The sequence below is a fragment of the Gopherus flavomarginatus genome, chromosome 14 (genome assembly GCF_025201925.1).
Source record: "Gopherus flavomarginatus isolate rGopFla2 chromosome 14, rGopFla2.mat.asm, whole genome shotgun sequence".
In the NCBI taxonomy this organism is placed as follows: Eukaryota; Metazoa; Chordata; order Testudines; family Testudinidae; genus Gopherus; species Gopherus flavomarginatus.
In genome coordinates, this window is record NC_066630.1 from 10,616,771 (window position 1) to 10,733,322 (window position 116,552).

Below are 116,552 nucleotides of genomic sequence, written 5' to 3' on the forward strand. Positions count from 1 at the left end.
ATTGGTGGTTTACACACATGGCAGAAATCCTTATCTTTAGTAGCTCTGGGAGGTTTGTTTGATTCCAAGGACTAAGATCCCAATCCAGAGAAGCATTTCCATTAAGTCAATGGAATAACTAATACTTCAATTAAGCGTGCGCTTGGGACCTAAGAATGTAGATTAGCATTAAACTAGTTGGAACTCCTCAAAACCAAACTAACAGTTTAGGTTGCACATAGGGCAAGTGTGCACTGAATCTGAAAGCAAGCTTCCCAGCCCAAGCCGCAGTTGCTCTGAGCTCCAGCCCAAGCTGCAGCATCTACACAGCTATTTGTAGAAAGCTAGTGTGAGCCCCATTGACATGAGTCTGTGGACCTGGGCTGGAAGGCTCAGGCCAGATTCTATGTAGACATGCCCATAAACACTGTTGTTACATAGAAGAAAATGTTGGCTCCTGATTGGTTAAAATAGTCATGTGATGAGAATCAGTAAATTTCTACTATTTCTGAGGAGGTAAACTATATTCATAGATTTAAAGGCCAGCAGAGGCCATTAAGATCATCTAGTTTGATATCTTGCATCACTCAGGCTACAGATTTCACCTGCATAACACGCAGCAACATGTAGCTGAACTAGAACCGATCTGTTAGAAAGACTTCCAGCCTTGATTGAAAGACCCCAAGTGACAAAATTTACCACATGAGCAGGTAACTGCATGTGCTAATGCAAAGGGCATTTTCCTGTGTAATTAAGGAAACTGCATGTGCAGAAATTTGTTTCCTAATTTAATGTTTGGTGAACATCAGGATTCCTGTCCTTCCAAGTAGATACAGCCTTCAGTTTTGTCTTGGTCAGACTTCACCTCTAGGGTGAACAACATCTAACATACATCAATATCAACAGTATCATAACAGCCTCAAAGCCATGAAAGAACAGACATGGAGTTTACCCCGGCAAAGTATCTACAGGTTTTTGGGTAAAAGTGTTCTAACATTAGGACAGAAAGAAACTAAGATAGAAAGAACTATTGCTCACTTTTGACCAGGCCTTGACTGCCTGCAAAATTGGTAATGCAACTCTTTTCCTTCCAGGTATAGTACAATATTTGGGAAGAATGATTCTTGCAAAGTAGCTCACTGTAAAATGAGTTGAATGTAAACATACATTTAAGGGCTTTTCTCACAACCAGTTTAACATAGCACATGTGCAGAGAATCTGTACAGGACACTTTGAAGTGTGGTGCAATGTGCTAATTCAGAAACATTTACACAGCAGTAGACAGCAGTATGATTCATCATACACATGGTGCTCTGTGGCAGCAATGCATAGAACAATGAGAGAAGCCTGGACAGTTATGCTATATGGACAATTTATGTCCAGAAACCACAGCTGATGTTTTTATTTAGTTTTTAATTTTTGGTAGAAAATTATTGGGATCTTTTGCAAGGAGAATCTCTCACCTCTAGGCTCTAGCAGTCAAAACACTATACCCAAAATACTTCCCTGAGAAATGTGAACACAGCATTACCAGCGTGTGACCATACATATGGCTCCGGGAGCTGCTCAAAGTGTCTTTTTTTTTTTTTTTTTAAATTTTATTTATTTATTTATTTATTTTTAAGAGAAGTGGATTTCCTGTAAGAAAGAACTTTGCAGGCATGCAGTTGTCTGGCATGCAAGGATTTCTGGAATTTTCTCTTTGCTGTCCTGCCTGTTAATTAGCTGCCTGGCATAGAACAAACTCCCCCATGGCAGCCCCTAGGCAATACAGTCTGTGGTGGTGATTTGGCAGGAAGCAGAATGGGGAAGAAATCTGAACCTACATGCAAAAAGTTCTTTTGTTTTTAGTCCCAGGTTGTGCATCCCAACTCCATTTGGGGACGAAATAGTTTTTCGACTTATCAAGAAGGAGAAAACTAAAGAGCTGCCTTTAACCTACTCTCCTCTCTCATCTTTTGGATTTGGTACCTAGTATTTCATTTCCAAAAAATGTACAAGAGAAGCCTGCATCTTCAGGGTATTTGTATGCAGAGGGAAATTCAAAGCCCAACCCTAGTATTTCCTGACTCTCTGCTATAGCACTTCATAGGAAGTTAAATGAGACAGGACTGTCTTTCTGGAATAACTAAAACCTCAAGTGTGCTCCTTGAAATATCATTTGTGAATGCATAGTAGAATCAATTAAATGAATCTTGAGACAGCAGATCAGCAGAAGTGGTGGCAAGGGGAGCAAGGAAAACTGAAAACCGCTGAGGCAGTTCACTGTGCAATGAATTCCAAACCCAAACAGGCTTTCAGTGGTGAGAGATCCTGCACTATTTATGTATCACTTTAAGCCTTGGGCAATTACTTAGAAGAAAAGAAATCTCTTCTGTACTTATTTGAAATGCACATTCAAACATATAGATTGCAAAACTCCACCCACATATAGATACTGTGACTAGTTCTTTCTTATTAATGAGTAATGTGCTGCTAACATGAATCAATGCATACAAACATTAAGATGTCTGGTATCTGATACATCATCCAAAGACTGTTGTGTTCTTGCAGAGAAACAAACTTGCTGATCTAATAGGTTTTTTTCCATCTATAACTTCTATGTTCCTACTAGTGACTGAAGCCATAAGGATAATGTATCTGTCTGTATTTCTGCACAGTTATGTTATGGATTAAATATATTTTGGGAAAACAGACAACATTAAAAAAACAAACAGTACTGTTTGACATTATCTTGTAAGGTCTGCAAGACTACAGATGGATAGTTTGCAAACAATTCATTTGTATGCAGATTAGCAGCTGGAAAGATATGAGAAACGATGTTACACCAAAGTAAATTATCCAACTGGAGTTTAAAATACCTTTCCTTCCCAGGAGGAAAGGATAGCTGCTACTTTATGTATTAAAAATATTTTCTTGCACTGCCTTGACAGGGTTGATTTACATGACACAAAATAATGTCATATTTCTCTTTTTTAAAGTTTTTCACAGAATCCAACAAATAACCCATCTACAATCTTGAAGTACATTTAGTTTTAGAAAATTAACTCATTCACTGGTATTAAAAAATGTAACAAGAAACATCTATCAGAAGAAAATACAGCATAACCATCCATTGCCCAGAATATTTATGTGTGGGATATACAATCTGTTGTATCTGATGTCACAATCAAATTGTAAAAGTGCTTTTACAGCATTTAATAAATTAAACCTATTATCCGTCAATCATAAGGAGTCAGATTATTAATGTTGTGTGCGTGTGTGCAATAGTTGTGAATGCCTAACTTGTGTCCTGTGCACACAAATACTGTAGATGATTTGTACTTGCACTTTGGGAACTTTTAAGGGTAAGTTAAGCCTGCACAAATACATGCAAGTTGTCTGCACACCCTGTAGCTGTGAAAAGCTGACCCTTAGTTTCCTTCTTACTCTTAAGATTTGTGATACTGGATGCAAATAATAACTTGAATATGCAGAAAATCTAGCCTGCATTGTGTGTATGCTTTGTACAGAAGATAAATTAAACAACAATGAAAATAGTTCCTCCTATAACAAGAAAATATTAGGAAACCCATCCTTCTTCTTCTTAGTAAATTCAGCCTGATGAGACCTTCATTGAGTATGACGATCAGAGTAAATTAATGTCTCGTCCTGAGTGGCTTTCTAAAAGGTGCACCAAAAGGAATAGCTTCTCTAGGAGTAGAATTTGCTGTTACTGACTTTCTTCTCCTTTAATCTTCAAGAAAAAGAAAATTAAAGTCAACAATTCTGCTAGGTATTCTGTGAAAAATACAAAGGTCTACTCACTTAGCACCGTACAGCAACTAGTGTAACAGCAACGCTGTGTACTTCCGTTTCTTTTCTTTAAATTAAAATCTGAACACAGTAACAATATATATATGCATGCAAAGATTGAAGTGCCATACTGTATTAAAAAAAGAGCCAAAAAATTCAAAGAACAATGTCATGGACATTCCCACAAAAATGCACACATGAATAACTTTCATCTCTCTCTATTTGCAGGCTGAAATGCTGGTCCTTGTAGGAACATCCATTTTCCCATCTTTAAATATTTGGTCCCCAAATATTCCGATTTCCACACAGTTTGCTACAAGATAAATGTCTCTTGGGGTGTGCTTATAATTATGACAACATATACTTACAGCACCTTCCATTCAAGAATCTCAAACACACACCACACCCCAAGGAAGTGAGTAAATATCGTCCCTACCGAACACAGAGACTCACCAGTACACAGAAGTTATGTGGACTTCTGAATAGAACTCATGAATCTCAACTCCCAATCCTTTGCTCCTATCACTGGCCCATAATATTAACTAACCTCAGCTCCCCACCATTAGCTCCACCACAGACTCACAGGGTGGTAGGATAGTTGCCAGCTGAGTTTTCTTTGGATGAATGCCAGTGGCACCTTGCTCCTACTGACCAATCATAACCTAGCTGTGCATTGAGCTGTGGCACTGGTCACTTCTCTGGTTCTAAAGAGACATGAAAGACTGGCCTCTGATTGGCTGGGAGGAAAGGATTTGACCCCTCTCCCCACTTTAGGCTGGGGGAGGAGCAAAGATCCATCCATCCTGTTCTCCCTGTACCCAGCCATGAGCTGGGGCAAGGCTTAGGGCAAGGGGTCTTTTTTCCTTAGGATAGAGTCTGGGTATTTAACTGACAGTTCCATGTTGTTGCTAAGACAAACCATTGCGTTTTCATTGGTATTTAGGTCATACCAGAACTATGTTCTGGTCCCACATGTTGCAGTATGTTTATGTCACAATGTAGTCTTTATGGTGGGTAATTTATTTGGCTGTTTAAGCTGGATGGTAGGGAAGGGTCTAAGCTCGAAAGATTGTGGCATTCAGTGAGTCACTGGGACCAAGAGACTCATCGTCATGGGCTGCTGGAGTCTGGTTCAGTGGCAGCTCAAACTCCCTTTACAAGAATGAAGCATGGCTTCTGATCCAAGCCAAGTGGGTTAGAAATTATCTTAATAAAGCTGAAGTCTTTGTGCCATACAGGACCTTTTAGATATGAGGAGCCTTTTGGGGAGGGCCCTGGGCAGAATAAAGGGGATCAACCTACCTCCTGCTGCATGTCTCTTGATACATTTGTAATTGGTTCTCATTCACACTGAATTCTCTCAGTAAGGCATCTCTGTTAGGGTTCCTTAAATTCTGGTGAGTGTCATACACGAACAGCTGGTTGTTCAGTTCTGCTTGGCGCTGCCGAAGCTGCCGACATGATGAATAAAGCTCCTCTTCGCTTTCCTTCAAGAGGAAAAGAACATAAGAAACTAATTCAATGTCTTACACAAGCTATTGTTCCTTGATTTTTCTAACAAGTAGTTTGTAAATTCATTTTTATAAGACACATCTGGAAACAAAATAAATAACTGAGAAAACTGAAGAAAAGAAGATGCTCATAAAAATTAACTTTTTTAAAAAAAGTAAGTCGTTCACACACCATGGTGATCAGTGAGAAATAAATGGATTACAGAGAAAGCATTCCATGAAGTATACAGGCATGCTGAGGAAAGAAGGGGAGGAAGCTGTGTGTTATGACTGCAGTTATCTTCTAATAGTCTTGAAACACTGGAAAGAAATTTTAATTTTTGAAGGTTACATCTGATAGAGCCCAGTATGCAAACACTACCAAGGATGGAGCTTATTACTAAGTCTGCTTCCAATGGAGTTTCTTATTAAACTGCAATGGAAAGGTCAGATTCTTCAAACACCAAACATTAAATGGGACCATTCATGGCCCTTAGTACTATGGCTAGGGGGGCAGATCCTTCACTGGTGTAAACTGTCATAGCTCTATTGACTTCACTGCAGCTATGACAGTTTACACCAGCGAAGCATCTGTCCCTTAGGATATGTCTACATTGCAGCCAGGAATGAGCCTCCCAATCCCAGCAGATACACTTGGCTAGTACACTAAAAATAATGTCAGAGGTTGCAGCTTTGGCAGAGACTTGGGCTAGCCACCCAAGTTCAGACCCAGGGGGTCAGGTGGGCTGGAGACTTCAAACTAGCATGCTAAAAATAGCAATGTGGACGTAGTGGCTCTAGTGGCAGCTTGAACTATGCTAGAGCAGGTCTGTCTACCAGGCTGAGGGGTCCCAGCTGCAGTGTAAACTTACCCTTAGTGTTTGCAGGATTAGGCCTTTAATTTGCATTTGTACTTGGATGTTGTCTTCTATACAAAGAGCTCTCAAAACTCTTCACAAAACTAGCAGTTAGGAAACCACAGAATACCCTTTGACCCTAGGAACTATCTATGGACTATTTTAAAACATTATGCACATGCGTAATCTCATCTGTGTAGTTACCCATCTGTGTAAATCTTGGCAGGACTGGGGTTTTAAATTCCACACTAATATCAAAACATCCCACACCAACGAAGAAACATGAAACCAGTAAGCAAGGCAATGTTACAGCAGACATACTAAGCTCCTTTCACCCCTCAGCCCACTGGCTCCCCAGATGCCTAAAACAATGGATGGGCTTCAGAACATGCTTACCAGGTTGGCAAACTGTAAAATCACAAGCCCCTCCCCTCCGCACCCCACCCCCACACACACCCCCAACCCCCTGCACTACAGCTGAAACCCTGCTGCAGCTCCCTCTCTGAGGATGTCAAGGAGCTGAAGCACAGCCTCTCTGCTCTACCCTACAAACCATGCATTTTATAAATATGGAATAAAGGGTCTCGTTTTTAAAGGGAACCAACCTTGCCTCCTTCAGTCATAAATGAAGACATGCAAATAGCCAATTGCTGATCACTTAGACATCTACATGCCCTCATTTATTCTCAAAAATAACTGTATCCACCAACGCTTGATTTCAAAAGTAAGATTAAAGTGGACACTTTGGGAATTTCTGTTAAAAACACAAATGCCAGCTAAACTGAATATAATCCAAAAATGCTTCAAAAACAGTCATACTTTCCACAGCAAGTAAATCAAATTTGCAAGCAAATAAGACATGCTTCTAAATTTAAAAACTTTCTTAATACACTTACATTTCCAGACTATTTGAAAAGACTCCAGTTAATTTCAGTAAGACCTGGATAAGGGCTAACATGATAATTTACACATTGTTACAACATTTTTGCATCTCTATGTCTCAACAAATTTCAAAACCATCTGCAAGCCGTTTCATAATTTTAGATTTTCTCTCCAAGTGTATGCAGATGGGATTTCTGTATAAACAGATCTGTTATTAAACTATAACATTTTATGGAGGATTTTTTTTTAAAGCAGCATAACAGATGGAAAAGACCTTGATCATTTTTATGATGCTTCTAGATTGGTTTGGCAAAGGTTCTAAAAGTTTAATGACCATGGCAAGTCTTTGTTCGCTATAGACTGTCAAAAAAATCATCTTTGAAATTTCTCCCACCACTGCATCAGCATCCTGAGGTTTCATCATTGTAAATATACATTTGCGTTGCATATAAATTTTGGTTTACCAAGCTGGAAGAAAGGGGACTGAGGCTGTGAGATGTGCTATAGTCAAAGGACTTGCTGCTGAGAAGGTTGGGAGGTGCACAGCTGCTCTGAACAATACTTTAAAAGACACTACTGCCCCAAGCAAATAATAAGTTGGATTTTTTGAAAAAAATCCCAGACACTAGAGATTCTCAGCATATTTACATATTGTGTATGGATATCACCTTGTAAGTCACTGAGTCACTATCGGCAGGGGGTTTGTAGGAGGTGGCAACACAAAGTTTTATCTAGCCTTCTATGCCAGGCTCATCCCAATGGGATTTGAAACCTTACATGTTTAAGAACTTTTTTTTAAAGGATATACATTATATTTATTTATATACACAAGTCTCATATTATGACCCTCTCCCCCCTTGCAATCCCTCACCTATGGCCCCTGTTCTCCCTCGGAATCCTTCCTTCCCCGTCATGATCCTGCATTCCTCTTATTTCCCCTCAGACCCCCTCATTGCAACTCCTCTTTTCTATCCCTTCTCCAGTGGGTAATGGAAAGCTACAATGGCTGCCAAGAAGCTGGGACAGGATTGCATACAGTCATTGCACAGGGGGTCTCGTGAGACTTTCTACACAACTTGGAAAAGGGTGTTTCCCAACTCTTCCCAATCTGATGCTTCTCCTGTGAAAATGAGCATGACTGTAAGTGCAATACCTTCCAGTTCAGCATCCACGTAGCTGCAGGACTAAATCCCTCCAGAGACCCAATACTGACGAGAAGCACATAGTGTGCTGCTGTAAGAAATGCAATGGCCAGATTCTGATGTCAGTTACAGCAGCATGTGTTTGGAGTCACTCTATCAACTCCAATGGGCTTACACCAACGTAAAGTAGGAACAGAGTATTTTTTCCTCTGAAATATGCAGTATGTGGGAGATCAATTGGAGTCCCTAGCATCTCACTTGTTTCATACAGTGTCTGTCAAGCCTGAAGAATTGTGACTTGAAAATCTGGAAGGTGGAAAGGGCGCTAACTAGACAGGATGGGTCTAGTTTAAAGTACTGTATACAATGACTTTAGGTACCAATAGTAATTAATTGCTTGTGGCTCACCCACTTGCTTGGCTGATTCCATGACTAGGGATTTGTAATTTTTTTTCCAAGAAGAAGATTATGTGCACACAAAATTTTAGTGTTTCAAACAAACAGATGTTCTGTGAAGGCTTAAATGAGGCAGGTTTATCTGCAGTGGGATCCAGTGCTGTGTCTCTGGTTTTTATAAAATACTGGCAATTATTGTTTTTACTTTTGCTTTTGGCAAAGCCTTCTGTTTTTTCCAGAGATTGATTCTGAAGACTAGAAAAGGACTATATTCTGTCCTGAATATCTACTGCCAAGTGAGGCTTCAATATTAGTGAGTCTTACCTCCAAGTGGGGCATACAAGCTTGAGAAGGGCTCTTTCCTACTGCCAGAGAATTAAATTCTAGCTGGTTTCATTCCAATCAAGGAGGCCAGCAGCAATGCTGCTGCGTGAGCAGAACATTCTTTAAAAGAGTGTCAAGTATCAAGGGGTAGCCATGTTAGTCTGGATCTGTAAAAAGCAACAAAGAGTCCTGTGGCACCTTACAGACTAACAGATGTATTGGCGCATAAGCTTTCGTGAGTGAATACCCATGCATGTGTCTGACAAAGTGGGTATTCACCCACGAAAGCTTATGCTCCAATACATCTGTTAGTCTATAAGGTACCACAGGACTCTTTGTTGCTTTAAAAAGAGTGAGAAATCTCTCCACCCAGACAGCGAGCAACTGAATTCAGGTTAATGAACATTCAGGAACCAGTATGAAAGACTTAAGGGTCACACAGTATCAGGCAGAAATATACGAGCTGAATTGTCACCTCTTGGTTACCACAAAGAATTCACTGACCCATGCTCTGGGCGTAGCGGAAGTGATGAGGAAAGTGGAACACACAGGAAGTGGCTTTGCACTTACCAGAACTTGCTGCATTTCACAGAAAACCAGAAGGGAAGCCAGCTCTATATCTTCACTGTAACCATTTTTGAGAGGTACCGACCTAAAACCTGGGGAGAGGGAACCCAGAGGTAATTAAAGTAAAGGAGGAAGGGTTGCTTGCAGTTGGGGGCAAGCATGCATGGCACTGGTTAGATCCTTCCACTCTGCTCCATTCCTTGGAGCAGGCAGATCTTTGAAGTTTACAAGGAAGCAGCAGGCAGAGATGGGGTGATGAAGTTTTCCCACAGCCCTGCAAATCAAACCAGGTCTGGAGAAATCAGAAGTTAACTCAAGGGATGCCCACCTTTGGATCAGCTAAAAAGGCAAAGGTAGAAGTCAGGATAGCAGAAAAATCTTAAGTGATCTCTCCAGAACTCATTCTGGGCACACAATCACATTAATGAAATGAAGACTGTGGCAAAATTAATTAAAATCACAGTAATCATTCCATAATCAAATCATTAGAAGGTAGGCACAAACACTGCACTGCTGACACTGTTACCTCTCCAAAATAAACCTATAACTGGGTGTTGGGCAGGGTGGAGATCATAGATCCTTTTTTTGGCATTTGCTCTCTCCTAATCCGGAGGGTCAGATCTAAATCCATCAGTCTCAAACTAGTGGGACCAAGAATGCAGGAGCTGACTTTACTTCCCACTGTGAAGCTGATCATACTGCAGTAATAGGTAGTTCCATACTCACTTTCTCGTTGCTGATACAACTCTTTCTTCTTGCAGAAAGAATGAAAAACAATTTGGTGGTGGGTGATTCATTTAAAAGATTATTTCCAACATGCCTGACATCCTAGTTCAGAGGGAGGGTGTGGTATTTTCAGTTCAAAGTAGCTATTTCCCAAGGTGTGTTGCAGCAGGATGGGCCCTTTACTACCTAAGTTTTGAGAGCAAATGTGCAGTACTAGCAGTTCTAAAGACCATGTTTCTTGCTTAACACTTTATGACACCCTATTGATCTTTACCTGATTTGATTCCTTTGATGGGGAAAGTGGCATGTGCTAAGAAGTTGGGGTCACTGAACATATCCTCCTCATAAACAACGAAGCGCAGAAACGCTAGGTTAGGATCATAAATTTCAAACTTCACTTGCTCTGGACAGGGTGCCCAAACTGGGTTAAGGCCATTGTCATCTGGAATGAAAAGAAAACTTTTGTGCTATGATGCAATCACTTCCCTTCATGCACATACAAGTGTATATCCAAGGGCACATGCTGGGATTATACATGAAGTCTGAAATTCCTTATTCCACCTGTTTTTATATGCCCACTCAAGAAGTTCTTGGGGGGAGAAAAAAATCTATTAAAAAAATCTAAATTTAAATACATTTCTTCATATTTAATATATTTATATAAACAAACTTCTCTGGACATCTATTTTTAAAAGGTGAATTGCTTGCCATGCATTAATGAAAAACAAGGCCCAGGTCTGAGTTTAAAAACAGACACTAGCATGAAACATACCAAGTAGACAGATGTGCAACTATCCAGTTTGCATACTCATTGGTGGAGTTTTGTGGGGTCATCTGCATGTGTGCTGGAGGCCGAAAATCTGGCTCTCAAGGTTGATCACCAGTACAAAATATAAAGGTCAAAATACTCTTCTCTGGGGAACACTGTGGTTCCCCTACTGGTGCAGCTCTCTACTGAACAGTCTGCACTCATTCCACTCCCAAAATTTTGCACAGCCTCCTCTGTCACAGAGAAACAACAGTGCATCTAGAAATGCCAAAATCAGGCAATAAAATAGACAGCCAATCAGATGGCTTAAAGTAAAAAAAAAAAAAACAAAAAAAAAAACCATGGAGTAGGACCCTCACATTTAAAATTCGTACTCCTGTTTGGCTTTTAGTGTAACTTTGTCCCACATTTAGTAAATGAACCTCATTTGCAAACACAGCTCCATGAGATCACTGGGGCTATTTCCTTGACTTTGTTGGGCTCTGTATCAAGTGGACAGTACTTTGCATGCTCCATTGCTGTATTACCACCCTTCTTGTCCAAGATCTCTCCAAAGAAATTATCTAATCTTTGAACTCAAACCTAAATATAATAGCTCAGGACTTTAGAATCTTTCTGCTTGGAGGGCACCTTCAGAAATTGACTAGCATCTTCAGAGAGACAAGTTGGGTGAGGTAATATATTTTATTGGACCAGCTTCTGTTGGTGAAAGAAACAAGCTTTCAAGCTACACAGAGCTCTCAACATTGCATACAGCATCTTCAGAGACACTTTCAAGTTACCAATCAATTTAAAAATATGGAAATTACACACACAGCCAGAAACTTAACAGAAATGCACCTTAATATGAACCGAACACAGTTTAACACTTGCATGTTTTTCTGCCTGAATTTGACACATAGTGAAGGTTCTAAAATTAATTGGTTCTGAGGCAAGCATTAGGGTATTATTACATAAATCATCGGTTAAGAGCAATAAAGTCACCTTCTTCTTCTGGTATACGATGTTTGTAATTTATAGATAATGAAAATATTATTTCATGGAAATCACGGATTCCACGACTTTCAGAGACCTCCATGACATTTTCTGCTTCAGCCTAGGGTTGTCAACCCCTCCCCCCCACCCATTATTTTTAGTAAAAGTCAGACAAGTCACAAGCTTCTGTGAATTTTTGTTTATAACCTGCAGCCTGTCCCTGACTTTTACTAAAAATAACCGTGACAAAATTTTAACCATAGTTATAGATAGCATGCATGATGAATGTCCTCTACCAATTTTATTTAGTGCACTGCAAGTATAACTCCACTCCCACCCAGAAGGTTGTGCAGATACTCACTCACAACAGTCGTCTTGATCTTGCTATTATCACATTCGGCCCCACAAATTTCCACCTCTACAAATGGACAGGCAATGCTTCTGCCAGGTTTAGGCAGATGGCGAGCACCTAAAACCTATAAAGGAACAACAGGTTATACCGACATTTGAAAAAAAAATTGGCATGCAATTTATGTACTGCTACTGGTCTACAGAACTATTAAACAGTGCCACTGAAAAACATAACTATTTTTCTTATCAAATAGTCCTCAAGAGAGCATGCATATATGCACTTTCTCTCCAGTACAGATAGGTAGGTAGACGTGTTTAGAAATGTATTTATTTACAAAGGCACACGTATCACTTTCCAATGTAAAATCCTGTTTTCAGTTGCTTACAACTTTGCCTAACGCCAAGCTTAAATCATTCAAGCTAAATTTTTCCATGCTGAATATTTGCCTCAGGCTGATAGGGAGGAATGGCTTGTTGTTTATTTTTAATTTTCAGCTAAAATGATTCAGCCATTTCCAAAATGAGACTAGGGAAAAATAGGATGTTTTGTCCATGTGAAAAAAAGCAACAAACCTCTTTTAACCATTTCATTAAGAAGCTCTAGCAACTCCACTCTGGAGCAGGGACTTGAAATTTGGCAAGGGGTTTTCCTGCTGTCAGGGAGGTACCCATTGACATCCTTGTGCCAATATGGCCAAGTTATAAGCCTCCGAAAAAAATAACACGTTCAGAACAGACTCGTTAGAATTAAGCAGCTAAATTCTCCAGTAATTCTGTCTGTACTGGGCATGCTCCATCCCCTCACAGCTCTTATGTGCCAACTAGACTGCATGTGCCTTCCTTACAGAGCGAGCGAAGGGTCGCGGGGAGGTTGAGCAGGACTTTGTTTACAATTGCTTTTCCCAGGTGCTAAGGGGCCATTGTGACACCAGACACAGAAACTGAAAGCAGGGAGGCTGTACCTCCTGTGCTCTCAATACTCCCCTGCAGGCATCATGGTGTAGAAGGTGGAAGGTGCCTGAGAAAGATGCACAGGAGTGAAAAATGGATAAGAGGAAAGGGAGTGCAGAGGGTGGACGATGTTCTGGGAATGAATCAGGGTTCTGTAGCAAAGGAGGTGGCTGTCAGTAGCTCTTCTGCCTCATTTATTACTGTCATTGGAAGAAATGAGGTGGGGGATTGCAGGAAGAGAAAGGATGCAGTCTCATGGTTAAGGAAATGGAGTGCCACCCTAGGTAATTGGATTCTATACCTGTCTGTGCCACTGAGTGATTCTAAGCAAGTGGCCAACTGTTGGTCACTAATCGGGTGTTCATTTTCTGCATTCTAAACACGAGATACTTGGGGTTTGATTTGCAAACGTGCCGAGTGCTCATGACTGCAACTGAATTTGACTGGAGCTGTGCTCTGGGAATATGAAATGCTAAAAATTATAAATATTCTGAAAAATCAGGCCCCAGTTGTCTCAAAATTGACATCCAATTCAGTGGGCCCTTTTGACAATTCTGGCCTTAATCTCTCTGTGCCTCAGTTCCTCTACCTAATTTCACTGGGGAGTTGAGATGATTCATTCATTCGTGTTTGTGGAGCACTCAGATACTATGGTGAGAGCACCTCAGAAACACCCAAAAAGACATTAATTCTGTATTCAGAATAAGGTTTGTACGGTATGTGGTAATAAGACCTGGGGCCACATACTGAATGAGGAGGGGAAAATGAATATTGAATAACTACCCATTCACTGAATGAGGTGAGAGTCTATAGAAAAAATAGTATGTGACTATATAATTAAAGACTGTACCACAATGTATACACAAGGGGCGTGAATCAGAGTTGCACAGGCAAACATAATTCTGGCATTTCCTGATTTGTGTGTGCTTGTTTTTGCAATCTGAACATCTTTCAAGGTAGATTTTTTTTTGGATGCAATATATAGATACACACACAACCCCTCTTTCTTTCTTATCTTTCTTTCTCTCTTGCTTATATGCGTTCAAGAGTCCGAATCAAATTTTCAGCCCAATTTTAAGTGGGACTCCATTTCTGCAAGCACAAATTGCAGGTGTAATCTGGCACGAGCAATTATTTGTCACCACAGTTCTGGTTACTTACACACGCTGGTAAATGCACTTGTAAATCAATGACAAACATCTAAGTGACCTAATTCATGAGGATAAATAATTATGGGTGCAAAAATGTGTCTGCAAAAGTGGAGGACTAGCTCTGAAAATCCAGCTCTGTACACCACACTTTCACAAAACATACAGAAGATGCCTCACTTCAACTGCCACATTTCCACTCTCAGGATGACGAGATAATAGTGAGGTTCTATACTCTTTTAGCACTTACATTTTAAAAAAGTATTTGTTCTTTTGCTTTACTTTTATAGCCCGTGTCATCATCCAAACTGCAGTGAGAAGTGGTTACAGTGTGTCTGTTCCTTACCATCATTTCTCATAAAACATATGCTATTTTGGAAGACATCTCTCTTACTGAATAGCAGCTGAGAACACAAACAAGTTCAATTTACAGATGGTGCCAGAACTCACTGTAGTGTAATCTTCAAACAATAAACTCTTTTTCTTAATGAAAAATGAGATTCTGAAAGGATGAATTGTACAAAAATAGCTGCATTTTCCCCTATCGTGTTAAAGCTAACTTTTTTTCTGGCGTAGTTTCTTTTTTTCCATTATAAAAACCTCTCTCTGTCAAATTGGAAACCTGCTGAACTAATAAATCTGTTGCGAACCAGTCTCTAATCAGATCTTTCTAATGAGAACTAAGGTGGAGTTCAATGTAAGTTGCTTTGATTTCATTTTTAATAGTTACCATATACATTCCATTTTTTTCTGTTCTATATTAATTGACGTGACAAAGAGAAACTTATTTCATTTCAGGGAAAGTGGCAGAATTAGTTTTATTCCTAAAACACTGACATTTAAATAAAGTATGTTTTGTCAATTTGTCACAGCCCTTGCTCTCTAAATAAAAGCTTTATTTGTAGTCAGTCATATAGACCTTTACTACTTGTAAGAATATATTTATAAAAGAAAAGATTTACCCTCACTGTCAAAAGCATCTGCAATTTCCTCTTTGATTCGCTTGGCATTGGATCATAGTCCTCATTTCGCATGCTTTCTGGCTGCAGAATATATCCAGTCCGTCCATTAAGTGAAAACAAGGCATGGTTTATTTGCATGTATTTATCTAGGGAGAGAATGAAACAGCCATGACAGTAGAGTTCCTCATTTTATTAAATCCAAAAGGATGACAGAATATCAGTTTGATGGCTCCTTAGTGCCACTCTCACTAGTTGCCACTTTCACAAAGACTAGGTGATGACTAATGTTTCACTTCAGTAATTAAAACTTATTGTCCTTGGTCCACTGATTAGAAATCTGAAAGAGAGGCTTGCATTCACACTGAACTTCGTATCGAAGCCAAGAGAAAATTCTGTTAAGCCAGAAATGTTGTGAATTTCCAATTCAAAACACATTTTGCCTTGCCAATGAACTGGTCAAAATATCAATTCAGTAACAAATACAAGCTGATACCTAGAGCTGCGCAGAGGGAAGAAGCTACTTTCAGAAAACATCTTGGAGGTTTTGAAAGGAACAAAAATGGAACATTTCAAAATTCCCCATGAAAGAAAATTCTGGAATTTTTTTCCAGGTCAATCAAAACATTTCGTTTTGACAAAATTGAAATGTTTTGTTTAGATTCTGACCTTTTAAAAGAATAGTTTTATGATCATACAAAATTAATAAACAAAATGAAAGTGATCTCAAAATGAAAAATCTATACAATTCATATCCAAAAATGTTGAAACAGGAAATGAAATTTTTGTGCACCTCACACAATTTTATGGAGTGTGTCAATTTTAATGGCACTGTATATTCTGACACCAAAGTTTCTCCAACCAGCTCTTCTAGTATCTCTTGATCATTAAATGGCAGGGCTGCCCAGAGGGGCAAGTGGGGCAATTTGTCTCAGGCATTGGGCCCCAAAGCGGCCCCCACAAGACTGTAGTATTCTATAGTATTGCAAGTTTTTTTTATGGAAGGGGCCCTGGAAATTGCTTTGCCCCAGGCCCCCTGAATCCTCTGGGCAGCCCTGTTAAATGGAGTTACTCAGTTAATACAACCCAGTACATTGTGAGGTAAGAGGGCCTGGTCCTCAGCTGCTGTTAATCAGTGTCACTATCAAAATCAGTGGAGCGATGCTGATTTACACCAGCTGATGTTGTGGCCTTACATGCTGGTCCAACACCCGTCAAAGTTAAGAGAAAGACTCAACTATTTCAAAGGAGTTGGATCATGTCCCACAAGTGAACTCTGCAGGGTGTATGGATATGAATTTTCTGGAATCTGCCCTAGTAGCCAATCCACAGAGTCACAAGCAAACAACTCATATAGTTTCAATCCTCTCAAGCACTCGCATTCCTTCTTCCATCTATTTTCCCTCTTTAGTAAGATACCAACCACAATGACCAGGGTGGTGGAGAGACTAGAGGGGGAACTTGTTAATGGTCAGTTGAAAGAATGAAAAACAATTAAAGCTCCTCTTTATGAGAATATTACCTGGGGTCTGGAAATTAAGAGACACCATCTGGGCACCACAAAACCAGAGACGAAATGGGTCATAATTAGATGAATCAACTCTCTGTCCTTTAGGGTAGACCCGCGTCAGTCCCTTTTGGTTGTATTTCAACAGCTCACCAGGCTTCTGCCTGACAACACTTTCAGCCTTGTTTTCCACAAAAGAACGGACTTCTCTGAAATTAGGATTTTCTACACAGAGGGTGGGGGAGAAGAAAAGGGCAAAAAAAAGGAGAAAGAAACCACCATTTATTCTCCATTTCCACTGGAGCCTTGTTTTACCTCATCCTTTAACACAATAATTGACTTCTTGTTCATGCAAACACCACAAATTGGCTGAACATCAAGTTTGAAAATTAAAATAACCTGTCTGCATGACAAGACCTCTAATTGCTCATTGTGGTGGGATTGGATGAAGGCTACAGTTCTCATCCCGTCACTGCTAATAATGCTCCTTTGAGCACTGCAGCACATATTTAAATAAGGCATCCTTTCCTGTGTGTAAGTGGAGGAATGGAGGGCAAGCTATGGTTAACAATGCTTCAAACAATGACTGCAATTATAATGTCTATCTACATTGATGGCTTACTGCAAGCATTCACAAAGAATCTTAAGCAGGAAGGGGATATTTGTTGGGTACTCCATGGATCTGGTTGCAATAGCAAAAAGCCAGCAAGTAATCAATTTCAGTGTCAATCCAGGAATTTTTACTGATATTGCACCACATTCTCATTTACATTAAGATATCTACATGTCACTCCAGTAGCTTCAAGGGGTCTTATTGTAAGTGACAATCAGACTGCTAGAGCAGAATATTACATTAATGTAGAGCAAATCTATTTTAGCGTTGTTTTTTTCATAAATCACGGAAGAATTCATCTCATCTCTTAAAACAAAAGAAGCCAAGTGCACATTGATTTCTGGTGAGCTTCATAGTGTTATATTGGAAGAATGGCTTGGACAGACCAGATGGAAATTTGTCGCAGCTCCAAAGCATATCTTCTCCTATATCTTCCATCATAAAGGACAATGTCACTTCCTCAACCCATCAACAGACAGCATAGCTTCCCACCCTTTGTCACTATCATTTTATTAACTTCAGAAATGCAGCACTATGGAAAAGGAAAACCTGAATGAATCATTTCCAAGTTGTCCTTGTCTCCTTAGATTTTTTCCTCTTTCTGTATGGTCTCTTCTCTCTCTCGTTTCAGTAATTTGTTCCTCATTTAGTCCCAGACTTGAGCCTCGACAGGTTGAGATGTACGCTCAGAACAATTCTGATAACTCACTAGATTTTACCTGACATTTTATCATTTGAACACTGTAATGCTCTCTCCAGTGTGCAGTTCCAATTTTCCACAGAAAATCCTGCCTGTATAAGCTCTCTCAGCTCTCCCAGTGCAGAAAGGAGGTATTTTATTTTCAATTCTAAAATTTCAAATAAATGTTTCTTTGAACAGGATCAGCATGCAAGCAGGCAAGGTGAAATTTATTAATAAAAATAAATCACCTAAATTGTCCTTGGATTTGCTTGTAGGTTTGCAGTAGATTACCAAATCGGATAATTCGATGGCAATTAATTGATTCTTTTCCCAGTACTTCCTCATATGCTCCTGTTTAAAATTTAAAAAATATTTTTAGATTGCACTTATGTAGAACATGATGGCACAATAAACTAGGACATATTCTAAAGAAAGGATGATTATGTTAAAACATTCCCAGCTCCCTGATATCATATTTAACACTTCACAAACATACTTGGATGTGACATATATTTAGGGCTTCTGTTTTTCAGAGGTTTATTAGTATAATTTTGGGGGTTCATTTTTAGCAATTTGTGTTTTATGTAGGTTTCCAATAACTGGGTTTTTTTGGGTCTCTTGCTTTTATACCGTAATGAGTAATGGATATAACATGATATAGTATATATTGTAAACAAGTAATCTCTTTGTAATGTTCCTTAGGGCGCTTTAACGTAGTGCTATTTCAAACAGAACTACATAAAAACACACTAGGGAGCCTTTAGTGCACAGCAGCAGGGTCTACATGGACCAATTAATGCACAACATGCTATTGTGCTTTAGGAATCACACCCCTGTAGTCCACATTACTGCTCTGCATGGACAGGCCCTTAGAGGAAATGAACCTAAACTATTTACAGTGTTTATCCAATATTTACTGAATAAAAATACCCATTTCAATAAAAATTTGGTTCCTAAGTATCTAAATTACTTTTCAAAATGAGACTTAGACATTGCAAAGTTGAGTGCAGCAACCGCTCAACACCTTTAAAAAACTGGGCCTAAGCACGTTCCTGAATTGGAAGAGTATAAAGAAGCCTGGCAGTTAAATTACTGTTTTTATGTACATCCACATAAATCTAGCTAAATTATTGACTCAACACCTCATATAAATGCACAGACAAAAAAAAATGCAAAGCATAATGAAGTTTCTCTTCACTTATTTATGATCTCAATCAAGATTAAGTATCTCTTGTGACTCCAAGACTGAATTCCAGCTGCCTCCAAATGCAAAGCGCGCTGCTCCAGCAGTTCACTTTTTGCAAAGCAAGCCAGCGTTTCCAGGTATGAAAAAATAATTTGCGATCAAACAGGCATCATTATTGAAAAGTCCATAATCTACTGGAACATGAGATGGTTTAAATCTTGGTCTTGTGGGAGCTGAATGAGGATACCTGCAACCCATTCAAATGGGAGTTGGGAAGCCAGGCTACTCCTCACTTTGGCAGGCAGCAGCTAATCATGGCCATTGCTGGTGGAGATTAGAAGCCACTGAAGTCAATGAGAGCCCTGCATCAAGTGAAGGTAGAATTTAGCAGGAGGTGGTCAAAATTACATAAAAGATACAAGAAGTGATTGCAGAATAGGAAGTATAAATGGAATCACATAGTGAACAGTTACTAGCTTCAGTACAAAAGGCTACAAAGCAGTAGGAAATAGGAAATCTCCAAAAGAAATTCTCACAACAGCAGGAGGAGGGAGGAAAACAGGAGCTGCAGAGAGACGTTTTTCCAGAAGCAGTCACCAGATCAGAGACTGTGTGCTGTGGTCTAAGAAAAGCAAAGAAGAATTTAGTATTATGAACTGACAAAGCCTTGGAGAAGCACAGATATAAGCTATTCACCACAGTGTAACATCCTAATAGACATACAACTTTCACTTGAAAGCAATGTTTTCATGAGCAACGGAGTGTTTCCAGGTGCTGTAAACTCATTCTTAAAAGTATGCTTTTAAAGATAGCTAACCAGGAACAAATACCAACAAAAACAGACCGTTCCTAAGACACGGTTAGTGCCGATATAAAACAGGGATGAGAAAGTGGATAAAGCTCTGAGTTGAGAAGCTGAAGTGGAGGGAAATCTTCAGAGATCTGGAAAACACCCAGGTGAAGATAAAGAGAGGAATTCCAAACTGCAGATTATTACTTGTCATATATAATAAAGTTATTGGCACAAGTAGGAAAGTGTTTTACAAATGCATTCACTGGACAGCAGAAGTAGGAAGCAAGATTAGGAAGAGATGTTTAGACAAAGGAGCTCAAATAGCACATACACCTCTACCCCGCTATAATACTGTCCTCGGAAGCCAAAAAATCTTACCGTGTTATAGGTGAAACCATGTTATATCGAACTTGCTTTGATCCACCAGAGTGCGCAGCCGTCCCTCACCCCGCCCCCCGCCCCCCGGAGCACTGCTTTACCGCATTATATCGGAATTCGTGTTATATCGGGTCGCATTATATCAGGGTAGAGGTGTACATTAGCAGACTTACTATAACACTTTTCAAGCTTGGTTCTCCACCGCCTTGCACGAGGCATACCATAATTTACACCTGTGCAAAGTGGATGTAAAACACTACCATCATCATTTTTTAGTACTTCCTATCTATTTGGCATAGATGCAGGCAACAACAGAAGGCATAAAGCACAGGAGACTCAGGTTATGAACTTGAGGGAGAACTCTGCTGAAAGTGTTAAAATTCTCTTTGATGGCTGATGTTCTGCTAACTCTCCTAAAGTGCCTGAAAATTTAGAAAACAAGACCCAGATTAGCAAGGTGTTTTACTTTAAGCATGTGAATAGTCCCACTGAGGCCAAGTCTGGTAAAATAAATATGCAAGAGGCTTCATGGGTTCAGGCTTTAGTGAAGCTTGGGGAGCTTAGGTGGTTCTCAAATGGCTGAAGTCTCATTATTTCCTAATTTTATAACTATTCACTGCAAAATAAAACAAATTTTTTTTTCTACTGGCACCTCTTCTGTAGATTTCAGTGTGATTTTCCTGATGTCTTGGTACCATTCAAACAGCTCTTCCACTGTATCGGTTGCAAATTCAACAGGAGGATCTTCTGGATTCTTGGGTTCCAGTACGAAGACAAAAGCCTTGTCATGCTTCCCTTGTGGCATTTTCACTATTGGACAGCACAGTAACAACAGAGACATACAAAAAGTTATCAGTTCTTTTAGTCTTAACTGCATGCTGTACGAGTGGTTGGTTCAATGCAGCAGACAACCATACAGATTTCCACTATGAGAAAATCTCTTGTCAGGCTGAATAGATAGCATCATCTTTCCTGCTCTAGGGGAAACAGCCCAAATAAAGGAGGAAAACCTAGGAATCCCACTACAAGCTCCAGAGGCTACGTACCAACATTGTATGTACTGAGGACCAATATGCCACGACACAGAGTTCCTAAGGGGTTGTCCTCAATAATCTGTGAAGAAACAATGGGTTTAATTTGATTCTCTTAATCTTTTCCCTTTTAATCAGTAATCACAGGATGCATAATAAAAATTAAACACAAAGTTAACCGCCTATAACTGCCCACAATGTCATAGAGAAACTGCCGAAGGCTCTTTTAAAAAGTTCATTTTTAGTGACACAATCTCTCATTATGGATGAAAGATGACTAGTGAGGCTAGGAATAACCCTGGTGAATCTGCGAGTCTTCAATTGGACTGGTTCACTGTTTTCCAACTTGCAAATGTTTGCCACTTGAATTCAGAAATCAAATGCAGTGTTTTGACGATTACATTACAAAGCTACTGTTCTGGCATAATTGCTAATTTTTTAAGCTTTCCTTTACAATACCAGAAAGACCAAAGCATTCATATAAATTTTCCCACACACACCCAAGGGATCACTGATCTGAGGGTTCATCGAACATTTTATTTTAAAAACCAAAAGGATTCATGCAATTTAATAACTGCCTACTCAGACTTTTGCTTTCATTTGTTAGATTAAATTGCTCTTTGTCTAAGACTCTGGAACACATTTTCCACATGCTTTTGGCAGGCACAGTTGGCTCAGTTATGTACTAGGTAACAGTGTATGAAAACAGCTAATTAGATTCATTTGTGCACCCTGTTTTCCCATTTGCAAATTAAGTGCTTATGTAGGGCACATAACTGTTCCACACATCTATCTGAAAATCTGACCATGTACAGTAACTCCTTACTTAACGTTGTCTCAGTTAACGTTGTTTCATCGCCGATCTATTAGAGAAGATACTTATTTAAAGCTGCGCAATGTTTACTTATAACGTTGTTTGGCCATGGGGGCTTGGAACCAAGGTTGGCTGGCAGCCCCCCTATCAACTTCCCTCCACACCCACCCTCAGCGCCTACCGCCCACCAGCGGCCCCAGAGGATCAGCAACTCTCTCCTCCCTCCCTGCCCACAGCAATCATCTGTTTTGTGGTGTTCAGGAAGCTTGGAGGATGGGGAAGGAGCAAGGACATGGCACGCTCGGAGACAGGGGATGGAGAAGGGATGAGAAGTGGTGGGGCATGGGTGGAGCCTTGGGGCAAGGGGCGGAGTGGGTCTGCAGCAGAGCCAGGGGTTGAGCACCCCCCAACACATTGGAAAGACTAGAAAGAGGAGCAGCTGGATGATCCATCCTCTTTCACACTTCAACTCCACCACCGCAGCCAAGCTTCACAATCATCATTGCTGAGTACAGTATTGTTTGTTTAAAACTTATACTGTATATGTCTATAATGTCTTTTGTCTGGTGAAAAAGTTTCCCTGGAATCTAACCCCCTCTATTTATATTAATTCTTATGGGGAAATTGGATTCACTTAACATCATTTTGCTTAAAGTCGCATTTTTCAAGAACAAAGCTACAACGTTAGGCGAGGAGTTACTGTATGCTAATCTTTAGCCTGCAGGGAATTGCTATGGCCTCCTTATAACGCATCCCATCAACAGCTCTCCCCAAATGCGGTTCCATACCGAATAACCTGCCAAGCACAACTAGTGGCATCAAGGACAGAAGAGAATTGTGACTGCACAGCCCCAAGGACAGCAAACACTATCTGTACTTTTCTACTCTGTGCTAAGGCTGCATCATGCACAACATATAGTTATAATCCCATGAACGAGAGAAACCATCTCAGTATGAACAGGGCAGCATTGTGCTAATGGAAGACATGAACCAAATCCTGAATTCCTCACCTGGCTTTCAAGGTCTGCAAAGTTATCAGTTGACATGTCTTCAACGTAATTAGATGGAAAATAGTGTTGGACTTTTTCTCCATAGTCTCCTTTCCACCTGAAATTAAAAAAAGAGACAACTGAAGACCTTCAAACACAGACCATTAATTAAGCAATAATCCTGAATAAATTGGTCATTAATCCCCAAGACCAGCTTGCTAGTTGGCCATTGCCAAAACAAAAGTGACGAAGTAGCTAAAGCGCTAACAAAGAGATCATTAATTGTGGTAGGTGATTTCAAAGGGATTGCAGCTGCAGTTAATGACTTAAGAACCTTCCCCTTCAGCACTAAATACGATTACGTGGTTGATTGCTTTGTGGAAACAACTAGAGGACATTAGATTCCTAAGCATTCCAATCAATGCATAAGTCAGGTAGGAAAGAAAACTTGTGGGAGGATACTCAGAGGATGGAGATAACCTAAACCCATTTTGGTTTTCAAGGGGTGTTGTGCAAAGCCCGGAGAGGGATGCTGCACTGACACAGGGTTAGCCTTTGGAGGGTCTCCTGCAAGAAGTGGGTTTTTGGGAGGGATGTGAATGAGGAAAGGGAGCAGGCCTGACATTCTGAGATAGGGAGGCTGTATAAAGCATAGAATGTTGGTACAGGGGAAGGTACAGATATGAGAGTGGGAGAAGGCAATGAAGGGAGCACTGATGCTGCAATAAAGGGTGAACATCAAAAGAATGTGGGTAGCAGGAAAAAAAAAATCAAGCCATGCCATACTTGGAACCACTACTGCCAGCTGTTCCAGAGAGCACCACTGGTTTTCTTCATAGCAAGTTTTGCTATTCCCAGTGGAAGATTTTTCCCCTGCCCATTTCTCTACAAGGATACCACTTTCCTTTGAGGGCTAGCAATGCCACTACCTAGAAGAGACAGATGGGACTCCTTTCAGATCCCATCAACCTCATTATTGGCTTGTCCACAATGCAGTTACCAAGTGATGCAAGTCATTCCCTCCTGGTAAAGATAGTGACCCCTGCCATCCCAGACAGCAAAGGATTGGACCTAGGACTCAAACCTGGATGTCACACAGCAGTACAGAGTGCTATCCACAGGGTCACTCCTCTCAAAAGGTCTTTGATGGTTACCAAACACTTTACAGTACTTCTTGTCAAAAAGCCACGCAGGAACAATGTGTGTCAAGGTGGGATGCTGAGAAAAGTAAAAGGGGATTTTCTTTCTTCATCGACTCCTGGGATGTATAAGGAACAGCGGCTGGGTCAGAAGCAGAGATTTTTAAGAATCCCTGCACAAAGCTGAATTCATTTCCACATCACATACACCCCATGCCGGCTCTTCTACAAGGAATCACTCTCCTTACCAGCCTTTTGTTTCCTTTGTGACGTTATGAATTAGGGCCCCTCTGCAGAAGCTCAGTTCATCACTTCTTTTAGCTTTATAGTCATATATGGCTTTCACTGTTCTCTGAGGCTTTAAAAGGAAATGAAATAAAGGGGTCAGAGAGAGGGACAGGTCACAAAATGATCAATAAATCCTTCTCAGAAGAAAAAAGAAATTAGATCTCTTTCTTTATTAGGCTTGGTAAGCTTAACTCTAAGGTTCCAGAGTGACATCTGCTGGCATAAGGGAGTGTCACTGTTTAACCAAGTATCAGAGAGGTAGTCGTGTTAGTCTAGATCTGTAAAAAGCGACAAAAAGAGTCCTGTGGCATTTTATAGACTAACAGACGTATTGGAGCATAAGCTTTTGTGGGTGAATACCCACTTTGCCACTGTTTAACCAGTATTCTTCAAACACCAGCCAAAAGAGAACTTCTTTTGTGGATGCATGGTTATATAACACAGAGAACCGTGAACTATCATCCCTGCTTACATACACCCAGATACAATCTGAGCCTCAAGGCTTGGGATGCAGTCTCTCTCTCTCTCTCTTCAGCGTATGCATCAGTCCTAACATCCCCTTCAAAACCTCATCAACAATACCACAGAATAATTTTTCACTAGGAAACCCAAGTTTCTATCAGGACAAGCAATTTCCTTATCTTGAATTTACTTCTACCTGAATTCTTTCACAGTAATTCACAAATCATTAGTCACAAAGAGAAAGAACTATAGCTGAATGTGCATTTACAGCCAAGATGGCTTTTGCAAGAATTACAACCAAATATGTATTTACCATGCCATCTGTTTTTAAATGTTAAACAAATGCATAATAAAAGTAATTTTAAAAGTTCAGTGCTTTACAAAAAGTGTGCAAGACTGTCCATCTTCATTTGCATGCAAAACCCTGATCTGCACGAGTAATCATTTTTACTGGTGCATAAATGTAGGTTCAAATTTCCAGGCATATCCACACAAGCATGCATGTGAAATCAGGATCACCTAGGCACACTGAGAAGCCAGGTGCCCAATTTCTCATCTGGATAAGTAAATACTAGGTTTGCATATAGAAAATGCGTAGGTAAAATTTTGGAGGATGGGCTGAAAAAATTATACCCCTCTTGAGTTTTACCTCCCACCACAAGCCAGATACAAATATTGAAAGTACCAGAAAAATACTTCTGACATCTTTTCAGACACCTACAGGAAGGTTAGTTTGAAAAATCATTTAACCATAAACGTACCACTGATGGGGTTATTTCGTTAGGCTCCACATACATCTTGACATCATAGAGCGAATTAATATCTTTCTCCTAAAAATGGAGAGGAAAAAACAGAGTTAAGGAAATATATTCTTAATCTACAAAAGGACTGTTCTACAGAGTAAGGGGCCCTCATGTGCTGTACACACGTATCTACAGTATCACTTCAGCAATTCAGAAACTGTGGGGCTGACCAAAGCTGGGAGCCCTGACTTCTGTTAGAGGCCCATTTCTATCACTAGCTCACCATGTAGCCTTGGGAAAGGCACAGGCAGGTTAAATGACTATCTTTGATCAAACAGTATTATGACCATACCACCTCACAGGAGTATTACTTAATTCATTAAATGCTTGTGAAGAACTTTGAGATGCTGAGTGAGATTATTATGTGGAACTGAAAAAACTAGCAGTTGGTGCTATGGCTTTGGTTCCATAATCACTGCAGGTCTCCTAGCTTACATAAAGGGCTCTCTTTAATAGACAAAAAACTAAGCTGCAAAAAACTGCTTTGACGTAGGTGCTTACTCCCCCTCACCACCCCCCCGCCCCGCGTTTGGAATTTTATCTCCTTCGTCTCCTACCATGGAGGAGGATGGTGTTTATCTTTCACTGAATCACTTCATTACAAAGGTAATCACTTGCCGTGCTGTAGCGCTCTAGCAGTTCCTCAGTCACAGGGTAACGCAGTTTCATCTTCCTATACAGCGTGTGCTTTTCATAGTAGGTCACCAGCTCGACTAAGCTTTCAAAATAGGCAGAGGTGCCCAGAACAAAGTGGCGGCCTTCTTGTCGAATTCTGAAGTGCTTCACTTTCCCCTCAGCTCTGTGGAATTAGTACAAGTGCTCTGATACTTTAAAAGTCAATGCGGCCTAATACAGTAAAACCTCACTTACCATGAACTGGATCATGAACTGACACGTTTTAAATGTATAACAAAGTTCTGCACTTTTCCAAAGCCTCATTTATCCAAATAAATTTCAGGTTCCCGCATTCAACTCACAAATAGAACAGATTCAGGAATTGTCTCACCCATCTCCAATATGTGAAGCATTGGAAATACCCTTATTTTTTTCCTGTTTTCATTTCCCCATTAACTCTCACACTTCAGACTCCTCTCAGCTTCACCAGTCATCTAGCCAAAAAGGATTTATCTGGACTAAGATTCTCTTCGGAAGCCTGTCACTGTCAATCACTTTTAAGTGACAAGAAGCAGTCTCCCCAGAAACAGTGGCTACTTTATCCCTACAGTGCTCCTGATAGCCACTGCAATCTACTTTTAAAGGAAAATTTCCTATTCACTTAAGCAAAAATTTTGAATTTTTGGTAATCACTGTAAAAACCACCACCCAACCACTTTTTGATATATGGAGGATACCTACAAAATGTTCAAACCTATGAACTTTTCTGGCTATGAAGTGTTTTCATAAGGACACCACTGTATAGAATCCATAATGGACTTTAATACCCTATCTTCCCAATAGGAGAAAGATGAAACTAGAGCTCACTGCAGACTTGAGAAGTCTGGAAATCTTCAATGCAAAGTACATAAATAAGACAGCATGTATCTGCACTCCAAGACAATATTTTATACTGCATTAACAGACATGATTAAAGAAACTTAATATGATTCAAAATTGCAATAGAATATACTACAGTTCTTATAAACATACAGTTTCTCTTATTGAAACAGTTGTTATAAAGCAGTTACCATTAGCAAGGATACTTAACAGCAGACATGTGGCAACTTTCATTTTTAGTGAGCTGCGTAATGTAACAGATGCTGAATGAATGAACCTCAAATTATTATGCAACTTAAGTAAGTTTCCTCTGGTCAGAGACCTGGGGTCTGTAGTGCTGATCTAGAACAGAAACTGCACTGGCATGCAATTTCACAGAAGCCAACAGAGGTCCACACGCACACTACAGTATGAGATATCCTGGGCCAAGTTTTTAGCCACACTCAAAATTGTCCACTCCATACGTGCACATATATTTTGCCCACGCATCCACTTACGTGTGCACATCAAGAAACTGTGCAGCTAACTACCCAAGCTGCAAGAGCAAACTCAGGTTTTTTTCATGCAAAGGCTACAAGAGGAAGATTTGCATGTTCAAAACCAGAGAGCGTGAATAGCCCTATAAGTTGCACAGTCACATGTGTCTTTTCTTACCTGAATGTCATGGCAAATGAATCGGGCTCATCTCTCTTTCTAATCAGAAACGCTCCATCTCGAGGAATTCGCATCAACATGTCTTCTGCTTCTCCTCGACTCAGGTTACTGTAGTACCAACTACAGTAGAGGGAAAGAAAATGGACAAGCGATTACAAAGCTTGTCAAAGTGTCACTCAGTAAGAATAACTGGCGGTATTACTAGAATTATAGCTTGAGACATTACAAGATAAATTATACATTAGATTTTCCTCATCATGGCACATATGACAGCATCTTAAAGCAAAATACTGTAACACATCAGCTTATTTGGGGTAAAACCATCAGGAAAACATCAGAACACCTTGTCTGCTTATAGTAATAAAACATAAATCAACTTGTCTCCATAGAACAGTGGCAGAGAATGCTGCTTTATCTGTTCATAACCAAATGCAGACTGGAGTCAGAGTTTTGACATGGAAGATTTTAAGGAAGAGTCCCGATATGGGCTAGGGAAAAACAGCAGACATTAGATACTTCCTTAGGACCAGATTCTGTCTCTCACAACTACTACTCAAGATGAGTAACAATGGTAGAATCTGGCTCTGATTTCAGTGGAGCTAGAACAATTTACCTTAGTCGAGGCTCTCCACACAATAATGTAAAAACAAAAAACAGCTGAATCCTACAAGGCATCCTCAACTCACACTAACTTCAAAAGGTATCTCAGGATGTAGAGGATGGTACAGAATCAGGCCCCAGAACATGAAAACTGTCTAAAGTCATGGACATATGTTTTGCGCACAAAGTAATCTTTTTTTGATCTGTAGAGCAAACAATGGACCAAAAGTGCACATGGTGCATGAACAGTAACTTCTGAATTCCCCAAATTAGTTGCCAGACCACAAGCAACAACTCAACACCAAACCCTACTTGCTGAGTTCTTTAAATTACCAAGCAAAGAAAGGGAGCTGGGAGAGGAAGGACTTGGTATCCTCTGGGTGAATTACAGCTTTCCCTGTTTCTCTGAATTGCATACAGTTACCAATGAGCATCTACTTTACCACTAGCCCCCCATGAAGCCCAGAGTATAACCTGAATCTTTCATGGTTCTTAGTGTCCCTGGATGCATGAAATCCATGGCCATATATGACAACAAAAAGTTTCACACTTTAACATAACAACCCGAGCAATTCACTTCATCTGTACATACTCTTTAGTTTCATGAGGTTTGGGGTTAGGCACAGCATCAGTCAGACGCAGCTCAAACTCAGCACATCGCAAGTGGGCTTCCTTGTAGTGTTGAACGAGATCGTAGATACTATCAAAGGTGAGGTTGTCGGTCAGGTAATATTTCATGGTATCTCCTTCACTATTAGAACGGATACGGCAATGCTGGACCCTACCTGATCTCCTTAAGAAACGAAGAGGGAGGAAAAAAAACAGTTAATAAAGACCGACGTTGAGGATGTTTTCTAACCTCTCCTGGTTGATTCTAGTTTGTGAATTTATAAAGTCACAGCAAATCATGTTGTTTCTTTAACAAATAATAAAATTGCTGGGAGTTGTTCTTTTCAACCTACAGAGTTTTAAACGTACCAATATGCATCGCTGTAGAATTAGCACAGAAGGCTCTCTCACCAGTAGCTCTATCTGATATATTGTTACTTACAACTCCAGACTGGGAAAAATTAAGCAAAATCTTCCATTTTTTCCCCTACAGGGACATCCTCTTTTATCAGCAAGATCAAACTCTGTCAATGGAAATGAACTTGGGAAACTACCTGCTCAGCTTGGAAACGGATGATATACACCAGTGCAAATGAGATCCAATTTTGGCCCACATACTGAAGAAATATTGTAACAAACTCTTCATGCTCCTATAGCTTTAGAGGAGTGGAAGATTAGACCAATTACCTATTCCAATCAATGAACATAACCCCAAATGGAGCCCAATCGTGCCTAGCAGCGTTAGACTAAATTGCACCGTAATCCAAAAAGTGTGATCTTTCCACAACTGCACTAAATCCCCCTTTCCTACTTCCTGCCATAGCAGCTGTAAAATCATATTTTCTAAAAAAATATATTCTTATGCAATATAGTAGAATAAACACCACCAGTACCAAAAAAACAACTATACCAGAATGACAGGGTGTAATCATTAGGGAAAGTTTCACTTTCCCTAACTAGGAACGTTCCATCCTTGCCACCCATTTCAGCACAGTACTCCTGGAGCAGCCTCTCAGCAGTTGTTCTCCCCTCTTTCATTTTCCCATGGAACCATTTCTCGTTGCAGTGCAACTCAGTGCGTTTCACGTCCTAGATCACATGAGAAGAGTTTCCATTTTAAACTTGTATTTTACCATGACAATAAATGGTCTGTCTCAGTTAAAAGGACTTCTACCATGGCAGGTCAATTTTCTAGCTTCCCTGAACTTTCAATACCCTCAAAAAAAAAAATGAATGTCTAAAATCTGAAGTATGGTTTGCTATCAAATGAAAAACAAACTTGGGCATGTGCTGTGAGAGGTTATGGCTGCTGTGCACCTTTTCTTAATATTCCTCAAAAAGTTCTGTATCATGATTTTCATATTCCCCCTTCCTCAGTATGGAGAGGTTTATTATGGTTGTAATGTGCATTCAGGTAAGTCAGATCACTTTTCAGGTTGCTTACAGTCAAAAGATTTTCACCTTCCTAGACTTGTGCAAGTAGTTATGATCTGTGGCCAGAATCTTAAAGAACATACTCTTCTAGATCAGAGAGTCTTCTATTTTAGGATTTTTTGACAAGAGGATTTTAGCTAATCACAGCACTGAATAATCATATGAGACCCTCTCATCATTAAAACCTGCATGAACAGGTGATCTGGCTTGCATGTGGCTGAACTGTGCATCCAGATGTTAGTGATGAAAGAGCCCACATGCAAACTTCCACGTTGACAGGTGGAAGCCAGGTTGAGGCATCGCTGAAATTCTAGCCCTTACTGAGTCCTGTGCCTCAGCTTTAACGTCTCTAAAATGGGGATAATAATTGCTCATCTCTGAAAGACCTTTGGATGACAAGTGCTATTACAGAGGTGTGTTGCTGCGCCTCAAAGATTGGGAGAGCAGTGGAATACGTACAGCAGTGAGGCCAGCTACCTAGTAAAGAAACTTGTCTAACTTATTTAGAGATAAAAGATAATTTTAAATGGCCCGCTCTCCCATGGTACCACTACTTTCAAGATAGATGATATGTTTCTCAACTTTCTAGTAAAGTTGTCTACATAGAAAGATAACTTTAGTAGAAGCAATGGCATCTGGTCAATTAGGAAACAAAAACGTTATAATTAATTTATATAAATCTTTGCAGCCCTGGAGCTGCCACGGCAGGGAGAGGCACCTCTCACCTGGCCTCCAGCCCAGGTGCTGCTGCGGGGAGAGAGGGTTGGGAGGAGTCCTCTCTCCCCGCTGCATGCCCGGGGCAGTCTGCACTCCAAACCCCTCATCCCCAGCCCCACCCCAGAGCCCATATCCCCAGCCAGAGCCCTCGCCTCCCTGCACTCCAACCCTCTGCCTAGGCCCTGAGCCCTCTCCAACACCCCTGCCACACATCACCTCCATATTGGTACACATAACAAAATTCATTCCGCACATACATTGAAAAATTAGAGGGAACATTGCCAGTCGCTAGAGAGTATGGGGATGCAATCCATAACCAGATATCACAAACCTGTTGGATATTTATTCCCAAATGATCCTTTGAAAATTTTCCTGGGGATTTCTAGTGGAAATGATCGCACAAAAGGAAATGAAGAATTAACCTCTCTTTTGTTAGTAGCTGTATGGCTATCGGTAATCGCTCATTGGAAAAGAAAGTCAATCTTACCATAAAAGAATGGTTAAAACAAATGAGAGGTTGTTGCTATGGGAAAATTAAAAGATCGATTGTGAACCCAGGAAAATAAACAAAATACTTAGATATTTGGTTCTCTCTTATTAAATACTCAGGCAAAGTAGATTCACCTGCGAACAAACCAGAGTAAGTGTCTAATTGTTTTGAATATTAACAGTTGGTAGTCATGCTTGATCTGTTAAATACACACAATCAGATATTTCACACAGTTTAATAAAATCACTAAAAACTACATGTCATAAGTGTTATAATGATGCTCATTCTGAAATACAGTAACACCCTGCTGGAGAGATCTGATGATTATATTCCTGTGTAATGCCTCTTAAAACAAAAGCTCACTGTTGTAATGATTAGTGTTTTGTTTCTGATATTTACATAGTAAGGATTTCTAAACCCATTAATGCTTCCTAAATAAACAGTAAAAAGAAAAAAAAAAGGTGTGCTATGTTATGTGTCATTATTTAATGAATCATCTTTTGTTTAGTCCTAGAATAGGAATAATATCCTGGCAGATGAATATACTGACAATAAAGCATTTGATATTTGTTAAACACACCTGTTTCAGCACTAAACTGCCCACAAGCCGTTTCATTGTCTTGCATGCTCATCTACACTGAAAGTTAACCATGCAGTAAAGATGCTTTGTTTTACAGAAAACTGGGTTATAAAAGTGCTTAATAAAGACCCACATTTTCATTAAGTGATATTTGCAGGTGCACCCAATTATCTGACACAGACTCTCCACTGAACAATTGTACAGGCAAATGTTTTGTGAGTGCAAAGAAATGCATCTGTAAACATGGCAGGGGCAGTTTAAGAGGATGAATTTGACCTTAAATGTTAAAAAGCTTGATGTAAAACTCATCTCCCTTTGGTTTTATATTAAAGGGAGAAAATAATCTTATTATTCTCTTGATGTGAGCATGTAATTCCCATTGGCCAAGAGATAAGGAAGAATGGCACTCCTTTAGACAGTGTAATTCTTCTTTATATACCAGGAGTGGCCAAACTTACTGACCCTCAGAGCTCCGTAAGACAATCTTCAAAAGTTCAAGAGCAGGGGCACACCTGCCAAGGCTTGGGGCTTCAGCTCCATGGGAGGTGCCTGCCAGGGCTCTGGGCTTCAGCCCCTCTCTGCACATGGCAGAAGCCCCTACACCCTCCTCTGCACTGCAAGGCAGAGGTCCGGAGCTTACCTCCTCCCTCCCCCCTGTGTGGTAGGTAATCACCTTTAATGAATCATCATCAGCGTTCTGTTCTATAGCATCACTGAATGAGAGCTTTTCATCTGCTATGGCACAATAGTGCCGAGTCCATGCCTAGAACACAAAGACTAAGTGTTAGAACTGTTAACAACAGAAGAAGATAACGCTATCCATAAAATTAAAAAGAAATAAAAATACAACTACTAACCACCAAGAAACTGTAACAATAAATAGTAATTTAACAACATAACATCTTACGCAGTGTCTTTTCCAGACTCACTTCGGGTCACCTAGGAGCAAATATTTTTCCCTATTGCTGTTGAGAATGCTCATTTAAATCTCAAACACCAAAGAAATTAAAAAACCTTGCAACAAACTGCAGCAAACATCTAGGAAATAATACCTGTTCTATCGTATCCCACATGTAGAGTTCTCCTTGTTGCTTTTTCTCCTCTTTCTTGTCTTCTGGGTTTGTATCTACGTCTCCCTTTGGTCCCAATTTTTTATGCTAAAAAATATAAATAAAAATCATATGTAAGGCTGGTCACATCACCTTGGCACATCTTGGTAATATTATCTGATGCCTCCCTCCTCTCAAGCTTTTCTCCTTTGAGAGTGGAGGCTATATGCGGTCTTAAACATTAGGGGCAGTTTTCCGCACTGACTGCAACTTTAACCTGAGGGTTTCTCTGCATGGTAAGTTAGCGTGCGCCAAGCCAGCATGTGAATCGACAGTGCACCAGCCTGTCACACACCGGACGTTGCTACAATGCAATAAGAACTACACACTAGGGCTTGCACTGCGCTGTAGCAATGTCCACACAGAGTCATTAGGGTTCAGCATGCTGATGTGCTGTAGATTTACACCCTGGCAGTAGCTTGCCATATAGACAAGCCGAGTGCTCCTCTAACTTCCTGACAGCAAGCTTCAGATGAGGGAGACAGAGGAGCAATTACTCTGATCAGAGTCCACAATTCATTAGAAGAGACAGAAAGTTAAATGACCTTCATGTGGTAAGGAAGGAATGAAGATAAAAGAGGAATAGTTGTCAGGCCTCAAGATGAAGAGAAAAAGAACATGAGTAAAAGGAGAGAAACTAAGGAGGAAATAGGAAAAGGATTATAAGAAGGAAACAGGTGATTATTTCTCAATGTGACCAAATCCTGCCTGCTTCACATAGGGATATAAAGCCTTAACCTCTTTAGCACCACTACGACTGTACTGTGCAAGGGGTAAAAGAAGCAACCACAGACATAGAACATCAGGGTTGGAAGGGACCTCAGAAGGTCATCTAGTCCAACCCCCTGCTCAGAGCAGGACCAGTCCCCTGACAGATTTTTGCCCCAGATCCCTAAATGGCCCCCTCAAGGATTGAACTGACAACCCTGGGTTTAGTAGACCAATGCTCAAACCACTGAGCTATCCCTCCCCCCCAAGTGCATGCCATAGCAAAGTGCTCCATGGAAGATCTCTCTACAGCAGTGGGGGGGGGAGTAACCAGGAGGATGAAGATGGGGACTCAGGCATGATAAGGGCACTTTAAGGGCACAGCCAGTGCACCTGTAATTACAAAATCCCACCTACTGGAAGCAAAGGGGCCACATCAGTGCTCAGAGATGGGGGAGGCAGAGGATTCTTGTTTCACAAATATAGACATGAAGCTTTTTATTTTTCAGTGGACCAAGTTTTGGCTGATGGAAAGTACATACAAAGCATATTCCAGTACCCTGGAGAAGAGGGTTTTCAGCTTGTGTGTAATTCCAACTATGATATATGGAACAAAGTCCTCAGCTATAATAAAAAAAGATGCAGCAAAGATTTAGAGCATCCCAGTGTGACATGGAGATGTATAGTAAAAGGACAAAACAAGACCGAACAAAGAGAAAACAAAGTGAAGATATAACCAATGTGACTGATACTCCAGAGAAGGTTAAACAGATGAAATGGCAACAGATGGGATATTTTATAACAGGAGGTTCCGAAAGAGGAACCAGACAGGGCATATGATGCATAGCCAAGTAGACAGGAAGGGTTCTTACTAGAGCTTGGCAAAACGAATTGACCATCATTTTCTCAGCAAAATAAATGTAGATTTGATAACACTGAAATGTTTCATGAATTTGTGTTGACTTTGCCAAATTGTTTCAGTTGGGGAAAAAAAAATCTGAGAAAAAAATCAAAATGTTTCATTTTGAGATTTGTTTAGAAACAAAATGTTTCAATTTTCTGGTTCAAATTTACTTAATTTCAGAATTTCCTTTAATTTTATTTTTAAAAAATCAAAATCATTCAAAATGGTTGAAATCAAAATGAAACATTTCAATTTTGTTGAAATGAAATGTTTCATTAGACACAAAAATATTTTTTTCAACTTTTCAATTTGCTGGGGAAAAAAATTGGTCTTCACAAAAAAATTGTTTTCAATTCAACCCATATTTTTGTCCCCCAGAACTGCCAGTGATCTGAAAAATCTGTTATTCACTGAGCTCTACTTCTACCCTCAGTTTCTCATTTCAGGACAGTGATGGTCATTTTTGTAATTACATTTTGCCATATATTTGTTCTTTAAAATAGATTAACGGTGTTTGCATTAAAACCACTTGCTTTCAAATATTCTAGTATCCAGATCCAGTCTGAAAGAACAGCAGCAACAAGTCTCCAAGCTTGTCTACAAAGTGCATTAGTCTGCACTGGTGAGGTGTAAAATCTAGTGTGCACTAGCACGTTGCATGTGAATCCAGCTGGCACGCACATTAACATAGTACTGTTTGAAATAGAACTATATTAACGTGCACTAGGGAATACTAAACACACACCAGCAGGGTCCACACAGGCCAGTTACTGCCTGACACACTAGAATTCACCCCTCTCTCGTATAGACTAATGCACCGTGCAGACTAGTCCTGAGTCATGGGCCACACCTCTCTTCTACACATCCAACAGCAATAGCTGAAATTGCAAATCATTACATTTCAAATACCTAAATAATAGATAAACCCAGGTTCAAATTCTCATACATCTGGTTAGTCCTTCTGAGATAAACTGAGTTCCGTGAGGTTCCCTGGGTCAGTCCTTCAGATAAACCCTTAAAAATGAACACTGAAGATCTCACTGGCATTTTTCTTCAGAGTGAGAGTTTACATGAATGTTCACGGACAAAACACACCAAAGGGAAATCTGAGTCATGGGCCAAAGCTCATTGCAAACTAGTGGCCCGTGTTTGGGGATTCTTTGAGGCACTCTCAAGATAGGAAGTTGTCTGATGAAACTTTTCTCTTGCGCAGGTTTTACTGTAGTTTGCAAACCACTTTGGAATCTGTAGGGACAATGGTGCTATAGATACAGATTATTATGGCTACATGCAAGCAATTTCTCTTCCATGCTTTATATGGTCACAAAGTGTAAGGATTCACAGATAAGATCTAAACTTATAGATCAGAATGCTCTACTTTGTGCTCCTTTGTGACTCACAATGGAATGCCCTGCTGCCATTTACATGCATTTCCACGTACTGTATTTGCACTGAATGTGTCTTTTGTCTACAATTTTAGAATCTATGTTATTGTTTTCTAATAGGAGCTGTAAGGCAGAAGCCTTGATCAACCACAGTCGTCATTATTATTTTATTTTATGTGAAAACATGGTGAGTTTGCCCCAGTGTTCTTGCCAAAGTCCAGCTTTCTAATTTTCTGAAAACTCCACTGCAGTTTTAACTGGAGAAGCTGTTCTTCTACTTACCTGAGTAAACACTGCTGTGCGGTACTGTTGGATCAAAATTTCTGCTGAGTTCCACTAGGTGGACTGAATGATTCTAAGAATAACTGATTCCTATTATTAAGGGAAACCTCCATTTTTCAAAGTTGCAACCTAAATTGCATATGTAAATCACATCCTTTACTCTTTTTGTGTGCCAGAGTGTTGATTTGCCTTTGCAATTTATGGAAGTGGCATCTTTTGAAAATTCAGTCTGTAAAGTGCTTTGTGATCCATTAGAATGAAATATTAATGTGATTTTCCATTCAAAAGAACACTTAACATTTTTAAGCACGTTATTGTGCAGAAGGTCTATGATGAGCCTCTGTAGTAGTGAGCCTCACTGAAATTTAATGGTGACATTTTAGAGGCTGAAAGGTTTGCTGGGAGACCTTTAGGAAAGACATTTCTTCGGGCACTTGAAACAGCAACATTAATAGCAAAGAAAGCCAACAGCAAGCAATTTAGTATGTATTTTAATAAAACTCAGTAAAATGTTGCCAAATGATAGTCATGTGCACTTGGCAGCATGTACCCTCTTCAAGCCCAAAGCAGCCCCAAATGCTTTACAATTAAACCAATACTATGCAATCAGAGGCATGAATCTGTTAAGAGACTTGTCCAAGGCCATACAGTGTCTAAGCAGCTAAGCCAGGCATCCTGGCTCCCACTCTCCAGTTCTAACTACTAAAACACACAGGGGACTCTTAGTAAAGGAAACATGCCTTGATGATGAATTTTTCTTTCAGCTGGATTGGCGACGGCAGCTGATCTGCACTGACTTCAATTGGTTTCATTAGGAGTTGGTTCCCAAACACCTCCTTGAATACTTTGGCCATGTGGCGCTGCTGTTCCACACTGCAGTGCTCTTCAATTGACAGGATCACTGGGAACCTTGGTACAAGAGAACAGAAAGGCAGAGGCAGCATTCAATTCCTGCTTCTGAAAAAGCCAGGGAAGGGGGGAAAAAAATATCCAAAGCAAACTGAGGACTGAGTGGCTCTGGGGAAAGGCTGCAGATGTGCAATCACTGGATCACACCACCACCACCACCAAACATGAGCAGTGTGAGGAAGTGTCAGTGCATTCCTCAATACATTCACTATGCTGATGGTTTGACATGTCTGAAGCACTGGGACTCCCGTGTGCACTGTACATGGTTATCTGAATGTCTGATCATGGTGAGGATACCCATGCAGCTCAGTTAGCCAACTGCAACAAAGAGGCTTGGAACACCTTGAATATTAAGATGCCTTTTCTTCATTATTGAGCTCCCAAAAATGAAGTGTTTCCAAGCAAAATAACAATGTGCCAGATTGTGGCAACTGAGTACAGGCTCAGACTCATGTAGACGGCAACAACCCCAGTGGGAGCTTTGAGAGGTGTGTCATCTCCTAGCCTGTCCCATCCCCAAGAGGTTCTCTCCATATGTTCTCTCCTCTACAGTCAGCCAGTTACCTTGCATGGCGAGGAGTAAAGGAGCCTGCAGCCCCAAATCCTTCCTGCCAACAGGCAATACTTTTCCTTTTAAAAGGCGTTTTAACGAAGGGCCTGACGAGGACAGCTGAGACACTGCTGCAGCCCATGTTATCACTGCAGGAAGCATGAGCAGGGATTCCCCATCTCCTCAGCTGCAATCTCATCTACAATGGTAAGTTTGGGCCTGTGAGCTTCCCTCTCTCTGATGCTCTGCTCTCCAATTCTAGTATTTTTAAAAATCACATTTATTAAAGTTTTACAGCCGCAAACTCATCTTTACAGACAAGCAGGGAGATGGGGAGACTGTTGGGGCATTTCCTACCTGCCCGAGCAGCATCCTGACATTTTGTGGGCCTTTTCTTGAAAATAGGATCTATTAAGATCTAAAACTCTTGGTGATTTACAAAAAAAAACAAAAAAACAAACACACAAACAATCACATTAGGGAAAAAGACAGGCATCTTGGCCTTTTCAATTAACCAAACATGAAAGGTTCCTTTTCTCCTGAGGAAAGCTCTAAAATCCTCTAAACCAAGTTTATACATTAACAAAAACCCACTCTGATGTGACAAATGCATGATCCTTGATTGCCTGCACCACGTCATCGAATTTGATTTTTGTTGTCCGTGTCCATCCATGATAAATGATCGGCTTCCCGTCAGGACCATCCCAGCAGTCCACTAGTGCAGACAATAGAAGAAATAAGAGGCCATCTAAATAACTCCAATATACAGAATACAACACACATACTTTTATGTTATATTAAAATGATTTGCTAAGTAGATTTATATCCCTCACAGAGGAGATTAAGTTTGCATAAAGTAATGGTAATAAAAAAAAAATAGAATATGGAGGTTCTAAAAGCACACACAGCTAGGAACAGAAAAGTACGAGTTTAGGCAGCTGAATTCTGGGTTTACTAGTGTCCACCAGAGTTTAAAGTGGCAATATGCTGCTCCAAGAGCAGCACCTATCCTAGATGTACTGGAGAAGGGCACGCTGGGGCTTAACCAATTAATTTGTTCATTCTGGTAGCTTCATCTCTGGTGTACACAGTGGAATAGGTTTTAAAAGAGCTGCTTGAATTTTAGTGTTTCAAAGGAATAAAAGAAGAGCAAGCGAGCAGGGAAATGATGGAATTCTGAAGGATGTTGGTTCTAATAGTTAGCACATCCTTTAAACAAAAAAGGATTAATTTTGTGTTACAAAAACTACAAGTTTTGGTTTTGCTGTGCTTAGCAACCACAGGAAGCTATGCAAAGGTGAAGAACAAAAGCATTCCTGTCACAAACCACTCCACAAGCTTGTTACTCACGCTCAATACATCGACATCCCATTCGAAGGCATCTGATATAAGCTTCTGTGGAAGATTCACTTCGAAGCTGGTCTCCTGTGAGGTATCTGAACAGTAAAGAGGGACCATCAGAAGGAAGGCAACAATTTTTAAAAGGGTCCCATATATTCTGTTACAGAATTTCTGAATGTTGAATCTTTTTCTACTGTGAAGGTTTTGAATATTGAATTTTTGACTCTCTATGAAGTGAGTGGACTTCTCTGAATCAGATGCTAAAGCACCTTGGCATGGGTCAGTTAGCAAGAATTTCCAAGAGTTCATTCATTGCCCTTTGCCAACTTTTTGTAGAGTAGAACATCTATACAATATATCCAAACTCCACCAAGTCGAGGCGAGGTCAAACAGTGTACCTGTCTAGTGAAAGGGAAAGGTCCCCATATACTCCATAAGCCATTTTTTCTTATTATACATGTTATTTAAATTCCTTGGGATATTTTCTTCACTTTTTCTTTTTTTAAAGCAATGTTAGATGATAAACTTCCCCATTCCTGTGAATTAACGTTCCATTTTGTTATGTTGCTGTTGCACCCAGTGCTGTTTAAGTACGAAAATTCACCATGACATAGATTTGTATCTGGCCTAACAGTTTGCATGCCACAGTTCACAGAGGACAAGTACTGACAGCCTTACTACAGTTCAGAGAATTTCTACGGTTTTGACCAAACTTTCTCTGCATTGTGCTGACTGGATGTTTGTGAAGGAGTGGTAGGAAGAGAGGGGGAGGGTTGGAGTAGTTTCTTCGCCTCAGTTTCACTCCACACCTGCTCCCCTTACCCTCTTCTCCCCTGACCTGCACCTCCTCACCCCAGTTTTCTTCTCTTTCCATCTAGCTGATCCCCAAGTAAATGCACTCAAAAAAATTAATTGTGGCACTAACATGACATTTGCTGCCATCAGACTGCTCACTCTGCTTGTGTTATACCCCTTCCCTTAGCCTGTGTGTGTCTTGTCTATTCAAATTGTAAACTGACTGGGACAAAGACCATCTAATACTCTCTACAGCATTTAACACCATGGGGCACCATTGTAACAAACATGATTCATAATAGTAAAATGTTTAACAGGAAACCCGCCCCCAAAATGGTAATTGCCAACAATGTATAAAACACAGAACACATTTTGGTTGTACAATAAATCCAGAACAATAAGGAAGATCAAAGTAAAGGTTGCTACTTTTAATTCCGCTCTCACATGCCTTTTTATAGCAGCACCTATGGTCCCTCTCTGCTAGAATCCTTGTCTCCCATACAAAGGCCATGTAGGGCTAGTTCCTAGCCAGTAGAAATGTGTTGTTTCAAGATCCACTAGCCACATGCTTCTTCTTCCCTGAACCACCTCCTTCTGCAGTGTGAACTGTCACAGAGCTTTGGTCTATCCCAGAGTCCCCACTCACACCAGTAGCCTGCTCTTCCCCCATCTTGCTCAGAACAACCATCGCAGTTCTGCTATATTTCAGGTCATATAAAGGAGGACGACAGTTTCCCCAAAATGATCCAACCATGTTAAAAAGTTATATTACATATTATCTTGATTTTAGAAGCGGCCTGGGAACAAGGACCCCAGGTGCTGTCACATGCTTCTTTTGTAAGTCTAGATAATATATAAGCTCAAAATACTATCATATAAAAAATTCTCTAGATGTTTACAATCTGGGGCCACGTCCAGACTACCCGCCGTATCGGCGGCTTAAAATCGATTGCTCAGGGATCGATATATTAGACGCGATATATCGATCCCTGAGCGCGCTTATATCGATTCCGGAACTCCATCAACCCCAACGGAGTTCCGGAATCGACAGGGAGAGCAGCGAACATCGATCCCGCACGGTGTGGACGGGTGAGTAATCCGATCTTAGATATTTGACTTCAGCTACGTTATTCACGTAGCTGAAGTTGCGTATCTAAGATCGATTTCCCCTCCGTAGTGTGGACCAGCCCAGAGATGCATGCCCAACAGATTAAAATGCTGTAATACAGGTAATGCTCAGAGTATCGGTATCTCTCGGTAAATACAACCCACCACAGTGAAAGGAAGTGGTAAATAACGTGTCCCATGGAGACCCTCTGACAGAGGACTTTGACCCAAATTCTGCAGCCCAGTCTCAGGCAAAAGTCCCACTACATCTGGCCAGCAGGATTTGACCCTTTAGGCATTGTAATGCCCAGGCACAATGATGCTAACTGAACAGAGCTGTAGGTGTCAGGAGGAGCAGAAATTCCATCATTAGCATGAATTTTTGCACCCAAAGTCATTCAATCCCCATCTTCTGGCATCAAGGAGTTACAGGAAACTCAGTGTGGCAGTCTGAGCTCAGCTTCTGGACTACATTCTTTTAACAAAGTTTCTTGTGCTCTTCTGTTGGAGGCGGGAAGGAAAAGTAGGGAAGGGGTTGTGTTTTCTGACACTATAACTCAGTGAAAAAGTGAGTGAGTCTTATCAGATGCAATTTCTCAGTTAGGCTTCACAAATCCAGTCTGAGCACCCCTGGTGTAAAAAACTTAAACTAACATTTGCTTCTCTTAACATACACCAGGTCTCTCTGATCAGAGACAGTCAAGATTTTGGAAACTTACGTGTTGTGAGAGGAAGAAATCCAGTAGTGGGACAAAGGGTTATTCATATCCTGAGCATCTACTGCATCATATTTATCATCCCAAATACTGTTTTCTTTTGAGAAAAGATAAGTGAGAAACTAAAACAAAAAAAGAGAATGGATTTAAATGCGTGCAATCAGAAAAAAGAATTTAAACACTAACAACAGAGCTTAGAGGAACTGCCCTCTTGATAACAGAGGAGGATTTGCCCAGCAAACTAAATTTCAAGGAACTAGAAGTGAAAGTTAAACGTATATAGAACTATAAGAAAATATTTTATCTCACCTCATCCACAAAGAGGAAGGGCTCAGTAGTTTCTCTCATAGTGTCATCTATAAACTTTGTCATTCGTTCTCGGACTTTACTGAGATCCTGTGCCCAAGACTCCTTTAAATTAAGAAAAGTTTATCATTTAAGTTGTTTTATTTTATTACCAAAAAAGATAATAAGACTTAGTGAATGAAATTATATATTATATAACATGAAAGAGACAGACAGACACCCATAGTAGTGATTTACTAAACTGCATTCTTCACTGCCTACAGTTAACAGAACTGCATCTTTTGATGAACCCATCCAGAAAGAAAGACACTCAGTGGTTCAGGCTACTGCTGCATTTAAAATCAGTGTCTAAGATCACATAACGATACTTGTAAGTGGGTGAAACCAGAATATCTGGAAGTTTTACAAACCTCTCTAGCTGTTTGAGTTCACTGAATTTTTCTACTGTAATTTAGGTTCATGTTTTTTTCCCCAAAGAATATTCAGGAATGGCTTTTTGTTAAATGTTTGTCCAGGGCCTAGTACAATAGTCTGGTCAGTGACTAGGGCTCATAGACATTACAGAAATAAAATAATAAATGATAGTTTAAAAATAAAAAATAATGTCTTTCCTAGCTAACAAAAGCCTATGTTATGTTTTAGGAATCTAAGATGCCCTCTGTCTAAATGCTAGGCTGTCACAGGTGGGGACTCTATATATGGGTGAAATCTTGGCCCTACTGAAGACAGAGAAAATCTTCATTTTGGTCTCTTCTAACTTTTGAGTGCTTGACTTTACAACCTTTATGCTCTTTCAACATTGTTTTGTAGGGGAAAAGATATTAGGTATTCCCATACAGGGAATGCATGGGAACAATGAACTTCAGTGTTTGATTTGAGTGTTCAAACAAATTTGCAAGCCTGGAGTTCAGTAGTGGCTGTGGAACGTCATAAAGCTTAAACATACAGAAGACCTCCAGACTTTCCAAAGATGTAGAATATGCACACTGTAATACAGCAGGCAGCTTCAAAAATGAACTGCTTTGTTCCTTTAGTGAATCTTTGGCCTGACAATTTTTTTAAATCAATTTATTCATTACTTTATCAGTCAAACTAAACCATGCTGTCTGTGAATCAGGATCAGAACTGTTACAGATGAAGACAAGCCCCTTCCCAGATCACTGAACCCAACTGCCTGCAAGTACAGGGCAACTTCTTCAAAGAGAGCACCCATCAGGAGTGAAATTCCGGCCCTTTTCAAGTCAATGGCAAAACTCTCTTTGATTCCAATGAGGCTGGCACATCACCCCAAATGTTTATATTGTGCCAGCCACAATGAGGCCAGAGCCAAGATTTCAGTCCACATGTTTACGTGGTGCCACCCACAATGGGGCCAGGGTATCACCCTTGACATTTACATGTCAGTCAAGAACCACCTCCGTTTATTTAGAAGCTTAGCAGAGGCCAGAAAAATCCATTTGCACACCTTTTTGTTCTTTGTGCAGTTGAAAAACAGTAGCTCAATGAAAGATTACACTTTAATAATTAAGACCAATGCTCAGATTTAGCCCACAAGGTTCAATGCCAATTATCATCAATCATCCTGTATGTCAGACTGTGACTCTTTGAAAAATACATAACGCTGTGAACCTTGGTGAGGAAGAATTCTGAGTTTCATAACCTTCTCACCTGCTGCTCATGTAGCAAAAATCTCTGGAAGTCATGCAAATGAACTGCTGAAGCATCTGGACGGTCAGTATTTCTAGACCAAAAGAAAGGGAAAAATTTTAGAAGAAATGTTTCATTAAAAAAAAAAAGGGGTAGATCAAATATCATATAAGTCAGGGCCTTAGCAGGACCATGGTAGAGAACCAAATAAATTATATCATGAATTTACAACTTCATCCGAAGGGGGTCCTTCCATTATCTTTAATGGGCTTTGGATCAGGCCCCAAAAGCAGCTGTCTAGCATCTGGATCACAAGCCTTTGAATCAGAGCTTCTGGGTTTCCTTCCCAGCTTTCATAATGATTCATTCTGTCACCCTGGGCAAGTTACTTAACTTCTCTCTGTTTACCTTTTTGTAAAGTGGAAACACCACTCACCTCACTAGGATGTTGTGCATCTTAATTATGGGACTATAACAATATTATTGTTGTAAATTATTTGCATAGCCATAATCCCACAAGCCATTTCTTCTGGATATTTATTGGATGAGCTGACATGGAGAACCAAAACCTGATGCCAGCAGTCCCAATGAGTTCAATAAATTCTACTCAGTAGACTAAAGAATTGGGCCCTATATTAAAGGTAACCATTTCTAAAGGAACTTCTCAAATGCTTTAAACAAAATTGTAGACGTAATGTTCAAAGTTATGATAAACTAGTTTCAGAAAAGTATAATAGCAGCAATGCTTGTCATTTTTATGCTGCAGCATCTCATTTCTTCAACATGCTGTACAAAGAGTTAATTTTCAACTCCCCTAAATAAATAATATACCCATTTTACAGAGAGGGAAACTGAGATTCAATGACATTCCATGATTTAGGATTAGAATTCTGCCCTGCTTCTGTCAATTCCATGCACCACATGCTTCTTCAGTTAAAAATTAAACTTCTCCATCAGAAGACACAGAGACAACTTCTGTCCTAGGCTAAGCATGAGAAGCTCTGACTGAAATCCATCTGTGGGCAAGATATTGGCACTTATCAACAGCTTCCTTATGCCACTCTTCCTCTGTCCTTACTCAGGAAATCTTCCACTGAAGTCAGAATTTTAGGACACGTGTCTTAAAATGTGAGATGTTAAAATTCATATAAAATGGTATATGAAAAATGTTCACTTATCTTAATGAGTACCATAGCAACAAGATATGCCACCTCTGGTCACTAATGAAAATACCATTATAGAGAACAGTGACATCACTTACAAACATGAATGGACTTTGAGATTCCATGAAATCTTTGGGTATGCAAAGTCCTGAAGCGTTATAATCAACACACACATGCACAAAATTATAGTAACAGGAAATCTCACCCAAGAATGAACACAGAAGAATCCTTTTTGAATTCATCAAGAATCTTAAGAGGAGGAGAGAAAAAGAGAGACACACAATAATCAGAAATATCTGTAACTATTATCAGGGACAGAAATGTCTACTTGCATTTTATACAAGCTATGTTAGCACGATAAATTTTGAGTTAAAATGAAAGGTAAGAAACAACAGACTGTCATCTGTCGTGATTACGCTTCAGGCCTTCTCCATGTAAAAGCATACAATTCACAGCCAAACTTGGTTTTGCTAATGCACATAATAAACACAAGCAGTAAAGTTTCCTCCTAGATAGCCCAGAAAAACTGGAAACATGTATCTTGTATCATATTTAGTCAGCTGGCTACAAAATCTAAACTAAATGGCCTCCAGGTTGGACCAGCAGAGTACAGAGCTTGGGAAACTTAGTTGTAAACAGTAATTACGCAATCTGAGGAGTCTCCTTGAAATGATGCACCAAGAGTGTGGACAATCAGATAACCTCACTATACTGTGCTACGCTCTCCTCTTTAAGTAACTTTTTTCTCCTTAAGGTGTTTAAGTGAAGTGTCATGAAAAAAGACATATCAACAAGGTTAGCTAAACAAAGAAGTCTTACTTCAAGCATATGGTTCTTTTTAATAGCATTTTACAGATCTACATTACAATGATTATGCTTAATCTGCAAAGCTGAAAAAGAGAACTACTAATAAACTATGCCCATGTACAACTGAGGATAGAAGGTTTCAGTTTTAACAATATCCTACATATTCACAGGCACAATTAACAGGGTGCAGAAACTAGCATTCAGATATTTATGCCAACATTTTCAAACTTGGGTGTTTAAAGTGAGGCACCTAAATAAGAGCCCTGATTTTCCGAGATGCTAAACACTTACAGCTCCCATTGACTTCATGAATCTGGATGAAATGAACATTTGGAAGTAGTGATCAAATAGCTAACCAAATAAATCGCTAGCATAATTCCATGGCATTTACACATCCCAGTGACTGTCACAAGCATGCCATGCAGTACACCAAACATCTCCAGACATAAGTGAGAATGGCAGTGGTCATTATTTGGTGATCATGACATGTCACCAGCATAATTTAAAGAGTATCCTTTGGCATATGGGATAAATTAAATTGGGAAGTCATGCAAAAACAAAACCATTATTTCACTTAACATTTATTAATTGCACCTGACTAAGGCCATCCTACAAACTGGGCAGAAAGACTCACATGACATACAAAATCCCATTACACGTGTGCACACTTTCACCTTTTAAACACCCAAGAAGCAACACAAACTTCTTATCTATTTATTTTATGAATCCAGTTATTGGCATTGGTTGTCACAGACACATCAAATACAATACTGTAAGTGAGGGCTTTTCTATGGTGGGGGATGTGAGGAGAAATCAGTATTCACCTTTTATTCAAATCAAGCAGGATAAGAGTATGTAGATTGACTATCAATCTATAAATGAGCTTACCGATTTCTGCTGTTCAAACATAATTTTCTTGTAGAACACGTGAAATTGTTCAAAGCTAAGTTCTTCTTTGGGAGCTCCTATTTCCTGTGAGGAGGAAGTATTAAACAGTGTATTTGGAATAGCCTAGGTTACACCTGTACAGCAAGAAACGTGACATACCCTTTCCAGGTGCCATAGTCTTCCAAGGCATATATGGCTGCCATACTTTTACTTTAATTGTTTTGAGGTGATGGCTAATTGATTTCTTAACAATGACATTAATATGCTAATTGAACAAACAGAATCTTGATTTGTAACACACTGTTCCTGCCCCTCATCTCTGTCCACTACCCCAGCTCAGAGTACCAGCAGGCAGTTAGCCAGTTGCTCACTTAAGAAGACAGCTGGCAGATTCTGAAGAATGACTCACTCAGTGCTCATTAATCAGAGTACCAATAACTATAATTCAAGGCTTGGAGAATAGAGAGGTATAAAGCAGGAAAAATAAGGGGATCTTTAAGGTTCCTGCAGGGATGTAAAGGGGCCTCAAAAGTTATTAACAGTAGTTTACATTGAATAGAAACCAAAAGTATTGCTTCACTCATAATGCAAATTCTAGCCTTAAAACAGGCACTGACCATATCTTCCTACACATTTTCACAGTGCCAAAAAGAGGGCCATGAGCCTGATTTTGACTTTGGATAACACTGCAATATTAATACCAGTAATAAAGATAATTAAAAAAACTCTTCTGCATTACATTCAAACCTAAACTCTGAAATTAACCAATATTAAACAGATTAAATCACACAATAAGAAGCAAAAGCCACAGGCAAGATGCTGCATAAAAGAGTCAAATATTTTCACCAAATATTGGACATCAGGTGCTTTGGATAATTACCGCAAATCTATCCTTCAAGAATTTCACACTGCCTACTTTGAAGTTTACTAAGGGGAGTATGGTCTTCAGTTCTCTAAGGCTGATACTGAAAAACAAGAGGGCAAAAACAGCATTCTGTTAGTATCTAGGTAACCTACAACTATCCAATGGCATATATTTTCATCAACACAAAAATTTAATTATTGATATAATTTTAAAACGTTCTCTGTCCATAGATCAATCCAAGAGCAACAGAAGTCTACTGACTTCTTCGAAAGTTGGACTAAATCAGGGGTAGGCAAACTATAGCCCGCAGGCCGAATCTGGCCTCCTAGCCATTTTAATCCAGCCCTCGAACTCCTACTGGGGTGGGGGGTCTAGATTAGGGGTTGCCCCGCTCCAGCCAGGGTCGGGGGCCACTCCACATGGCTCCTGAAAGCAGAGGCATGTGCCAAAAAAATAAAAACTGCACCAAAAAAAAAATTTTGCAAAATTCTGCATATTTTATTTGTCAATAAATAAATATGGAGGCTCCAGCATGGCAGTGGGGGCCACCATGTCCCAGGGTAGGAGATCACCCTGCAGCCCCACCCCAGGACATGGACCTGGCAGCGAGTCCGCATCCGATGCTGACACAGCACAAGGGCCAGGTCTGCCCCAGAAACACCCCAGGGCCCTGCCCCCTCCGTGCCAGGTGCACCAAGATAGCAAGAGAACAATCCATGTGTGGGGCAGACAGACTCAGCCTGGCAGGATCGAAGTGTGGAGAGGCTTAGTGTGAGGATCCAGCTGTGGGGTGAGAGGGTTCTGCGTGGGGCAATCTGGGTGCAGGTGGCTCAGTGGGGGGCTTGGGTGTGGGGGGGCCCTCTGGATGCACAGGGGCTCAGTGGGGGAGTGCAGAGGGGTCATGGGACCAGGGCCACCCAGAGGATTCAGGGGGCCTGGGGCAAAGCAGGGAAGCAGTGGCGGTACGGGTCTTCGGCGACATTTCAGCGGTGGGGGGCCCTTCAGTCGCTCCGCGTCTTCAGCAGCACCGACGAGCCCTCCGCCACCGAAATGCCGCAGAAGACCTGGAGCAACTGAAGGGCCCCCCGCTGCCAAAATGCCAGCTAAAGACCCAGACCGCTGTCAGGCCAGGGCTTGTGGGGCCCCTGCGGGGCCCGGGGCAAATTGTCCCACTTGCCGCTCCCCCTCCCCGGGCGGCCCTGCATGGGACTCTGCAGGGGTGTCCAAGTGATGGTGGTTGGGACTCAGGGGGGCTCTGGGTGTCAGGGGCTCCAGGTGCTGGAAATGGGGTGGGGGTCCAGCTGCAGGGGGCTTGTTGGGGTGGTCCAGGTGTGGGAGGTGGGGCTCCTCAGGGTGGGGGTTCTGATGCAGGGGGTTCAGGCGCAGAGGGCTCAGGAGTGGGGTCCCGATGCATGGGGGCTGAGCGAACTGTAGAGCAGCTCCTTCTGTACAGTGACCTCTTCCCCTGTGGCTGAATGGGGCTTCAGACCTCCCACCTCCCTCATCAACTTCAGCTTTGGTTTCAGTGTATCTTAGATATTTTTATGGCCACAATTACCACAGTATCAGAGTGCCTCACGATCTTTAATTTACATATTCCCAGAACAGTGCTATCATCCCCATTTTATAGATGGGGAAACTGAGGCACACAGCAACTAAGTAATCACATAGGGTGTCTCTGGCAGAGCAGGGATGGGAACCAAAGCCTCAAGTTCTAGGCCTTTGTTGTGACCCTTTAGATGCCTCTCAATAGCTCTTTCTGGACAGCAAAGGCCTAAACTCAGGGCTGACTTCATTACTGCATAAAGCAGCAAAGCTTCACTGCTGGGGCTAGACGGGAAGTGTCAACTTTATAATTAACTGACAAAAATTAAAAAAAAAAAAAGTTAATTGCAGCATTCATCTGTTTCCTGGAGTTTTCCAAAGGTGGGAATCCTCTCTGGGTAAAGTGAAAACACCACCACCACCTCACAATTCAGCACACATCCAAGGCAGATCAGTTATGTTACCTTCCAGTAATAAAACAACTATGGAAACTAACATAACCTTAACTAGATGTAGTATCTGCTGAAGCTTCTTTGCCCTATGGCTTTCCTTTGTTTCATGGTTCTCCCCTGTTGTGGTGCTTTCTTAACAAAATGCATCAGCAGCAGAGCAGATGCCAAGTGCAGTGACGTGATCTGGCATCCAGTAAAGAATGGTGCAGCTGGCACACTTTGTCCTTCCACTCCAGACTAAGCGAGTCAGTCTCTGATATCTAAAATCTCTCTGAGCCCTGTGACAGACCCAGACCAGTGGGGTAAAGGAGTCTGGTAGAGTACAAATATACTGGTCACTGGATGAGCAGTTTTCTGTTCCCTGAGTAACCAGAGCAGGGGCTGCACTAGAGTAATCAGGAACCTACTAGAACCAATTAAGGCAGCCAGGCTGATTAGAACACCTGCAGCCAATCAAGGCAGGCTAATCAGGGCACCTGGGTTTAAAAAGGAGCTCACTCCAGTCAGGTGAGGAGGAACCAGAGGAGAGGAAATGTGTGTGAGGAGCTGGGAGCAAGAGGCACAAGGAGCTGAATGTGAGAGGGTGTGCTGCGGGAGGACTAAGTAGTACAAGTGTTATCAGACACCAGGAGGAAGGTCCTGTGGTGAGGATAAAGAAGGAGTTTGGAGGATGCCATGGGGAAGTAGCCCAGGGAGGTGTAGCTGTCATGCAGCTGTTACAAGAGACACTATAGACAGCTGCAATCCACAGGGCCCTGGAATAGAGGGCGGGCCCGGGTTCCCCCCAAACCTCTGAACTCCTGATCAGACACAGGAGGAGTTGATCCAGACTGTGGGGAAGATCACTGAGGTGAGCAAATCTGCCAATAAGCGCAGGACCCACCGAGGTAGAGAAGGAAGTTTGTCACAGCCCCTATGCTTGAGAACCCAATTCCGTTCGTACCCTCCCATCTCTGTTTGTATTGCAATAATCTGCCCAGTACTACAGATTGCTTGCAGAATGGTGTTATTTCCTGCAACAACATGTTTTCATCCAGACAATGAGAAAACGTTTTATTTTACTCTTAGGAAAAGGCTAAATGAGAGGAAATGAATGTTATTTTCTGCAGTGAACAAAAAGTACAAACATTAATACTGCTGGGAAAACGGGGTAGCTAAGCTTCTTTGAAGCGCCACGCACCGAGCGGTTAATTTCCTTCTCAAGGCATCGTACAACTTACATCAATTCTAACGAGAAATTTGCAGCTGAATTTGCAAGAGAGCATCCTCTGCACTGCAACAGGCTATCCAGCACCTCGGCTAGCAGAGCAAGGATTCTCTCTCTCTCCCTCACCATAAAGGGAAATTTTGAAGTCTAAAATCTATGCCATTTTTTGCATGGGCCTGCAGTGAGCAGCTTCCATTTCCCACAGGAACCCAAATATGATACCTCCATAATTACAATATGCTGCAGCTTCCTCAGCCGAGAAGCACGAATCCTGAAGTAATTCTTAAGCCCTAGGTCTCCTCCCCTGACACATAACAAAGTAACAATCGTGAACCATCCGGCCAATTTCACCAAGTTATATCTACCAAAGCAAGTTCTTATCAGTGAGAACTCCACAAAACTCTCTGGAACACTGCCAAAGTCCTCAGTCTAATTCTGAAAGACCACTGCTGGCTTCCTCCCACCTCTATGTTTAAGGACTGTCTTGTGTTCCCTTGCCTAACCTACCCCATTTCCCAGGATCTCCAGAATGACCCCCCTCCAAGTCCCTCAGACTGTTCCCCCATGGATCTCCTTGTCCCTACCTCACCTTCCAAGGATTCCCCTGTTCTTTCACCCAGTCATGCTCCCCCTCAAGGCTCTGATTCAGTGTGGGGAGGAAGGACTGTTGTGACTGCTGCTGTTAGGCCAACTCCATCTGTGCCCCTCCTCACTCTCTTCACCCTCTCAGGCAGTGCTGGGGGCATAGCCAAGGCAGGAAAGCAGAGTCCCAGCCTCTAAGTTCCCACTTGATTAGCCTCTACAGAGGAAGCAGCTAGGTTCTGCTGGAAGTCAGGAGCTGAAAGCGGGAGAGGGAAAGCATCCCCTCTCCCTGCCTAAAACTATACTCATCCTAGTTCCAGCCATGAAGAAAGGGCTAAAAGCAAAATGATACATTTCCTTCTCTGTTACACTATGTATATGCGTCAGTGAATTTCACATGCTTGATGTCTCCATAACAAAACAGAACACAAATTACTAACGAAAGAGCAGGTGCAGTATCCTGGATTCTAACGTTACCTAAGTCACATCTTTCTTATGCAAAGTGATGTTTGTTACTTCAAAATTCTACTCCTATACTTCATGTAGAAAAACTGACCATGAAAACTAAGCAAAACCTGAAAAGGATGAGATTCATACCTGTTCCTTCTAGTCTGGTCAACAGAGTAGATCTGCTTTCTCAGCCAGCTAAAATAAATAAATAAATGAATAAAAACAGAAAAGTTATTTTAAGAATTAAGAACTAACAGAGCCTGTTCAATATCACAATTTCAGTGATGAAAGTAAGCAGAGATATTTAAACTGGAAATCTAGCACATTCTGAAAAATGAGTCACAAGCATTTTCAGGTGCTGCCTCTGCTGTATCTGCTCTGGTTAATGTTTGTGGCTTTACAATAATATTTTCCCATTTCTAAACAAAATGTTTTTGTCTTCACCTTGTTGCTGTGTGACATGCCCACATAAACAAGGGAAATGACTAACCAAACATATGGGGAACAGTGAAAATAACTGGGCACAAAAGGGCCAGATCTTCAGCTGATGTAAACTGGCATAGCTCCATTAAGTCAATGGAGCTACACTGATTGACACTAGTTGAGGATGTGGTCTCAAATATCGTCAAATGCATGAAGTAAAAATGAAAGAGAATCCGCTTAATCTCTTCTAGCTGTAGTAATCTTTTACCTATCTTAGGTTAAAAAACATAAATCAGACAGAAGTGTCAATTTTAGGGCCAGCATCCCTTTACTGATATTGGCAATACTGACAGGGAAGATCTGTTTATATAGACATGTTTCACCCCAAAGGATAATCATAGCATTTCACTAAAAACCTCATATAATTTGTCTACACGGGAATCACTTGGTTGTTGCTGAAATGCAGACATCTCTAGAGTCATGCACAGCAACAGTATAACAGCACAGAGCAACACCATACACAAGTTAAAGACAGGAAGTGAGGAATACTTTTTCTCAGTTGAAACTGGATTTAGATGGGCAGGGCATCAACACCTGAGCTACAATTTGGACAAACCACCAAAGAAGACAGACAGGGTGGTAGGCCATGACTCTCCCCCTCTGTTAACAAAAGGTGAATGGGGTGAGAAAAGATTAGGTCTGGGAGGGACCTCAGGGCCTGTTGACAAGACGGGGATTCTCTGCCCAGGGCTGGCTGGTGGGAAGTGGGGGGGGAAAGAGGTTCTAGTTGTGAGATCCTGAGAAACTCTGGTTTACTTGAAACAGATGCCAACACACACATAGACCAGACATTCCCATGAACTTCTTAAAGACTTTCTTTGGCATCCAAACCTGGAACCAGGTATGTTTATATAACAAATCAACCAACCAACCAACCATAGAGCCAAATCCATCACAGTGTAAGTAGCCATAACTTCATAAAAGACTATCAAGCGGCATATGCTTCTAGAAGATCTGAATTTGGACCACACTTTCTAGGTATAGCATGTGTCTGTAGAATATTGCTCTTAATGTAACTGACAGACCACATTGGTTTCATCCTTGAAAATGTCTTCAGTTTTTCACTGTCAAATTGCAAAGAAGTGTCAAGCTGTTGAAGAGTCTCTCATAAACAAAGGCAGGAAATTCCACGTACCTCTCTGTGATTGCAGGTGTGGAAGCATTCATAACTTCTTGATGCAAGATATTCAAGCCACACAGCCATTTATCAGCATCATCTTTGGAATCAGCTGCAAAGATTAATACACTGTGAGAAATATTAATACATAACAAAGACGTAATCTGTGATGTTTAGATAAGCCCTGGTGTATGAGATGGGTTGGCTACCCATTCTCTATGATAATCTCACTACAGAGCTTTACGCTGCCAATCCAACACATTCCAATGAAAGAATCTATGTTAGTTCTTAAGGATTAAAAAAAAACAACCGCTAGACCTATCAAAAACATCTCCTTTTAAAACTTTGTTCATCAGAACATAAGAAGTTTCAAAGCTGCAGCACGATTACTGCCAACCTACATCTAGGCTCTCACTGTGATACAGTAGAATTTTTGCTTTTTCCATCTTCAGTTCTCAAGGTGACCAAAGTGCATGCCATGGGCTGAATGTAGCCCACAGCCACCCTCTCCTTTAAAATGAAAATGTGGCCTGTGGATACTACAGATTCTAGATGCAACGCTCTAACCCTAACCCTTAACATTTCTGAGTGGCCTGCAAAACAATCCTTCATCCGGGCTGCCATAATCACACCACTATGCACAGTCTATGCCAGACTATGGTTTGGGGGGAAGTTAACTTCTGGTATAAGAGGTGTATTTGGGAGAAGAGTCTTTAAATTCCCTCAGACTCCTGCTGCAGAATTAGAGCTCAGATGTTTGTTCCTTTCATCCTTAACTTTACATTTTCAAGTCTATTTTCAGAAGGAAAATGGCTAGAAATTTTATTTTGTTCCAAAATGAGTTTGCATCTACACTTCTAGTACCCACAAACCAGAAGGGCCTGCTGGTGATGATCCAACCTGATCTGAATAACTACTAGTCAGATCGAGTTCATGCATGGCATTCTGGGAACTACAGTCCCTGTGGGACACAATTTTGTATTATTAAAGGTGCAGGCGGGCTGCAATTTTCCTTTCATGTTGCAGATTAGGCGCAGCCTTTGCAGCCCTCAGTTGGGCAGAATTTGGACAGCCCCGCGTTGCCGCATTCCAGTTCAAAAATTCATCAAAGCATCCCTCTACCAAAACAGTCCTCCCGAAGAATTATTTCCAGCCAATATCTCCAACTTAAGCAATTTCTGCAATATCCTTTAAAACAAAAACAGTCTCTCAAAAAATACAGATTATTTTTAAAAGTATACTTTCAAACAATGCTGTATTCTCCAAAACTGAAGCCAGAGCCCAGCTTCAGAGCCCTGTGGAAATCTTTTTCAATTAGTTACATTTTTGGGAAGGACAGACACCAGTCTAACTGTCTCAAAGCAATTCTGCCCATAAAGAAAGCTGCCATTCCCCCTTAAGTAACAGTTACTTTGTATTGTTCTCAGAAACCAAGACAAAGTGCTTTAACAAAGGAAAGGATTTTCCTGATATTGAAAATATCAGTCATGTTGTTCTGAGAACCAGTGTTATGGCAACAAACCTTCTGGTACTAATTGTTCTCAAAGTACTTGCAGAGACTAGATTCTGAGAAAAAAAACAAGGAGAAAATACAGCCCAACAGTGCTGAGTGCACAATTATATTTAAAGTGACGCTGCACATTCTGAAATTTCAGGGATATTACGGGCTTAATCTAAATTCAGATCTGGTACATGGAGCCAAATTTTCACAAACAGCCATTAACTGTCAACACACAAAATTGTGCATGCTCCTTCACACATAAACCCACTTTTGAGTACACCAATCCTCTGTGCAATACATTATTTCACAAGCATAAATATGGGGTTTGCTTACACACATGGGAAAGTACCTCAACTAGGGAGTGCATCACTTCCACATTTTAAAAACATCTCTATGGCTATTAGAATTATAATGCTTACAACACACTGATCACTTCTCTACTCTACTAGGAACTTCTTAAAAATTACTTCAGTTTTTATTACAACTTTGCAAGTGAATTTAATGTTCATGAAACTGACCATGTTGATCAAGCATAGGACCAAGGGAATTCCCATACGCAGTGAAACCAGCAGTCCATGTATTCCTGTACCAAGGAAGATTCAAGACCCCTTCAGTAGATAGTTATCCTCTTCTTCCTAATCTCCATTGATTAGATATTATTTTATGCCCTGAAGAATAAGGGTTTATATCACATCCTAGTTTTGGCTTTTTTTTTTAAACACCCTTTTTAATGTAATTTGATGATTTCATTTTCCATAAATATCCAATCCATTTTTGAAACTTTCTAAGCTTTTGTCTTCAGTGATACCTTGTGGCAAAGAGATTCATAGAATAATATTGTGTTGCACATAAAAAGTATTTCCTTGTGTTAGTTTTCAATTCCCTGCCTTTCAATTTGATTAACATCCCTTTTCCTCATATAGACCTGCACAGTCCATACAGTGCACTTGAGCATGCAATTCACCTCCTATTCCAGTGCTTGGCCTCTCATAGGGTCTGGTCAACACTACAGAGTTAGATCAATGCAAGCCAGCTTATGTTGACCTAACTATGGAGGTGCCTACACTTAAATTTCGCTCCCGATGATGTAAGCCCTAATAACTCCACCTCCACGTGGAGTGTAGAGTCACAGTTGTATAGCTAGGTCAACGCAATGTCAGTGTAGACAATACGTTGCTTACATCAACTGTTACTGGCTTTCAGAAGCCATCTCACAATGCCCCACACTGATGGTACAATTGATACAAGCGCTCCTGGTAAAGAAGCGCACTGTTGACACAAGGAGCAAAAAGTGTAGACATGCACAAGCAATGTAATTACTGCCACGACCATATGGCAACATAAGTTAGGTTGACTTAATTTTGCAGTACAGACATGGCCTAAGTAAACAGACCCTGCCAGTTGTGTGGTTGGTTTTTCTGATATGGTCACAAAAAACTAGGCTATGGATCCTAAATTCACCTTTACTTGTGACCCCAGGCAGGCTTCAGGCCCTGGGGTGAGATCCTGGCCACAGTGAAGCCAACGGCAAAATCTCCATTGACTTCAATAGGGCCAGGATTTCATCCAGGTCTCCAGTGCTAAAAAAAAATCTCACCTGAGATATTTAATCGGAGAGGATCTACACTGCTAAACATGAGCGAATGAATAAAAGATATGTACTTCATAAAAAAGACTCTCTATAATGTTCCTTCTAAAGAGACATCAGGCAGCTGCAGGGTATAAAAAAAATGGATCAACAGAAACATACACATAGGGTTTTACTATATATCTCCTGCTTATACCTCACACTTGTGCCTTACAGTGAGTGACAGGCATTTCATCTTCCTAAAACATACAGTGCTAGTGTCAAGGAGAGCACAAGACTGTTTGCAACAATTCAGACACCTAAAATGACCCCGTCATAAGCCATGAAAATGATCGCTTTAAACAACACAAGGAAAAAAATCTCACCTAATTTATTATTTTACACAAAAATTACAAATGCCACAATTCAAGGACATTAAAAGCAGTAAGGGGAAAAGGGTACTCTCTCACACCCTCTTCAATTTTAAATGTTTGGTATGTATTAGGAAGGTCAGAAAGAAAAACAGTGTAAGCTTTGCATTACTGCTCTGTCAATGCTATAAATCCCTACTCTGGAGGGTTTACTGTTTAAGGTTTAAAGAAGAAAGACACACACACACACAAAAAGTACCTGCTAAGCTTAAGGTGTTGAGAACAAACTGGGTACCATAAAAAATAGTGAAGCAATGCTCTTTATACTGTGTTGCCTTCCCACGCTCAAAATCCTTTGCATTTTTCCCAGGGCGAATTTCCTTTATTTCCATCAGATCCACTGAAAGAAAATAACATGTGTCAGTACAAACTGTGCTTACATAATTCCAGCAGAGACCAATGCAAAAAGACAAGCAAGTCAAAACATTTATTATTATTATTGTATTAATTTATATGATTCTGACATCTGGGACTTGCAACTGTGGTGACTGCCTAAATGTGTTTCTGCCCTCAAGGCTGGGCTAGGGGAGTGTGGGAGAGGAAGAAAAGGGTAGTTTTTTTGCAGAAATTTGTTAGTCTCTACGGTGCCACAAGTCCTCCTCATTCTTCTTATTCCTGGGACCATGACACTCTCTCCACTGACCAAGTTATGTATAAAATCAGTAAGCTCGACAGGAAGAGCTGTCCGCACACTTTTGCAGGTGTCATTTATTTTGGCACTGGAGTTCCCTTTTTGAGTGGCAAACTGTTTGGGGGGACTCTAAATGGACCACACACCACCAGCTGATGTTACTTTATTTGCACCATGAAACCAACTCAAACTTTTTCTCGTCTACAGAACTTGAGTAGTTTTTGTGGGAAATCTACACTTTACATTTAAGTTTCAGAAATCTTTTTTTGGCTAAGCCTCAATGTAACCATTACAATATCTATGAACCTTCCTCTGCTCAGATCCAAACACGTCTCTGCCTTCTAATACAACTTTTAGCACTGCTGAGTGACCTGTGCCTTCCCATAGAGCATAGCTACACTTCAAAAAATCATGAAAGGAGAACACTGTGATGATATGTGGCCTAAAGTCAGTCCTCTACTTATCATAGTCTGAGGTCTGGATCAGCATAATATTTGTGAGGCAGCACTGAAATAGAATATGTGCACTCTTACGATAAGATATTTATTAGAAAACTGAGGAAGTGGTTTCGTTCTGCCCGTAGACTGGACAGAAGCACGCATGGCTCTTCCTACTTTTGACAGGTCAAGAGTTACTGGTTACAGGATGAGGAGTGAACAAAAAAAAAAAAAAAAAGTTGCACAGCTGCTCTTGAAATGTGTTTATCAAACCATACAGCATCAGAGGAAATTGACTGGGGGTTTCTGTTTGTGTGTTTTACAATTCAGGGATACAGACGATGTATTTTAAAAGAGCACCCCGTTGCTACTAGATCACAACATATGAAATGTAGTGAAATAAAGAGGGAAAGGGCTGACCACCTGTTTCTAAAGCTCTGTGGGATGATTAATTTTTATGTGATGTGGCTTGGTGTGAGGTGGTGGAGAGGGTTGATCAGCAAAGCTTGGATGGTGGAATATTCACACACCTAGGAAGTTCTTATTGTGAGTGAGACTATCTCAGGCCAAACTTACTGCTCCATTTGGAGTTGTTTATCCCAGAGATGACATTGCTGCTAGGAAAGGGGAAGAAAATGGTTATTATTTTGTATTGAAGTAGCCCTTATAAGCTGCAGCCTTTGACCAAGTCCCCATTGGAACATGGAACAAACAGACAGTTCCTGCCCCAAGGAGCTTTATTTCCCCCAGATATTTATTGGCAAGATAAAGTCACCACTCCTTCTCCCAGACTCCACCCATCAAGTCCAAGTAAGAATAGTGGGGAAAAAATAGATGGGAAAAATCTCATCCAAATTTTTCAAATGTGGCTGCATAGAGTAGGCCCCTAAATCTACATTTAGGCATTGAAATATGTAGCCTGAATTTTAGAGATGTTGAGCAATGAAGAGCTCCCACTGAGTGTTCAGCCCCTCTGAAATTCTTAGTTAGATACCTCAAATGGATCTGAGCCTATCTTAAGGTGTCTGTGATGGGTTACCGTAGCGTCACAGTGTCCACATTTTAAAATGTTGGTGTTACTTCCCAAACATGTCAAAGGGAGTTTGACAAAGACACATCAGGGTACAGAGACAAGATTTCAATTCACAGTAAACCAACAGGAAACATTTATCAGATTCCCTGTAACTCTACTTGAGTGTCTTAACCACTCAGTCACCACTCCAGACCTCCAATCTTGAAGGTTATGGGTTTAGTCTTGATGGATCTCACAAAGAAAGGCCACCTTCAGTTCACCCAACTGCAAAATGGATACCTGATCCATGGAGTTAGGGCAATCAAAGGCAGTCTGACATGATACTGGCCACATCACTCCCTTGTGTACTGTGGGCTATGAAACTGACATGCTTTAACCATGTCAGCCCAATAAGCCATTGGCTGGGGGAAACTTTGACTTGACTGTAACTCTATTGAACACTATACACAAAACACAGAGATAAAAACAAGGATTTCCCAACCCTAATTGTTGTTTCCATTTTGAGTTACTATTACCCCATACTGACCTCTGACACAGAAAGAGACAAGCTTGCTTAATTTCTTCCCGGTTGCACACATACACACCTTCTTTTCCCTGCATTATAACCGTGATACCTCACTCTCATGTTCTCACTCTCTCTGGTGTGTGTGTGTTATTTTGGTTAGGGGTGTGGTTTTTTTTTTTTTTTTACCAATATAGTTATACTGATACAACCCCTAGCATGGATGCAGTTACACTGATATAAGGTACAGCTCATTCTCCTTTCCTTACAGGAATAAGTTATACTAGTTATAAGCACTTTTATACTATCAGGGGTTATACACTTTTAACTATATCAGCATAGTTAAAGTGGAGTGAGTTTTGTGTGTGGACAAGAAGAGCCACACTGCATTCCAGGCTCTGCTCAGATGTGCTTTAGAATTCATTTAATTGGATGACAAATCACATAGTAAACTTATTACCCAGTTAGAACAGGTTAGGGCCAGATTTTTAAAAAGTATTTAGGCATTGTTCTGCTCAGCGTTGCAATGCCTAACAGATTTAGAAGTCTATGTCATTTTCAAAAGGGATTTAGGCACTCGGTGAGCACAAAAAGACGTTAAAAATCTGGGCCTGAGTGACTAAGCTCCACCATGAGGGAAGATGGTTATGAGGGAGGGAGAACAGAAAGAATGAGAGTGATATAGGTCAACTTCCTTGTCAAGGGTTCAAATTCAGTATCTTTTATGTTCCTGGAATAATTATACTTTATTTCCCTTAGAAAAAAAGTTCTGTAGAACTTTATAGGGATGAAATCAATAGGTTGCTGTAGAAACTATCCTAAATTAACTCTAGAATATAAAAGGATAACCATTCTGTAAGCCTGTTTTTTAATCACCTTGTTGATTTTATATAAAGATACATAATTCTGTGTTGAATTTTGATGATGATGATTAAAACTAGGCCACCCTATAGAAGGGCTATCCTTTTGTATTAAGTACTATAGGGCTTTCCCGTATGGCCTATATTGTGAATTGTGAGTGGGGACAACACACTGGGAAAAAGTGCTCTCCCTAGGGCACTGTCATGGTGAAAATCATGGGCTAGACCCTCAGAGAGAGAGAGAGAGAGAGAAAGAGCCACAACAGACGTGACCCTGCTGTTGTGCAGAGCTCCTCTGACTTCACAGGCATAGAGCTCACTGTAGGATTAAACTCTACAACTCCACTATCCAGACTGGCTGCCCCTGACTGAATGAGAAAAGGATACAGCCAGGAAAACGTATACCCTGGAGAAAGATTTTATTAAAAATGTCTCAAATTCAGTCCGATAAGGTTGCTGTACTGACAAAAGCTTATAATCAAACATCTATAATGCACTGGCAGTTGAACAAAATAGTCTTTTATTGGGAAATACAAAAACGGAAAATAACTCCTGCCCCCGCAATACTTGTAGAATGCACCAGAAATTCTAACATTTGCCACCCTCTCGCTGTCTTGAAGCATTAGACCCATTCATCTTCCCAATCGTGTGTTCAAAATATAAAGCCAAGTTCCACCCCCAGATCTGCAGACAGGATTCTAGTTACAACAGTATGTATGTCCAAGGGTAAATTTTGACACCAATGGCCTGATCGTGCTCCCACCATAGTTAATAGAAATAACATAGGGCCCAAAAGGTAGTACTCAGAGTTTCAGGCTCCCTGTTGGTCCATAAAAGAGTACTCAGAACAAGACAACTAGCACACATTCCAAGGAAATATATAACCATAAAACAAATCAAACAAAGCAACAGACTCAAACCCAGCTATGTGAGAAAGAGGAAAACCTCACATTTATTCCAATAAATCTTATGCCTGTTTGGACAGCCAGAACCCGCTAAAACGGTTTCAAAATGTCAGACTTCTAGTTTTCATTTCATCCATTCCATCAGGTGGCTATTTCTGTGAGGTTTAAAAGGATTTCCTTGGGAGGCTAGTCAGTCATCTTCTCAATTCTGACAACTTATTCAAGTGGCTACTTGTCCGGACTGGATCCCGAAGCACATTCAGTTACCATAGTATTTCAGGCCCTGAGATGGACTTGTGGTGTAGTGGCCTGCGCATGAGGCTAAGATCCAGGAACTTTCCAATTCCAGTTCCAGCTCTGCCAGCGGGATGCACAATCTTAGGCAAGTCTTAATTTCTATGCATTGGGAAGTAGATAAACAGAGATATTGCATGGATTATATGCACAATGCCTCCAGGAGCTCCCATTGCACCAGGGCTCAAGTTTTTTGCCTGACAACTTTTGACCCAAGAAATCTACATTCTTCTCCATTCAAATAAGTTACCAAGAGAAATACTTATTTAAATAGTCACATTGTTCAAAATACGCATTACTATTATTTTGAATACAGTAGCGCCTAGTGGCAAGGACTAATCAGGACTGGGACCCTTATGCAGGATGCTGTACGAACTCAGAATAAAGGACAAAATTCCAACAGTTGGAAACAGAACGCTTCTCTAAGAAAATGCATATGCATAGGCCAGGTTCGCCCCAGCCAGATGATTCCAAGTCTGATATATATTTATACATTGTAACCAATAAATAAGATAAACTTCAGAAATCCCTACAAGCCATCTACCCAGCTGTTACCAACTGCAACTTCTCCTGTCTTGCTTACAACACTCCTGTTAATATATCCCAGAATGATGTTGGCTTTTTTTGTAACAGTGTTACACTGTTGACTCATATTTACCTTATGGTCGACTATGACCCCAAGATCTCTTTCCACAGTTTTCCTTCCTAGGTAGCCATTTCCCATTTAGCAGGTGTGCAACTGATTGTTCCTTCCTAAGTGGAGCACTTTGCTTTTGTCCTTATTGAATTTCATCCTATGTACTTCAGACCATTTCTCCAGTTTGTTCAGATCATTTTGAATTTTAATCCTATCCTCCAAAGCTCTTGCAACCTCTCCCAGCTTGGTATCATCCACAAACTGTATAAAAGTGTACTCTCTATGCCATTATTCAAACAACTGATGAAGATATTGAATAGAAGTGGACCCAGAACCGATCCCTGTGGGACCCCACTCGTTATGCACCTTCCGGCATGACTGTGAACAGGGCCGGCTTTAGGCAGATTCAGCCGATTCCCAGGAATCGGGCCCCGCGCCTAAGAGGGCCCTGTGCCGAGAGCCAGATCCCCAGCCGGTGCCAGAGCGTGGCAAGCCGCCCCGCAGCCCCGCTCTCCCGGCTGGAGCCCCGGCCGGTGCCGGAGTGCAGCAAGCCGCCCCGCAGCCCCGCTCTCCCGGCTGGAGCCCCGGCCGGTGCCGGAGCGCGGCAAGCCGCCCCGCTCTCCCGGCTGGAGCCCCAGCCGGTGCCGGAGCGCGGCAAGCCGCCCCGCTCTCCCGGCTGGAGCCCCAGCCGGTGCCGGAGCGCGGCAAGCCGCCCCGCTCTCCCGGCTGGAGCCGCAGCGGGAGCGCGGCAAGCCGCCCTGCAGCCCCGCTCTCCCAGCTGGAGCCCCGGTCGGAGCGCGGCAAGCAGCCCTGCTCTCCCTGCTGGAGCTCCGGGCCCTTTAAATAGCCCCCATAGCCCTATGATAGCCGGGGGCTATTTAAAGGGCCGGGGCTATTCTCCAGGGCTCTCGCCACTATTTAAAAGGTCCGGGGCAGGGTAGAAGCAGGGGAGCCCCGGGCCCTTTAAATAACCCCCAGAGCCCTGGGATAGTGGGAGGCTTGGGGGCTATTTAAAGGGCCAGGGCTCCAGCTGCCTCTGCTGCACCCCCTGCCCTGCCCCCAGCCAGCTCTGCCCCCAGCCAGCTCTGCACTCCATGCCCACAGCCAGCCCCTGCCAAACCCCCTGCCTTGTCTGCAGCCACCCCCTGCCACACACCTCTGTGGCCCTGCCCAAAGCCAGCCAGCCCCCACACACCCCTGCCAGCACCAGCCCTGCACACACTATTATAACCTTAGTTCCACATTTGGACCTTAGCGTCCAAAATATGGGGGTTAGCATGAAAACCTCCAAGCTTAGTTACCAGCTTGGACCTGGTACCTGCTGCCACCACCCAAAAAATTAGAGTGTTTTGGGGCACTCTGGTCCCCCTGAAAAACCTTCCCTGGGACCCCAAGACCCAAATCCCTTGAGTCTCACAACAAAGGGAAATAATCCTTTTTCCCTTCCCCCCTCCAGGTGCTCCTGGAGAGATACACAGACACAAGCTCTGTGAAACTACACAGAGTGACTCCCCCTCTCTGTTTCCAATCCTGGAAACAAAAAGTACTTTCCTATTCCCCCAGAGGGAATGCAAAATCAGGCTAGCAATCCAACACACAGATCTCCCCTGATTTCTTCCTCCCACCAATTCCCTGGTGAGTACAGACTTAATTTCCCTGAAGTAAAGAAAAACTCCAACAGGTCTTAAAAGAAAGCTTTATATAAAAAGAAAGAAAAATACATACAAATGTTCTCTCTGTATTAAGATGATACAACACAGGGTCAATTGCTTAAAAGAATATTGAATAAACAGCCTTATTCAAAAAGAATACAAATCAAAGCACTTCAGCACTTATATTCATGCAAATACCAAAGAAAAGAAACCATAGAACTTACTATCTGATCTCTTTGTCCTTACACTTAGAAACAGAAGACTAGAAAGTAGAAACTACTTCTCCAAAGCTCAGAGAAAGCAGGAAGACAGACAAAAGACTCAGACACAAACTCCCTCCACCCAGAGTTGAAAAAATCCGGTTTCCTGATTGGTCCTCTGGTCAGGTGCTTCAGGTGGAAGAGACATTAACCCTTAGCTATCTGTTTATGACACGCCCCCCAAATTGCAGACAGTGGGGAAGCTCACTGGCGGCGATTTCCTTCTAGAACTTTAAAATAAACAGATTAATACAACACATGCACCTTTACATATACCCCTAAGTATATAACTAACAGACTTTTACATTTTAAGAACACTTTTTAACTACTGAATTTTGGGAAACTCTCACGGGAGAGTGCATCAGCTACTTTGTTAGACGCTCCTGTGATGTGCTGAATTTCAAAATCAAAATCTTGGAGAGCTAAACTCCAACGAAGAAGTTTCTTGTTGTTCCCCTTGGCAGTATGAAGCCACTTTAGTGCAGCATGGTCAGTTTGTAGTTGGAACCGCCGTCCCCAAACATATGGGCGTAGCTTTTCCAGGGCGTACACAATGGCATAGCATTCCTTTTCACTGACTGACCAGTGACTTTCCCTCTCAGACAGTTTCTTGCTGAGAAACACGACAGGATGGAAGTTGTGAACTGTTGCTTCCTGCATGAGCACTGCTCCTATACCACGCTCAGATGCATCCGTGGTTACTAGGAATGGCTTGTCAAAGTCCGGGGCCCTGAGCACAGGGTCAGACATGAGCGTTGCCTTAAGTTGGGTAAAGGCCTTTTGACACTCATCAGTCCACTTAACTGCATTTGGCTGGGTCTTTTTGGTTAGGTCGGTCAGTGGGGCAGCGATTTGGCTGTAGTGTGGTACAAATCGCCTGTAGTATCCGGCCAAGCCTAAGAAGGATTGGACCTGCTTCTTGGACCGTGGGACAGGCCACTTTTGGATAGCATCCACCTTGGCCTGTAGTGGGTTTATGGTTCCTCGACCCACCTGGTGCCCCAGGTAAGTCACTCTGTTTTGGCCTATTTGACACTTTTTGGCCTTAATAGTTAGTCCTGCCTGCCTGATGCGCTCAAAGACCTTTTCCAGGTGTAGTAGGTGTTCGGGCCAGGAGTCTGAAAAAATGGCCACATCATCGAGGTAGGCAACTGCAAATTCTCCCAGTCCAGCTAGTAGACCATCTACCAACCTTTGGAAGGTGGCGGGTGCATTTCGAAGGCCGAAAGGAAGGACATTGAATTCATACACCCCCGCATGGGTGACGAATGCTGACCTCTCCTTGGCAGGTTCATCTAGCGGTACTTGCCAGTACCCCTTGGTTAAGTCTATTGTAGAGATGAACTGGGCACGTCCCAACTTTTTCAATAGCTCATCGGTACGTGGCATTGGATAGTTGTCCGGACGAGTTACAGCATTTAGCTTACGGTAGTCCACGCAAAAGCGTATTTCCCCATCTGGTTTGGGTACCAGAACCACTGGAGATGCCCATGCACTGGTAGATGAGCGGATTATACCCATCTGTAGCATGTTCTGGATCTCCCGTTCTATAGCAGCTTGGGCATGAGGAGACACTCGGTAGGGTGGGGTTCTGATTGGGTGAGCATTACCTGTATCAATGGAGTGGTATGCCCGTTCAGTCCGTCCTGGGGTGGCTGAGAACAATGGGGCGAAGCTAGTGCACAGCTCCTTGATTTGTTGCCGCTGCAGACGTTCCAGGGTGGTTGAGAGGTTCACCTCTTCCACGCCACCGTCTTTTTTCCCGTCGTAGTAGACACCGTCAGGCCACTCAACATCATCTCCCTGGACTGTAAACTGACAAACCTGTAAGTCTCTGGAATAGAAAGGCTTGAGAGAATTAACATGGTACACTTTAGGCTTTAGTGAGGAATTGGGAAATGCTATGAGGTAGTTTACAGCTCCCAGGCGCTCTTGGACCGTGAATGGCCCTTCCCATGATGCTTCCATCTTATGGGCCTGTTGCGCCTTCAAGACCATAACCTGGTCTCCTACCTTGAAGGACCGATCTCTGGCATGTCTGTCATACCAGGCCTTTTGCTCTTCCTGAGCATCCTTTAGGTTCTCTTTAGCAAGGGCTAAAGAGTGTTGGAGGGTGCTTTGTAGGTTGCTTACAAAGTCCAGAATGTTAGTTCCTGGAGAAGGCGTAAACCCCTCCCATTGCTGCTTCACCAACTGTAATGGCCCCTTAACCTCGTGACCATACACAAGTTCAAATGGTGAAAACCCTAAACTGGGATGTGGTACAGCCCTGTAGGCAAACAGCAACTGCTGCAACACTAGGTCCCAATTATTGGAGAATTCGTTGATGAATTTACGTATCATGGCCCCCAAAGTTCCATTGAACCTTTTCACCAGGCCATTGGTTTGATGGTGGTACGGGGTGGCAACCAAGTGATTCACCCCATGAGTTTCCCACAGTTTTTCCATGGTTCCTGCCAGGAAATTAGACCCTGAATCTGTAAGGATGTTGGAGGGCCAACCTACCCTGGCAAAGATGTCTGTTAAGGCCAGGCACACAGTGTTAGCCCGGGTGTTGCCTAGAGCTACTGCTTCCGGCCATCGGGTAGCAAAGTCCACTAAAGTCAGTACGTACTGCTTTCCTCTGGGCGTCTTTTTTGGGAAAGGGCCCAGAATATCCACAGCTACTCGCTGAAATGGGACCTCAATTATGGGGAGTGGCTGGAGAGGGGCCTTGACCTGGTCTTGAGGCTTTCCCACTCTTTGGCCTACCTTACAAGACTGGACATACTTGGCAACGTCCTTGCCCATCCCCTCCCAGTGGAAGGACTTCCCCAACCGGTCCTTGGTTCTGTTTACCCCAGCATGGCCACTGGGATGATCATGGGCTAAGCTTAAGAGCTTCCCCCGGTACTTAGTTGGAACCACCAACTGTTTTTGCGGCTGCCATTTTTTCCGGTGTCCACCAGAAAGAATTTCCTTGTATAAAAGTCCTTGGTCTATAACAAACCGAGATCGATTAGAAGAGCTGAGAGGCGGTGGGGTGCTCCGTGCCGCCGCCCAAGCTTTCTGAAGGCTGTCATCCGCTTCCTGCTCAGTCTGGAACTGTTCCCTTGAGGCTGGGGTCACCAGTTCTTCCTCAGACTGTGGACTTGGGCTTGGTCCCTCTGGAAGCGATGTAGGTGATGGGGTTGTTTCCGTTGCTGGTGAACCGCTCTCCGCTGGTGCACCTGAGGGTATTTCAGGCTCTGGCTGAGCCTTTTGGGTATGGCTGTCTTTTGCTTCTGCCAGTTCTGGCTCGCTGGCGCCCTCTGGCGTTGAGTTTGAAGATGTGGTTGCACTTGCTGGTGCTGGTTGCTGTTCCAGTTCCGGGCCTGGGACTGGAAATGCTGTGGCTGTTTCAGTGGTAGGCATGGAATCCGGGTCCACTACCTCTGTCTGGGTCTCTGGTAACACAGACGGGGCGTCTGTGGACGGCTCAGGAACAGGAATGGGTCTGGAAGCTTGCCTGGTTTGGCTACGTGTAACCATTCCCACTCTCTTGGCCCGCCTCACCTGGTTGGCCAAGTCTTCCCCCAGTAGCATGGGGATAGGATAATTGTCATAGACTGCAAAAGTCCACATTCCTGACCAGCCTTTGTACTGGACAGGCAGTTGAGCTGTAGGCAAGTCTACAGCTTGTGACATGAAGGGGTAAATTGTAACTTTGGCCTTTGGGTTGATGAATTTGGGGTCAACGAAGGATTGGTGGATAGCTGACACTTGTGCCCCCGTGTCTCTCCACGCAGTAACCTTCTTTCCGCCCACTCTCAAATTTTCCCTTCGCTCCAAGGGTATTTGAGAGGCATCCGGGCCTGGGGATCTTTGGTGTGATGGTGGTGTAATGAATTGCACTCGCATGGTGTTCTTTGGACAGTTGGCCTTGATATGTCCCAGTTCATTACACTTAAAGCATCTTCCATCTGATGGGTCACTGGGCCGAAGTGAGTTACTGGAGACTGGTGAGGTGGAAGAGTAGGGCGTCTGTGGCTTGACTTGGGTTGTATGTGGGGTCTTTGGCTGTCCTCGGTTGTAGGGTTTATGGTCTGTGTGCCCCCTGGGGTAATTGTTCCCCTTGACAGTAGCTTTTTTGCTTTCTGCCAGTTCCATCCATTTGGCTCCAATCTCCCCCGCCTCAGCGATATCTTTGGGTTTTCCATCTTGTATGTACCGTGTGACGTCTTCAGGGACACCATCCAAGAACTGCTCCATTTGTATGAGGAGGTGCAGTTCTTCCAAGGTTTGAATGTTGTTTTCTGTTATCCAGGCCTCATAGTTTTTTGCAATGTAGTAGGCGTGTTTGGGAAATGACACCTCTGGTTTCCACTTTCGGGTTCTGAAACGCCGACGGGCATGATCTGGGGTTATCCCCATTCTGTATCTGGCCTTGGTTTGAAAAAGTTTATAGTCATTCATTTGCTGCTTAGGCATTTCAGCTGCCACCTCTGCTAAAGGTCCACTGAGCTGTGACCTCAATTCTACCATGTACTGGTCTTCGGGAATGCTGTACCCAAGACAGGCTCTTTCAAAATTTTCCAAGAAGGCCTCGGTGTCATCACCTGCCTTGTAGGTGGGAAATTTCCTGTGCTGTGGAGCAATAATTGGCGCCGGGTTGTTAGGGTTGGCTGGCACATGCAGCCCAGCTTTTTCCAACTCCAGTTCATGTTTTCTCTGTTTTTCCTTCTCTTCATTCTCTTTTTGTTGTTTTTTCCATTTCTTTTTGGTGCTTTTCCATTTCTCGGCGGTGGGCCAACTCTTCTTCTTCTTGTTTCCTTCGGTGGGCGAACTCTTCTTCTTCTAGTTTTCTTTTGTGTGCTGCCTTTTTGATTTGTTCTTCCTTTTCTTTCATCTCCATCTGTCGCCTGTGTTCAGCTTCTTTGATTTGCTCTTCGGCCTCAATTTTTGCCTTAGAAGTCATGATTCCTGTTTTCTTGTGTTGGGGTGCCCTCCGGTGTTTATCTTCTGCACTGCAGGCTCTGTTGCCTCCTGAAGTCTGCCTAGCAACAGTGCCTTTAGCTAATTTTCAATATTAAGTAAACCTGAAAAACCACTTTATTTGCATTCATATAGTGCTGGAACTTGCCTCCTAATGGGAGGGCTATTGCATGACAAAAGACCCTTAACAGTCTGGTAATGGCTTCTTGCTTAACATGCAAGCCACAAACTGCCAGAGAGAGCAGAAAAAAAAATTCTCTTTGGTTCCCTTTTAAAACCAAACTGTTTCTCTCTCTGCTAAAAAGCCCTTAGCAGAGAAAAGAAAAATATAATATTCCTACTAGCTTCTGGATTCTGTCTATATCCCACCTGCTGCACACCATATCATAACCTTAGTCCCACATTTGGACCTTAGCGTCCAAAATATGGGGGTTAGCATGAAAACCTCCAAGCTTAGTTACCAGCTTGGACCTGGTACCTGCTGCCACCACCCAAAAAATTAGAGTGTTTTGGGGCACTCTGGTCCCCCTGAAAAACCTTCCCTGGGACCCCAAGACCCAAATCCCTTGAGTCTCACAACAAAGGGAAATAATCCTTTTTCCCTCCCCCCTCCAGGTGCTCCTGGAGAGATACACAGACACAAGCTCTGTGAAACTACACAGAGTGACTCCCCCTCTCTGTTTCCAATCCTGGAAACAAAAAGTACTTTCCTATTCCCCCAGAGGGAATGCAAAATCAGGCTAGCAATCCAACACACAGATCTCCCCTGATTTCTTCCTCCCACCAATTCCCTGGTGAGTACAGACTTAATTTCCCTGAAGTAAAGAAAAACTCCAACAGGTCTTAAAAGAAAGCTTTATATAAAAAGAAAGAAAAATACATACAAATGTTCTCTCTGTATTAAGATGATACAACACAGGGTCAATTGCTTAAAAGAATATTGAATAAACAGCCTTATTCAAAAAGAATACAAATCAAAGCACTTCAGCACTTATATTCATGCAAATACCAAAAAAAAGAAACCATAGAACTTACTATCTGATCTCTTTGTCCTTACACTTAGAAACAGAAGACTAGAAAGTAGAAACTACTTCTCCAAAGCTCAGAGAAAGCAGGAAGACAGACAAAAGACTCAGACACAAACTCCCTCCACCCAGAGTTGAAAAAATCCGGTTTCCTGATTGGTCCTCTGGTCAGGTGCTTCAGGTGGAAGAGACATTAACCCTTAGCTATCTGTTTATGACACACACCTAGCCCCAAACTCCCTGCCCTGTCTCCAGCCAACCCCGCTGCACTCCCCTGCCTGAAGCCAGCCAGTTCTGCATTCCTCTGTCTCTAGCCCTTCCAACCCCTGCTGCATCCCCATGCGGCCCTGCCTGAAGCCAGCTCACCCCACACACCTCTATCTCCAGCCAGCCCTGCATCCCTTTCCCTGCCTGCAGCTAGACCCTACCTCCAGTCAGCCCCTGCCTTGCCTCCAACCAGCCCCATGTCCACTGCTGCCCTGCAGTTCCCAGGGCAGTAACCCTGCACACCTGCTTCAATGAAAGGGGCAGGGAGCAGCTGGGACCCACACATGTACACACCCACAAGGAGTGGCAGGGACCCACACATGTGAAATGGCAGTCATTAATAGGCAATCAACAGCATATATGATGCAATGTACATAATATATAATTGTATTATTTATACAGTTATGGAAAGTAAATAATACATGGAAGAAATGAAAGGCTTTTTTTTTTTTTTACACTTTTTTTTTTTTAAGTCATCCTTGCCAGGGCCCCACGGAAAATGCTCGAATTGGGCCCCGCACTTCCTAAAGCCGGCGCTGACTGTGAACTACTGATAACTACTCTCTGGAAATGGTTTTCCAACGAGTTTTGCACTCACCTTATAGTAGTTCCATCTAGGTAGTATTTCTCTAGTTTGTTTATGAGGTGGTCATGTGAGACAGTATCGAAAGCTTTAGTAAAGTCAAGATATACCATGTCTGCAGCTTCCCCCCATCCACAAGGCTTGTTACCCTCTCAAAGAAAGCTATCAAGTTGGTTTGACATGATTTGTTCTTGACAAATCTATGCTGACTGTTACTTATCACCTTATTATCTTCTAGGTGTTTGCAAATGGATTGCTTAGTTATTTGCTCCATTTTCTTTCTGGGTGCAGAAGTTAAGCTGACTGGTCTGTAAGGATCTTGAAGATCTTGTGAAAGGATTTGAAGGAAGGAAGAGTAGTGGCTTGATGGACAACTCCACAGAGGGTGTTCTGTGCATGAGAGGTAGGCATAAAAGAAAGTATAAAGATGCCTGTGTAAGATGTGGACAAACAGACAACGGAGGCTGACTTCATTAGTAGGGCAGGGCTGAAGTGATAATATATAAGAACAAGTAAGTAGAGAGGGAGCAACTGAGCTATGAACTGCCTTACAGGTAAGGACCAAGAAGTTTATCCAAACCCCAGTGAAGGCCATCAGAGTCCTTCTAAGGACATTAACAGGTTTAGGATTGGACACAGACAGGGCCAGTGCAAGGATGTTTCGCGCCCTAGGCGAAACTTCCACCTTGCGCCCCCCCCGTGTCCCTGCCCCAAGGCACTGCCCCCACCCAAGGCGCCGCAAGCCTGGGAGGCGGGAGAAGTGAAGCGGCCATGGCGTGCTTGGGGAGGAGGCGAGGCAGAGGTGAGCTGGGGCAGAGAGTTCCCCTGTGTGCCGCCCCTTCCCCAACTTGCTGCAGGCAGCCCTCCCCGCGCTCCCCTGCCCCAGCATCCTCCGCTAAATGTCAGCAGCAACCGGGGCAGCCGAAGATCCGGCTGCTGCGGTCGCTGCCGAAGAAAATGGCACGCCCCAAATCCCAGCGCCCTAGGTCTCCTAAATGGTTGCACCGGCCCTGGACCCAGAAGCCAGTTTTTGATGTGCTGGAGAAAGGGGAGCCCATGAAGGGACTCAAGAGGGGGGTGACGTGGTCAGAACAACATGTCAGGAAAATTAATTTAGGAGCAGTACCTTGAACTGACCTGACGGAATAAGTAGGGTCTCAGGAAGACAAGACAGAAGATGGTGACAGATTATAAGACGTAAAAAGATAAGAAGTTTTGAAAATTTTAGTGGTACAGTCAGAGAGAACTAGATATGTAAGTATGGATAGGAGTACATGAACAGAGGCTGATTTTGCCTGTAGCCAAATTTTGCTCATGCCTTTGAGAAACTGATTTCAGAAAATATAATCAGCCATTTGCACTATAAAATGAGAAGGTTTCTTCTTGGGAGGGGCAGAAACCTGACTTGATCCGACAGACACACAGAACTCTGCAGTGTAGGAAAGTGTGCAAATGAGCACGCAGCGAATGTAAAAAAGCTTTTTTAGTTTCCTTTTGCAAATGCACCTTGCTGTGGTTAGCAGAGACAATGGCTCCATTCTCACTTCCACATAACCCAAAATTAACTATCAAATTGTCACTGACAAAGTGTGCCACTGTACACCTGTTGTTTTAGTCAAAACATGAACATGGTGTGGTGTTGTGAGTGCAATGTTTTTCATTGGAGAGTAAGGCGGTCTGGCCACCTACAAACAGTACACACCCCAGAAATCTCTCACACCTTGGTGTACATGCAGTATGAAAAATAACTGGACTCAAGGCAGCGCTTCAATTCAACCAAAAGCTGTCTGGAGCAGAGCTCTGGTAAATATTTCAAACCCATGTGGCAGAAGCACCAAGCCACAAGGCCCGCCGGGACACAAGGCCTGAGCCCCAATGCCCTTAATTGGACATAAGCCCCAAGCCCCAGCACTCCAGCAAATACTCTATGAGAAATTAAGTCCTGATCAAGGACAGTAAAATTTAATGAGCTGTACTATGCTGTAGTGGACTGAGCAATAATTATAAACCACAAAACTCTTTGAAACACAGTTATAAAGCCTAAGGATTTGATACAACACAGAAGACACAAGGGCTAAAGCTCCAAATGAAAGGGAATTTAGCCATTTGACAGACTGAAACTAGTGGGAGATGCACAGCTAACACCCACAGTTTAACAAATTCAGGTCACAAGAGTACGGTAAGGGCAAGTACCATTTTCCTGACTATAACTATATTTTAAATAGAAGACTTCTCACTAGGCAGCTCACAAAACTTCACTGAACTTTTTACAGTCCTCTCTAATTTGGGATCTTTTAGATTAGGCAGCAGTCAATGTGCAATTGAAATTGTAAGGCCAAGTCACACTAGTCATAATGGTTTCTATCCCACTTTGTAACATTTACAACGGGGTGGGCAAACTACGGCCTGGGAGCCACATCCAGCCCTCCAGACATTTTAATCTTGCCCTCATGCTCCTGTCGGGAAGCAGGATCCAGGGCCCAGGGCCTGCCCCGCTTCAGCGCTCCAGCCAGGGAGCAGGGTCGGGGGCTTGTCCCACTCAGCTCCTGGAAACAGTGACATGTCCCCCTCCGTCTCCTATGCGTAGGGGCAGCCAGGGAGCAACAACCGCTGCCCCCACCCCAAGTGCTGGCCCCCACAGTTCCCATTGGCCGGGAACCATGGTTAATGGGAGCTCCAGGGGCGGTGCCTGAGGACAGGGCAGCGCACAGAGCTGCCTGGTTGCGCCTCCGTGTAGGAGCTGGAGGGGGGACATGCCGCTGTTTCTGGGAGCTGCTTGAGGTAAGTGCCATCCAGAGCTTGCACCCCAACCCTCTACCCCAGCCCTGATCCCCTCCTGCCCTCCGAACCCCTCATCTCCAGCCCCACCCCAGAGCCCCTACCCCCAGTTGGAGCCATCACCCCTCCCACACCCCAACCTCCCATTTCATGAGCATTCATGGCCTGCCATACAACGTCCATACCCAGATGTGGCTCCTGGGCCAAAAAGTTTGCCCACTCCTGATTTACATGCACACAAAAAGCAGAGGGAAGGAGAATTCAATCCCAAGAAGTGAAATAAATTTTTAAAAATGTACAATTAATGGAAATGAAATCCTGAGTTTTGAAGAATAAAATACTGATTGAAGTCAATGGGAGTTGTGGATGCTTGCCGCATTTATGCACATTTATGGTGCAGAAGTGCTACAAAGTTGATTTAACGCTGTCCCTGTTTCACTGATTGGCTGTAACAGGAAGTCTGGCCTTTATAAATTAGCATTTAAACACAAAGTGCATGAGCTGCTGAGGAAAGAAGTGATCACAGAGGAGTTAAAGGCTACACATGTTCATCTTTACATTTTACCACAGAAACCAAGCTCTAAATACCTAGCTGAAAAAAAAAAAAAAAAACACATATCCACTCACACCAAAGCACTTGAAAGTCCCCTGGGTAAGAACTAAAATAGATCAGCTTCAAAAGAAAAAAAAATGCTGAATTTTAACATCTCTTTGAAAAGTAACTTCATACAAATCAAAAAGTAAATTAACTTTTTAAGATGAGCTAATAAAACACTTCATTGCCATTCAGGATATACAAGAGAAGAAGTGATGGAATGCAATTTTGAAGAGATTGGTGTGGTAAAACTTTACATGTATGTATACATTGCTAATTAAGGAAATTCAGACAGATAAAAGAAAGAGTGGCAAGGCTCTGACGACCAAGAAAATAAAAGTTACTCCTAGAAACTGACATAATCAACCCTAAAATTCAGCCAACAGAAGCACTCCTGTTGTTTTACACACAGTAAAAACCTTCAGTTCTCAATAGGAAAATATGCAAAATATTCACCACTGTTTCCATAAGGTGTAGGTGGCATGAATGTTTATTTTTGGTCTTTAGAGCAGTTCATATGATGGGGAAAGAGATGAGAGTTTCCCACAACACAGCAAGTTCCCTTCAGCAAGATGATCTTGAGTAAAACTTTCAAAAGCAACTAAGGGACTTAGGTGCCTAAATTACATTTTCAAATGCAACTCACACGCTGAGTTAGCAAAATCCCAGTGATTTTCAATGAGATTTAGGCACCTACATCACTTTGAAAATAGCCCTCAGATGTTTTAAAAAATGTTTACCTCTGTCTCTGAAGGCTGGGGAATTGTGCACAATTGAATTGTTCTCTCATTAGAAGGCCATTAACCAGGATTCTCAAATTAAAATTAACAGTTACGTTTTCAGAGACACACTTTGCACAACAGTATAAAGTTCATGAGTTATACAGATCACAATTTAATTTAAAAGAAATACCACCCTTAGTAATCAGAGTGGCACTATCTTTGGCATGACAGATATGACTGTATCAACATCTATGTCAAACTTCTGTCCAATCCTGATGGCTGCCCGGTCTGCCAGCTGGTATCCAGATAATTACACTACGCGTCTGTGTAGTACAGCTCTGGCAAATATTGATAATCAGATATCCCCTTAAAAGGATGAAATATTGCAAGAGACATTTCACAGGCAGAGTTCCCTACCATACAGAGTAATCCAATCTGAGAATGAGAACAAAGGCAGTGCAATCCCATGAGCAGAGCCAGAAACTGCAATATAGGATTCCTAGATTCTATTTCTGTCTGCCACTGATTCTCTGGCTTAAATTCATTCACTGTAAATACAGTAAAGTAGCATGAAAATCCCACCTATCCTCCAGAAAGGAATTGGGGGCTGGGGGGTTGGTTTTTTGTTTTGTTTTAAACAAGAATTCAGTGGAATTCCCTTTGTCAGGCAGGAGGACTCTCAAGGCTTCTCGACTGCATGGGTAGAATAGTGGTCTTTCTATTCTGTAATAGTCTGTAAAGACTATTTACATACTTCACAAAGCTCTTAAACCCACTTTTTCCACACTGCAGTCTCTGAATCTGTGTTTGTGCTCTCACAAAAACCCATACGGTTCATGATTGTACAATGGATAGTTGTGAGCTTAACCACCCAATTTACAAGCACAAATAATAACACCAAGCCCTTTTATAAAGCTTTCCATCAGTAGATGTCAAAGCGCTTTACACAGAGGTCAGTATTATTATCCCCATCTTACAGACAGGGAAACTGAGGCACAGAAAAGGGAAGTCACCTGCTGAAGTCACCCAGCAGGCCGGTGAAAAAGCCAGGAATAGACCTTAAGTCTTCTGACCCTAATGCAGTTCTCTATCTGCTAGGCCACAACGCTTCCCCAAATGTTTGATGTTTGCATGTGCAGGAAGGTAACTGCAATCAGAAAACACAGGCCATACGTTATAAAGACATATTTACTTGCCAATACTGGAAAGGGGAGAATTAAGAGGAAAGAGTTCTCCATAGCCAGATTTAATTTTTAGCTAGAATACTAAAATTATGTTCTTTTTACAAATGAGGAAACTGAGGCAGAGAGAAGTTAAGTATTTTATTTTACTTTATACTAAAATAAAATACGCTGCACTATGGTGCTTTTCGCATCTTTCCACTACAGATGAAGGAAGTAGCAGACAGCAGCAAGCACAATATTTTTACACTGCATCCAGGTAGCACTGGGCTGAAGAAAGAAGAAATGATTAATATGCTCTACTCTGAGGCGTATCGTAGCATTAAAATCCTTAATTTGGATAGTTTATACTCCAGTGTTTAGCAACTGTTAGCCCATTATCTGGGTGTTCATGTCTGCCACTCACAAACACAGCTGTTTAACCTTCTAAGAAAAACAACAATTGCAGAAAAAATAAAGACCATTAGCAAAACCTCCTCACTGTTCTTGAAACTCCCCTCTGATGTGAGGCCTACCAAAACACACACCAGATAGTGGTCGGACAGCTAATATGCTACGACCACAGTTGATGAGTCTTCATAACCATCCCATTGCTGTCTTGACTCCCCACATCTATTTGTCGTATCTACTTGTTGTCTCCAATCTTATACTTCAATTGTAAGCTCTTGGGACAAGAACCATCTTTCTAGAATGCGTTTGTAAAGTGCCTAGCCCAATGGGCCTGATTCAGGCTCCTAGAAGCTAGTACAATACTAATAAAAAGAATGATGATGAAAAAGAGGAAGAAGAGTTGGAGACTCCATTCCAAATGACATTTTGTGAGCTTTACCGTCAGTCTGGTTCTCATGCAGATCACAGACAGCTCATGAAGAGCTTGGATTTGCACACGGCAAAACTCCATGTTTGTTGCAAACTCAGACAGCTGACAGGGGCTGGATGTGGGACTAGCAGCCATACTGTGCCAGAAGTTTGCAGAAGGAGACAGAGAACAGATAATTTAACAATTGTACGTAATGAGAAGAGACCACATCTACACGCACTCCTCTCCTCCCAAACTGTCAGCCTCCCTCCCTCCTTGACCTCCCTTCTCTTCTGTCTCTCCAACTTATCCCTGGGTGGCATAGTTCATTCTTATGGCTACAATTCCCGCCTTTACCCTGATGACTCTCAAAATCTACCTTTACCTTCTGTGCAGCCACACATAACTGACCATTTCTTTCATAGCCGACTTCCAATTGAAATCTGAACTTCTCAGCTTCCTTTCAAAACTTCCTCCTTCCATCAATGTCAATAATTCCGTCACCCTTCCTACAGCCCAGTGACACTCACAATCTGCATGTCAGCTGTATCTCTGCCCACTTCTCCCACAACCAGACCATCACCAAATCCTGTCACTTCTTCCTTTAAACTTCATCTTTTCCTTTCCGTTTTACCGGCTAAAATCCTTGTCTGTGCCTTGGTCACCTCTTGCCTGGATTATTGTAACCAGCCTTCCTGTTACCTCACTCCCTGTTGTCTACGCCTAAACCAATCCAACAGGTGTTTAGAGTTCTCAGAGGATGAGAACGATGCAACTATAGACCAATCTATCAGTAGTCTGGTGGAATGCTATAATTGCCTAGTTAGTATCTAGAACTATTGACATCCTAGCTTCTAAACAAAAGCTCAAAGGTTTTGGATCAGGGTGGACTGATTTGGATCAAAGTGGATTGATTTAAATCAAAGCAATTTAAATCATTGATTTTAATTCAGCAAGAAGGAAACCATGATTTAATTTATCAGTTTTAAATGTGTTTTACATTTTTACTTTTTAGTTATTTTCCTTAAGAAAGATTGATTGTCATTAGTTGGTAAAACATGTTAATTTGCAATTAAATATAGCCTTTACAGTAAATTTGGTGCTTCTTTTTGCTAACCAATAGTATATACTATACCTATACACATTTATCTATGCAATTACATAGCTTAACTTTATACTCTTAATTTTTATATTTTTATTGTATCAGAATAGGGTGACTAATCCATTTCTTAATTCTTTTTTATTTGCAATTTGAGTCAAGCTCTGTTTGGATGGAAATTCAAATTTAATTTAAAATGCATAAAAACAGCATTTTAATTTTATTATTAAATAAAATTCCCTTAAATGTGCTGGATTCGTAAGAAAAAAAACTATCAAACATATTTTTCATGTATTAAACAAGAAATATTATCTGTAGTTAATTAAACAAACTGACTGTTTCTGGTCACCATGTCCTTTAAGATTTTAAAAACTAGTAGGTCTCATCCTCACACCTAATTTTCATTCATAGATTGGAAAAGGAAGACAAGCTTTCCTTATTTTTCAACTCTCAGCTGGTTTCCTAACTTTGAATGAACTAATCATTGAACTGAACTTCTTGAATAAACTGAAGAAAATATTCTCTCTGCACCCGCAGAAGAGGCTATTGTTGTCAAAAACTGAGTTAGACCCTTCTAGGAGCTTAGCTAATGACTTCTGCCAGTTCAGTAGTTGGTTTGTTATTTTTTTTTAACCTGGAAGCAAATAGGTACTGCTTAATATTTTTGTATTTAATTTAAATTACGTTAATAGATTATAATAAATTTAGGCCTTAACATACATTGTCAATTTCAAATTTAGTTTTAGAAATAACCCTGCAGTTAATTAATTTTTTTAAACCAATTAATTGGTTTGTTTGTTTTTTTAAAAATTGACGCTCTAGTTTGGATAACTTTAAAATCAAAGTCTTCTTTAAATTTGACAAGTGGGAGAGGGAAATATACACCTGGAAAGGAGCTAGTTCATAATATGTAGGATCAAACTACTGGCATTTATTGCCAAGAGCTAGCGAAAGGAGGGTCCCAAATTTTCCCCCACTTCCTGACTAGTAGGTGTGACCTGTCCCAGTTTTATAAACATTCCCACATATCTCAAAGTTAACTTGATTTTACCACATATGGAAGAAAAAAAAATATTGACAATCTAGGTCAGCTTCCTTTTTCTTAAAAAAAGATTGCAGAAGTCATTTTACAGAGGATAAGAGGTGCTCTCAAAATGGCCAAGTAGATAAAGAAATGTCAAGATAGTCCACTCTGTTACCTTCAGCAAGAAGCTTCTTTTCAAAATATTTGCATGCATGCACACACACACACACATATTACTTTTTCACATTCAACTGAGGCTCTATTACACTCAGATGAGTGTAAGTTCTCATCGCTGTGAATCATCCAGCTGGAAGTTAAGCAGTGGGAATCCAGGGAAAAGTTGGCAGAAAACTGCAAATCTTCCACTGACTCCAGCAGAACCTAGTCACCACAAACTTTCCCTCAAAGGCTTTCCAGGAAGCAGTTCAATGTAGATAAAGGATGAAACGGTTGTTACGGATTGGTCTCTTGGTGCCCTGATCTTCTCAATTGCTTGAGCATGATCCTGAGCAAGTCATAACTTCTCTGGGTCTCAGTTTGCTCATCTGTAAAAAGGATAATAATAATACCAGGAGATTTGTGAGGCTAAATTAGATAGGCTTAGATGAAAATATTCTAATTATTATTAATATAGAAAATCCTGTCTTTGGCTAGAAAAGACCAACAATTGCCTGTTACTCTCGCTGGCTGTTCTCATTTTACACTAATAGAAGAGGCTGGAGCAGAAAATATACTTTCACTAACAAACTCATGGGGGAAAAAGATCTCCAATCTTTCATACAGTCCAAAGGTAGCCAGACACATAATTCTCTTAAATTAAAGGCCAGCTAGGCACTGCAAATATATGGCAGAACTGTACGGAAACCCCGTAACAAACAAGGCTAACCAAGTTCTGCATGAGTTAGAACCTTGCAACTTTATCCCCAAATATCTAAGTTGGTATGGGCAAAACAGAAACTGTTGCTGCAAATTAAAGAAACAAATTAATGCACCCAATGTCAGACACTCCAAGCCTTCCTCTCTGGATTAGACCATACAACCACCATTATTTCAACTTTGCTACAGTGATTAAAGGATCTAGATTTTGGGCAGGTCTAACTGCTACGTCATCGCACCTGCGCTGCTATAACATATCTAGTGAAGACACTCCAGGCCAATGGAGGCTGCGGGAAGCAGCACGGGCGATGGATGTGCTGGCCGCAGCTTCCTGCCACCCCCATTGGCCTGGGATGGTGAACCACAGCCAGTGGGAGCCGTGATCGGCTGAACCTGCCGAGGCGGCAGGCATATGCCCTGGCGGGCTGGGCCAGTTTGTGCCAGATGTTGCTAACCCCTGCTCTATGCCGACAGGAGAGTGCTCTCCTGTCAACATAAATACTCCACCTCCGTGAGAGGTGGAAGCTATGTCAGTGGAAGAGCATCTCCTGCCAACACAGCACCAGCATGGATAGCGCTTAGGTTGCTGTAACTTGCGTCACTCAAGGTTGGAGCAGTGGAAGCGTCTTGAAAGTGGGAGGGCCACAGGCACCTGAACCATGGCCCTGTCCCACCCCCCTCACCCCCAAAATCTGCCCTCACACCTTCCTTTCTCCCTGAGCCCCTGCCCTCACACCGCCTCTTTCCCCAAGGCCCCTCCCCCACGTCGCCTCTTCCCCCAGGGCCCCACCCTGTTTGCTTCTCTCTGCTCCCTCTCTGTTGCTCGCCCTTATGGCTGGGAAAAAGTGGGAGGGGCATGGCCTCCTGGCCCACTCTGTTCTGGCACCCTGGCTCAGAGTCAGGAAGTGTCTTTTTCCCACCCCTGAGCAAGATAAGTTAGATCAACTTAAGCAGTAGTGTAGACCAGCCCTTTATGAGATCAACTTCCTTATCTTGAAGACGTGTTAGACACTAGCAGCAGAGTTTGTGTCAAAGTTCAGGGTCCAGTAAAAATTCCAGTGGGAAGGTGCGTCTTTGTCACAAAAATCTTTCTTTGAACTCTCTCACATGCTGTCACTTCCACCCAGAATTTCTTGCCCTATCCTAAAATAACACTTTTTTTTAAAGTCTCAAAATGCTTTACAACAGCAGTATTATTATCTCTATTTTAAAGATGGAGAAACTGAGACACAGAGGTTAAGTAACATGCCTAGAGTCACAGAGGTAGAGCCAGAAATATAACCCAAGCCTCCTGATGAACAGTCCAGTGCTCTTACACCAAAATGACCACAAGGTAATCATTCAAATCTATCCTTAAAGCACACTTCTTCTGCAAAGCTCATCAGTGCAAATCCACTGAAGTAATATGGGACAAATACTCCTATTGAAATCATTGACAAGATTCCCACTGACTTTGGTGAACACAAGATGGAGCCCAATATGCACAGCATTACCAAAAATTTGAAATAAAAATAAAATGAAAGCTTCTGATTACTGGGTGATCCCACATACTACTAATGGGAGGATGTGATATTTAAGCAGAATGGGAACCAGTTTAAGGGCAAAGTTTCAGCTATCTGAAGTTAAATAATTTTTGGTTACTGCTGATATAGGATGATTTTGAACTAGTGATTTAGAGCTGATTACCAATACCTTCGTCCCTCTAAAATATCTTATATGTAGGACAGTTTCTAAGGTGTCAGGAGGACTATCTGAGGTGCTATAAGAAACAGTATGTAATAAATGGGGGGTTAGGAAGGACCATTATTTTGCAACCAATTTCTGCAGATAAATTCATCTCATTGTTTTGTATCTTGGGGAACTCGGTGCTGCACAAAAACATAAAAAAATGTTTCTTTGTGCAAAACAAAATCAAGATGGCTAAAAACACCTCACGCATGGGTGAACATGGCCAGTGCATGCTCAGATCTGTTTCTCACAGACAGCTATTTGCATAATACTTTGCGTTGCCACATAAGGATACACATGTTGTGGGTTTTAATTTTAATAAGTTCATGAAATCCTCTGTGCCCAGCACCGGTTGTGAAAAACTCTCTCACAAAGGTATGTTATTTTCTTCAGTCTGTCTGGCTTTTAAACTGCACAGCAGGCTACGTTTGACTTTTACACAGCATAGCTAGCAAGATTGCTTCACAGGCTATTCTGCGTAGTAAAATATTGGGAATGGAAAGAAAAAGAACAGTGGCACCAAGAACCTTTAAGGGACACATTAAATCTAGCCAAGCAGCCTGGGACATGGAGATGCTTGATTCCTCATTGGCAACCTCTCACTTTGCAACAAGAAGGCAAGTCTTGTTCCTCTGCAACAGAGAATGCAGCCACAAAGGAAAGCAAGCAACTGATCTGATATGTCAATTTCAGCAGAGCTAGGATCCTGCACAAGCCAGCCACAGTGCATTTGCTAAGGCTTTGGAATGTCCAGTGCACCTAGTAAAATTTATTGTAATCCTCTTGCCCAATCTAGATTCCTTAGATTCACCTCAGATGCCACAGCACTAAAGCTAGACATTCTCCAGGAGATTGATAACGAACACATCAGGGGGTGATGTCTGCCTCTTCTGTCAACAAGGCACTTAGCAATATTAGTGCTGAGGGGTAGAGTGGGAAGTAAGTTGTGCCAGAAGTGCTGGGGCACATTACTTCCTCTTCCTCCCCCACAGAGCAAGGGGAAGCAGGAAAAAGATTGCAACCTGCTATCCTTTATTCAGGCTGGCTTGTAAAGTCAGACTTCCCACACACACACACATAAATAAGTATTCTTAGTCCCAAAGATATTAGCCTCATTTCCATTGGGGGAATATGCACAGGCCAAACACACAGGGCCAGATTCTTAGCAGCTCTAAATCAGTGTAGCTCTGTAGAAGTCAAGCGATTTACTTGATTTATTTCAGCTGTAAATCTAACCCAGTGATCTTTCATTGACACAGCACTTCCCTCCAAGATAACATGACTAATCTGTAACTTTGAGTGAAAGAAACACAGAAAAAGGTTTCATAAAAGACTATTTTTGTCAAAAAAAAAAATCTCCTTTGTACAGAGTGACATTTAAGTCATTGATACTCTCTATAATGAAATGCTCATCCAGTCAAGTTGGCAGAGGTGAGTTTTAAGTTTAAAATAGAATGTTAAATACCATAGTGGGGTTGAGGACTGAAAATGGAGATTGGCTAGCCTCTGGGTATCATCATTTGCTATCATCTGTAAGGCCCAGGTCTCTAGGCTTTAACAGATCACCTCTTCTGGAACCAGGGAAGCATCTCCATCCAAAATTCTTTGTCCAGCAACAACCACTTGCACTGGGCTGGAAATGAAGTGCAGTTTTAGAAACTCCACCATCCCGTTCAAGACAGACTGGCTCTTATACAGAAATGACCACAATTGCAACTCTCTCCAAGAGGAAACAGGATTTCAACCATACAAGCACTATCATGCCCCAATACTCAGGAATTATCTACATGGGAGATTCTTCAAGTTATACCAGTAGAAATAAACAGATTTAATTATATCCATATATCCCCCCTGCATGGATGCACTTATTTCAGAACAAAAGTGGCTTTTTTATTAATCTTAATTTAAACCACTTCCAAAATGACAAACTAAATCAGAAAAAGGCCCTCTTATGCTTTGTTATCATAGAATATCGGAAGGGACCTCAGGAGGTTATCTAGCTCAATCCCCTGCTCAAAGCAGGACCAATCCTCACACAGATTTTTACCTCAGTTTCCTAAATGGCCCTTTAAGGACTCAACTCGCAACCCTGGGTTTAGCAAGTCAATGCTCAAACCACTGAGCTATCCCTCCCCCCATGAATGTCTATACATGGAATTATACTGGTATTCACAAACAAAAAACTTCATTTAACATTAATTAAATTTGCTCTCATCAATGAGCAAAGCTATGAAAAGTTAGGAAATATGAAGTGTAGGATTAAAAACGATTACAGTAGAACCTCAGAGTTACGAACATTAGAGTTACAACTGACCAGTCTACCATACACCTCATTTGGAACCAGAGTATACTATCAGGCAGCAGCAGAGACAACAACACAACAACAAAAAAGCAAATACAGTATATTACTGTGTTAAAACATAAACTACTAAAAAAACCAGGGAAATCAGCATTTTTCTTATGCATGGTAAAGTTTCAAAAAGCTATATTAAGTCTATGTTCCGTTGTAAACTTTTGAAAGAACAGACATAACATTTTGTTCAGAGTTAGAAACATTTCATCGTTATGAGCAGCCTCCATTCCCAAGGTGTTTGTAACTCTGCGGTTCTACTGTAAAAGGTTACAAAGTCAAGAACTCTCAAGACAGGAAAAGCCAAAATGAACGCTGCCCATGCAACCAAAATGCATACTCACGAGGGGACCAAATTATGATACAGCCTTTAACAACATGCAGACATGAAGCAGCAGGGGTTCCACAGACAACAGATTCCTTCACTACACAACCCTGATTCGTCCCCAGAGCAGATCCATCTTGTAACCTGAAAGAATCGGGGGCTGAATTAAGGCAGTATGGGAACATTAATTCTAATACCAATTTGAAAATGCTTGACTTCGCAACCTTTTAATCCTTAGCTTTGTATTTTCTAATATATTATGGTTTCATTTATAGATGAGAGCAAACTTAACTAATGTTAAATGATGTTTTTTGTTTGCAAATTTTCTTCATTTTTAACAGTAAGAAATCTTTTTCTGTATGTGCTATTTAAATAATAAGATCACTTACATATTTGTTGTCTTCAGTGTATATTTTATTACCAGGGTCATCTTTCAGAAGCTCCAGGTTTCACCATACTGTGCCATGTTGCCTGATATATTGAAAATTATTAAACTATATTCAAAACCCCCTTTTTTTAATGCAACTTCAGTTTTGTTGCAACTTCTACATGACTTTTTTTTTTTAAACTGTGTAATAGAAAACTGAGTAAGGACTCATTTTCTTGACCATTAAAATGCTCCAGATGTGGTTTTTACAATGTAAACATAATTTGTAGCTGAATATTTTCTCTGTTTTATATTTACACATTGTCACAGGGATTTTCATTTTTTTATTTTAAACTATGATAAGCTTGGTATATCTCTGTTATAGCTCTGAAGAAATAAAAGTTATAATTCTCTTGGATGGACTTTTTGAGTTCCATTGATATTTAACCACTTTGCTACATAAACTTTAGATTCATAAACTACCTCTACTGCCTCAGCAAAATGGAAGTCTGGATTCATATTTGTGAAAAAAGGGCAAAAACAAGCTTTAGTTTAAAAAACAGGTTTTCTTCATCTTAAGCAGAAACACTGTCAACCAGTCAAAGTTACAATAACTTTAGTTTCAAGCAGATCAGCTGTGATTTGTCATTAACATGAGCTACAGCAGGTCTTAAAGAAAAGGTCCTGCAAAATAGTATTTTACAATGGAATCTTTTGCATATATATGACTAGAGACACTTCATAGTCTCAAAATTCCATTGTTAAAAAGGGTAATTACATAACTGTGAAGTAGAATTGCATAAATACTTACACTTACAGGGAGAGAAGCAACATGGCCCCAAGGATAAATCACAGGACTAAGAATCAAGACACATGGATTATATTCCCAGCTCTGCTACTGACTCACTGTGTATCCATAAACAAGTCACCAGGCTTCCCTGTGCCTTGGTTTTCCCAATTTAAGTGTAAAATGGAGATAATGTTGCTCATCTACCTTTGCAAATTGCTTTGGCACATTTTTATGAATGAAAAGAGCTATATAAATAACAAAGATTATTATTACACACACCACCAAAACTACATTAAAAGAAAGTTGCAAAGTTAATCACTCAAAAGTTAGGAAATGCCCCCTTCTGTGTATGCATCATGATACAGTCTCTAATTGCATGATCGCATACTATTTGTCTCAGACTTTCATCCGCCCACTCGCAGGCTCCCAGCACACTCACCTGTTTTGCTTCCTGGCTCCCAGTTCCACTCTCTTTACCCAGTCAATCCCAATCTACTCTACCCTCCCAATTCTAGTTTCCCTCTTCCCTACCCACTATCAGCCTCCAGTACGAATTTCTGCCCCACCTCCAGGCTCCTTGTCTCAATACATTTCCCCTGCCACCTTCCCTTCGCACAGGTGTAGCACTTGTCCCCTCTGCATCTGAATCAAGCAGTTTTCCCCTCCATGCTACCTGGGCCCAGTAGGGAAGGCATTAAGAGCATAGGACATGTAGGCTCCCTGATCTCAGTTCAGGTACCCAGACCCAGGATTGCCCACTGCAGCCCAGAGCAGGAAGTCAAGTCCTGCTCAGCCCTGTGCTGGAGCATGCTCACTGAAGACAGAACTGTTGGAGCAAAAGGGAGTGCCAATTCCTTGCTTTTGGCAACTTCTGCTTATCCGCCCAGTATCTTCCCAGCTAATCTTTGCATGTATGTAACCCTTCTTAATGCACATAGGCAAAATACATAGGAGAAAGATGTTAAGCGGAACCAAGTTGTCTGTAAAAGGAACTTGAGAAATGGAAGCTCTGCACGAAAAGGATGTTTGTAACCTAGTGTTAGAGCAAGGGTTAACTATCTGAACTATCCGCTTATCATCTAGGCTGCTTCCTCCCCAGTACTCAGGATAGACGCTAGGCAGATGCATCCTGATTACTCCTAAAGAGGAATGTAAACAATGTATAGGCTAATGGAATGTATGCACGCTAACTTGTTTGTTACAGAGTATAAGAAGGCTGACTCTGAGCTTGTAAGGTGTGTCCTCTTCCTTTGGCATTAGCCGAGAAAGAGGCACCCGCTCAGCTGACCGAAAATAAAGGTCTGGTATCCGTCATCCTGTCTTCCGTGCCTCCTTGGGGTAATTGAGTAGCTCCAGGGGGAAACGAGCCTATTTGGCTAACAAATGGCGACCGCGGCAGGACTTCTCTCCCTGTAGGGAACGCTGACCGGCGGCCGAGGGCGATACCGAAGAGTGGCCACCCTGAGCGTGGTTTGCTCAGGCTTCGGGTCGTCACAATCGGCCGGGGCGGCTGCGTCCCCTTTAAAGAGAACTCCAAAAGACACGGAAACAAGACGGCTCCAGAGGAGGAGGGAATCCAGCTGCCGGACGCGGCCACTCCGGGCGGTAAGTGCGTTTACCTCTTGGGTTCGAGGAATAACGCCCCCGAAGTGTGGGTTGGATGGTGAATACCCTCTAGGCAGCCTGTGAAAGGGAAGGTATATTGGCATTGCTTTGGTTTTGTACATGTCTTGTTATTATGTTATTAAGTAAGTAAGGAACGGCCCATGCATAACTCCACTAACTCTACGAGTCCGTGGGCTGTTCTGAACAACTATTGGGACTTAGAACAGCCCCAAGGGTAGCTTTTGTTCCTTGTGGGGGTGTTCCTGTTCTTTATCTTGATGATGTGTTGTAAACCTAAACTGTAACTAGCTAAAAACAAATACTGTGGATCAGGTCTGAGGCTTAGGCTGATTCTAGCCGCCCCAAGACTCCTGCGAGGGGAGACCCGGTGACCAGGATATCTTGATCGCAAGGGGGGTCAGCCGAACCTCACGACCAAGTGTAAATCAAAAAAGAGCTAGATCCCTATCTTTTCTTTATCTCGAAAATCAGGAAAGAACACAATGGGGTCCGGACAGAGTACTTTTCCCGGGACACCCTTGGGATGTATGCTAAATAACTGGAAGGCGTTTAGACGCCAGGCTGATTATGGAATTGCGTTGTGTAAAGATAATCTTGTAAAATTCTGTACTCTTGAATGGATAACATTTGGAGTAGAGTGGCCTGGAGGGGGCGTCTGGCAAAAATATAGAGGAACTGTTAGCAATTGCCATGAGGGTTTATGATTGAAGGGATGATGAGGAGCGAAAGAAAGGGGCCCGCGTTTTGGCCATGCCCCTAAAGGAAAGATATGAGGAAAAGGGGGGGAAAGTCAAGGGACGGTCAGGGCCACTGGGGAGGGGAAGAGGCCCCCGTCTGGGTCGGAATCAGTGTGCTATCTGTAGGGAGGAGGGACACTGGAAGAATGAATGCCCCCGGCAACAGGCCACTGGAAGGGAATGTAAAGATAGAACCCCGTCCCATCCCATCCTCTATAACAGTACAGGATTTTCGGGGGAGGGACCCTCCCCATAGGGAGGCCGGGGGACCCAGCGGCCCCTCCTGGCAGCGCAAGCTGCCAGCTTGGATCCCACGGTAAAAATTGAGGTGGAGGGCCGCCAAATTAAAGCCCTTATTGATACTGGGGCTACCCTTAGTCTGCTCCCCCTTAATAAGGCTCCCCGAGGTAGGGCTCGGGGACGTGCCATAGTTCAGGGGATTGAAGGGAAAAATACAACTTTGGAAAAAACTCTGCCTCTTCTCGTAAAAATAGGGGACCATCAGATTTCCCACCAGTTTGTCTGCAGCCCCTCCTGTCCCATAGCACTTCTGGGACGGGACATTCTTACTAAATTACAGGCAGAAATCATATTTACTGATGAAACTATGGAGGTCAGGCTTCCTAAGCAACAAGCCTCTAATTACCAGATGGCCCTTGTAAGTGCTAGAAATCCCGCCCCGGAGGGGGGCCGGGGGAGTGAGGAGAACCAGCTGCTAGGAGTTAACCTTGAGGTTTGAGCAGAGGAGGGAGGTGTTGCTCGAGCCCGGAATGCTGCTCCGGTGCATATTTCCCTTAAGGAGGGAAGCAGCCCGGTCCGGATCCGACAATACCCCCTTAAGCTGAACACTCGAATCGGGTTAAAACCTCTGATTCAAAAGTTTCTACAGTATGGGTGGCTCAGGGAAGGCACGTCCCCATACAATACTCCAATAATGGGGGTGCCTAAGCCTAATGGACAGTATCGATTGGTCCAGGATCTGAGGCAAATTAACAGATTAATAGAAGCCCCCTACCCAGTGGTCCCAAACCCTCATACTATTTTGGGACAAGTTCCTAAAAATCACAGCTGGTTCTCTGTAATAGATTTGAAAGATACCTTCTTCTCTATACCCCTTGACCAGGAATCTCAAAAATTGTTTGCCTTTGAATGGGAGGACCCAGATACCCACTACAAGGCTCAGTATCTCTGGACTGTTGTCCCACAGGGACTTACCTGTGCACCCGAGATTTCTGGCAGCCAATTAAAAAGAGACCTTGCCCCATTCCTGGCTAGCCATCCCTCATGCAACATAGTCCAGTATTGCGATGATCTGCTTTTAAGTACTGAGACAGAGACAGTCTGCAAAGAGCAGACTGTAGAACTCCTTAATTACCTTGGGGCATAGGGGTATAAAGTGTCAAGGGAGAAGGCTCAATTGGTTAAGCAGCAGGTTACTTTTCTCGGATATCATCTCTGTCAAGGGAGTCGTAGTTTGGGCAAAGAAAGAATCCAGGTTATACTTGATAGCCCTCAACCCCGGAATCCCCGAGAGCTAAGGGCCTTCCTGGGACTGACTGGCTTTTGTCGACTCTGGATCCCAGACTACGGGGGGAAGGCTAAGCCGTTGTACGAATCCCTCACTAAGGAGGGTCTGCTTTGCTGGGTATGGACCAGGGAAATGGAAAAAGCATTTCGAGAGCTTAAAGAATCCTTGGTTCAGCCTCCAGCTCTGGCCCTCCCAGATCCCCGGAAACCATTCACTCTATACCTTCATGAAAGGGGAGGGGTGGCAGCTGGAGTTCTGTGTCAAAGGTCGGGACCAACCTGGCAACCCATTGGATACTATTCAAAGGTGTTGGACCCTGTCGCCAAGGGATGGCCTGCCTGTTTACGGGCCGTTGCGGCCACTGCTCTCCTTGTCCAGGAAGCTGAAAAGTTGACCCTGGGAGGGGACACTGAGGTTGTGGTCCCCCACGGGGTGCCTCAAATACTAGGAACAGGCGCGAGGGAAAAGCATCTAAATCCCAGTCGACATACTAGATATGAGGTGGGGCTCTTGTTAGCCCCTAATCTAACCTTTAGGATGGTTAGCTCCCTCAACCCAGCTACCCTACTGCCTGATCCCCAGGCTTCTCATGAGGCCAGCCCCACTCACGATTGTATTGAAGTGTTGCAACAAGAAACCAAACCCCGCCCTGATATTTCGGATTTGCCTTGGCCCAACCCCGATATCGAAGGTTACGTTGACGGGTCCAGTTATGTGGTAGATGGCAAACGGTTTACTGGGGCGTCGGTAGTGATTAAGGATAAAGGGGTACACAAGTTTAAACTCAGCCCTAATCTGTCTGCTCAAGCAGCAGGACTAGTGGCCCTTATAGAGGCTCTTCGATTGGGAACTGGGAAAACTCTTAATCTGTATACTGACAGTCGTTATGCTTACATGGTGGTACATGCTCATGGGACCCTGTGGAAAGAAAGGGGATTCATTACAGCCTCAGGCCAAAAGATTGCACACGGTAGCCTCATTAAGGCACTTCTTGAGGCCCTGATGTTTCCCCTCCGGGTTGCTGTGATACATGTACGTGCCCATGGAAGAGCCCCTGAGGCCGAACAGCGTAGATATAATCAACTGGCTGATCAGGCTGCAAAGGAGGCCGCCCGAGACGGGGCCTCTTGGCTTCTGGTGGTTCAAGATACAGAAGCTAAGACCCCTCCTCCCCAGTATACAAATGAGGAAGTTTGCCACGCGCAGGCTGCAGGAGCCAGGCAAGTTTCCTCTGGGTGGTGGAAGTTACCCGGGGGGGAGATCTTTGTTCCTCGACCAGTGCTTCAGGAAATCTTTCGGCTTTTGCATAAAGAGGGACATATGGGGTCAGGAGCAATGGTTGATTTGGCTGCTCGATCCCTTAAGGGGCTAGGTATGCACATGGAAGCCCAAAGAATTGTTAATAATTGCCCTGTTTGTCAGCAAACAAATCAGAAGGGGTGTGGCCCTCCTGCCCCAATGGGAGGACGGCCCTGGGCCACCTTCCCATTTCAGAGATGGCAAGTTGATTTCGCCGAGGTGCCCCTTGCAGGGGCTATAAATATCTACTTATGTTTGTTGATCAGCTCACCGGATGGGTAGAATGCTACCCCACCCGGCATTGTCAGGTCCGAGCTGTCACTAAGGCTTTGTTACATGAAATACTTCCTCGTTTCCATCTCCCCAAGGTGATTGAGTCTGATCAGGGAAGCCACTTTATCTCAAAAGTGGTTCAACAGGTTTCTCAGGCCCTTGGTATACAGTGGAAATTGCATACCCCCTGGAGACCACAAAGCTCGGGTCAGGTAGAGAGAATGAACAGAACTCTTAAAGACACTCTCACTAAAATATGTACAGAATCTAACCTGAAGTGGCTTGACGCTTTACCACTTGCCCTTACCCGCATTCGAAGGGCCCCACGCAAGGGTCTCAAACTTTCACCCTTTGAACTAGTCTTTGGGTTCCCTCCCCGAGTGCTCATCCTGGGGTTCCGGGAGGATGTAAACTGGGAAGTGGGGAATGATTCCTTATGGAAGCAGGTGTCTGGGCTGCAATCTGTCTTGTTACAGCTGCATCGATACGCGGCGCCTTTCCAGACCCTTCCCTTGGATCAGCCTGTACACCTGTTCCAGATCGGTGACCAGGTCCTTATCAGGAAATGGAAGCGTGACCCCCTTACACTGCGGTGGGACGGGCCACATACGGTCTCGCTCATCAGCCAAGCTGCAGTTAAAGTCCTTGGGAGCGACAAGTGGACGCACCATACACGGGTAAAAAGGTTTTTGGACCCTAACCAGGCAACCGAGTCAGCAGAAGAGGACACCAGCCCTCTGTCCGCCCCGGCACCGGAAGCCCAGGGTGGCACAGGCGAAGACTCTACCTGGGAATATCAAGGGCTCGAAGGACTGAAAGGACTCTTTAAGAAAAAGAGACAATGAAGCAATCAGTAATATTTCTGTTTCTATACATTCACTATAATTATGGTTGGGAAAACAGGTTCATGCAACTAGGGGAAATTATAGCAAATTCTTTTAACCTTAGCAACTGTTGGATATGTGGGGGGCTCAGGAATGGCCTCCTGAAAGAATCATAGAACATTATGGACCAGCCACATGGAACCCTAACGAGCTATTGTCTGGGGCCAGGGAGCCTATTTATAATCTAAATCGAATAATTAGGCTACAGGCTGTTTTGGAGATAATCACTAACCAGACAGCTATGGCCCTGGACCTCTTGGCTGATCAATCAACTCAAATGAGGAATGCAATTTATCAGCACCACATGGTCCTCGATTATTTGTTAGCAGAAGAAGGAGGAGTCTGTGCGAAATTAAATGAGTCCAATTGCTGCTTACAAATAGATGATAATGGAAAGGTGGTAAAACAGCTAACAAAGGAAATAAGAAAGTTGGCCCATGTCCCGGTCCAAACTTGGGGTAGGTGGAACACAGACTGGTTTACCTCCTGGTTACCACAAGTAGGTTGGCTCCGAAGGGGTTTCCTCTTTGTTGTACTCTTTATTGCAACCCTATTAACCCTAGCTTGCTTTGCTCCCTGTTCAGTGGCACTATTTAGACATGTGATTAATCAAGTTGTATATCAACGTATGATGGCGCTGTATCAGCCAATAAAAACTGAAGACTGGGGGGTTTAAAGCTCTCAAAACGCTTTTAAGGGGGGATTGTTGGAGCAAAAGGGAGTGCCAATTCCTTGCTTTTGGCAACTTCTGCTTATCCGCCCAGTATCTTCCCAGCTAATCTTTGCATGTATGTAACCCTTCTTAATGCACATAGGCAAAATACATAGGAGAAAGATGTTAAGCGGAACCAAGTTGTCTGTAAAAGGAACTTGAGAAATGGAAGCTCTGCACGAAAAGGATGTTTGTAACCTAGTGTTAGAGCAAGGGTTAACTATCTGAACTATCCGCTTATCATCTAGGCTGCTTCCTCCCCAGTACTCAGGATAGACGCTAGGCAGATGCATCCTGATTACTCCTAAAGAGGAATGTAAACAATGTATAGGCTAATGGAATGTATGCACGCTAACTTGTTTGTTACAGAGTATAAGAAGGCTGACTCTGAGCTTGTAAGGTGTGTCCTCTTCCTTTGGCATTAGCCGAGAAAGAGGCACCCGCTCAGCTGACCGAAAATAAAGGTCTGGTATCCGTCATCCTGTCTTCCGTGCCTCCTTGGGGTAATTGAGTAGCTCCAGGGGGAAACGAGCCTATTTGGCTAACAGAACCTTTGGGGAATTTAGCTGCTAAAGTCTAAATCGTGTCTGCTGAGCATGTGCAAACTGCCATTTTCCAAAGGCCTTGGCCTAACTTAAGTAGATTTGCACAGCGATGGCAAAAGGCACATCCCGGACACAAGGGCCACCTCTGTTAAATGTCAAGTCCCTGCTCCAAAGCATGGGGGCATTAGAGCTTTTCAAATAAAAGGTCACCAGGATTTAACAAGGGTAAAACAACATACCTAGCTTCACTCTTATGTCTGATATTTAAAAATAATAAATAAATAAATAAATAATAATAATAATTCAACCTGAGGCAGACATCCACCATGGAACATTTCACCCCAAATGGTTAAAGTTTGACAAAGTTATAAGCAACTAAAAACAGGGTCTTGTAATGGGGGGTATCAAAGTAACCTTAATAAGTAGCACTACCAGCCCCGCCCACAATACAGTTTCTTTCATCCAAGAATCTCAGAGCAGTTTGCAAATATTTACTGATTAAGCTTCAGAAAGCATCTCTATCACTACAATACACCATTTTTTACCGCCATAACATTACTGTCATACTAGTATAACTAAAATAAAAGAATGGTGAATGAGGCTTCAAAATCTTAGATGTTAAAAAAGTGTTTCCTTACCTGTTTTATTCATAATAGCTTTAAAAAAAACACAACACTGTGGAAGTTTAAAATTTATATTTTACAATTTATACATATTTTTTTACAACTATATTCCTGACACCTAAATTGGACAATGAAACTGAACTTGTCGTTTTTATTGTTTACAGTCACTCTCACTTTCTGACTCTCTACCATTATCAGAATACTGTTAGTGTTAAAATATCCAACTTTATAAAGAAAATATGTTTTCAATTTTATTTTTCAAATATATATCATTAAACCTCACATTCTGGACCTAAAATATTTAACAGCATCCCTTTCATCTTCAATTTCTTTATTGAAAGAATAAGGACGAGTCATGTGAAAGCAAGTTTGCCACTACCACAAATAGGAAAGGAGAAATTCTTCCGTATATAAGGACAAGAAGAAAATGAAAAAAAAACTAGATAAAATATACATTTTAAAGTATCAACATACCATACTTATTTCTGGAAACGTGGATCAGAATTCATCATTTTAATGTCTTGAACAGGACTGACACATTTATATATCATTTTCATTTTAAATGCAACTTTACAAAAAGAATGTAAAATTTTGTCAGTAAATGTATACTGGTAAGATTATTGACTAATTCTTGTCTCTCTCTCACACCACTACAGTCCTTTTAACTATTTAAATTTCTTTTCTACAAAGTACAATATTATAATGAAAATACGCAGACAAAAACAGTATAGTGATAAAAAAATGTTCCTTGAAGTATGGGATCAGCCTCAGATATTAAACCAGAATTTATGCTACATAGAAACAGCAGCTAACTCAGTACCTTTTAGGCCCCAGATTGTGGTTTTCACTTTTACAGAAACTTGCACCACATTGACTAAGTATTTGCTCCTGATATTCTGCAATCAGAGATCTCCTATGATAATACACACACACTATATATATATACACATACACATACAGACACACACACATACACACACACACCCCATAAGGCTATGGGAAAGGACCAGGGAAAAATTACCCAAACCCATAAATTACAGATTATGTCCCTAATTCTGCAAATTTAGATCCACCAGTTTAGAGCCCCACTGAGGTCAGCTGGACTAACCAGATAGATTCCGTTGCAAAATCCAAGCATAAGGGACTTCCTGGGCATAACGAGAAAGTAATTAGCAGTTGTCCATAATGCCTAGCTACTACAGTACTTCGAATTTACTTCTACATTAGGAGCAACAGCAATACGAAGGAAAGTATTGGTCCGCTACTTAGTGGTAAAAGAGAGCTAAAATAGGACATCAAGAAGGCTGGAGTTCAATGCCTATTTTGTTTCAGTCTGCACTAAAATGGTTAATGGGGACCAGAGACTTAATATAATTAACATTGACAAAGAGTAAGGAATGCAAACTAAAATAGGGAAAGAACAGGTTAAAGTCTACTTAGATAAGTTAAATGTATTCATGTTGGCAGGGGCTTATGAAATTCATCCTCAGATACTTAAAGCACTGATGCAATCTTAGAACCATTAGCAATTATCTCCCAGAACTCATGGAAGACGAGTGAAGTCCAAGAGGACTGGAGAAGGGAAAACACAGAACCTATCTTTCAAAAGAGAAAGAAGGAGGACCCATGGCATTATAAACCAGGCAGCCTAACTTAGATACCTGGAAAGATACTGGAACAAATTATTAAACCAACAATTTGTAATCACCTAAAGGACAACAGGGTTACAAGGAGTAGCCAGCATGGCATTGTCAAGAATAAATTGTACCAAATCAACCAAATTTCCATCTTTGAGAGGGTTACTGGCCTAGTGGATGAGAGGAAGCAGTAGACATGATATAGCTTGATTTTAATAAGGCTTTTGACACAATACCACATGACATTCTCATAAACAAACTAGGGAAATATGTTTTAGATGAAATTACTATTAAATGGGTGCATAATTGGTTGAAAGACCGTACTCAAAGAGTAGTTATCAATAGTTTGCTATCAAACTGGGAGGATGTATTTAGTGAGTCCCGCAGGGATCAGAGTCTTGGATTTGGTTTTCATTAATGACTTGGATAATAGTGTAGAGAACTTGCTTATAAAATCCATGGATGACACCGAGCAGGGAGGGGTTGCTATTACTTTGGAGAACAAAATTAGAATTCAAAACAACCTTGACAAATTAAGAGAATTGGTCTGAAATCAGTAAGATGAAATTCAATAAAGACAAGTACAAAGTATTTCACTTTGGAAAGAAAAATCAAATGCACAGCTACAAAATGGGAATAACTGGCTAGGTGGTAGTACTGCTGAAAAAGATCTGGAGGTTATAGAGGATCCCAAATTGAATAAAAGTCAACAATCTGATGTGGTTGTGTAACCCACACCTTCTGGGTGTGGTGTTCTGACCCATATAGTGGCACCAAGACCACTTAAAGAGAGAGTGTTAAATGCCTCTACTCTACAACTGTAGCTAACAGGCAGTTGGCTTTTAGTTCACGTGGTAGAGGCTCATGCACTAAGGTCCAGATGTCCCCAGTTTGATCCCGCCTGCCGATGACCAGGGTCTGTTGGCGTTACAAGTGGGGGCTCATCACGGATTTCAATTGGCAAGTCTCTGAAGCTCAGGACACGTTTCCTCAGCTAGGGGAAAGTATGTAACCCACACACCTCTTGGGTATGGTGTTCTGTCCCATCTAGCAGCACCACCACCACTTAGAGAGAGAGAGAGAGAGAGAGAGAGAGAGAGAGAGAGAGAGAGAGAGAGAGAGAGAGAGAGAGAGAGAGAGAGAGAGGTGTATTAGCAGGATTGTCCTATCTATGTAAGACTAGGAAGGAACTATCCTGCTGTACTTAGTACTGATGAGGCCTCCACTGGAGTACTGTGTCCAATTCTGAGCACCACACGTTAGGAAAATTTTAAACAAATTTGAGAGTCCAGAGACAAGCAACAAAAATGACAGAAGGCTTAGAAAGTTTTAAAAAACTGGGCATGTTTAATCTTGAGAAAAGAAGACTTGAGAGGGGACCTAATAACAGCCTTCAAATATGTTAAAGGCTGTTATAAATTGGATTAATTATTCTCCATGTCCACTGAAAGTAGGAGTAGTAGTAATGGGCTTAATCTGCAGCATGAGAAATGTAGGTTAGATATTAAGAAAAAACTTTCTAATTATAAGGATAGTTAAGTTCTGGAATAAGTTTCCAAAGGAGCTTGATAAGAATGGGTTACACAAACACCTGTCAGGGATAGTCTAGATATACTTAGCCCTGCCTCAACACAAGGGTTGGACTTAACTTCTCAAGGTCCCTTCCAGTTCTATATTTCTATGATTCTTTTGTCCTTTTCTTTCAGATCCCAATGTAGTTTTTGTTGGATAGCTCCATTTTTGGTGTTATTTTTGTTATCTGGTTTTATTTTTTTAATTCATTGTGAGTTGAGTTGATTTTGAAGACTAAGAGATCCATGTATACAGAAATATTTTTATTTTTTTTGAACACAGAGCCTATGGCAACAAAGCTTTTGTACCAAGGAAACACACCTCTGCACATCTAGTAAAATTTAAGGTAGGGTTGCATTTCAGACCTCTGTACCCTTACAATGAGATTGCAATTAATGGAGATCCCAGTTTGCCATTGATACTCAGAATATTTTTCCCCTCTTGTAATGAAATGGCTCAGAATTGAAAATATCCTAAGATGCCGACTCTTAGTATAAACTATTAATCTACAAACATTTATTTTTAAAAACATTAATGAATTACAGGTAAAGAAAAACAACAACAAAGTTTGCAAATCGGCTTTCCCAACCCAGCCTCCCCAGTTCATCCAAACTGAACACACTGGGGGAAAAAAGAGGCTCTAAGTCCAAAACCTTGTGTTAAGTTGCTTCCCAGTATGTTTTAAATTTGGTTGTGTGTGTGTTTTTTAGTAAGCACTTACAGCCTGATCCTACTACTTTTAATTATGCAAGTTAGCCCCTACTCATGTATAAATAAGGTGGCAAGATCAGGATTTGAACCTTTAGCCTTTGACAAAAGGCTTCTAGGAAGAAAAGCCTGAGAGTAGCAACAAGTTAGGCAGCTAGCTCTGCTGAAGGCTAACTAGTAGAAGATATTTGGTCTACATTACAGTAAACCAACAGGGCTCACAGAATGCAATGTTTAAAGTTTAATTATACTCTTGGGTGAAAAGACACAAACTGTCAAATGCTGATCTAAATGACCCTTTTTCAATTACATTTATCAGTAATAAATTCTAAGTTCTGGCATGCCTTGCCAATACTCACAGAAACCTTCAATCTTATCAGCTGTCTTGCTCCAGGCCACCTGCCTGGTTTCCATTATGACTTGGATGGTCCTCCTTTCTGGAGTAAACTTCTTGAGACTGAACACTGTCATAACTGTTCCCAGCTCCAGAGTCCTTTTAATCTGGCTCTTCTCATACTCTGGCAGCAGTCCATAGTCTGTGCTCTTTCTGGACATTTTTTTAAATCAAATTTCATCAAACTGATATGTTCCTGATGTGCTGAAAAAGGAGAGGAGAGAAGGGAGCAAAATTTAATATTTAAATAACTTTACTTTATTTTATTTCCTCTGATTTACCAAAAAAAAAGGGTGGAGGGGAATCAGTGTTGAAAAAAGTTCAGCATGAGTCACTGCACTTTAGGTGCAAGCATACAGTCTCACAGCTATCTGGTTAACCTTGACAACAACAATCCTACTAGTCTGTGAGGTTTTCAAAGAGAAATGTGTTCCATTGTGGGAGGGATCAGTGACCCAGTGCAGCAGGACTCAGAACAATCAGCTGGGTGGAGCAGCCTTAGCTGCTTAGCATTCAATGAAATATGATCTCAGATTCTAAACAACAAAACAAGAACTCCACTGTTTCATCAACAATGCAACAATAACGACTATCTACCGTTCCACGGTAACATAAGGCAAGCTAAAGTCATTCTGGCTCAAATTTATAACAGTATGTGAACAAATGCTCTCCCCATCCCTTTGGCGTATGCAGGAAAGCTGGGATTGCAAGCATGCAAAGGTAGCGCAAATGCACCTGACCCTTGATTTGCATGCACACACAGTTATGAATGTGGTCTGTCTCTTTCAAATATTATCTGCAGCATTATGCAGGAGGCTCAAAATTATATTTTATACAGTGGATGATTTGATTCTCCCCAGAAACAACAGAGAAGACATGGGAGAGAAAACAGTATAAGAGGAGACATAAGGGATACACTCACTGTAAGCATAGCTGTGACAAAGAGGAGAAAGCATCTGAAACTAAAGGGAGAGATACACGTGTACCTGAGAGAAGACTGTGCCTATCTTATAACAAAGAAAACAGCTAAAAAGAATCAAGAAACCATAGGTGTGAGGGATTATTTTGTTCAAACTCTAAGTCTAGGTCTACATTAGAAACTTTGGCTGGTATAGGAATGTCAGTTAGAAGAGTGATTTGTTTGCAACATTTCCAGCAAAAGCCCTAGTATAATGCAGTTTATACTGGCTCAGAAATGCTTGTCAGTATATCTTATTTTGCTTACCAAACCAGTATAAACTATACCAGCAAACGAACTTCTTTAACAGTATAAAGTGTGTCAACAACAGGAGCACTTGCCAGTATAGCTATACCAGTATATCTAGACTGGCAACATTTTTCTAGTGTAGATATTGATCCAAATTGTATTGCAGGGGTCGGCAACCTTTGGCATGCAGCTCGCCAGGGTAAGCACCCTGGCGGGCCGGGAAGGTTTGTTTACCTGCCGCATCCGCAGGTTCGGCCAATCACGGCTCCCACTGGCCGCAGGTCGCTGCCCCAGGCCAATGTTGGCAGCAGAAAGCAGTGTGGGCCAAGGAATGTTCTGGTCACCGCTTCCCACCACCCCCATTTGCCTGGGACGGTGAACTGCAGCCAGTGGGAGCCGCGATCGGCCAAACCTGCGGACGCGACAAGTAAACAAAGTGGGCCGGCCCGCCAGGGAGCCGCATGTCAAAGGTTGCCAACCCATGTTGTATTGTAACCACTGGAACCCATTTCTGTGTTGTCAGTAAACTTTTCCATAAAAAGTGTGCCCTGGGTCCTTTTACACCACATAATAGTGCCTACAGGGTCTTTCTTTTACTAAGGTGCACCTCATTGACACCAAAAGGTGAAAAATAAAGCTTTGAATCCTTCAGCGAATAATTCTCTTTTGCGAGGCAATCCAGAAGTATCACTAGAGAGGCCAACGAAGTCTGGATCTGGTGAATTCAAAGATTAAATCACAGGCAAATGTCCAGAATTTAGCCTCCTTTGGGTAGTCTCAGCAGATGTTAAATGACGTACTTTCCACCCCATGGCCCAGCTTGCCAACAACCATCAGAATGTTTTTTTTCATTTTTTTTAATTATGGTTTTACAAGGAGTGAGGGACCACTGACTCTTCACTCTTAGCAATTCTTTTTAATAGAGACACATATAGAGAAGGTAGCAGCTCTATTCCAAATATGAAACCACTACTCACTTTCTCTCCCTACTCACAGGGCTTGGGCTGATGTGCTGTTTAACTGTGGTTTAGATATTCCATCTTGGGCTGCAGCCTGAGGGCTGGGACCCTCCCACCTGCAGATATCTACAATTAATCTGCAATTAAACAATCCCACAGACTGAGCCCCATGAGCCCGAGTGAGCTGGTACAGGCCAGCCACAGGTTTTTAATTGAAGTGTAGACATACCCTTTCAGCCTGAAAGCCAGGATAATACGATTTCCCTTCCTATCAGGTTTCAGAATAGCAGCTGTGTTAGTCTGTATCTGCAAAAAGAACAGGAGTACTTGTGGCACCTCAGAGACTAATAAATGTATTTGAGCATAAGCTTTCATGGGCTACAGCCCACTTCATCAGATGCATGCAATGGAAAATACAGTAGGAAGATATATATATACACAGAGAACATGAAACAATGGGTGTTGCCATACACACTAACGAGAGTGACCAGTTAAGGTGAGCTATTACCAGCATGAGAGAAAAAAAAAAAAAAAAACTTTTTTGTAGTGGAAATCAGAATGGTCCATCTGCAGCAGTTGACAAGAAGGTGTGAGGAATAGTTTAGGGGGAATAAACATGGGGAAATAGTTTTACTTTGTGTAATGACCCATCCAGTCCCAGCCTTTATTCAAGCCTAATTTAATGGTGTCCATTTTGCAAATTAATTTCAATTCAGCAGTCTCTCATTGGAGTCTGTTTTTGAAGTTTTCTGGTTGTAATATTGCAACTTTTAGGTCTGTAATCGAGTGACCAGGGAGACTGACGTGTTCTCCAACTGGTTTTTGAATGTAGTAATTCTTGAGGTCACCTTAACTGATAACTCTCGTTAGAGTGTGTATGGTAACACTCATTGATTCATGTTCTCTGTGTATATTTATAAACACACCTTCCTATCAGAAATCTCTAGAAACCCTTTACATCCTGGGTATTAAGAGCACAGTGGCTTAGGTATCAGTAAAGGAGAATAAGGCTCTTCAACACTTTTAAAGTATGCCTAAAATCTTACCATTCTTTAAATAATTTATCCCTAACTCAGAGTCTGGGCTTCTCCCAAGGTGCAAATGCAGCTTATAAACTGCTTGGAGAAAAGCCTGGATTATTTCTAACTGGGGTGAAAAGAGAAAAAAATTATTCTTACTCTTGCTCTGTCCTATAAAGAAAGTATTAAATTGACACTCAAGGGGGCCTTTGACGTCTCGGTAGAAAGTTGGCAGGGAAGAACCCAAATTAGTGTTTCTGTCTCTCTGCCACTACACTAAGAGCAGCTGAGAGGGCGGTAGGAAGGATGGTGACTGAAACTTGGGATAATGCAAGAAAAGGCTGCATCCTGGATCAGATCCTCAGTTGGTGTAAACTGTCAAGGCTCCATTGAAGTTAGTAGAGTGATGACAATTTAAACCAGCTGAGGAGCTGACCCCATGACTCAGAAGAGGACAAGACAGACCTCAGGGTAAAATACAAACAAATTGCAATATTATATTTAATGTCAGTCTTTGCACTTTTAAAGATTTACGACCATACAGTACTTACATCTCCACGTGGTCACCTCATCTCTTATTTATGTGACAAATGGCATGTTTCTGTACATGACAGCCATCAAGAGAGGAGACTGCTGAGACACAGTGCTTAATTTGTAATAAAACAGGTGCAGGGCCTCGAGCAATTAGGTTCCAGGGCTCAAGCAATTTTTTACATTCATAATAGATGCAGCAAGCCGAGAAGTGCCGGGGCTATGAACTGCCAAGCCTAGAGGTGCTAGGGATCAGCCCTGGCACAAATTAAATACTGCAGAGAGACACAAGAGGCTCAATGCACATGCTGCAACTCTCATAAATATCAAGAGGCTTCCATGTCTCAGTCTCCTGCACATCATTGCAGCCATTAACTAATTACAGTCGCAGGTACACCTCACCCTGGTGCAGAATCCTGCATACAATGGACACTGTGGAGCCTACTCTTTCATCCACAAGCAAAGGAGGAAGTGGTTTTATTTTCTCACAAAAAGCAGTGGCTGTCACCACAGCTTTCTTGACATCCCTCTCAACCAGGGCCAGGAGTAGGACTTAAAGCCCCTGAGAGCAGCTTCAACCATCAGCTCCAGAATCTCTTCTGGTTCTCTTCCTCTTTCCTCAATTCACTACCCTTCACCGTGAGCAGTTTCAGTTTCCATTTGGATAACCACTCTGACTCTGCTGCTTCTCGCTTCCCTTCTGTAACCCCCCCTTAACCTAACTTTCCCCCCCATCACGGTCTCCTAACCTGATCCTTACTAAACACTGTTCTCTTCAGATCTCCCTCCTCCTCTCTCTCACCAACACTTACTTTCTTTTCACCATCTCATCATCCACTCTCGCAACCTTCTCAAAGTTCTCTGCTACAGTCACCCTTCTCTTTCAAATCCCTTCTTAAATAATAATACTTCACTGAATCCTTCCTACTGTACACTGATGAAGAAAATGATCTCTTACCTGCCCTGTTATCCCATTTGATATTAGATTCTAAGCTCTCTGGAGCAGGTACCATGCCTTAGACCATGTTTTGCAAAGCACTACAGAGGTTTGTGGTGTTCTGTACCCATTTATTCATATTAAATTCTTCTGTTAACTGTAATGGGAGTTATATATACCAATCCCCAGGGAATGATTACAGATTACCTATCAGAATATTGTGTGGGTAGGATTTAGCTGAAAGTGCAATTGACCCTTTTGTCTCTATAGGACTAATCACATAATTCATTCATGAAATAATAATGGATTCATATCTAGTGATCTACCCATAATCCCTTCTGTTACAGTGCCTTCCAATACCAAGAGATAATGGCAATGCATGGGGGGGGGGGGGAAATCAAAGGAAATCCTTGATCTAACTTTTAAACATGCTATACTGTTCTTGCTCTCGCCTTCCTTCCTCCCCCATCACATCACCCAAAATTAAGAACTGCATTCAATCAGGCCATAACTCAGATCTGTAGCACTGAGCCTTTAAAAAATAATTTTTAGGAGTTAATTTTTTTAATGCTCCACTGAATTATGCACAGTCAAGTGCCTGACTATCAAGAAAACGAGATTAATTTAGTAATCTAACAAAACAAACGTTTGTCCCCTTTTATAGGGACAAACAGCAGCTGTAAAGCAAAACCTGACAAATTAAAGAATTACATTTATTTCATTTGAGGAATGCTTTGGGGCAGTCTCTTAACACAAGAAGTTGCCTAGTAAGAATGGCCTTTTGTACACTTTTCAATGTATATGGTACTTGGATTTTAATAAATTGCTGCTCCTACATTTTCTGAGAATTATAAAAGATTATCTTTTCCCCCCTAAAGATGTAAGCATCTTCATTGATTATTTTATCATTTATTCTACATCTTAAGATACATATGAGTGGTCAGGTTTGTACTGTACTCTGAAATCATCCTAAATTTAATTATATCTACTTCATGGACCAGACATGGGAAAAGATATGTTGGATGGACTACACACCTTAACATGACCAATGAAGGATTGCTCCCTACAGAATAAAACTTTCCACTACTTTTACTCCATATCATTCATCTTTCAGAGTGACCTACACGTTTACTTTAAAGTACTTTAAATGAAGTAAAGTTCATTTAAAGTAACATCACAATGAGTTTCTCAACTATTAAATTTATTAGACCCCTAAAGGAAGTGATGAAAGTACATGAGATTAGACTGGGCAAAGCACAAAGTGTGTGATGTTTGTAACAATCATGCACTGACAAGTATACATATACTATTTGACCTATCAGATATTTTTTTATCTATTCATCAAAGTATTTATTTATTATCACAGTATCTGAGCATGCCACAGTCAGTAGACTTTAGCCTCACAATATCTCTGAGGAACAGAAGTGTTATCCCTCTTTTACAGCTAGTGAACTGGAGCAGAGGGGAAAATAAAAGATCAGTGCAAAGGAAGTCTGTGACTGACCTGGGAATTGAACACAGGAACCGTTCTAAACACAAGTCTAGTCCCCAATCCACCAGATTATCCCTTCCTACTCCCACAGTGTGACATGGGCATACAACTGAGCTGATGGGGGGGTCTTGCACACATCACACTGCAGGACTGGGAACGCTGAATGTACTGTACAACCTCACTAATTTGCACTAAAGGCTAGAAAAACATTGCAAATAACTAAGAACAACTAGAATGCAAACATAAAATATACTACCATTATTTATTCAGGCAACGGTATTGAGTTACCCTTTGTTATAATGCTTCATAATTTGTTAAGACAACTTCTTGGTATACCAAGAGCTCTCCACAGCTACCTGCTAACAGATCTTTGCTGAGAAGCAGCGGGAAGCGAAAGAACTGCACTAAATGCAAATTATAACAGGTGTAGGTTACTGCAATGCTGCAGCATTTATTATGATAATTATTTCTTGTAGTTGCGCCCATGATATGCCAGGTGCTTTCCAGGCATCCTAGGTGGGACAGGAAGGCCAGTGTGGCAGCAGCATCTGGAGATCTTTGACCTCAGGCAGGTCACTCACTATGTGTTTGCCCTAAATCCCCCTTGGTAAAAGGAGTTAGTAATACCCCCATTCCCCCTTGGTAAAAGGAGTTAGTAATACCCCCATTCCCCCTTGGTAAAAGGAGTTAGTAATACCCCCATTCCCCCTTGGTAAAAGGAGTTAGTAATACCGCCATTCTTTGTCTTAGCTATTTAGATCGCAAGCACTCCTTGGGTTTGTACAGCGCCTAGCACAACTGGGCAGGGATCTCCGCAGAGGTCACCCTCAGGGGAGCTGACAGCTTCAGGCCGGCCAGAGGGGAAGGGAGAAGCAGCCCCAAAGGGCCTTTCTATACAAGTGCCCCGCTCAGCCCCACGAACAACCCTGCAAGGCCAAGACCAAACACCCAGACCTTCGCTCCCGCTCCCCGGCTTGTCCGCTGCCCTCCCTGACCCCGAGCGCAGGGAGCTCCGGCTGCACCCGCCCCGCCTCGCTCGGGCCGCGCCTGCAGCTGTCAAAGGCTCCCAGCGCTGCAGCGTTTCCTTCCTTCTTTCTGCAGACCGGCCCCGGCCCCGGCCCCGGCCCCGGCCGAGCCCAGCGGCGGCGAGAGCCCCCGGCCGGGGGACAGGTGCCGCCCGGGCGCTGGGCCAACCCCTGGGGGGCGCTGAGCCAACGGCCGGGGGAGCGCGCCCTCCTCCTGCCCCTCGCCCCCAGCCCCGGCGGCGACGGGCCGGGGCGCACTCGCCCGCCTCCTGCCTCACCTGGGCGCGGGGAGCTGCAGCCCCGCGAGCCTCCCGGCCGGTGCCCTACGCTGGAGGCGGCGGCGGAGCCGAGGGTGCCGGTGCGGGTGCCGGTGCCTCCCCCGCTGGCGCTGCCAGGCCGGTCGGTGGCTGGGACTCTCCGAGACTCCCCGCTTCTGCTTCTGTGGTAACTGGGGGGTCATGTGACCTGCCCCGGCCACCTACTGGCGGTGCGGGGAGAGGAGCCTCGGCCCCGGGGGAGGCTGAGGCGGGACAGGCGCCTCTCCCCCCTCCCCTCAGGGCGGGACCCCCGGGGTGGAGCCGGTTCCCCTCAGGGGCGGGGGAGGCTGAGGCGGGACAGGCGCCTCTCTCCCCTCCCCCCGCCTCTGCCCCTCAGGGCGGGACCCCCGGGGTGGGGGCCGCCTCCGCTGGGGGCTGGGCGGGACCCCCGGGGTGGAGCCGGTTCCCCTCAGGGGCGGGGGAGGCTGGGTGGGACCCCCGCAGTGGGGCCGGGATCCGAGCGGGGTGGGAGCCGGCTCCCCACGGACGGGGCGGTACTCTGAGGTAGCGGCCGTAGCGCAGCCTTCGGGAGTTCATGTCCCTCCTCTGGCCTCCAAACACCAGGGTTTGGAAATCCGGGGCGGGGGCTTCATGCGAAGCTCCCGGTCCTTTCCCGCCTGCCAGGGCGCTGGGGTGAGGGTGCGAGAACTTGTCTCTGCCCCCTGCGGGCTAGAAGGGTCACTGTGTTGGAGTAAAAGCTGAGATTGGCACCGCTCCTGCGGGACTCCAGAGGCTGGGGCTTCAGGGATAAAACTAAACACGGGGAGAAGGGGTTGCTGCAACACTGATGCAGGAGCCCCCAGTTCACGTGGGGCTCTTCCATTAGCACATAGGGAAATCCTCATCCTTTGGTCTGCTGCTAGGTGAGGGCAGGAGTTGGGCACATTCTTTTCCATGTCCAATTCTTCCTTATTGCTTGAGGAAGCGGGAAGCAGTGGCAAGGGACTCTGCCTGACCTGCTCTAACAGCTCTTTGATCTCTGGTTTGAAAGGGGTGGCCAAAAGACTGCAACCACCACCTTTTTCCCCAGAAACAACACTGGTCCTTAGCACCTGTCCTAGCTGGATGGATGGATGACCAATGGGAAAAAGCATATAAACATATTGCCTGTAGAGACAAGATTGCTGCAGATAACGGAAGCCTACAGATAGGGCATTATGTCACAGTGCCACACACCATGGGATCAGACATAGTGGCAGAGCCCAAGACATGCTAGTCTGGCCAAGCATGTACCAAACCTACAAGAAACAGGAAGTAATAGGAGCAACGTAAGAGTTGAAATCACCTGTGATCCAAGTTTGACACAGATCTATTGAATTAAACTAGAGTAATTGCTATTTATTAGTGGATTAATCATTCTTTCTTAAATAGATATGTTACACAATACAATGAGTAGCAATGTACTAGAGCATTGTAAATTGCAGTTTGCTCACCAGGATATTCCAGGTAAACTAATGAAAGTCATAATTCATGAGTGGCTCATTTTGTAATTATGTATCACACACTATCAGTTCCTTTCAATGCATAGATTAATAGGTTAGCAGAAAAACAGAGTGGATAAAAATCAGTTAATTTTTTTAAAAATTTTTTTTACTTAAATTGATTTTTTATTTGATTTTATTTAATTATAACTTTTTAAAAAATAAATGTTTAAAATGAAATCTGAATTTAATGCAAAATATATTAGCCCTAAATTTATTATAATTTAGTTATAAATGTGAAATGTTTTGATGAGAAGTTTATGTATCAAAAACATTTAAAGTTTGTTTGTTTATTTAATAAAAATACATTTAATATGCTGTTTTGTGTGTTTGTTTAAATTCCAGTTACCATCCTAATATGGCACACAAAACATGAGCAAAAAGTTAATTATCTGGTAAATAAGCAATACATCATTCACCATTTTCTAACATACTAAAATTGTACAATTAATAAGAATCTGAAAATATTAATCTATATAATTACTTAAATAAATGTAGTTACAATGTACCCTCCTACATAGCAAAATCTACAATGTAGGCCAGAGGTGGGCAAACATCCAGCCCAAAGGACTGTCCTGCCCAGCTCTTGAGCTCCCAGCTAGGGAGGCTAGCTCCTGGTCCCTCCTGCACTGCGCCCCCTCCCGCCCAACCTCAACTCACCACGCCGCCAGCGCTCTGGCTCGCTGCTCCTGGAAGGCCCGTTGGGGAGTGGGGGTGTGGATAGGGTTGGGGCAGTCGGGACAGGCAGGACCAGTGCAACCATTTAGGCGACTGCCTACATCGCCTAGGGCACTAGGATTTGGGAGGCGCCATTTTCTTCGGCAGCGACCACGGCGGCCAGATCTTCGGCCGCCCCGGTCACCGCTGGCATTTAGACTCAAGCCTGGGAGGCGGAAGAAGTGAAGCAGCCACGGTGTGCTCAGGGAGGAGGCAGGGCAGGGGTGAGCTGCTTCACTTCTCCCGCCTCCCAGGCTTGCGGCGCCAATCAGCTTAAGCACTGCAAGCCTGGGAGGCAGGAGAAGTGAAGCAGCCATGGCGTGCTCGGGGTGCTCGTGCTCATGCGCGGAGCAGGGATGAACTGGGGCGAGGGGGGTGCCTCAGGGCGGAGAGCTGCCACGGGGGGAGGTGCCTCAGGGCAGGGAGGGCGCAAGGTGGAAGTTTCGCCGAGGGCATGAAACATCCTTGCACTGGCCCTGGGGACAGGGAGCAGGGGGGATTGGATGGGTCGGGAGTTCTGAGGGGGGCAGTCAGGGGGCAGATAGGGGGCGGGGCTCAGGCTGTTTGGGGAGGCACAGCCTTCCCTATCTGGTGCTCCATAAGTTTCACAACCCCGATGTGGCCCTTGGGCCAAAAAGTTTGCCCACCCCTGGTGTAGGCAATGAGCAGTTATAAAATTTAGTTATAAAATTAATATATTTTAATGGTCATATCAACTAATGAGAATGCACATTTCCTTAGAAAATAAGTACAAATGCAAAAGTTAACTAAAATTGATTATTTAAATTGAGGCTTTCCACTCGGTGATTTAAATCATGATTTCAATTGCTGATTTAAATCAATCCACACTGAAAAGTCAGTACAAATGGCAAATAACTGATTTTTTTTTAAAAGGAAAGATCGGTCTCATAAGACTGGGGCCAAGAAATAGAATCAGTCACTTACTGGTACTAGTTTGTCACACATTCATATATATTTCTCAAATAAACAACTGGGTATGTAAACTAAGAAAAGTAGAAAAAACTCTTCCTGGACATACCAGCTAATATCCTTATCCCTTTGAAATGTGTCACAGAATTTCTAATGACCACAAGTACTCAGGGCCAGAATTGGACATTACATTCAAAAGATATCACCTCCAAAGTCCAGAGCCTGCATGTCCTACGGCTGCAGAATTTGCTGAAGCACCTACCCATTGCCATTCCCTTGATGTAGAATTGTGCTTCAGGGTCTACGTTTTCATTTAAAAATATTTCTAGCCCTCATGGTTACAAAAGAAACCCTCCAAAACCCGAGCTGAGCATAAACCTATACATTGTTGCGTACCACAGTCTATCGCTAGCCTGAAACAATAGCTCTCAGAGGTGTGGGCCATGGGTGTTAACTGTGAAACTAAAGATGACTATTAAACTTTCAACATTGTTAACTATCTCACTGATGATGATTTTAGCAGAAGCATTCTGCTAATTGCTTCCCACACCTTTTCAGCTGCCAAAACTTTTCCCTTAACAACATCTATGATGCAGTTATGAATTGTCCACACAAAACTCTGCAGGATATAGAAAACTGAAAATGTGGGGGAGTATCAAATAACACAGGGACTGTGCCAACGGTATTATTTATTTTCAGTTCTTAATCATTAAACCCCTTTATTTTTAATTTTAAAAGAAGCTGCCATTAATTTTTTAGTCAGTTGCTCAACAGTACAACCGACTCCTGAGACCTTGTTGTAGAAGTTAGGTCCAACTTATAGCATCGTATACAAAGTTTTGCCTAATACTATGCTAAGGCAGTGGTTCACTATTGACTCAGAAGAAAGACTAATACCTACTGAATGCAGATTATCTTATGATAGCACCTCCACTATACTGCACCTATACTTTGTCTTAAAGGAGAAAAGTTAAATAGTCACAGAATATATTAAATATATGGAAGAGGATCAAACCATAGCTGCATACCACTATATTCCCAAGCTTTGTGGGATGTAATTAAGATCTCAGCCATAGGTTTGGTGAGTGTTTTTTCCCCATGTAATATTTACTTTTTGCAAACTCTAGGATTTTGCCCTTTACATTTGTGGAGATATTTGTGGGTAAAGAAAGAGGCCCACATCCACAAAGGGACTTTGAGGGTTAATCTACGCTGTGAAAAGAAACAAACAAAAAAGCCTCAGCAGTGAGTCTCAGAGCCTGGGGATCTACAGACTTTGACTTATGCTATGGCAGTAAAAATATCTGTAGCTCAAATTCTGAGATCCATAGTGCAAGCCCCATGAGCCTGTTTCTGTAGGCCTGGGCTTTGAGATTTGCTGCTGTGGCTTTATTTTTGCAGTGTAGATGTATCCTTCCGTGATCCACAGATCCCAAGTTAAGTGCCTCAGATCTATTTGAATTGAGGGAGATAGGTGCCTTAGAATGGAATTCACAAAAGCCAGCCTAGTAGGCAGGGAGCCACCAAAGCTAGCCAGGAAGATGCCAATGAAAGTGGTGTGTTCTAAGTCTTGCTCCTCTCGTGAAGATAGGCATCTCTCTCTTTTTGCAATCCACAGCCAGGAACATTCCCCCTCTCGCCCATTTGCAGCAGGGCCAGCTCTAGGCACCAGCCTTCCAAGCATGTGCTTGGGGCTGCACTTTTCAAGGGGCGGCACTCCGGTCCTTTGTGGACATCACTCCATTGTTTTTTTTAATTATTTTTTGCTTCGGCACTCTGACCCTTTATTTTTTTATTTTTATTTTTTTTTGCTTGGGGTGGCAAAAAACCTGGAGCCGGCCCTGGTTTACAGAAGTCAGGTGGCTTAGGCACCAAGTTGTTTCTTGTGAGAATGAGTTAGGCAGGAGTCAGGCAGTTTAGGCTTGGAATTTCTTTAAATCAAGTGTACAAAAACTATCTGCAATTTGCATGTCAAGCACTTTGTAGGGAAAGGCTGCAGTGCAGACCCAATCGGATGAATAACCATCTTAAAAAGGTTACTAGGAATAAGCAGAGAGCTATAGGGAATGGGGAAAGGTTTTGATCAGCAAAGAAAGCTTGGAGGTTAGAAAATGTGGGAATGAAGTGAGAATTGCTACAAGTCAAGCTGAATTAGCTCTTGCCAAGGAAATTAAAATAAATAAGTTATATAAATAAAAAGAGAAAAGGAAGGATTAGGTTAGGCTGCTATGCAGTGTGGACGAGAGGGAGAGTAAAAATAACGTAGATATTGCCCAAAAACTAAATGAATACTTAGCCTCAGTTTTCAATAAGGATGATAATATGAAACATGACCATGAAGGTAGGACGGCTGATGGAAATGAGTGTATAGATATGGAAATTATCACATCTGATATGCAGGGAAATGTAAAGATCTTAATGCACTCAAATTGGGGGAGGGCAAATAATTTCCATCCCAGAATATTTAAAGAACAGGCACATGAGATTACTAGTCCTATAGCAAGAATTTTTAATATGTTTATCTATTCAGAGGTAGTAGCATATGACTGGAGAATAGCTAACATTTTACCTATATTTCAGGAAGGAAAAAAATTATCTAAGCTATTACAGATCTGTTTGTCTGATCTCTGTACTATGCAAAGTTTTAGAACAAATTGTGATGGAAAGAATAATTAAATTCATGGAGGTAAATGGAAAAGGAGATTAATGCAACATTACCAAAGGTAGATCATGCCAGAATAACCTGATTTGCTTCTCTAGGGTTCTGCCTGTCCTTATTCCTGTATCTCTTAACTGAAAATGACATCCTTCTTGGATGTTTGTAGAATAGTTGGTACCAGGATAGGAGAGAGACAAGGCGGGTGATGTAATATATTTTATTTGACCAACTTCTGTTGATGAAAGATACAAACTTTCAAGTTACACAGAGATCTTCTTCAGGTCTGGGAAAGGTACTTAAAGTGTCACAGCTAAATACAAGGTGGACCAGATAGCTTCAGGAGTTCTCAGGACAAATTATTTGGTGGGCCTCAAAGTGTGGCCACCAACTCTTGCTGGTGGTTGCTCTCACACTTTTTTCCTAAAGCTAATTAAATATTTTAGGAAAACAAATAAATATGCACATATACATGTCCAAATGTTTGTAATTTATTTATTGCTAACTAATAAGTCTGTTGTGAAAAGTAATATTAACAAACATACTAGTATCGCTTTTCACAGCAGACTTACTCAGCCCTGGGGACAAGCCTGAGGACAAATTAAGGCCTTGATGGGCGGGGTTAGGGGAGGCAGCCAGGGCCAGGGATGATGGGGGTGGATAGGTGGTGGCTGGACAGGGAAGACAGCAGGGGGCCGGAATCTGAAGCTCCACAGCTAGGGGACAGGGCCTGGGGTGGGATCCTGAAGCCCCGGAGCCAGAGCCTGCCTCCCACCACTCCAGGGCTGAAACCTAAAGCCTGAGCCCCACAGCCCTTGGGAAGATGGGGAACTCACCAGCTGCCTGCTTCTCCAGCATTTTTCCCCAGGTGTCTCCAGAAGGGGGCAGGGCTCAACCGTTGCTAAGGACCCCAGCAACCAACACCAAGGTGGTGCATCCCAGCAGGTTGTGGCTGCAAGAAAAGCCCCAGGCAGCTGCATTTCAGAAAAGCTGGTTTAGCATAAGTAGTTAACATATATTCCAAGAGACCATTCAGGGTGAAGTGGCCCATTAAAGTTAACATCTCTTTAGATGTAAATTTCCCTGTTCCACACAAACCTCATGGATAATATCACAATGTGCATGGCTCTGTGCTTATTACAGGGCCTAATAATCTAGATTGTATATCTAAATGCTCTGTTAGATTATATCTGGACTTCAAGCATATTGTACAGCTGCAGACATGTCCACATTCTGATACCTTGGATAATTACAGCGCCATCTCACCACAACTTCTGTGCAGGTCTGAATTCAGATTCCCTTGAATGTGGTTTTCTTTTAAAGTGCTCTAGTAATTACTTGACTCAGTTCTTACAGATTTACATTTTAATCTTCATAAATCTTTGTAGCCTAATCATAATATTTAAAAATAAATACTGATTTAAAGTATATTATTCAAGTGTAGTAATGGAGAAGTTAATATGGGAGAGAATGGGTGTTGTGCTTTTTAATAACTGGCTGGGACATTTGTTTGAATCGCAAAATACTAAACTGCTGTTTTTATACCTACCATCTTCTCACTCTCTTATAATTTGCAAACCTTTATGAAATTGGCTTTTTTTGTTCATATGAATGTTTGCGGAATGGCTGTCCTTCATATGGATGCCCCATCCTGAAAGAAATCTTTTCTGAATCCACTCTTCTGGCCTTCAAACAACACCCCAACCTCTCCAAGCTGATCATCAGAAGGAAGCTCCCCACAGACCAGGACACACGAACTCAAAGTGACACCAGACCAAGCCAGAACAACAGATGCAAAACCTGCAGACATATCACCACTGCTACAATGATCATCATCCCCCACAGCATACCAATCAAGATCCATGGAACCTATACATCCTATCGCAACATGTGGTATACCTCATGAAGTGCACTAAGTGCCCTAATAACAACGATGTGGATGAGACCAGATAATCACTACTCTCTCAAATGAACTCAAACAGGAAAATGATAAAAGATAAAAACATCCTATCACCTGTGGGTGAACACTTTTCACAAAAAGAATGAGGAGTACTTGTGGCACCTTAGAGACTAACAAATTTATTTGGGTATAAGCTTTCATGGGCAAAAACCCACTTAATTGGATGCATGCAGTGGAAAATACAGTAGGAAGATATATATCAACAGAGAACATGAAAAAATGAGTGTTGCCATACCACCTATAATGAGACTAATCAATTAAGGTGGGCTATTATCAGCAGGAGAAAAAAACTTTTGTAGTGATAATCAGGATGGCCCATTTCAAACAGTTGACAAGAAGGTATGAGTAACAGTAGGGTAAAAATTAGCATGGGAAATAGTTTTTACTTTGTGTAATGACCCATCCACTCGTAGTCTTTATTCAAGCCTAATTTAATGGTATCCAGTTTGTAAATTAATTCCAGTTCTGCAGTTTCTCGTTGGAGTCTGTTTTTGAAGTTTTTTGTTGAAGAATTGCGACTTTTAGGTCTGTAATTGAGTGACCAGGGAGGTTAAACGTTTTTGAATGTTCGACTGGTTTTTGAATGTTATAATTCTTGATGTCTAATTTGTGTCCATTTATTCTTTTGCGTAGATACTGTCCGGTTTGGCCAATGTACATGGCAGAGGGGCATTACTACCACTCTGAAACTTTTCACAAAGTGATCACTCTATATCTGACCTACCAGTCCTCATCCTCAAAGTAAAACTGCACAACACTTTCAAAAGACAAGCATTGGAGCTTAAATTCAAAACTGCTAGACACTAAAAATCATGAACTGAATAGAGACACTGCGTTTATAGACTATTACAACAATCTATAACCCACTAACAACCCCCAGCCCAGCTGCCTTTTCCCCCCGTTCCTTTCCCTCCTATAACGGAGGGGTGTTAATGGGCCCTTTCACCTTGTATGGTTCTTTGAAATGTGTTAGCTATTTATACTAAACAATCTGTTAGACCTTGTATTTAGCTGTGACACTCGGAGTACCTTTCCCAGAGCTGAAGAAGAGCTCTGTGTAAGCTCGGAAGCTTGTCTCTCTCACCAGCAGAAGTCAGTCCAGTAAAAGATATTACCTTGTCTCTCTCATGTTCACACATAGCATTTTTCATCTGTAGACACAGGTGCCACCTTGGCAGGAGCTCAAGCACCCAGGAGAAAAAAATAAAGGGTGCTCAGCACCCACCAGCCACAGTGTTCCAGCCTGGGGCTGGCTGCCGATCACCTGTTCAGTGGGCAGGACATACTGAGGGGAGGGGAGGCAGAGAGGAGGGAGCGGCAGGCAGGCAGGAGGTCCTCAGGGAAGGGGTGGAGCAGGGGCAGGAAGAGGGCCTCGGGGGAAGGCACAGAGTGCGGGTGGTGCATCAGGGCAGAACGGGAGTAGAGCACCCATTGGGAAAAATACAAGTCAGCACCTGTGTCTGATGCTCCAAAGAGTAATACGGGCAATGGTGGGAGAACTATTATAAACTGGCTGCTAGAATATTAACCACTGTGTCATCCAACCTTAACTTAGAGCAGAGCTAGACAATACAGTGGCTAAAACACCAGCAGCTACCAGTTCCTTGTCTACACTTGTGCTTCTACTAGTAGTGCCAGCAGTGGGAAATTTTAAGCAAAAATCTAGTGACAATCAGGCCTCTGAGGAACAAGAGAAGAATGAGAAGACTGCAGAAGAGATGTCTATCAAGTTAGGCTCAAACAGCTCTAAACCTGTTTGAAAACAGCAGATGACATCAAAAGGGAGAAGGTCTAGATGTTTTTTGAAGAACTGATGTGATCTCCCTCCTTTCTTCCACACTCCCTAGACAAAGCAGCAGAAGTTCCAAATGGAGCTTATCTGAGATCACATGAAAGAACCGTACCCAAGATTTTTCTCATACACCAATAAGACTAAAACAGAAAAGAGCTTGTAAAGGACAATGTACATTTTTCTTTTATTTTTTAAGCCAATAAAGCAAAAACCTTTTTAGGAACAAAAGTGGTGGCAGATTGCCAGCTCTGATAAACCCAGCACCTGACAGTACTTTCAAGTAAAGAAGTGGAGCCTAGATCCACTGTTCAGTAACCCCTGGATTCCTTCATTACTTACCCATTGGCAAGAGCAGTGTGGTAAGCAAATACAGGAGTAGAAATCGCTCCATTACCATCTTTAGCCTCTTGCTCTCATTCATCATCCCTGTGAGCCGCCAGAGGTGTGTGCTGGAAAGGAGAACTTAATGCAAGAGGAATGTGGGGACAAATGGAAGTGAGCAAGATAATACAGAGAGGGCCAGATTGTGGCATTTAGGCTGTTCTGAGGGCAGTGTGGAGCTAACTTGCCATGGTGGGATCTCAGGAAGGATTGTGCATCACTAGCAGAGGGGTATTCTTGGCTATCCAACGCTGGTGATGCACATGACCTACTCTATGCTTTTGGATGGTGTAGTATGCTCTCCTCTATGGGGGGCTATCTTCAGGGGTCACAGTGCATTCTTAGCCCTGTTCTGTCCTCTCCAAGGGCAATTTGCACCCATGGGTGCACACAGAGTTTGCAGTCTATGTGCGTCCTGGAGCACAGTGACTGTGATTGTCTCTGGCCCTTCTACAGGCTGCACAGTCATGGGAGGGAAAATACCTTGCATTCCCCTGGCACATTCATTGATGCAAAGGTCAGACCTACAACAATTTTTTTCTGTAT

The 116,552-nt window shown here is 42.3% G+C and overlaps 1 protein-coding gene across 1 annotated transcript; it reads right to left on the bottom strand.

Moving 5' to 3' along the window:
- Positions 1–1,580: 1,580 nt before the first annotated feature.
- Positions 1,581–106,179, bottom strand: PLCG2 (phospholipase C gamma 2). Its single transcript, XM_050923006.1, has 33 exons — positions 106,051–106,179; positions 98,568–98,806; positions 57,591–57,731; positions 53,911–54,004; positions 52,440–52,487; positions 48,072–48,156; positions 47,192–47,275; positions 45,702–45,745; positions 44,355–44,427; positions 42,690–42,791; positions 42,384–42,502; positions 39,772–39,857; positions 39,016–39,136; positions 37,703–37,871; positions 33,627–33,731; positions 33,248–33,337; positions 30,264–30,442; positions 29,337–29,537; positions 28,145–28,264; positions 26,615–26,795; positions 25,955–26,023; positions 24,692–24,801; positions 23,326–23,422; positions 21,517–21,583; positions 21,123–21,280; positions 18,362–18,464; positions 16,834–17,043; positions 15,315–15,460; positions 12,264–12,378; positions 10,433–10,600; positions 9,436–9,524; positions 5,077–5,261; positions 1,581–3,715 (listed from the first exon to the last, which is right to left on the bottom strand). The coding sequence occupies exons 2-33, from the start codon at positions 98,761–98,763 to the stop codon at positions 3,673–3,675; spliced, it is 3,798 nt and encodes a 1,265-aa protein (XP_050778963.1). The 5' UTR covers positions 98,764–98,806; positions 106,051–106,179; the 3' UTR covers positions 1,581–3,672.
- Positions 106,180–116,552: the final 10,373 nt, after the last annotated feature.

Coding starts and splice junctions, on each gene's coding strand:
- PLCG2 (XM_050923006.1), bottom strand. CDS start 98,763: ATGTCCAGAAAGAGCACAGACTATGGACTGCTGCCAGAGTATGAGAAG. Junction 23,423..24,691: donor ACAAAGGAAACAAAAGGCTG/GTAAGGAGAGTG, acceptor TTTTAATTTCAG/GTGGAAAGGAGACTATGGAG. Junction 10,601..12,263: donor GATCAAGACGACTGTTGTGA/GTGAGTATCTGC, acceptor TTTTCATTCCAG/ATGACAATGGCCTTAACCCA.